Below are 144179 nucleotides of genomic sequence, written 5' to 3'. Positions count from 1 at the left end.
ATTAAAAGTTAATATAAAGATGAATGCGATTTCTTTTCCGTATCTAGTTGCCAAATATTTTTGCAAACTTGCACTTATCGTTCCCTAATCCCTCTTTTTTATGAGTTACAGCTTTGTCATTCATTACAGATTAGTTCTCACATAATAACTTGAAATTTGTAATAGCAGATTTTTTTTTTTTTTTTTTTGCGAGAAAGAGACATTAAGTCTTTGGAATAGCTTTCAGTCAGCAATCCTATGACGTATTCGCATGTCACACTATATTTCAACCGAAATATGTCGAGACTTTAATGTGAGCACTCATTAACATTGGACTCAAAATTCTGATTAGTTGTTTATCATTAGAACATCTAAGAAAAACTTAATTATATTTCAACAAAAGAGGAAGCCAAGCAGGAAGGTGGATTTTCAGGCCACGATTTACAATATCTTATATGTAACAGATATGCTTTCTTTTGAGCACAAATTCTGTATAAAGAGAAGTCATTCCAGTAATTCCGCAATCTGAAAAAAAAGAAGGAATAAGCAAGGTAAATAAAACAACTATCGGCACATCAAATTTATATATATGTAACATTATTTTGTTTGCAGAAAAAGGCAGGTTTGAAGATATAGACGAGACGTTGTATTTTTAATTTCGTTTTATTCTCTTCCGGGTGGCAGGCATGATTATTTACAAGGCGCAGCGCAGCACAAAAGCGGAAGTAAGTAAGAGCAAAAGGGCCGAAACAAATGATCACTAGTCTTATATAACATGGGTTTTTCGGCCACGCGCCAATTCAATATACGTGGTGACCTTTGAGAAGGGCAACGGAAGTATCACTTTCACTAGATACGTAGATTGATGGCGCAGTACTTTTTTACACAGGAATTAATTAAACCGAAAGTGGAATTAGATCAGGAAATAAGAGCATATTTTACTATGGGCTAAATTAAGATAAATTTTTGGAAATTAATTTGGATTAAATTAAGAGTTAAAATATCATTACACACATATATATATATAATATGCAACATAATTTTGCAAGTCCATGGCCCAAAAGAAGACTAATTTGGAATTAACTTCGATTTATTTTATCATGTAGGGAATTGTTTTTCTCGGGGGGGGGGGGGGGCGACAGACAGCGCCTGTTTATATCGAAATACAAGAGAAAATGCCAGTTTTTCTTTTAGAGCATTTACTAGGAGATTCTTTTAGGGATTTTTTTTTTTTTTTTTTTTTTTTTTTTTTTTTTTTGTTACGTGGAAAGGGAAGGGAAACTCAGATATCTTTGAAAGGAATACATATGTGTTAGGGATTTTTATCTCTTCACTTTCAGCATATTTACCCAAGAAATAACTGCATATCACATTTGGTAATTTTACGATCAATGATATGATCTGTAGAGCATTTTTAACTATTTTTTTCATCTGGCATGTTGCATTTAATTTATAGATAATATGACAGCCTATAAATATATTTCATGATAAAAGATTCTGAAAACAATGGAAATATAAGGAAAACTGAGAATTTATCCAATTCACAAACAACTAGAATGCATAACTCAAATTACCTTAATTATCCTATTTACATACTTGGGGCGCCATCTGGAAGAGAATTCAATAAACGAACTTACATAATTCAATATCACTCGCAATAATAATTAAAACAAAAAAACCTCTAAATTAAGACTAAAAAGTAGGAAATAATTTAAATTAACAAGTTCTGTTTTTCAGCAAATTAATAAAAATGTGCTTAAAAATATCGGATTACATTAAATTTATTATTATTATTATATACTTTTTAGATTGAAAAAAAAAACTTATTCAAAATTTGATAAATTTGCTTACATGATTCAATACAATTGCAATAATAATTAAAATTTAAAAAAAGTTATAAAGATTAAAAAAAAGAAATAATTGAAATAAAAAATTTATATTTTTCGGTAAATTAATAAAAATGACTTCAGTAAATTAATAAAACTGTAAAAAATCGATTTTATTAAATTTATTATTAATATATACTTTTTAGAAATGAAAAAAAAATTCTATTCAGAATTAAATCGAATAAACTTTAGCTTTACATCGACATAAAAAAATGATTCTATATGAGGATGGATGTTCTATTCAAAAAATAGAATTTTTTTCAAGAGGAATAAATGTAAACTTCGTAATACTCTGTTTTTGGTTTCATTAATGAAAACTTTTGTTTATATATTTTTTAAATAATATAACATAAAGAATCTTTCTTAAAAAAATAATTTCTGTTTATTCATGTTAACTAAGCACAATATTATTATTTCATGTTCATTAAAAAGAACCTTTTTATATGTAAAATAGTATACTTCTTCATCTTGTAGCTGTAAAAGTAAAGGCCTCTTGAGAATCTGCCATAGAAATTAATTAATCTTTAGACGGTTTCTTCGCTTTTTACCTTTCTTTTATCTTTTTATTTCTGTATTTTATCATCAGTTCTGTAAATGTATATCGCATTTTTCAGACTTATAGGGGTTGAAAACTTGCAGGACATATTTTTTGGCAATTGCATCAGATTTTCTACGTATATTTCTGTTGCCGTTAATTCATCTCTTCTTTTTCTTTCTTCTTTTTTTTTACGTTCTCGTATGCATAGTACAGGGAAAATATAGTAATCGTCAAGAAATTCGAACACATTTCTGGAAAATGTCCGTTCATCTGTCTGTCTGTGGCAGAAATAACTCAAAAGCGCTTTGAGCTAGACGCTCTAAATTTGGTATACGGTCTTCACAGCAAATTTGCAGATTTCTATCAAATTAAATAAAATCCATTCCAACTATCTACCTGTCCGACTATTCGAATATAATTTAACATGATAATTACTAAACGAAGAGAGCTAGATAGATGAAATTCAGTGCACATAAACATTTATACTGAAGAGATCTGTCAAATTTTAAGTCTGTCGGCCTGTATTTTCAGAAGCATATAAACACGATAATTCAAAAATGCCATGATTTAAAAATATCAAATTTGACATGGGATTTTTTTTACTACAAGAGCAGTTTTGTGTTAAATTTTTCTTTCAGTCGGCTGAGAAAAATGTATCTAAAACACAAATTCGATTTTTAGATATTATTAAAATATGCCAGGGATGAATCACCAAATAACACGCCAGGGATGGCAGGGAAGACACGATTATATGATTTAGTGAAAATGCTAAATTCACATCAAAAATTAATGTTTCGTATTTATTGTACACCAATGTCATGTAAGGAGTTCTCTGGCATGACACATTTATTAGAGAGTATACGAGAAAGTTTTAGGGAGACTGCTCGCGCTAGTTTAAAAATTATTAACGTGCTTTAGATCTAATTTTTCAATAGATTGAACTTGTATATTTTTTCACCGATGTGACAAAGACAGTCTTTAATATTGGTGAAATTTATGCAGGATCTGATTACCATATAGGCAAATTAGGGTAATGCTTTTATCTCATAGTCGGGTATTAAATTGGAGAAGTTGGCTACTGTTTAGGGGCCAGGCAATTTCTGGGGTTGGGGTAGGGGGCGGCAGATCGCATGACTGTAGAATTTTTTCGCAATATTATTTAAATAATCAAACCTTGAGCTTTAATTTTGTTTTGCAAGAGCCGTATATCTGAACTCATTTAAACTAAAACCCAGTAGCATTTAAAATTTAAAAACTTTATTTTTAGGATTTTTTTTTTTCATTATTTTTTAAAGCTTGCAGATCTGTGCGATATTTTTTCATTGATTGCTTGGCGTATAAACTAAGAGCTTTAATTTTGAATTAAAGTATTTGAATTTCTTTAAAAAAGTTTTTTTTATCATTTTGTAAAAAAAAATATTTTTAATATAATTTTTTATACACAAGATGCTTAAGTAAGGTTTTTTAAAGCTAATAAATCAAATGCAATGTTAAGTAACAATTAATAAATCAAATACAATATTAAGTAACAATTAATAAATCAAATACAAATACAACAAATCAAATTATAATATTTTTACAAAATCAAATTACAATTACAATATTTGTTACTTTAAAGCGGCTAAGATCGAATTAAATTAAAACCATTAAAGAAACACATGGCTCTAAAAATTTGGAGCGACAACTCTCCAGAAATTTGCATTAACTCAAGGACCCTATAGGAATTGATCCGGACCTAATTTAGATATATTGCAGCAATAATAGTATAATACATTACAAAGCACCTTTTAATGTTGTTGTAAATTAGTAAATTTAATTTTACAATTCAACATATTTTAACTTATTGAAAATGTTAATAATTTATTGTTGCTTAATTTATCATTTTAGTAAATTTGTAATAATTAAATAAAAAAATAAATAAAATGCTGAATAAATTAAATAAAAAGAAATGTAAAATTTATTTATTTATTTACTAAGATTCATGACTGCGAGTTGCATTTCTACCCAATTATTTTAAAACTGGCGCTTTATGTTTATAAATATAACAATCACTACGCCACCATAATGAAACAAGAAATTTTACCAATTATACTTGATTAAGTTTAAACATTTTAATATTTTATAATTAGTAAGTTTTTAAATTTCTTTATAAATTAATTTATTTAGCAAAAAGAATAATAATAATTTTAATCGACCTACCTGTGACATCTTTAGCGCAGCCTAGGCAGCAGTCCTGCCTGTTACACAGTAAATCCTCGATTTGATTTCAAACAGGCTTCATTCAGCTCACCGATTTTTTTTTTCGAGGCATGGACCAAAAAAAGCTAAAATAAAACAATGATATAAAAGAATTTTTTTAAAGAAAATAATAATAAAATTCGAAGTTTCCTATAGCTTACTTAAAAAATAATAATTGAAAATTTTATAATTGTTCCTCTTTATTATTGTTTCTCTTGGTTATTATACTATATCTTTCTATTTATTAATCTTTATTAATTTTTTATCTTTATTAATTATTATTTATTTTCCTTTATTAATTTTATTGTTACCATTTATTCTTTATTATATTTATTTGGAAAAAATAAAGAAAGGACATTAAAAAAACAATTAAAAATATTTATTTTAAAACCTGTAAATGCACGTATTTAATAAAAATTAAAAAAAACTTACTTGGAACAAAACATTATGATACAATTAAAATTAGATGAGAAAAAAAAAAAACATCTCTCTGAATACAACTTTTGTTCGCGAAAAAATTACATAAAAGAAGTTGAAGTTGCGTAGTAGGAGAATTTACAGTTACATGGAAAAAAACAATATGTTTATGTATGTAATTTCTATTTATGAAAATTTACAATTAGTAAGAAAAAGAAGGAAAAAAAATAATTTCAGGGCGAGAAATTATAATTATATAGAAAAGGGGTTAAAGTTCCATAAAAATAGAATTTACAGCTCAATGGGAAGTTATATCACTAACTCTCCAACTCACCCGAAGGCACATGGATAAAGATAATTGAATGACCGGATCGCCACAACAGCAATACTGGCGGGAACTGGTTGATTCCTAAGGGTCATCACCGGCCACGGTACAACCCTTCCCGAAGTACGTCCCACCATCGATAAGAGGAACCAGATCCCCCACCTTTTTGTGTACACTCCAGGGTGGCGATACCGGAAGCATCTCATCCTCTTTTCGAGATGCCCCCGGGGGTGGGTCACAGCTCAATGGGAAAAGAAACAATATGTTTTTGTGCAAAATTTCTGTTTACAAAAATTTACAGTTAGTAAGAAAAAGAAACAAAATAAATAATTTCAGAGTAAAAACACAGGATTTCCAGCATACCAAGAAGCGCACGTATACCAAAAATATCACCTAACTTCCATCTCTCGGAAATTCTCTCTCACCCGAATATTCCGACCTTGTTGTTTATAAGAAATTTTACCTTGTTTACATGAATAATTTATGTTTTTCAGATATTCTGAAACCTCATCACTTTGTAAAGATATTAAAATGGAAAATGATGATCCAGACTTAAATGTAGAAAAAGTATTCAAACAAATGATAAAATAGAATTATACCTGTAATTGCTGCACACTGGCTGATCAGTTTCTATAAATGCAACTTTAAAGCATCGATTTGTCGTCAAGGTGTATTGGCGGCATAGCCGAAATTAGTGCCAAACGTTAAATCGGAATATGCGCAACATCGCCAAAGATGGTCGAATTTATAGCTAACACCTGTTGCTATAGCAATGCTTTCGGCAATTGCATCCATTGTTATTTGAAGAAAAGTTAAAACATCATCATTTGTTATATTATTCCGTAATTGCGTGATTAAACCTGCACAAATGAAGATTTTAAATAATGAAGTCTGTCATACCTTAGTAACAAGTCGTACATAATGGGGCCAGAGTAAAAAAACTTAAGTCATTAAAGAAGAATTTGCAGATGGCGCTTATTAAAAACATATTTTTAAAGCAACAGTTTCAAAGAGAAAATCGATTTGCGCTTAAAATAACTCATTCCTAAAGGTCTGCTCATTTGCTCCGGTATTTGGATGCGCTCCGAAACCCACTTATTTCTTCAAATTTATACAGCTATCTATTTTCAGTTAACAGTAAGGGAAATATGCAAAGAAAGTGTAATGTAATTCACCAAAAAATTCGTCTGACATGTTTGAAATAGCTATTAGTAAAAAAAGTTACCATTCTTATCTAATATTCTGATGATAAAAAGCGAGCATATATATTCAATGTATAAATTTCCACTTTCCCATATACGAAATATACAAAAAGAAAGTATTTTAATAATCGCTGTGATAGCAATTATAATTACATTGAATCATACATTTTCAAAGTCTTTGTCACAAGAAACATAAAATCAATCGCCTTTACTTTTCCTTCTTTGCTTTACTGCTCCTTGACTTTTACTTTCTCGTATCTGAAGTAAGAGGAAGTATTGTAATCGTCGAAAAAATGGAACTCGAAATTTTGACAAATCACCACGTTTTAGACTTTTGCAAGTCCGAAAAACTCATTTTTGGCATTTAGTCTGCGTGTCAGGACCGGGGTGGCCTGGTGGTAAGGTCTCAGCTTCGGAACCAAAGGGCGTGATGTTTGAGACCAGATTTCAGAGAAGAGCCGTCGTGTAAAGGGGTCTCGTGTACGTTAAATCAGTCAGTGCCAAACGTTCTCCCGCTGGTGTGGGGTGGAAGGTTGGCGAGGGAGGTGTCAGCTCAGGTGTCGCTCTCATCATCTGACCGCGGTTCAAAATTACGAGGATCATCCCAAAAAAGCCCTAGTGTTACTTTAAAACGGGACGTTAATATAACTAAACTAATTAGTGTGTATGTCTGAGAACATGATAATCAAACATGAGATCTGTAGGTTTTTATAAAATTTTAAACGAAACCCTTTCAGAGGAAGTCTGATTGTACGGCTGTACGAGTATCACCAAATACGACACAACTATAAAGCAAAAAGTAGATGAAGTAAAATTTGCTGAAGAGGCAAGGCTTTTAAAATGTAGGTTCTGTAACAAATTTTAAACCAAATCCTTCAAAAAGCAGGCCATCTGCCTACATGTAATTTTGAATTCATGTAAAAGATATAATTCAATTATGTAGGAACTTAGGTAAATGAAATTTGGTTCACAATTTTAGCATCTAACTTGTAGACATTCGTCGAATTTTGAACTAAATCTGTCAAAGATTTGATCGTCTGTCTGTCCACACTTTCGTATGCATGTAAAAGCAATAACACTACGACTTAAATGAAATTTGGTGCGTAATTTTGTTACTAAAATTATAGTTCTGTGTCAAAACAAAGACCCTTCCAAAATGCATATTCGCATTTCTGGCATTTACGTAATAAATGGATGTCAGCGATTAATCGCCAAATATCGCTCGCTAATATGCTATTTTCTAACTATTATTCTCCAAGTGCATACGGTTAAATTTAAATGAAACAATTTTTTTTTCTCTGTAATATTTTCGAACACAATGATGCGTACAAAATGAATTTAAAAGAAAACAACTCAAAAATCAAAATACTATATGTTCAATGATTAATGTAGTATTTTTGATTTGAAAAATATTTTAATTCAAATTGAAGAAAATCTGGCCAATTGTATAGATTTTATACCAAGTATTGTAAAAATAAGTTAATTCTGTCCATTTGCAGTTTACTTTTTTTAAAAAATGGTATTTCAAATGAGAAATATATAGAAATTTCTCTGCCTCAAATCAAAAACAAAATTGGTACTGTTCGTACAGTATCCTGAGACGACCACTTTTCGACGATTCTATGTCACTAAGGGATGAGAGGTGGAAGGATGAGCGCATTTCCGGAATTATTTGACCTTGATTCCCCACCCCCCGATAAGATACTTTTGCGTTCATTTTTTTTATGTGTATCTGAGTATCGGGAAGTTTATGACCTTATTATTTTATTTTTATTTAATCTGAGAGTAGTCCGAATTTATTTTATTTTAAATGTGACATCTCTTCTTTTCATCTTTCCTCTCATTCCTGTTTTGACGAATTAAAACCATGCTATCGCATGCGAAAAAGTATGGAGGATTTTATAATTCGTTGCCAAACAACATCTCCAGTTTATTTTCAGTACAGGTACAACTGTCCAAGATTCAAGAAAAATAAAAAGGAGTGTGGGAGAGGAAAAGTGGTAAAATCATTTTCAGTCCAGCATGATAAAAATATTACTGATCCAAAATGGTCTCATATATATATTATATATGCCACGTTATAGTATATTATTCAATTCCTCCTATTAGTTCACACTCTCCTTATATATATATATATATATATATATATATATATATACAAAAGTATTAGAATCAAGTTAATAGGAAAAACAAAAAATCAAAAAAATTAAACCAAACAAAATATAAAAAATATTAAAAAAAAATATATTTAAAAAAAAAAAAAGAATCCGGCCTGAAGACTTTTTCAAGGGTCACCCTCAGGCAGGGATTCAAAGAAAGGGATTTTTTCTGTGAGGAAAAACAGACATTGTCTAAAAATGATTCCTCGTGACCCGAAAATCCCCTGAAATTATGCTCAAGAGATATACCATTTTAACAGAAAGGAAATATAAAACAACAAATAAGAAGAAATTAACCACAACAAAGTAAAAATACAATAACAAAAATAACAATAAAAACAAACAATAGCACTAAAATTAAAAATTAAAAACGAAAAGGCCAGTACATACCATTAACAGTCAAGAAAACTTTAAACTATTGATTGTGATTCCCTGTTTTTAAAAAACTAGCGGTAAATTATGTAAACAGATGTAGGCTCCCAGCGCCATCTATTGAGTAATCCAATATGCAAGGAAAGTTCTATTTTTATTTAAGCCAAAGGATTAACCCCAAACCATACCTTGTTTAATTAAAAAATTGACATTACAGTAATTTCTAGGAAATTCATTTTTAATTAAATTTTTAAGGAGGTTGTTTGATGCTTCAATATAAGAATTTTTATTATTGCAAACCTTTTTGATCCTGTTAACTTGTGACAAAATTAGATTTTTGAAAATTTTAGAGTTTAGATTGGAATGGTAGTTACATAGTTTTGTTATTTTAAAGTTGAAATCATCCCTTTTATCGTATATACCAACTATTGTTTTATCATTAGCAATTTCGATTTTTAAATCCAGAAAGGTAGCCTCAAGTTGATTTTTATTTGTATCTTTTAGAATTAAATCTTTTGGATAGCAATTAGTAATAATATTAGTATTGTCGAAGTTAATCAAAAGTAGGTCATCAATATATCTCCACCCGTTTATTAAATTATATTTAATTATTTTTTTCTCATAGTAATGCAGGAAAATATTAGCTAAAGCACTTGAGAAAGCTGTTCCCATTGGAATGCCCTTGACTTGTTTATAAAAATTAATACCATTAAACACGTAATTTTCAGTAATATTAAAATTACATAACTGAAGCCAGTTATTTTTAGGAATGATATTTTCATTTAAATATTCGTCATATAAGAGTGCAGACCTTTATTAATTTTTCATGAGGTAGATTAGTGTATAAATTTTCGAAATCAAAAGTATTAAGTTTATTAATGTTGTTATCTTTAAGAAAATCCAATACTTCTTTGTTACTAGAAATAATAAAGTTGTCTTCATTTTTTATTTTGTCCAGGATAATTTTTAAGTATTTAAAGAAATGTTTACCCGTATAGTAATTATAACTGCCAGTGCTACAGGTTACATATCTGAATTTTAATGGATTTTTATGAAATTTAACTGTTGGGAATAAATAAGGATAGTTAAGAGAGCAAGTCTTAGTTTTGGTTTTTTTTTGCGAAAGCTAGCATTCTTTTATCTAATTCCTTTTTCCTGGTGTTCTGTTTCTGTTTAATTTGTAAATATTATTATAAAGAACTTTTAATTAATGAATATAACTCTAATGGAACTTATATGTTCATCCACTCAAGTTCCTTTCTGTTAAAATGGTATATCTCTTGAGCATAATTTCAGGGGATTTTCGGGTCACGAGGAATCATTTTTAGACAATGCCTGTTTTTCCTCACAGAAAAAATCTCTTTCTTTGAATCCCTGCCTGAGGGTGACCCTTGAAAAAGTCTTCAGGCCGGATTCTTTTTTTTTTTTTTTATTTTTTTTTTTAAATATTTTTTATATTTTTTTTTTGGTTTAATTTTTTTGATTTTTTGTTTTTCCTATTAACTTGATTCTACTACTTTTGTATCAATTCATCTGTGTTTTAGAAGTAGCTGCAATTGCGCTCTCTAAATACTATGAAGTTCTTTTTTTTGGTTTTAGTTTAAATAGGTTATAAATTTTAGTTGCGATTTCGAAACTGTGTTTGTTTCGTTTTAAAACTTTTTCTTACTTAAGATTGGTTATATATATATATATATATATATATATATATACTTATATATATAGACTTTTTTAAGGGTGACCCTTAAAAAAGTCTTCAGGCCGGATTCTTTTTTTAATATTTTTTTAATAATTTTTTTGGTTTAATTTTTATTTGATTTTTGTTTTTCCTATTAACTTGATTCTAATACTTTTGTATATATATATATATATATATATATATATAGTCCAAATTTCAATCGTTAATAAAATACTTTTTATTCATCCACTCAAGTTCAAATACATTTTTTTAAACCTGTAGTGGATGACACTTAATGTTAATGCAGTTTTTTTTTCAAATTTTAATTAATTAATTAAATTTGTCCAGTAATTTCTATTTGGTCGCCAAATCCGTCGCCATGTCGTCAAACGGTTGCCAAGTGTGTCGCCAAGCTCTGAGATTACTGACACGACACCCGATCATAAATAATATAAGAAAATAAGTAGGAATTGACTTTAAAATTTTTTTTATATATTACTTGTTTTTATTACTGTTCGAAAAACACATTTTTGGAAAATGTCAATCAGTCTGTGGCAACGACAAACGCAAAAACGCTTTGAGCTAGACGAAAGAAATTTGGTGTGTGATGTTTACACCAAATGTGTAGATTCCCATCAAATGTTGAGCAACATCCGTTCAGAGGAAGTCTGTCTGTTCTATTATTATTTGGTATTTTAATTTTTACAAATAAATATGTCAGTCTGAATATAAGGAAAAAAAAACTTTAAGAATAAGACAGTGTCGCGAATCTGATCTAAATGGGAAAAAGGGTTTTAATATATTATCAATCGTTTTATCTTTTTATTAGATCACATTTATCAATTCTGGTGCATGATTCCTATGCAGTAAGTTGAGTTCTCAATTAAGTATTACTCACTCAATTTTAAAGATAATGATTTGCTACATAAAAAATTAAAGCTTTCTAGTTGACTACATTTATATAGAGGATTGTATAAAAATTTTAAAAAGGGCAACTTTAAAAAAATTAAATGAAAAATTTTTCATTAACATGATCTTATTCTGTACCTTATTTTGAATTACTTTGCAATTTATATTGTCCACTTATCTCTAACAGGAAAGGAATCAAGCCACGTTTCAATCGTTTTGGGACACCCTGTATATTCTTTTAGTTTCGTAAGTACTTTAGTTTTCTTAACAATTAATAAATGATAGTGTATCGGCTATAGTCATCAATAATAGAAAGGAAATACGATTTACCACTACATAAATTTTGAAGATGATTACAAATATCAGAATTCACTGGTTCGAGGGCCATGAGAGCGCAGAATTCAGCGATTTTAAGTAGGCATATCGGTTCATTTTGATTTCGTGCAATTTTCTCTCACAGATATTAATCAATGATATCGCTTGCTAAATTTACTGAAATTAGATGCTTAATAGAATTATGATATCTGTGGCCAAGTCGTTAATACCTAAGATATAAACAGTTCTTTTTTTTTTTTTACTGAAATGCCAGCTAGGTAGAAATTTTAATTTTGGAAGTATCTAAAATAACTTCATAAAGAATTTATTTTTGGCCACAGATATTTATTTTTTCCCTTCTAATAACACTTTATCATCATGCATACATTTACATTTATTTTTCTCAAAAATAAAGCTGCATGCTCTGTGAATTTTCGGTAAGTAAATTTGTTTCTATATCAGATACGTATAAAACATTTATCAAAAGAACGTTGTCCTGACCTTGAATTGGCAGTTTACAGCCATTTGCCATTAATACCAATCCCGTATACTCGTAATATATTTCTGTGAAGAGATAATATTCTTTGAAAATGGGAGAGCTACTATAAGGTGACCATTTTTTTTAACCTGAAACCAGGACAACATGAATTTTGACCAGTCATGCCCAAATTTTATAAATTTTTATCAAAAATTCACCCAACGGCCAACCTGTATAACTAAGTAAATTTAAAAAACTTTTAGATATCAAAAAATGTTGCGTTTATTTAAACACAAGAAATATGAAAACTAAAATATGATTTTACAATATAAAAATAAAACATAATAAACATAAAATAACATGATAAACCATACCTAATATAATAACATAATAAAACATAAGGAGTTATTTAATTTTGTTTGTTTTTTTATATTTTTCTGAGGAATGAATTGCTTTTAACAAATTTTTGTTTTCCTGTATATTTTCATAGAATTCCATATAGGTTGCATTTAAATTATTTCTGACAATCAACAAGGATTGCGACACCTGACGATATCACATGGAATTATCAGGGTTGCCAGTTCTAATTTTATTATTTTTATTTTATTACTTCTTTTGTTTTAATGTTTTCCAATATAAAACCAGTACTTGTTGTGTACTGGTTTTGTTTAATGACTAACCAGGACTTAAGCCCTGAAAACCAGTACTGTACTGGTAAAATCAGTACGAATGGTCACCTTAAGCTACTAACAAAATCAATGGCTAAGCTTGTCTGTTGTGTTGAGTAAAGAATACTAGGCATAATTTATTGTTGATGACTCATTTCGCTTTTCATCTCCTTGTGCTTGAAGGCAGAAAAAGGATTTTTTTTTTTGGCATGGCGGGAGGATTCTTTTTATCCGACTATTTTCGTCGTTTCCGCTCTTATTCTTAAGATTCCAGCATTCTTCTTTTCTTTACATGTTTTTTTATGACAATAGCTACAAGTTTTAATTTCGTAATTAGAAGAATGCATTTTGCTTTTTTGTTTTGTTTTGAAAGCACTGTTATTAATTTTGTTTTATAATGTCTCCAGCCTTCTTGTATATTCGCCAATTAGTTTATTCTTGATGAAAACAACATTCAATCTTCTGTTTTAGATTCTAGAACAGTAATTAAATTATCGTAATTTTGTGGTTATTAGATTATCGCTAAGATGCGCTTAAGTCGATCATACTTTCACGGATAGAACGGACCTCGTCGATTAATTCCATTAAAATCTTTCTTACTGTTCGTTTCAGCATTCTGAGACGACCACTTTTCGATGATTCTATCTCATTAAGGGGAAAGACGCGGAAGGATAAGTGTATTTCTGGAGTTCGTCATTTTTTAACCTTGGTTTTCGCCCTCCAACCATCAAGTTTCGGTTCCGGCGTTTCTTCTTCACGAGATCATAGATTTTCTTTACTGAGAATTATTTATATTTGAATTTCGAGTTTGCATAATTACTGGAATTAAGTTTTTCAACATTATTCTCTTCATTTATTAATATTATTATTATTTTCTTTATTTTCAACTCACATATGTGAATATATATTCATTATGTTGTGTTGTTGTTGTTTCTTATGGCACTTGCCTTAGGCAGGCATGCTGTTCGAAGACAGTGGATTTAAGCCGGGGGGGAGCGCCTCTTGTTTCTACAGTAGCGCCATCTAGGGCCAAGAAAACGACTTAGCTACACACACGTCACAACCCCTTTTACGGGGCGGACTTCATGCACGCATTTGATTCATTCAAATCAGATCGTGATTTAGACCTGAATCAGAGAACGATCACCCCTGATCCAGTACCTCCAGTGGTATTACTCTCGACATGGAGGACTTTGTGACCACGACAGATTTAACGTGCGTCAGCCACACCAAGCACGCGGGGAATCTTCGGCCGGCGGGGTTCGAACTCGCAACCTAAAGGACGCGAATCCGACTCTCTACCAACCAGGCTATCTCGGCCTATTCATTATATATATTATAAATAAATTATGAATGCTAATACAATATAAATGCTGTTACACTATTGATATAAGGTTAATCACAACTCAGTCTTATGATTAACTGCAAATTATGTGAAATTTTATATGTAGGTATGTGAAAAAACTATTCACCTATCTTTCATTTTCTGTAAGGGTGGTAGGCTTTGAAATAGCGATAATTAATGACCTAAATTGTTAATAAATCCATGAAGGCAAATTGCAATTTTCATATAAAAAATACCATTTAATATTTTAGACAAAGAAAGAAACACACAATTACATCTAAAATGAAAAGCATAAGTAAAAGTGAATAAAAAGATGATTACAGGTTTTTGCATAACGTAGTTTTACATTAAAGAGTATCATCTATCGGGCCTAATAGTTTTTCAGTTCTCTTGTTAAAAAAAAACATTAATAATATTGGATACAGAGAGACTGGATTGATTGGAAATAGCTTATTTGTTGCCGGACCACCTCACAGAATAACCCCCTGCAAAGACAGAATTGCTGAAGAATGAATTAGATTTCTTACTAGTTGAGAATATCATTGTGGTGAAAGCTTATAAGCCAGTTAACAGCTAAGCTACGCGAGCAATTGCTTTTGTATCGTGGTCATGTTACTCGGCTGCGAACCACAATTCTCCCTCAAGTCAAATCCGCCACATTGGTGACCTCGGACGACGAACCTTCAACCTTAGTACAGCTGTCGTGGTGCCATCTAGGAATGTTAATTTCCTCATGCCATTCCTGTTGTGTTGGTCCTCAAACCCTATTAGTTCCATCTGACAATTTAGAGATTATTGGTTATTAAGTTCTACAACCAATCCAGCTGTTTATCCATTGCTCAGAATGAATGATTTACTTGCTAGAGCAAAATCAATGAATTTCATGTCTAAGATTGACCTTAGATCTGATTATTATCAAGTTAAAATTCATGAAGAAAATCCAGAGAATGCTGCTTTTTTGACGATTCAAACTTTTGTGAATGTCATTTGGTTTGCGCAATGCCCCTGCAATCTTCCTACTTCTTAGTGATAAATTTAGATTAGAATTAAAAGATGCTTTTGCATTGTCATTCCTCAACGACATCATAGTGTTGTTGCTATTGGCGATAAGCGAGGATCGAACTCGCAACCTTTGGGTTCGTAGCCGAGTAACATGACCACAAGACACAAGAAATTTCTCATGTCTCGTAGCTGTTATCTGGCTTATAAAGCGTCACCACAGTGTTAACAGAAACATTTGGTGACCATTTATCAGATTTGAAAAAAAAAAAATGTCAGAAAGACTTTCTATATTTAAATTAAATGCTAACAGAAACAAATACCATTTTGCTTGTGACAGAGTAAAGTATGTAAGTCCCTGGATTACAGAAGAAGATGCTGACAAAGTATCATCCAATCAGAAAAATACCTAAACCAACATGGATTTAGGAGGTTCAGTCATTTTTACAGGTTTGTTTCTAGTTCTGAAGATGTGTCAACATTTTTCAATTTTTAGACTTCTTAATGACTTAACAAAACAAAACTAGAAATGGGCTGAAATCAAACAAAGCATTTGAAGAATTGAAATTGGACCTCATCACCTGCATTATCTCAAACTAATATGGTCAAACCGTTCATTATTAAAGCAGGTGCCAGTATCCGTTCCAGGAACAATCCTTTTCCAAGGAATTGTCTCCGAGTTTGTGAACATGTGATTGAACATGGAAGTCCGCTGCTAAGCTCAGCAGAGAGAAATTATTCAAGTACCGAAATAAAAGCTTTTGCAATAATTTGAATTCAGGAGAAGTTCTGAGGATATTTGGAAAATCAAGAATTGATAATTGCATCTGAACTCAACATTTGAAGTGGATGGTTTGAGTTTTTCAAATCCAGTCATATCAATCAAGAATTTGCTACTATATTCATGGAAAATAAAATGTAACGGTAGATTTTCTTTCTGGACCAACTAATCTAATGATACCGATGCTTATCAATTAACTGTGAAAAAGCCCAAATTCGCCAAATGTAGTACCAGAATTAAGTTGGCATTGCAATTCTATGAGCGCTTCTTGAACGCGCTTCTAACTTACGAGAAGAAAATAAGCATCTGTTTTTGCTGTTTATATCAAAATTATTGATGTTAAAAGTGAAAAAAAAATTGACTTCAATCCTTCACCGTTAATTAATTGCTTGTGATTTATTAGGGTTCATAGCCGAGTAACGTAACCACTACACTAAACTGATCACTCCAGTCCGAAGGTTATTATCTGGCTTATGAAGCTGGCACCACAATACCCGCCCACCAGTGAGTCGGCGGAGAGACGAACTATTTTAACGCGCCAAGCATTACGGCGAGCTGTGAACGATGTTGTCGCGCCAAGTGATTCTGACAACTTTTGCTGTGGGTAGATGACACCACGACAGCTAGACGAAGAAGGTTACGTTTCTTAGTTCAGAACCCTAGTCACCAATGTGCTTGTTTGAGATTCGAACTCGCAACGTTAGGATTCATAGCCGAGTAACGTAACCATTACACTAAAGGGATCACTCCAGTCCGGAGGTTGTTATCTCGCTTATGAAGCTTCCACCACATTAACGTCTATGAAATCTCTACTCATCCGCGATGAGAATACAAGAAAGATACAAGGTTACAAGAAATACGAGACATACATTGGATACAAGAAAGATTATAGACTGTTCTGAAAACGGTAGAAAAAGATGAAAATTATGTAAATTGGACTAAAAGAAGATATCTCTAGAATCAAGTAATATTGCATCGTTATTCCTGAGAAACAGATTCCGAAGAAACTTAGAGAAGGTGCCCTTGTCAGGAGCAAGAATGAGTGCTACAGCACTAACACGATTCTCCTACTGCAGGATAGTGTAGAACATAAAATTGCTTATAGATATTACTTTCTATTACTAGATTATATTTTATAGATAATATTTACTGGTATGAGAAAGTTATCTCAGAATATGTAAAATCTTTTTCTGTGTTCATCGATATAAACTAAATAATCAGATACCTATTGAATTGCTTAGGATATTTATTCATGCACAAAGAGTTCAAACTCTTACAATAAATAGTTCGTTTTGGCCCACATTTAGAAAAAGATATTTCTTATTGAAAACACCAGTACGAAATGAATAGAGCTCTTCATTTTAGAAGATGCAATTATAACTAATTGTGCAAAACTCTTAATTAAAAAGTTTTCTTGTGTTACGGCTCACCCAGAAGATTCTTTAGTGATGATACCATACAATTTGTTAGTGATATAATATAGCAAGCATGCATTTTCTTGGTGTTAAAAAAGAAGTCATTCCTGTTAATCATATCAAACCAATACCTCTGTTTTGTTTAAATTCATTTGTATATACGTAGTTTCTTTCCAATTTGGATTTTGGTGCTTGTGGAATTTTCAGCTAGCCGGATTACACATTGCTATACAGTGGCATTTTTTAATTAAATCCGAACACTTCATTATTTCCATAAAAAAATTATATACTTCTGTTTCATTTGAACAACTATAAATAAATTAGTTTTAATCATAAAATCTAGGCGTCTTTTTATGATATGTTTTAAATAGACATTTTTTTTCTTAGTTAATATGAGCCGGCGTCCTAGCATAGGGAAAACGCATCTTCCCCGTGATCTGAGTGTCCTGGGTTCGAATCCCAGTTCGGGCATGGTTGTTCTTCATCTGTGTTCTATCTGTGAGGTGTGTGAATGTGCCCCCCTACCTGTAAAAAGGGGTTGTGCAAACGAATGTGTGTGTGTGTCACATCTTCATATGAGCTAGAAGTCAGACTTCTGCCCTCGGGTGCTCAGGGGTCTTTACCCTCAGAAGCTACTGCACCCTTTTTCCGTGGTAACGCGGAAACGACATCATCATCATCAGTTAATATGACTGTTAAGATAAGAGGGCTGAATAATAAGTTACAATTCATTAACTTTATATGTGTGTATATATGTACACTTTATTCATTTAAAAACTTTATTTCTGTACAATTTATTCACTTTGAATTTTTATTGTGGAATTGCTTTACTTTTAAAATGCTGCATATACATGCAACATTTTAAAAGTAAAGCATTGTTTGCCTATAAAATTACTTTTTTACTGAATTAATAATTTTCAAGATAATTAATATTTTTTTACTATGTTACTTCTTTATTTATAAAAAAAATATGTACTTCTATTTATTAGATATGTACAATTATTAAAATTTAAATAATTAAAATAAAAAACTAAATAATTTAAAATTTAAATAATCAAAAAAATAAACTGAAATTCCATTTTTAATTTCAAAATTATCATTTCATTTGGCATTATTCATTTTCAGACACCGTTTTCTTAAATTTGTGTAAATCGAATTTTTATTGCAATTTTATTAAAATTGTTATTAACAAATAAGATTTTTAGGCACATTACGGATATTTTATTGTTATAGTTAATGTAATTATATTAGAAGTTTAGTATTTTTATCCTGAAAATAGGTGAGAAATAGTAATTATGATTCTATACTCTTTGGTGCAAAATTTCAAAATTGTATTTATATTAATTGACAATTTAATTTGGATTCATTTTAAACTATTAACGGAAAATTCATCGATCTTTTTAATAATTTAAAGAGTCAATAATATATATTATTTTGCATTTTGTTTTTATGTTAATATGCATATATGTAATTTTTATACAAAAAATAAACAAAATACTAAAGTTTTACAGTATAATTTATTATTCTAAATAAATACAAAGTCCATGTAACAATTTAGGGAGCATAAATGCTCATTTTAACCTTAAAAATGCACATTTTCTCATCAATAGAAGAAAAGTGTTAAAAAATTTATAAAATAAAGAACTTCGTTGCTTCCCATATTTTTTTTTTTTATAAAAATTGATTAGATACAGTTACTGATATATGAATAAAACATTATTTGCTAGTATTATACCAATGATAATATATTATTTTCAGGTACTATAAGAATAAAGTTTTATTTGCAGGTATTATACAATAATAATAGTATGTTATTAACAAATAAAAGTAAGAAAAGACATTTTGAAGGTACTGTACCTGCAAATAAAAATTTGCTTTCTAATTTATATCTGCGAATAAGAAATTCTTTTCAGGTACTGTGATTACGAGTAAAACCTTATTTGATGTATTAGGGTGTCCCATAAGTTTCTTTCCTATTTCTGATATGAAATGAATAGTAATATTTACTGTTTAAGATATTATTTATTTTGTTATATAAAAACTCTTTTTCTCTATTACCTTTTTCCATCTCTCGGGAAGCCTCATTATGCCTTCTTTTCTGTTGTGTTTTGGACTAGAAATAATCCTCAAAGTGCGCTTTTCGCTGTTTTATTTAAAGCACTTATTGCGAAGAGAATTTTTTAAGGACAGAAAGAAGTAATAATCAGATAGAGCGAGATCTGGAGGGATCCTCCCAATCAAACTGTAAGAGCTTTTATCTTAAGACTAACGCAATATGTGGTCCCGCGTTGTCATGATGAAAAACAACGCCTCGTCGGTTCATTAATTCTGGCCTAGTTTTTTTTCCCTATGCCAGCTTCCAATTGATCCAGTTGACGACAGTATTTCGTAGAATTTATTATTTCACCTTGAGGAAGGTGCTCTTAAAAAATTAATGCTTTCCAATCCCACCAAATGGACAAAAGAACTTTTTGGGGGTGTAGTAATGGCTTTGCGACTGAAACCGATGACATAGACGGTTAATAGATAAGCCTGCATGTTTGCATAAGCAGAGTCAGATTAGGATATTCATAGCGCAATGAGAAAGAAACTTATAGGACAGCCTATACCTACAAAAGAACACTGTTTGGAATTAATATGAAGAAAATATTGCTTCAAGTACCTAAAAAATAAAACATTTCTTGAAGGTACTGCAGCTATATATTAAAATTATTTGTAAATGCTGCAAAAAGAAAAAGACAAAAAATTGAAATCTGTAACATAGCGCGCAGGACTAATTTAAATGCAAACATGTCCTGCTAGCCTCGATAGTAGATGATCTTCCAGTTCACTTCGAGTTCATCAGGCACATACTCACGTAACTAATTTTCAATGAAATTAGGCCTCGAAGCTATGATTATCGAATTTCGAATCCGAGACTTTATCACGATTAATAACTATTAATATTCTAAACCTCTTTTCCTTTGACTATTTATATTTTGATTTATAAGAATTGATCGTTTTAAGAGAAATCCGACAAGTCCTTTTATTTAATGGGCAGTTGATTCATTTTCCTAGTGCTAGATTAAAAGAGGGCCAAATTAAATTTAATTTCTCAGCTTTTATTGGACTGATATGTAATGCTAAGAAATGCTTCTGATATAAGGTAAAATATAATCACATTACGCCCAGATGTCCCAAATGTATTTGGGCTTCTGAAAATGCTCATTTCGAGTTACTAACATTGATCATAATCCACTTGATTTCATCGGAATTATTTATAAAATTTATTAAACTGCATTTTCTTAATGCCCGTATTCAGGTTTGGATTTTCAGGACTCAAGCAACGTTTCAGCTGTCAGAGAAGAAACAATCGTTTTGCAGCCTCTGCTATTACAAGATATGGTACGATATTCCCATGATGTTGTCCGATATTCTAAATGCTGGCCAATGTCGGGAAGATATCAAACAATGTAATTCGGTATTTTGTACTAATAGGGGACAGTATCCAAATAAAAAAAGCTTTGGTTAACATGCAAAAATGTTTAGAGTGAATGTTGAATTTGGTCTCACGACTTTAAAATTAAGCATCTAAAAATTTTAAAATTTTACTGATTAAGAAACACTTGCTAATAAACTTGTATTCGAAAAATAATATATCATAAAACAACATTTCTCACTAAACAACAAATAAAAGTCCATTCGTCAACATCGTACTTGCAAATAAGCTCGTCCTAGTTTATATTTAGAAATTCGTGTCCCGATATTTTTCGAAAAATGTATTAGAAAAATTCAATGAAGAAATAATTATGGATCGAAATGATGAGATCGTATAACTATGCTTTCGATGTGTATTAAAAACACGGGAGTAAATATCTTTTGTACTGGTGCTCTTCAACATTCATGTGCTTTCTATGTCCATTTATCCCTTCTTTCAAGCAATTCATTGGCGTAGAAAAGACAAGGAATAGTAAATTCCGATCTGGCTCAAGCTATGTGGTACAAAATGATGAATTACCCACTCAGTAAAGAAATCAGCTATAATCATGGAATGAGAGGCTGGCAGACGCAGCAAACCCCTTTTTACCAAAAATGAATCAACACTCTGATGTGGTAATAATAACAACCAAAATCTCCACCACCTATCCTAGTAGCACACAAATATTGTACAATATAGTATGACATTAATTAATATTCTCAATATTGTATAGTATTGTAAAATATTGATTAATATTATATAATATCGCTCAATACTGTACAATATAGTATGGCATTAATCAATATTCTCAATATTGTATAGTATTGTCAAATATTGATTAATATTATATAATATCGCTCAATACTGTACAATATAGTATGGCATTAATCAATATTCTCAATATTGTATAGTATTGTAAAATATTGATTAATATTATATAATATCGCTGAATACTGTACAATATAGTATGGCATTAATCAATATTCTCAATATTGTATAGTATTGTAAAATATTGATTAATATTATATAATATCGCTCAATACTGTACAATATAGTATGGCATTAATCAATATTCTCAATATTGTATAGTATTGTAAAATATTGATTAATATTATATAATTTCGCTCAATACTGTACAATATTCTGCAACACGTTGTGCTACCTGGGCAATAGATCTAGAAATATCCAAAGCTTTTCAGAGAAATGAAATCAACCCCAAAAGCAAATCTCTATTATCTCTTTATTATAATTTTAATAATCGCAATTTTCCAGTGGCATATATTATTAATAAATTTGAAAAACTATTTATAAAACTGCTATTCATAAAATAATTTATGAAATAAAAATTAAAAGGCAATGCAAAAGATAGTGCAGAATCATTTGCCTGACAACAAACCGTCCTCAGTTTCATTTTCATTATTTGTTCAATAAATTCCCGCAGAGAATTTCAAAATCATCAGTTGCCATGAGGATTTCACAATTTTTCTAATGTCTGAGGTCAGATTGCATTTCGTTTTAAAGAACATATTCTTTCAAAATGATTTTAATGAACACGCCAGAATACGGTTAATACAAAGAAATATTCACCAAAAATATCATGTTCTGAGTAAATTCGATGTAGAAAAAAATCAACTTGGACTTTAATTACTTTAAAGGGACAGTGGATTCTATTAGACACTTTTGGGAATTATTCAATCAAGTTTTGAAATTTTTTATGCATATGTATTAAAATATAAATATGTCAAATTTCTTAAATAATAAACATTTTAAAACGAAATATATTATTTAAAAAATTTAATATGTGCATAATTTTTAAAAATTTCAAAATATTCCAGGCGATTTAATTTTCGATTTTTTTCTATTGTTTTTTTTATTATCCAATGTAAATTTATTCGAAAAAAACTACGTATAATTTTGTAATTCCAATTAAATGCTATTTTTTAAAAAATATTTTTATATACATTGACTGGATTTTCATAGAAATTTTATGTTTCTCTGAACTTAAAATTGACTTCAAACGAGCTAAAAAAGTAGAAACATAAAATGCGTACCCCATTTTTTTCAATGCTTGACCAAAATCTGTATTATAGATTTCATTTAATTTCTTCAAAAATTAAGACATCTGCAATATTTCAAAGATATATGAATCTGTCACAATATCATTTTGAAAAAAAGTCATTAAGGTGTACTTTTTTTTTCCTCTTAACCCTTCAAATATTTATTCTATAGAACAATACATTTTATAATGCTATCTTCGTTCAATATAAACATATATTTTGGTGATGAAACAATAAAAATAAAATTGCTAGTTTTCGCCCATTTTTGCTTATTTTACAGTCCACTGTTCCCTTAAATCTTTAGAAAAACTGAGATAACAACAGATAAACCGACATCCAAACAAGCTAACATTCGATTTTGCCACTAAGTACCACTTCCTATCCACCAAATCTTTCACTTACAATTCTTAGTAAAATTTGGTGCTTTGTTGATGAAAATTCAAAATCAACTATCTTCTTGTTGAAGCCAAATTGGGCAGTTGATTTGTTCGTTCAGTGCCCACAAAGCTATGATATGCATTTATCTAATATAAATATACTTTAGTAGTTGAAGGTAAATGATACCTAGGATTTTTATTAATTTTTACTTCTTGCAGTTTCATTCGTGGAATTTTTACCTTAACCAAACTGAGCAAAATCATTCTCGCAAGGCATTATAGACTGGTGCTGAGGCATCTTTACCTGCCTGCTCCACTTTCTCTATTCCTTGCTACACCACAGATGAAATCACCAGGTTCATTTTGTTCAAGATCATTGAATCGAAGTTCATTTTCTACTAAGAAGTAACAATCTCCAGAATGGAAACTACAATCTGTGGACATAAATAATATCCATTAAATCTTTTTCTACTCGCTTTTATTTAACTTCACTTGTTTCATGTTCGTAAATTTGATATTCGTAAAGACGGAAAATTTGTATTCGATTTTTCATTCATTTCTTGACTTGTTATAGTTCTGAAACTATAAATCAGAAGTGAGCAAGCATTAAGTGATCGCGATCGACCAGTGGACCACCAAGACACTTTGGGGTGACCGCCTTCACTAAGACCTAAGGAACACATACTAAAAGAAACATATTTATGGAACATCGATGGCTATTATTATCATGATTGTATCTTGCTATTATTAAGTAGGTAAGTACAAATTCCGTATTTATTACTGAGTTATAATAAATATTGTGGACAATTTTTTTAGTTCGCCACACCTACGTCACTGGGTGGGCCGCAACACCTTGAAAAAATTAGAAGCAGCCCGTACCCTGGAAAAGTCTGCCCATCACTGCTCTATAATGTCACCTCTTATCGATCAATACTGGCAGAGCTTAGTTATCAATTCATTTCAGTTGATATTTGATTATGTATGAAAAATGCCACATGGAATGAATTTGTGAAAAATTGATTACAAGTCTCCATAATAATAATGATGATGAATTATATATTAAAAATTAATAAGGAAAAATTATGTAAATTAAGGTATAGAACTGTTTTAATGTAAAATCTTAAAAAAAAAAAAGATATTTTTAAATGCATGGTTTTTTTTTTTTTTTTTGCTTTCTTTAAATGTACTAAAATGTAATTACGACAAATGTTTCACCATGTCTCTAAAGTATCCATTAAAAATAAATGACCGTGCTCGAAGATAATGATATGGAGATCGTGATTTGCACAAAATAGAACTCATTATGGACAATCCATGCACAAACCTCTCACAAAGATGGACGTCTAATCATGGGCGAGGGGTCATTTGTCAGATAGGCTCAGGAAAAGTAGGAAATTGCATAGAGAGTCGGGCAACATTCCATACCCGTGTTCGATAAGAGGAGAATCAGTACTAAAATGTAAATTTTTTTTTATCAAAATTCTTTTTATCAAATAAATGTCTAAAAAATAGTTAAGTAATCAATAAAAATTGAAATAAATTTTGAATGTAATTAAAATTTTGATTAACTAATAACATTTCTGTCTGCTAATTGCACTTTCGCAATATTTACCTCGATCCCCAAATTTTAAAAAGAAATTAGTTTCTACATTTTGATAAATTAATAAAAGTCTCCTTTTTGTTTAAATGAGTATAAAAATTCAAATTTCTGCATCTTTCTACAATTTGATAACACAGTAAGATTTCCATGGAATCAAGAATTCTTAATACTGATTAACTAAGTCTTGATCATACAAACGAGTACTCGCACGTACAGAAGAGTATAATTTTAAAAAGTATTGATTTCAGGACAAAATCCCGACGAGCCAAAATCCTGATATAGACTAAAAATGTCTCAATTGTTAGCAAAATTTTCAATTAGAAAAAAATTATAATTTTTTTTAATAAATTTTCTAATTCTTCGCAGAGAAGATCCAAATCATAGGAAAGAAGATAGAGAAAAATAAAAGAGAGTAAATGAACGACATACGGAGCAATATCTCCGAAATATTGCTCAAATGTGTTTATCCAGATCCTGTATCTTGTTTGGACATTTTCAGGCCCCAGACAATGCGCATTATGAGACTCTATGTTAATAACTAGTTCAATTTAATTTCACTTCTCATCACATTTTTAACCTAATTACTATGTTAATGAATAATCTTGGTTAATATTTTTTTATTAACCCTTTCGCCGTCCTCTGCAGCCCGCGAAAATTTCTCCCCAGCGGTCCTTTGTCTTTCGCCGCATTAAATTAACAAAAATAAAAACTCAAGTAAACATTTACAAAACATTTTAAACGTTTAAAAGTTTTAAAATGTAGAAGAAGCTTGAAGCGCATTACGGCCGTCGCACTAACGTTTCACTTGAACACGTTAGATGCGTTACGGACGACGAAGAGGTTAATAGATTGTTTAAAATATGTATTTCTTGCTTATGTTTTAACATGAATATCATAAAAAAATTATTTAATAAAATTCTTGAAGAATTACTTATAATTATTAGTTAATGATTTTCTTACTTACAGTTAGATATCCGCCATTGATAAATATTATGAAAAATTAAAAAGAATACATAAATTTTAAGCAAATATTATATTAAAAATTATTATTTTATGAGATATTATCTAGTGAAATATAACTAATTAATGAATTATGAATATTCCACTATATGATAGAAAAGTAATCATATTAAAAATTATTATTCTAGGGGATATGTCCAGTAAAATATAATTAATTAATTAATCATGAATACTTTAATATATTATAGGAAATTAATTACTTATACTTTAATAAATGATTTTAAGAATTCGATGTGCACATACATTGTAATTAATATTTTATAATTTAAAAAATGACATTACTTTTAAATTTACTTATTTGACAACTAGATTGATTAAACCTTTTAATCAATTTTTCTGTGGTTCCCCTTTAGTCCACTGACCATAGGCAACTGCCTACTTAGGCATCTGCCATTGGTAAATGTTATTTGTTAAGTGATCCAGATATTTTACAACATATACTTTTACCATCGATACCCTTAGCAAAGGACTGTCTTCTTTACCCTTTCCCCTACTCCTACAGGAGGAGCACCCCAGAAATAAGTATGGGAAACTTCCGGTATGGTGATTGGTTCTCGCCACCTGGTGGGTACAAAAATGGTGGGGAGTTGGCTACCTCTTATCGATGACGGGGCATGCCTCCCATAGGGAGGTAATGACTTTTAGGACTTAACCTTAGTTCTCGCGCGATCCGGTTATTCAAATTTAATCGAAATGCCTTTAATTAGGGGGGAGGAGTATCCAATGTGGTTACCCCTTCCCCCTATTTTCATTTTTATGGAGGAAGGGGAATTACAACTCTGATCTTTCTAACTTTTTCCTCCATAGGCCTATCCACAAGCCTGTAAAAGAAATAACTTATTGTTTTTGTTAGGCATAAATAAAAAAAATCAACAAATTCCTAAATATAATATTGTACAAAGAAAACTGACTTATAAATTTATTTTTGTTCGTTAAATTATTTAAAAAGTGCTAGAAGTGTGTGAATTATTGTAAAAATTTATTTCAATAACGAAAGCAATTTTTTATGATTTATAGACTGAAACTACAAATTAACAACATGTTGTATTTAATTAAATCGTTTTAGATTTAAATATTGATTTTTCGAGATACAGGCTTGTCGGGATTTTCTTTGATAGAATTTAAATTTAAAAAACACAGGGATGAGTTTCACGCCGAAAAAATTCTGTTCTGTACAGGCGCTCATCAACTTCAACATCTGTCTTGGATTTTTTAATCCATTGTTTAATGATATCCTTCGGTTTCTCCCTCGTTCCGCCTAAAATTTCGAAACTCACCTTCTGTAAAGTGGGAATACCGTTAAGAAACTTCAGTAATCCTCTTTTCGTAAGGGAACAAGTTTCTATCGACACCACTTCAAGCTTTGGGTATACCTCTTTCTTCAAAAGGGTCTCGCAAAAACTGTCGACGAAACCTACGGCGGTACCGACGAAAAGTTCTTTCATATTGGGACAGTTAAGAAAGAAAAGTTTAAGATCTTCTTTATCTATTACATCAACACATAACGATTTTAGTAAAGGCAGGCGTTTGCACTTTTTTGAACGATTCGAAATCGTTACCTTTCCAAGTATTCGCAGTGTGACCAAATAAGGGCAATATCTGCATATGACATCCATAGGAACAGGTCCCTGCGCGGTTACACTGAGGCGGCTTAACTGTTTACCGATTTCTCTGAGAAGCGAAACAAAGGCAGGCACGTAATTGTCATCATATGGATCTTCATAACTAATACTAAGAACTTTAAGATTTTTCAGTTTTACCAAGTGTTGGACACAATTATTATCGAAGACATCAATCACTAATTCTTCAAGAGACGAACACAATGAAGTCGCTACTTTTACCATGTGAGAAAATTGAGACTGATAACGTTCAAACTCTGGGTTATCTGGAGTGGGTATAAAATCAGTGTATTTCAATCCCCAATAGCATCTGCGAAGTTGGAATGGATTAGATAATTCGTCTTGAGTTTCCCGAATGTAATGAAAGGCGTCCAAGGAATTGCAAAATCCAACAGAAACCAAATTTGGGCAGTTCAAAAGAAGTTTCGCGATGATATCTTTGGTTACAGCATAATGAATTTGACAATTGCAGACGGAAAACACTTGAAGTTTTCTTATCGTCGAAGGTAAGTCACCAGTTTTTTGTCGGAAATAATGTGATATTTCGTCGTCGGAAGCATGGAACCTCAGAATCTGCAACTGTGGACAGTTCTCAAACACTTCCAAATCAATAAACACTGGCAAATGTACATCAACCAAGTTACGGCAAAAAGGAAGAATAGATTTGACAGGATAAATGGCATAAAAATGCTTTGGAAGAGAGAGAGAAAGCAAATTCTTACAGAAATTTTCGGTGAGTATGCCCGGAAGCCAGGTCTGGTTCTTTTTAGAATTCCAGTGGAAGGCATCGAACTTTCTAATCCGACCACTTGCGAATAACAGCATCAAATTTTCCATGGTGTTCTTGTCGTCGGAATATCCTCGCTGAGATCGAACAAAATCCACCAAATCTTCAACAACTTTGGATTGGAACTTAGAAAATGGATTCTGAGCACTTGAGTCCCAAACTTTTGCTGCTATGAGATCGTAAACGGTCTGCATGCATAGTCTGTACAAAGTATCCTCAGCCATTGGAATGTTCCAAGAATCTGAAATTGAAAAAAGATATATCATCCAGTTATCTCTCTGTATATATATATATACACCAATTTCGTCAACTTTTATTTCATATGAGAACTTATAACTCCCAGATATATCATTTATTATGATTATCTCCACCAACACTAGTTTTGAAAGAAATAATATACCATGACTCCAATTACAAGCCCTCACAGTTCATCATTTTCATTTAATTAAAAAGCTCATTACCTCTAAATTCATCATCAATGGATGCCCCCCCCATCCCCATTTTCAACATCTATTGCAAAATAAAACCTTGGCTTCCTCATTAACTTGTCCGATCTCGAAATTTTGCAAGCATAGCAAGCCGGCCAGAATGCGCTATGTTTATTGTGCAAGTACCATTTAAAATTTGGTGTACTAAGATGCAACTCATCAATGTTGGTTATCATAAATAAATACTATAAATATAAAGGGCAACAGCTGGTAGCCGAAAGCGGCTAGTAAAATTTTTCTTAGTTTCGTGAGAGATTAAATAAATGTTGTTCTACACATTACTATTTATATGTTACTATTAATTACTATTAATTATTTTCAATTATTACACTTACAGACTGAAAGCTGTTTGCAGACACTGGATCTGCCAATAAAATATTACTTGCAGGCGCTATATCTATAGATTAAACGTTACTCTTTCATAATGTACTATAAAAACATTTGCAGGTCGTGATATATCTATGAGTTGGAGGGCTAAGGAGTCCCCATATAAGGTATTACAATAATATAATCACAGAAATACTGCAATTGTCGTAATCTCTACAATAACAGCAAAAAAAAACAAAACAGAGAGACAGAAGCTGTATTCCCTCCCCCCCCCCTCTTTTCTTTTGAAATTTGATGGACTGTAAAAAAGAACAAGAGTAGAGAACGAAATGAATTTATTACCAAAGGTTACGTACAATCATGGTTACTTTTCCATATCATCGCCATAAGAATTCGAGCATTTCCTATCCCCTCTTCAAAGAACTTTGCCGCTAGTGGAGGAAAGATGAGTCTTTATGTTATTCTGAAACTCCTCATTGATTCGGAATTATTATTTTTACATTCTCTACAGTTCTTGAAATCAGGGGAAAGATGAAAATATCGGGGCTCTAAACCGTGTTCTCCTTGAAGGGGATCAAATGCGTAAGACTGTTACAAAAAAGGATCCTGTTCAACGAGCTGATCAACTCTTTTAAAGAAACGGAGGTCGCCAGTATCCCAGGTAATAAGTTGGCTGATCAATATGACAGAATTGCGACTTTAAAGGGTGAATGTTAGACATTCCTCCTCCATATTCTTTCCAGAAATGCGCAATACTATTGCAATAAAGGATCCTGACCAATTCTTCTAAAAATAGGAGGTTGCTAGTATCCCAGGTGACAAGCTGGCTACCAGCATGTCAGAGTTGCGACTTTAGAGGGTAAATGTTAGACATTCCTCCTCCATATTCTTTCCATAAAAGAAAATTTTAAAAAAAAGCTTTTAGATTTATGAGGACTTTAAAGGAACGTAAAGAACCATCTCAAATCACTGGCAGCAACATTCTTCAAAGAGAATCATTAGATAATAAACTCATCATTAGGTAATAAACTTCTAGATAATAAATTCATTACATTTCCTTCATTTGACATTTTTAATGATTCATTAGAGCTTTTAAAAACTGTTCTCTTATATCAATACAAATACGTAAAGAAACCAAAGGCTAAAAGTCTTTAATTATCTCAAAAAAAAATGAAATACTTTTATACTTAATAATAACGAAGAGGTAGTAATAATAATGAGGCAATTTTTTAAAGGTCATATTATAAACATTTGCCGATATCTATATATAAATTATGCCATTGTTTGAAAATGCTGTCCAATTAAATATTATTTTTAATTAATTGCTGTCCAGAATCTTCAATAACTGCATATCTCCGTCGGAAAACAGGAAATATCTGAAAATAATCTTAAATCCCATGTCTATTAAAGAAATGAGCAGTGCTACAGAAATAGAAAGAAAGCAGTCCAAACCAGCGATAGTGTACTCCCAAAACCTTCCTCGTATATACTCTAATAAAGATGTTATCCGGGAGAACGCCTTGCGTAGCACTGGCGTACAATAATTACGAGATATTAACCTTTGACGTGAATTTAGCAAACAAAAAAATAATAAAGACAAAAAGAATTAAAACAAAATTTATTAATATAATAAAAAGAAAAATATATAAATTTTTATAGAAAAGAAGAAAATTGTTAAATACAAAATGAGGTAATGTGAAAAAGAAATTAAGACAAGTTGAATATAGTGAAAAAGAAACTTACAGACTTTCATTCAATGCTAAATTTTTTATACTACATGTGATTAAAATTCCTATTCGTTTAGAATATTCTAATTGGAATTTTACACTCTTTCAATTTTGTTTTGATATTATTTTGATATTTAAAAAAAGTTAATTAAAATAATAGCAAAAAATAAGAATTGTAATGGAATATTTACATTATTAATGAGTGCAAGAATATTTTAAACCACAGTAAAACTAAATATATATATATAGATTATGCACGAACAAGAGCATTTATTCTTAAAAATCGAGAATATGAATAAAAAGTACTTTTCTTCCAGATGATATAATTTTTTAGAATGCAGTGGTGTAGTACAAGAAAGCTGCCCAATTTAGTAGCATGGTTGGTTACAATGCCGTGGTGTCCGAGTATGAATCAAGAGAGTAAAATCCAATTTCAGCAGCCAAATAGCTTCAAAGAACGAAAACATCATCATATTTGGTGAATGTAATAAAAACCTAAAAATAAAATTATTAATGTTAGTCGAAAAAAAAGATATATATATTTTTTTTATCAAAAGTTTGGAGACACAACAAAAGTAGTAAACGCGTGAGTTAAAAATGCAATAAGAGAGAGTTGTAAAACCTCAATAGATACCATAAGATACAAAAATTTACTAAATATTCATATAAGAATTAAAATATATTTGTGGTGTAATGAAGGTCATTATGATTCGTGCAGTGGAAGCAAGAGGACGTATGTTTTCGAGAACATTTCTTTAACGATCGCATTTCACACAAAACAAACACAAAAAACATTAACGTGCGCACACCTCAGAACAACATCTCATCTCATTATTTAAAATCGCAATACTTCATGGGATGCGTACCTAATTAGGTATCGTCATCTATTATCCAAAAGAGAAGATAGACAAAAACAAGTGCGACACATTAATAATGTAGTTACAATTCCCTTTTATTGAGAGCCTTTCTATCTGCGCACGCTTTCTTTTCACCCCAATATTTTGATTTTTTTTAAATTTCTTTTTTAATGCACTATTAAAAGTGTTTTATCTAAATATGTATTTATTATTTATACCAGAATTTGTTTTATTCGAGTAATTCATTATTATCTCGTTTATATTTAAGAAGAATTTATATCAACCTGAACTGTCTATATTGATATAATTTCAAAGCGAATCCGGTTCACAATTTTTTCTTGGAATTCCTAACAAGTTAGCCCTTTGAATGACAAATAGGGAAAATTATAATAAGTATTATTTGGATGTACATACTAAGCAAGTAGGATATATAAACTATATTTAAGTGCTTTTAAATTCTTTAAGTTAGATGACTACGTTGGAAATAGATTTTTTTTCCGAAATTATGATCTTTTTTTACTTAATATTCGTAATATTTGAATAAGTTTCTTTATAAAACCGTTAGAATTTTGTTTCTAAGTCTATTTTTGCAAAGTTACAGTTACTTTTATATTTCTCAAATTCTAATCTTTAAAACATTTGTGTGTGTGTGTGTGTACGAATAGCATCATAAATTAAAAATCTAATGGATATTTTTTGTTTAAATTTGGTATATAATTTCTCAATATATTCTACAGTTCCTGAAATATAGAATAAATAATTTATCCATTTTGAATTTTTTTTATAATTGGTTCAATGCTTCACAATGTAGAGAAAAAAAATTGGAAATTTCGTGTTCGTCCAATATTTAAAGAAAGAATAGAAATACAGCTTATTTTTTTTAGTTCAGAAAGTAAATAATATATTTCTTAATGATAATAAATTAACTAATATATATCTGCAAAATTTTAAGCAAATCATTTGATAAACCTGTAAACTAGAATATTTTTATTCTATATCTCTTTTTAGCCAAAAAAAGGCCTTTTTCCAATTTTTAAAAAACTTTTACCACGTAACTCCTGTATTTGGTTTAATGCAAACGTTTAAAAATATAATTATTTTCGAATATTTTTCAAAAAAATCCATCCCGATCATTGTAACATACCTTAAATTATCTAATTAATTAATTTTTAGAGCTTTATTTTAACTATTACCTATGCAATCTGTATACGAATGAATATTTACAATATCTATATAAAGTATTTGGAACTGTAGATCTCCCATGAAAACACGCTGCGTTTGAGTAATAGTCCCAAATAATGGGATGACATATTCACTACCATGATTTATACCTGTAATTTAGATAATTTTTCTATTAATTAGTAATTAATCTCTTCTTTTTTACCTCTTTTTTAGAACAGGTAATCGAATTAACGAAGTGTAAATTAATTTAATAATAAGCATGAATCATTGGCGAGTCACATGGTAGCCAATGTATTAAAATTGTCTTTTTTTCACATTACTCGAAAATGAAGCTTTCAGTAAGTAAAGTTTCATCAATTAGCACAAATATACAAAATTAGAAAAATACATAAATATATATTTTTTAATTCAATGCAACAGAATTCATATTTTATAAAGAATTCATTCAATGCAACATAATCCGTATTTTATAAGTATTCATTCAATGCATAGTTCTATATTAAATGCTTATAAAAAATTCACATAAAATGATTAAATATAAAAACATACTTTCTAAAAGCTTTCACTATAAAGCATTCATCAGTTAAGATAGTTCGGTTAAGATCAGTTAAGATATAGATATGCAAAATTAGAAAAAGATATAAATATTTATTTTTTTTAATTTAATGCAACAAAATTCATATTTTATAAAAAAAATTCATTCAACACATAATTCTATGTTAAATGTTTATAAAAAATTTTCACATAAAAGGATTAAGTACTGAAATTTTTAAATATTTTATCCATTAATTAATAATTTTTTCAGTGCTACCTCTTAACTAAAGTAGGGGAAAATCATCGAATTTATAAAGTATAAACTAATTTAATAGTTAATATGAATCATTGGCCGGTCACATGGTAGTCAATATGTTAAATTGTCCTTTTTACACATTATCCGAACATGAAACTTTCAGTGTAAAAACACCTATAAGTTAGTACAAATATACAAAATTAGAAAAAGTCATAAATTTATTTTTTAATTCGATGCAACAGAATTTATATTTTATAAAAACTTAATTCAATGCATAATTCGATATCGAATGCTTATAAAAAATTTCCCATAAAATGATTAAGCATTGAAAATTTTAGACATTCCGCATTCAAGAATGTCAAACATTAGAAAATTCTGAATTAAAAAGCTCATTTGAGAAGAAAATTATCAAAGTACACAAATCATTTATAATTTAATTAAATAATATGCAACATTCCTGTAGAAGAAATTTCAGTATGTTTTTCCTTTGCAATGAATAACATATTAATATGTACGCACAAACATAAAATGCGTTGAACATAATCTGTTTTATAATTGATTTAGGCGTTTCACCTATAAAATATGACATTCCATCAATAAACAATGTAAGGACTTACATTGTTATTTTTTTCATAATAATTGAACTGAAATTCCACAAGATAATGGAATAAATTCAAAATTTGTAATAACATATACAGCTTATTTAATACAGTAAACACAACTGTGCAATTTATTGTGATAAACCTTAATTAGCTGTTTTTTCCCCATTTAAATCCAAAAATTTTTAATTTAGATTCATTCTTACTTCTTAAATTGTGCAATATAACATTAAGTTATATTGCACAGTTTAATCGTCTATTAATATTTAATTTATGGAATAATTATTTAATATATGGAATTATTAATTATTCAAATTTTATAAACCCGTAATTAAAAGAAATAATTGTCTTATATTAAATACTAATAGAATTATACAATTCAATGTTAGGCTATGTACGCAGCACTCTCTAACACCAAAGAATTGTAAAATATTATTAAATACTATAAAAAGGATTTGTGACACAAAAATGATTCTGTGCTCAATTCTAGGGATGCGAATTCCTCGAAAGCTTCTCAAAATTTCCTGAAACGGAAACCCCGGAACATCCAACAGAACGAAAAGAAATCGATACCGGAGTGTAAATACCAGGCATCGTAATTTGAATGAGGAATATATTGACTGAATAGAAAAGTAAACATACCTGAATTTTAGCAGGAATTGATGAACTATGGTAGCCTGTATATATTAGATATAAACAGGTTATAAAGATAACGAATCAGATGATTATTTACTTTTGTAGTTAACATAGTTTTCTCCCAAAGCTGCGGAGATGAATCATCAACAAGATGGCTTAGAATCTTGGCGACACTAGGAAAAATAACGCCAAGCCTCCACTTACTGCAACTGGGAGAATACAAACGCGCCAATGGCGTTATAGCTGACAAAAAAGGGGGAGAAATGGTTACCATAGCAACTAATTTCATGGATTATATTCACACATCTCTTCGCTTTGCTCGGTTCTTTTTTCCTATTCGAAAACAAAACAAAATCTTGTAATCGAAAAATTCGATCTTGACATTCTGAAGGTATAAAAATTTGAAACCTTAGTAGAAGCAAGAAATAATTTTTAAAATGAAATCAGCATTTCAATATACGTAGAATAGGATTTGAAATGCAAAAAATTAAGAAAATGAAATATCTTTCTTACTTCAATTTGATATTTGCATCAGATTTCCATCATTCAGAAAGGATACTTTACTTATCATTCCACTCAGCTTTCTTAGAATATGATCAGTCAGGGTAATTGGGAAAAAAATTTGTAATCTTTTATCATTTTCCCGGATTTAAAAAGATCGTATGAAGTGAAAAATAGACATATAATTAACATGAACATGTTCTGGAATTAATTTTAAAAATACTTATTTTTTCCAATGAATTTATAAATTATTTCATCTCAGTTGCTGCAACGCTCATAATTATTCTGACGTGATCCCAATTACCTCATGCAATATGGAGTAAAAAGTAATGTGTGTTTTTATTCCTGATCATTGTAACGAACTGATCTTTAGCAAATATATATGAAATAATAAGAAATCATAGTTTTTTTGTTTTTTTTTTTTTGCTTGAGAATTATTTTACCGCCCCTCCTAATTATCCTAAAGTACTATTTTTTATTATTATTTTTTTTCTTCTATTTTTCAACAAAAAGAATATTCTATATCCGATATAGTTTAACTATTTAATACCCTCAATTGCAATAATTTATAATCATTCTCCCTTCAGTTTTGTAGGGGGAAAGAATTTTTATAAAAACAAAAATGACTGATTATTATAAGACACGAGATAGAATTATCTAAGCTGTACATTAAAATGCACTTTTAGTAGCGCTTAGTTTAGTTTAGTTATATTAACGCCCCTTTTTAAAGCAACACTAGGGCTATTTTGGGTGTGTGCCTTGTAATTTTGAACGTGATCAGATGATGAGGACTTCAAGTAGTACATTCAAACTTTTATTCAATTCACGTTTCAGTGACATTTACATTATCTGTAAAGTAAATTATATTCTTCACCTTTTACTAAGTATTTAAAATATCAAATGAACCGGTTAATCGGAACATTCCTGATTTGCTATTCTTTAGTTATTCAAAATAATAACTATAGAAGTTGTATTACTCCATCTTCTCTTTTGGATAATACATGGCGATGCCTGATTAGGTATGCATCCCATAGTGCATTGCGATTGTAAAGAATAAGATGATATGTTGTTTGGTTAAGGTGTTCGCGCGTTAATGTCTTGTCTTTCGTTTTTGTGTTTGTTTTGTGTGAAATGTGATTATTAAAGAAAAGTTCTCGAAAACGTGGGTCTTCTTGCTTCTACTGCCCGGATCATAATGATTTTCATTCCATCACATAATAATAATAATAATACCTTTTAAATTAAATACCCTGAATTGTCTTCTTTTATACTTATTAATAAGTCATATTAAAATATTGTAATAAAACTATATTTTAAAATGTTTGATTCAATCTTTTTTACGCATAAAATGTTATCTTCATTTCACCTATATAGAGGAATCAATATGAAGTTAAAAAAAAAGTTAATAATAAAAATGATTTACATTTTTTCCCCTTATCTTCTTTGCTGTTGTCGTGTGTGTGTATGCGTGCTTTCGTGCGCGCGCTCTGCAGACCAGACTCTTCGATGTACAGCTTCCAAATTTGACACATGTATACCTCGGAGACCGAAAATATGAACCTAGGAGTGATTTTTTAAAATTTTTAATTAGAATTTCAATTAATTAAAAGCTAAGCGAAATTTTGGTGTTTTTACGTTATAACTTCGGAAAATATTTCAACACATTATTGATTTTTGCATCATATTGAAGGTCAAAAAATTATCTTTTAAATAATGTTAATGTTTTAACCAACAAATTAAATTTCTATTTTTAATTATTTTTTTCAATAATTTAAACATATTTGTAAACAATTTATTTTGCTCCAAATAAAAATAAAATTTAAGCTGCAAGAACACATTATACGTCAATAAGAAAAAAATAACTTTTGTCAACGTGATGCCATCATATTGACAAAAGCTCAAATTAAAAAATAAATCAGCTGTTATTACAAAGTAAACATAAAAAAAATATGAGTTTAAGCGCGTGTCTGTATGAAATGAAAAAAATATAAAATATATTTTCTAAAAAGTAAAAGCAAAAAAAAAAAAAGTTTTCTGTGATTTTTTACATTATCTGTATTATTAATTCAATAAAGCAACTTTATTTAAGGTAAATATGATTTAATATATATCTTTTCAATTCAAGACTCAACGACTAATTTATAAACTTTTAATAATAGAAATAATAGATTAAAATGGTCTAAATAAAGTAAATAATTGTATATAACTTGAGTCTACATATGGTCTAATAAAAGATGAATGGTTAGTTTTCGTCTAGATCATCTGCTCTTTGAATCATTTTTAACAAAATCTTCTTTAAACACGAATATTTAAAATAAAAAGAGTTTCACTCCATTCAACTAAATCAGTCACTAAAACTGATTGATTTATGAATGTCACTATTCCATAGAAACGGGTGATTTTAGACCACTTCATCGACCGTCTAGAAGATGATACTCCAATCAGCATCCAGGGTATCTCAAGACTGATTGTCCTAAGGTTATCAAAAAGTTGATTGTTCTAAACTATTCTATTCAAATTTTCAAAAATCGATCAGATTTGATAGCAGAAAATAGAAACGTTCATTTATTTATTAAAAAGTTGAAGCATCAAGAATATTTTGCAGAATACGACTCCTTAGGACCAAAAGACTGTATAAAATTTAGACTCCATAATTTTTTTAAGTATATTTATAGATTGAAACAAAATAAAATATTGTTATTCATGTCATTTAAATACTTTTGAAAGTAAAACTAATAACTAAATTTTAGATGAATCTGAGAAATTTTTGTGGAATAATTCCTGAGATAGTACATAAATTATGAAAGATAGTCTGTAGTGCAAGTAAGATTTAAAATGCTAAACGAATCTTTTTCAATTCTCATATTTAAAAAAAAATACTTGGTTTCAGTAAAAAATGTTTTTATATTAATTGCAGTTTAATCACTTCCACTTAAAAAATTAGCTGACAAAAAATTAAGATACGTAGTACATTATGGCTTAAGATTTTATAATAGTTTGAGTAAATATTGTGATTATAAAAATTTGAAGCTTAAAAATATTTTGATGAAGAAGCTATTAAAGACAAGTTACAAAAAATATTTCATTGAAAATTTTAATAAGCATTAAGATTGGTGAATCTTCTGGTCGCCAAAGGCAGCTAGTTCTATATAAATTGGAAGCTAAAAATATTTTTATAAATTAGGCATTAAAAGAAAAATTACAAAAGAATATTTCATTGAAAATTTTAACAAGCATTAAGATTGGTCGCCAAAGGCGGCTAGTTCTATATAAAGCTAAGATGCAAAAGTAAACTGAAAATTAATAAAGGTAATAATACATCCAAACAGAAACAAATAAGTATGACCAAAATTTAAATTAACAAAATGAAAAAAACACATTGTTTTGTGGAATTATAAGAACTTTTTAAGAATTTTTATTTCATCTGAAATGGATTTTATAAGACTATAACCAAGCAAAACTTGCATATTCTACTAAAAAACATTTCAAAGAATTGATTAATCGAAAAATACATTAGTAAACCTAGCGAGGCAAAATAAATATGGCTAATTCCAGGAAATTTCAATCTTTGTTGATTATACAAAATAAAAAAATTAATATGTTTCCTGAAAAAAATATTTTTCTAAGCATTCCATTTTTTTCCCCGATGTCCAGTAAGTTAGAGCAGAAATTCAGAGCAGCAATAAAAGAAATTGAATTGTAACTTTTTTTTTTTTTTTTTTTTTTTTTTGCCATTTTCAGAAAATTATGCGAAACTAAATGTTTATTTAATTTCGTCATTGCTACCCGAATTTATTTTTTGATAATGATAAGCATATTTTTGAGATTTAACATTACTCAGAATAAAAATATTCTCTACAAATTTTATTACAAATTTATAGGATTTCAGATTTAATTCAGAATATAAAATTTAAATAGCAACGATTAATGGAGTTCCCGCCCGATGTGGGCTACCTCCAACATAGCAATGTGGATTGAAGCCTGACTTGAGCTAGAATGACCTGGACTGGAATATCTCCGAGGTATATATAAGATTTATCAGTGACTAATCAGGGACGTCTGGTAAGCGGCGTGTGGGGGAGGGTGCGGTATTCCGGCAAATCCGAAGCTCTCCTTTCAGATGTTCTGGATCTAGAATCTCTTTACAGTTTCTACTTTCTCCTCAGGATGTTGTGAGGGGTAGGGGTGTAGGGTGGTTAACTGCTCAGCTTTCCCATTGGCTGCTTGCGTGGGTGAAATTTTTTATACCAGGATTAAGATTTAGTTTGATCAAAATGTTAATGTGATTTAATGGGTAATGTGATAACAGGTATACAAGAAACACAGAGATAGGTTGGAGGGGTGGAGGTATTTGAATATACGTGTATTTTTTTATTTATATTAACAGAATATTGCGGGGTCTTTTGCATTTGGGATCAGGAGTATATGGTATGAGTTTATTTAATTCCTCATTTTCATGATTGTCGAGGGATTTAAAGAAATTTATTGCAAGTTTTTTAATTACTTCCTTGAAGGAGAGATAATTCAGTGCCTTCCTGATGTCGGTGTTTCTCATATACCATTTCGTGTTGGCTATTTTTCTAATCGTTAGATTATATTGTGTTTCTACAATTTTTAAGTTTGACTTTGCAGTGCAGCCCCAGAAGGGACATGCATAAGTTAGTACTGGACGCAAGTAGGCAGTAAAAATAAGCATTTTTGTGTCCCTATTTAATTTAGAACTCCGAGAAATAACGGGGAAGAACTTACGAGTTGCTCCTCGGAATTTGTTTTTGAGATTCTTTAGGTGGGGTTTAAACGTTAATTTTCTATCAAGTGTTACTCCTAAGTATTTGCTCTCCTGAGACCATGGAATTTTATGTTTGTTTATCTCTACTTGCTGGAATTTTCCTTCCTTTGTTCCTCTGTGGAACAGAACTGCTTCTGTTTTGCTCGGATTGATTTCTATTTTCCATAGTTGCATCCATTCGTAAATGGCCTTTAGATGTCTGTTCAACGCGATTTTGAGATAGTTAGTATTTCTATTTTTGGCCAGTATTGCTGTGTCATCGGCATATAAGCAAAGGAGCGTGTTAAATTGTTTGGGGATGTCATTGATGTAACAAGTGAAAAGCACCGGTCCTAGTTTAGAGCCTTGTGGTACGCCTGCATTAATACTTTTAATATCAGAGTATTCCTCTTTTACCTTGACGAGGAATTTTCTGTCTTGTAAGTACGAGATTAAAATTTTGATCAGGTACGGGGGTGTGTTGTATTTAATTAGCTTGTGTATTAATCTATCCTGCCAAACCCTGTCAAAGGCTTTTTGAATATCCAAAAAAATTGCTCCGGTCTTTTGTTTGTTAATAAAGCCTTCTGTTATATATTCAGTAACTCTAATTAATTGATGTGTAGTTGACAGTTTTGGTCTGAATCCAAATTGTTCTGGGCACAGGATGTTTCTATCTTGGATATGGTCATTTAATCTTTTTAAAATAATGCTTTCTGTAATTTTACTAAGTGTTGGAGTAGTGAAATTGGACGATAACTAGCTGGGCTAGTGGGGTCTTTACCAGGTTTTAGAATGGGGACCACAGTGGCAGTTTTCCAACGTGTGGGAAAGTGTCCAATTTCAATGATGAATTCAATTATCATTCAAGCCTCAGGTCATTATTCAAGCCTTAATTTTTCATGTTTAAATAATAATAACTGAAAAGTCAGAATGAAGAATAATTAAGAAGTAAATTGTGCGAATGAAATTTCTTTTTTTACTTTCTGGATTATTCTAATTCATTTATTTATATTTGTCTTTTGTATTATTTCTTCTCAATTTTTTTTTCATTACATTTTGGCTTTCCTTGGATTTCAGATTCAGTTTTAGAAGAAGAGACGAAAAGGCTTCAAGATCACATAACTCATTACAATTTTCTCATCATTAATCAATTGCTTGTTCGTTTTGCTAAGTATATGCCATCCAAATCCATGCATCAGTTCAAAAAGAATACGTTGCTGCGCAAAACACATCACGCAATGTTTACCAAGGAGAGCCTTGCAAGAACTAGCAATTGGTAGGCTTCAAAAAGTAAATAAACTAGCAGTATCAAGAATTCATTCTATATCCCCTGAATTTTAGTTGTAATTTATCACTAAAGGATATTTGAATGTCACCATATATCTCATCGATTGCATTACCATCCGAAATCCAGTGGGGAAAAAAAAGGATGCTGCTATGAAAAACGCTAGCGCTGACGAAATCGTGGAGCTGTTCTCAGATTGCAATAAATCATGCATTCCCAGAATGAAGATTGCGCAAGCGTTGAAAGAGTGGACAATAGCAAGTTCTTGTTTACTGTACAGTTTCTGCGCATGCGTAGTCTTAGTGGATGGATTGTTGCTGTCTGAATGTAAACCCTATTAGTCTATTCAACGAACTACTATTGGTTCCGAGAATAGCGCATATATTCATTTTCAATAAGGAAATGTTGAGACTATGGACTTGACAGTAACTTGCTTGCTTTACCTTTTAGTGAAACAATGAAAACGAGTCAATTAACGGAAGACCAGTCTGATTGTTCCAATATTGTTGCATTAGGATTTTCGATTAAATTGTTAACTGCACTTCATTCTGAAATTTAATATAGTTTATATCCGCCATGTCTGGTAAGTACTTACATTTAAAAGATACTTTCGTTTCTTAATTGTCTTAAGTATTTATATGGTGGCCGTATGCCAATACATAATTGACCTCCATATAATAATAATAATGTTAAATAAATAATAAAAAATAATACATTTCAATAATGCTAATTTTTGTTCTGTGCATTTTATTATTATTTTTTTATACATAGTATAGTAATTATCAAAAAATTCGAACTCGAGATTCGCTGAGAACTCCACGTTTTAGACATGTCTGAGTTCAAGCAACCATAGATAATGAATTTATTGCTATATCACAATTAAGGTCTACGTTTAAAAGGCAGTTTTTGGTGAATATTCACAATTATTTTTATTATTTTATTTTAAAACTCATTTATTTGGATTTCCAAATCTGTATTTGTTTTAATTCTACAATAAATAGAAACCGAGATATGTGATGTTTTATAAACCATTGTAGCTATAACCAAAACCGGAAGTAATTCTATGTTTTCCAACATTCAGTTACTATTATTACTAATTCAATTACTAATTATTCATTGCCTCCCTGAATTATAATTTATTTTATAATATGTTCTATCAACAAGCGCATTAGAATACGTTTTGAGTAATTTTTATATCGAAAGGATTAGCATTTGCATATGCTTTCGAACATTATTACAAAGCATTTTTAGTATAAGACAGATAAAAACTTTAAATTAATTTTTTGAAAAAACTTTGATTTCGTAAACATTTTCATACGCAAAACACGATATCTTAAAAATTTATTAATATATATTATCCTGTGTTCCATAGGCAATAAACTAGGGATATAACTTTGAACTGAGTAGTTTTTGTTTTAGAGCTGCCTAATGTAATTTTCAACAACGAACTTCGTGAAATTTTCCAATACAGAGATATTCGATTAGCTGTAACTTTTTTTAAAAAGGCACATATTTCTTAGATTCCAGTTCATTCCCTTCACCGTAGCTATAAGTATGTTGCGTACAAAAATAATCGGAATATGTGCAATAGAATTTTTTGTAATGTTATGCTTTTTGTTGCAATTTCTACTATTTTTTACTCAAATTGATACATTTCACAGAATCTCAATTGGTGCAGAATTTCCTGATCAATATTTTTCTTTATTTGCAATCACACTGATCTTGAAAATGAATTGAAATAGCTCATTAATGGGATTTTTCAAAAAACTGTCTCCGTAGGCGGACAGATAGAGATACCTTAAATAATGATTATTGCACAGTGTAATTCGAAATTTACGTAGCAATTCTGCGGGACAATTCATATCTAGTTAGGAAATTCACTGATCACTGATATAGTCAATTTCATGATAAATATTGCAATTGGATAGTAAAGTATAACTTAAATCTTTTCAACAGTATTTAATCACAATTAAAGAAGAAATCTACTACACTTGAAACGAGCATCTGACAAATTTCAAATGTATCTCTAATGATTAATGAAATCTCGTAATCAGCGAGTACCTGATTTTTCGTTTTTGAAGGTATCACGAAGAAAATACAATTTTTAATATGATTTATTTTAACAGGAGAAATGTTTATAAGAGATAATTAATACATGGCGGCGTATAGTGTGCCAAGTTGTATTTTTTTAAACGGTAAACATATTCAAAAGAACTAAGAAACTCGCAACTTCTGAAAAGTTTGAAACTGATAATTTTTACATAAAAGTTGCCATTAAATCTTACTTTTCTTTATTTTTATTTAATTAATTTTATTCAAGCTTTTAATCTCTACTCAGCGTGCATTTAAACATTTCAAACTAAAGAAATGAGAAAAAAAAAGTTAGTTTTATTTCATTTTATTTTTGAAACTAGCAATAAAATTGTTGATGTTAGAAACTCTCCAATTAGTGCTTGAAAAATCACTTTTCGGGCTCTGACTTCTTAGCAGTTGTAGATATCGAAAAACTTTAAATGCAAAAATTGTTTGTCTTAATGAGGCACTAATTTGATTTATTTTTCTATCTTCAATGTTAAGAAAGTTGAAATGATATTTACAATCCCTCGCCATTTCCACCCCCTTTGACGTAGATAACGCATTTACGAACTCATGCAAGATTTTTACATTTCTTAAACGTATTTCAAGCCGGTTAATATCCAAACCAAATTATGGACATAGGAAGAGTTTGTTTGTTATATATATATATATATATATATATATATATATATATATATATATATATATATATATATATATATATATTAAACCCTAATAGTGGTATTCAAATTTTCATAAATTCATTTCATCAATTTTAATGACTGATTTAGTGGATTGGAGAGTAAATCTTTTTATTTAAAATATGAATGTCTCATGAATATTTCGTTATTTATAATTCACAGAGCAGAGGATCTAGATAAAAGCTAAACATTTATAATTTATTAAAGCATTTATTGACTCAAGTTACATAAAATATAATTATTTGCCTTATTTAGGCCATTTTAACACGTGTATTTCTATTATAAAAGCTTAGAAATTAGCTGTTGGACCCTAAATTAAAATGATATATATTAAACCATGCTTGTCTTAAGTAAAGAGGATTTATTGAATATCAATAAAGTAGATATTGTGAAAGACTATGAAGTGAAGTATAAAAGTGAGCCGAAAAGGATTAATGTATATTCATTGTGTATACTCAAATTTGTGACCCATTGTATATTTAGGTCCTCAGCTAATACAATGGTTCGTTGCAAATCATAACCAATAAAAAGTTCAATCGGATGATGGCAAATAAACGGCGGAATATATTAATTTGAAATTTTTGTTTTGAACGCAGGGTTACCACGGCACCAGGAGAGCAGGAAAAATATAGAGAATTTAAAAAACCGGGAAATTTAAAATTTCTATAATTACAAGGAGTTTTACGTTTCTTAGGGGGGGGGGGTCCATCTAAAAAATGCCGATCTCTAAAGATTGCAAGAATAAAAGATGGTAATCAGAGCTTCTAAAAAAATTCCATAGCTTCTAATCCATTCGTGATTGTGTGATGCGGAAACTCTTCCTATTTTTTCTATATAAGAAGGTCTATTTTCTATATAGAATCAGTGATATAACTTTATCTTCCCCTTTAATATATAAATTTATTCTTACTAAATTCTAAATATTAAATAAGGAGAATTATTTTTGTATGTAAATATAAACCTTCTTTTAATATGCTATTATTTCGAATAATGTTAAAATGTTCCTTCCTTTCCTTTCTTTTTCCACTCTTCAAAATCATATTGCGGTTAAAACTAGCACACGAGTGCTATTCGCGCATATCTTCATATCTTGAATATACGTACAGGGAAAAACAGGGAATTTTGTTTTTATCCAGATTTAAATGGCAACTCGATTTAAAAAAAATACATTTTAGATATTTTTTTTAGAAATTTTTTTTTTCCCACAAAAAGTACGAGTTTTCTGTTTAAATGCCAATTCACACAGAATAATTTTAGAATGAATGTTTTTTTTTTTTTTCCTTATTTAAGTTATTTTTCTGATATTATGTGGCTCATTTTTTAATTATTTTTTTAGATTTTGAACTTTTTGAAAGACTAACAGAGAGTAAGTCTCTCTATGATTACTGCATAGAGAAAACCACCAAACTGTTGGCAAGAGGAGTGTGGAGGAAGAACTCTGAAAATCCGTTTTTATGCTTTGCTCCCAATATTATCGAAGATTTGATAGCTGCTGCATCTGCCCCACATTGTGCTGCTAAGCTATCTGATCTGAAACTTCTTCTACAAACTGGCAGATTTCAAGAACTGGAATTGTCTGAATTTGTCATGGATGAAAATCGGGACTTGTTTCCATTTTATTTATCTGAAGGTGTCTGCAAGAATTTAAAAGTGCTTAAAATATTACAATCCTTGAAACGTGTTGACATCGAAGTCATTCTTAAATACTGTATCAACTTGGAAGAGTTTCATTCCAGCATGCTTGTCGGTTTCGGTGCCTTCAAAAATTGTCATAAACTTCGGATTTGGAAGGTACACCTTTCAAACAACGATCCATATTTTCTCGCCTACGATACTCCGGATTTCCCGGAATCGCTAAAAAATTTAGAAATATTTTCAGTCTGTAATGAATATCCTTGTTTCTTGCTCTACAGAAAAATAGCTGAAGTTTTGGAGAATTGTCCAAAGTTAACATCTGTTGGCATGGGCGATTCTTCTGTGGCATTGAAATATCTCAAAGAACCAGAAAGCAAAGTTTTCAATTTCAAGGAATGTCACTGGGGATATAACTCCGAAATTGTGTCTGAAAATATAAATTCAGACCCTCTTGTTCTTTTAAGAAACGCTGTAATTTCCTTTCCTCTTGTTGAACAGCTAAATTTGGTTGTAAGTGATGATTATAATCTACGATGCTTGACTAATCTGAAACACTTAAACTGCCTGAATATTAAATACACCGGTTATAAGGAAGAATTCTTGTCACATCTCTATTCCCTGCTTAGTGGAATCGGGCATCAACTAAGGCACTTGTCTGTGAAGGCTACCAGCTATCATGTGCGAGTAGAAGATATCTTACTCTACTGTCCTAATTTGGAAACTTTACAGCTTGATGCATTTTTATCCAAACCTAGAAATTTAAACTGCGGTCAACATCGACTTAAAACTTTACATCTTACCAAATGTAATAAAAAGGGTTTAATGCTTTTGTTATTTAACTGCAAAGATTTGGAAGATATCTTTATTCATAATGCCAGTTGCTTAAAAGATGATCTCCTTGAATTAATTTTAGATGTAAACCCCCTATCAAACCTGAAAATGATTTCATTGGAAGATTGCACTCTTACAGAAGATGGATTGCGAAGGCTCTTTCAGTCTGCAAAGTCTTTACAGCTAATGCAATTTTGTTGTGGAGCTTTTTCACCAAGATTCGATTACAATGAATTTGTTCCGAACCTTACTAACGAATTTAATCTCAAGATTATGAACTATTCATGTGAAGACTAAGAAGAAGAGGCAGAATTCTTTCGACGCAAGTTTGTTTGATTCCTTTTTTAATTCGTTGTTAGTTAAGACATTTTCAGTTACTGTCCTGATTTGAAAACATTGTGGATTGAATGCAACCTTGGAAATTATGTGCAAATTTTGAGATTTTGAACGGCGTATTGCGACTTAATTTCACCTACCTCTACTAATTTTAGGATTGTGAAATATTCATATGAAGCCTTAGAAGACGAGGCAGAATTCTTTCGTCGCAAATTTGCTCGATGCACTTTTTTTTTAATTCTTTGTTAATTAAGTCATTAAGACTATTCTGATTCGAAAACCTTGTGGATTGAGTGCACCCTTGGAAATTGTATGCAACCGTGAGAGATTTTCACCAGCATATTGCGAGTTATTTTTACCTACCAGTTGTACTAATATTCAAGTTTTTAAATATTATTATTGTGCAACAGCAAACAAGCTATTTTGAAGGAGAATGACTTCAAATTTCAGGTTTCACCAAACCAGAAAATAGTGGACTACAACTGCTATTCCATATCACATTCATATTCTTGATTTATTAATTTCATTAAACTATTGCACTCCATGAAAGGGTGGAGTACAAAAGTCTGATGGATTCAGTCAGCGATGTCAATGCATTTTACATGGTTAACCCATCAAGAATCGATTGCAATTAATTTTTTTTTATCTCATTAATGAATTGAATCTCAAAAGCGCTGTAAGAAAGGCGGGGAGGGGAAGACTCTTTCGCCTCGTGTTTAGTTGTGTAGCTTTTACTTTAATTCTTGCTTGCTAATATTCTTTTTGTGTATTCATGTTGTTTGGTGTAAAAATATAATAAAACATATAAAATAAATGTCCATTGTGTTTGAAATAATATATATATGTATGCATATGTGTATTTTGATAAAATTAGATTTTTTCTGTATTGTAATATTAGAGAGTTGAATACTAAATAATATGTTTATAGGTGCTAGATGTATAAATGATCGAATTCTTCATAATTTATAGAGTGTGTGATGGTCATATTTTGCTTAACGCGTTCATTAATTCCCTCTATTATCCTTCATTTTTGGAAGATTGTTTTGACAGATTTAGAAATGCTACATATACTATTTTAAATAAAAATCCTCTAAATATCCTTGTTTTATTTTAATATCAATTAGTAATAATATGTCTTGTATTGAAAATAAAAATTTAAAAAAAAACCTGAAACATTTTACTCTTTTTAAATATACATACATAGCAAAAATATTTTCAGATTATTAACATGCCTGCAATACAATCGTTCATGCAATGTTACATTTTATACAATATGGTTTGATTGATTGAAAACATTACAAAATTGAACTTCACAAAAACAAGGAGATAAATATCACATTTTTTTACAGGACAACCTCCTAATTTTCTAAGAATGTATTCATTTTTTTTTTTTTTGTACATTTCCCAAATTATGCGTAGTTTTTCCTTCTATTACTGTTGACCCTTCTTAGAAGCATAAATGGACATTGTGAGACCTTTTTTTAGAAATGCGGGATTCTAATGGGCTGGCGATTGTTAATTGAAGCCGGTGAAAATCCACAAATGTGAAAGGCGATACGCATATCTATCTTTACAAAGGAACGTAGGCAACTTCACACCCTTATATTCCTGTCATTGCTCAGAGGTTGCTTGCATAGTGATAAAAATATTTATACTTAAAATTGTAATGATCTTAGGCCGACGAACAGACATTCAAATATAAAATGAATTTTCAATTTTTAATTGATATACATTAAAAGGTTTAGGCCTTTTTTTATATGCAAAGTTGTTCAAAAAAAAACAACGATTCTTTTTTTTTTTTTGCTGTTGTTGTTTATGGCATTTGTCATAGACTAAGCACGCTGACGAAGGCAATGACTTTAAGCCGAGTTTTAGCGTCTCTTGTTTCAGTGGCGTCCTCAAGGGCCAAGAGTACGTTTTAGCTACTCATGTGTCACAGCCCTTTTCATGGGGTGGACTTCATTTATACATTTCATTCACAGATCGTAATTTAGACCTGAATCTGAGAACGATCACCTCTGATCCAGTACCTCCAGTGATTGTCACAACTTGGAGGTCTTTGTGGTTACGATAGATTTATACGTGCACCAACCACCGTGTCCACTGAGAGTCTTCGACCGGTAGGGTTCGAACTCACAACCAAAGGAATGCGAAACCAATGCCCTGCCCATTAGGCTGTCACGGTCTTTTTATTCCTAATGAACAATCATAGAAAGAGACACATAGGACACGTCACTGGATAGAAGAAAGTTTCATTTTTTGCATTGGATAACTCTAGCAAAAGTGGCGCTGTTGCTTGTTTACGAGGAATTGGCGATGCTGCAAAAAATATCTGCAATATGCTACAAGTGAATTCATTGATGAATAGCAACGTGTATTTCTTTGTATATTCAGCAAAGAGCGAGTTCATCATAAACAAATCTACAGCGGTACTATTCGTTTCAGTTTCCTGAAACTACCACTTTTCAACGATTTTATCTCACTAAGGGGTGAGACGTGGAAGGATGAGCGCATTTCCGGAATACTTTGACCTTGATTCCCGCCCTATTAAAGATTTTTTAGTTCAATTTTTTTTATTTGTATGTCAGTATCTTATCGTTTCTGATAATATTATTTATTTTAATTCAGTTCACGAGTAATTCGAATTTACTTTGTTGTTAAATGTAAATTTCTCCAGCTTTCATCTTTCTTCTCACCCCTATTTTGCCGAATTAAACCCATCCCAACGCATGTACAAAAGCACAGAAGGTTTTAGAATTCGTTAGCGAACAATACAAGAAATTCATAAAAGGTATGAAAAGGGAAAATCTCTTATCCTCGCACGCTTGATGAAAATATTGTGCGATTAAACTTGTTTTTTCTTATTATATTAGTTAGTTTGGAGTGGTTTGTCTAGAATTTGTTTTTCACCTTAGTGACAAACTAACTTGGTAGCCGTTTCTCCTGTTTTATCAGAAATAAACTTAATTCTGATATTTAAACATCTTAGAATTATGTAATTTTACTTTATAATGTTCATATATCATTCTCTCTGCTACCATATAATTTTAATTTTAGAATATTGATGATTTACTTATTAGCAATTTGATGAAAAGTTAATGTTCATGCAATTCGGAACAACATAAATTTACGGTTGAATCTTAGTTTACTGTTCCCAAGTTTGTTACCAATATTGTAAACCAATCGGACATCTTGATTTTTTTTTTTTTTTTAAATTTCACTATGACGTTTGATTCTATTGAAAAGAACGAATTTAATCGATTCGATTTACTACAAATTACAGCGTGTACAAGATTAAAAAATATAAGGAAAAAACGTGTACACATTTTGAAACAAAAGCTGAAAAAAATTTTACTTCAAATTATGGTTTAATAAGATATAATAAATAATTTTTTACGTTGTTGAATTGTACATGAACTACAATACTTTATGAGAAATGCTAAAGTGAGAATAAACGACAAATAAATATCGATTAAAGAATTGAATTTAGTCGTGTATCATAATTAATATGTTTTGTTGCTGATAATAAAATAATGTGGTGTTATTTTTAATATGAATTACGAACAAATAATATTTATTCTTTTGCAATTCTTACTGAGTTAATATATTTAATTAAAAACATCTTTCTAGGAATTTTATCAGAATTAAAAGTAAAAAAAAAAATAACTACTTAATTACTAATTTAAAGAATTTAATTAAAATCTGCATGTAATTTTGCATAATTATAATTATTTTAATATTTTAAGTATACAAAATTAGAATAATATATAACAGAAAAAATATTTTGATAATATGCAAAGGATCCAGATAATTTCATTTTACAATTTTTAATAAATAAATTTGTTTTATTTTGATTTAAACATCTGCAACAGTTTTTTGAAATCGTCTGCGTTATTAATGTAAAGTTGTCTTTGTAATCTAGTAATTTTATAACGGAATTTTTCTGCTCTGAAACGGATTTCCTTATACTTTTTTTAAAAATCTTTTCTTGAATTAATGGTTTCTTTGATAATTCGTTATGAACAACTTCAATATTACAGAAAAGTTCGCCGTTCCATTAAAGAAATGATTAAAATGTTCCCTTTCGGCAGGAGCAATTAATTAAATGAAATAAGTTCATTAATTCCTTATGATTTCTTCTGAAAAAACGTGCGTCTCTAGTATCGAAGCTTCTAAGAACGAAAGTTTTGATTCTTTATTGTTTTTGTTTTGATCAGAATCCTTATGTTCAATGTGCTAGCAAAGCTACTAAGTTCCGGTTCCCGATGCTAACGAAGCAGTAGGACTTTTTTTTTTTTAAGTTAAAAAAAATCTAACCAGTTCTTTCTTTAAATGCCAAAAACATCTCGTGCTGTAATTTATTGTTTAAATCACAGACAAACGCATTTTTCTTTTTTTTTAATTTCAAAAGTGAAAGGATATTAGCAATAGTGACTCATAAAAATTCTATGAGAAGTCTTCATACATAAAACAATAATGATCAATATGACTTGTAATTTTTATAAAAACAATAACTAAATGTAATTGTTTCACGGTATCGTTTATATGATCCGCTGTCTTGATTGGCGACGTGGCACTGTAGGCATTCATGGCGAAGTAAGGGACACACTAAGCTAGGATTTTACCTTTAATAATGAATGCATTTATAATTGGTGAACATCAGGAGTACGGATGGAGCCTCTGGTTCAAAACAATGTAATTTATTATTTATACTACATGTTTTGGCGGGGGTTTCTTCTACGATTAATCTTTAGCATGCGTTAATACCAAGTAGCAGAAAATCGAATATTTATTTTGGAAATTTTTTTTCAACGATTGAAAATGAAATTTTGACACAGAATTACAAATAGTAAAAAAAAAAAAAAAAAAATCACGTACCAAATTTCATTTAACTGCATTTATATACTTTCAAAAGAACAGACCAATAAACGATAAACCTCTAGACGGATTTCGTTCCAAGTTTGATTCAATCTACATTTTAGATCCGTAACCAAGATACAAATTTTATTTATCTAGCTCTTTATCTTTTCTAGTTTTCGTGATCATTCGGATGACCAAAATAGACATATTTTCTCAGAGTGAAATTTGTTTAAAATTCGATACAAATCTACACATTTGGTGTTAAATCCATATATCAAATGTCATTCGACTAGCTCAAAGCCTTTTTGATTTGTCCTGTTCACAGACATAATTCCAAAAATTTGTTTTCCATGTTATTTTGTGTGTGTTTCTCGGACAGAGAAGTCGGAAACTTGTAGATGTGTCCTAAACTACAATTTGAATTTTTTTACGACTATAATATTTTCTCTTTGTATATTTCGTATTCGAGAGAGTAAAAAATGACCAATGTTAAAAATCCTCTGAATCTATTTGTTATAAACGAGAGAAAACTGAAGCTAAAAGCTGAAAATTCAGAATCATAAAAGTCTTATTATTGAGATGCGCAAATTTGATTATGTCATGGAGTGATTGAAATTTCAAGCGTAGAAGCTACAATTTTAATAATCTCAGAAAGCTGTTTTATTTTAGTTGTCTCTCACATATAAAAGATATTTATAACATTCCCTCTTTCTATTTTTTATGCATACTTTTACAAAAATCAGTTTCTAAGAATACATCACCACAGTGTGACTAGAAAAGGACAAAAGTCAAATGAAAAGAAAAACTTCCTCAATTTTCCTGAGATATTTATCTTCTCAATGGTTCAAATGGTAATTGTCTATGTTTCGATTGAATAACACGCGCAAAGTGTGACAATTTTCTTCGATAATTTTTTTATTTTCCCGCTTGTTACTTTTTTTTTTCGATAGTTAATACTGTGTAATAAGCATTCACAGTTCAATACTAGTTTTGAATCAAAGATTCTTCATTAGATAGGTAGAACATTAGCTTCTAGGAATTTTCGATGACATGTATTACAGGAACTACTAAAATTGAGCAAATTTTAATTCAAATATATAAAATTGAGATAGTTACTCTGTTATCTAAAATGAACAATTTAGTTTGAAAACAGTGAATGTAACTTCATTTAAGACTGATTAATATATTTCTTTAAAACACTAAGAAATTGCAATAAGTATCTGTCTGCAATGATATGTATTGCTGATTTGGCTCAAATCATCAGTTGCTACACGATGCATAGAAACGTATTAAAGCAGCATTGATTTTCTCTCCATCTATTGATTATTATTTTTTATTGTCCTTGTAATCAGTTTTTACTATAATAGGGATTTCGTGGAACTAATGGAAATTATTTGCATTTTTTGGAATCTAGCAAATTAAGAGAGCATTGATAAAAAGTTATATCTATATTTACCATATTATATCCTTTCAGTTCTATAAAGTAATATTTCTTTCATTTTTAATTTAGAAAAACCCAACAACCCAAAATACTAAAAGGGAAATAAAATGGGTTAAATTTTACTTGCAATCTTTAACAATTAAAAATATGAGTTTAAAAAGTCAAGTTTACATTTCTAAGAGAGAATATACTGTGAACTATTTTTGTGCGATTTTCGATTCTGTCAAGACAAGAATAAGATAGAGTGAAAAACAGTCTATATACAAAATTGAGCTTTCCTGAATGGCTTCAATGCTTTAACCAATCACTATGAACCACACGTCGGTCACCTCCTGTCCGCATATTCTTATTTGTTTATTTTACTTCCGATTCCGTTTTATGAATTTAAATTGCCGGTACACACAGCCTAGTTCTGCGGTTATCATATCGCACTAGTTTCGATTGGTGGAAAAGGGAAAAGTCTAAAGGTAAGATTTGTTTTTATCAACTATAATCTTTCTTGGTCAAATATTTTACAAATTCTGCAAGTAAAGTTTGCACATGCGCTATGAAGATAATATATATCAGATCATTTTTGTGCGCCTAATTTTAAATTCTGATTTTCCAAATTGCCGAAGATACTTTGCAATATTGCATAATTCTTTTGTGCTGATTGGAATCCTCTAAAAACACCATTGATTATGCATATTATATAAAATTTTCACACGCTATTTGGGCTTTATCCATTTATTTTATTTTTTTTCTTCCTTAACTATAGTGAGCTACTTAAATAGGTGAATATAAAAATCAAAAAATAAGATTTCGGCTTGCTTATTATCAAAGCTAGATTTAAAACTGTAAAAGATGAAACAAAGTAAAAGAATAATAAAGAACCGGTTTATTTTTATTTATTTATTTTTGCTAACGAACTGTACAAATCGAAAGTTTGTTCTAATCGGGAAACATTTGGCCTTGAGAGTTCGATGAATTTAACGCATTTTAAACGAATTGGAAAAAACTATTTTTGAAATTCTATATGACCATCTGTCAACATTTTATTTAAAATAGGAATGAGCTAAATGAATGGTGTTTCGTATGTGGTCTTTACACTTTAACTGTACATGTCAGGTTTTGAATGAAATCCAGCTAAGGAAAGTCATACCCTTCATGTAAATAGTTTAACTAATTGCAAAGCAAGCAAAGTGAAAAAAAAAAAAAAAAAACCTGGCCTGTCTCAAAAGAACTGAAAGATAATTGTAAGTGACATAACAAATAAATTCCATATAAATTAAAAACTGTAAAGTTGAACAAAACATTTAAATCCAAGAAAAACTTTAATATGGTTTTATTATTAGAAATATTGATTTGTATCGGACTTTGGAATAAGTCTTATCAAGAATAGATTGTCTGTTCGTACATTGTAAATATAATTCATAATGCAATCAAGTTAACTTGGACATGATAGAATTGTAATCTGGACAGAAAAACTGTACATCAGTATCAAGTTTTGGAGCTATTTGCTAAAAGCCAAACATTAGATGTATCATATTCTGAAAGTATACATTAAAGTTGAGAGGAAAACATTCCTTTTCATATACTGCAAAATTAAGGGAAGGGATTAAAACAAATTCATAAAAATATCTTGATTTTATTTTTCTTTATGATTTGAAGGTTAAAAATTCAGTTTAGATCCCTTAAAGGATACATTGTACGCTGAAGCAGGTATATATGAAATTTATGAAGGTATAATATCCTAAAGAAAGAAAGTTTTGAATGGAAAATGTATGGAAATTTTTGTAATGAATTACTTATGATTAATTTTGTTATTACTGATATACTTTTCTTAACACTTTTTAATATATTCTGTAAAGATCAGAATTTTTTTTATTCATTAGAATTAATAGTTTGTATTTTCAAGAATTTATATATATATATATATATATATATATATATATATATATGCAGACTTTTCAGTGAATTAATATAAAAACTACTCATCAGTCGTTTATTAAAATAGGCAGCGTATCTGAAACTACCATTGATCAGGTCACTATTGATTGGTAGTGCATGTGTGCTTATCCCTCATAAGACAGAAATCATTTAAATTAAAAAAAAAATTAATTTGGAATATAATTTTATTACTTAGTCGCAATTACAAATCTTAAAACAAGATCTCTTTCAAACACATCATATGTAATTTTTCAATGTTTGCATCATATTTAGGATTATAAAAGTTTATTTATATTAATATATTGCTTACTTTTCCTTGGGTTATCCATTTTTAGCTCCCTCTAGCTGTAGTATTCATTGTGAAAAAATAAATCATTGAAATAGTACATGCTTCATTAAAAAAAAAATTAAGGAAAAGAGCTGTGTAACTAAGAAGTAGAATTTTGATGAAAAAATTTCCAATACATATCAGTATTATTGAAAATCAAAGATGAATCTTCTTATGTTCTTAAAAGAAATTCAGTAGATCCACTTAATATCATCATGATTTATGTTATCATTTGTTTTACATTTTCAAAATACTCTGATCTCAAACTAATGCATTCAAATGTACATAAAAATATTCATTTAATGTGATCACTTAATCATTTAATTGGGCATTGCACATTACTTTGATACATGAATTTCAGGGTTTTCGGAATCAAATGTTGTCATTCTTGTTATCAATTAATTTTTTTCTATATTTTTAATGTGAAAAGCCCTTAAATTAATAAAAAAATTATTAATTTGGAAATTAAATTAATCATACTTATTTTACTTTTTAATGTTTATGTTTGTATTCATTATTTTATTAAATTCCATTCATTATTTGGTAAAGTGGCACTTTTTTTTTTGTTCACAGCTTGTGTCATGTTTTTTTAATGTTATCATTTTTTATGTAAAATATTTACTGATATTTTTATTTTCAACTAATTGACATTCATGTAATTTTTCACTTCCTCAGTAAGGCAACATCCAGGAGTAATTTTTCTGGTGGGATGGAGATTGTATCTAATATATATGGATTAGTTTTAAAAGACAACTAAACTTCAGGGTTTGGATTTCAAGAATCGTAAACCACTGCTATTTGTGATTGAATTACGGAAGCAAAATACGTTAAAAACCGAAATGGCTGATTTGAATGTTTAAATTCTTAATAGGTATGAAAACCTATAAAATAGACATAATCAACATAACATTATGGAGCAGATAAAAACTTCACATTCCTTTCTTGTAAAATCTTAAAAAATGAGGAGCAAATCCAAGCAGTAAAGGTTGATAAATCTGACAAGGATGAATGTATTGATGAAAAATCTTCAAGTGAATGGCGAACTGTATAAAACTTTTGATATTTTGAAATGTAATGTGTATCATTGTTCAATAAATTTTTTTAAAAAAATACAAATGAAAAAGATATTAGTAAACTGCTAGGGAATAATTGTGAATGAGAAATTATTTTTGATATAAATTACAAATAATCCTGTAATAAGCATTTTTATTCAATTCTCTTTATGTGATAAAAATGTAGTTGATTTTATCAAATTTATTATTGATTAACACTTAATTAGCAAAATTTTAAATCCTGAAATGATGACATTAAATAGTAGCTACTATATATGTAATGAAGTTATCATAAAATGTAACTTAAATGGAAATAGCAATGAAATTTTAAGAAATTGTGAAACTATGAAAGATTTTAGTTATTACATATGATTCTGTTGATCATTTTTGCCAAATAAAGAAAAAATTGCAAAAAAAGAAAAATATTAAGTTATGAATGTTTTTACAGTGAATAATTACCTAAATGTATGAATTATTTTTGTATTGAGAGGCTTAGCTTAAGATATTGATTATCATAATTTGGGTAGGATCTGTGGTAAATTTTATGGTCGGTGGGATAGTATCCATATTTCATTATACTGGATAATAATACTGCTGAATAATATTATGGCTGCTACCTTAATTATGGTAAATTATTATTTTAAAACATGAATTTTAAACATGAATAAGAAATCTTGAATATAGTATAATCAGAAAACTATTTTATTAATTGCAATCCAGTAGGCACAAGGAAGGGGAAAAAAATTGCTTATAAATGGTGATTATATTTATTATGAGTATGTTTGGAGACTTTCTGGAATATGTAATAATGCAAATTAAATTGTGGTTTGAAAAACTGGAAAAATGTTTGGTTATAATTAAACAAAAATTTATGGTTTGATTGTAGCTGTCATTTCTAATAATGCAATTAGCTTACAGTAATTAAATTTTTACTTATTTCTAAAAGAATATCCCATTTTCTTGTCACCTGAACAGTGTTGGTAAGCATTCGTTGCTGTACATTTTTTAACCTGTTTTGACAGGCAATATACTGCACCTGAATATCCTTATGAGGATGACGATTGATTGTATAAAGAATGAGTTTCTATATTTCAGCTGTTATTAACGAAATTCATTCGGACGACTTGTTACATTTCAGCCAGATGAAGGGTTACAAATCGTACTTTTTAATATTCTTTACATGTAATATTGCTTTGTATAGGCTACAACATAAAATAAATATTATTTAACTAGTAAGACTTGAATGAATTGTTTTCATGTTTCCCAATCCATTTCAGAATAAATTTTTGTATCTAATTTTTACTCAAAAATGCAGCACTGCTTAGATTTATAATATTTTTTTTAAATATTATACTTATCTGTTTGTTTGTGAATTTGTAGATGCTGGAACTATCAGAAAAAGTGGAACGTGGACTGAGAACTGCTGTGGTGTATTTGGCAATTCTTGCACTAGTAAATTATTTATTTATTTGTAGTAAAATGTTTCATATTTATCTTAATGATACTTAACATGTTTAGAATTGTATAGAGGCAATAATCATCTAACTATACATTCTTTTTTGTTTGCTGTTATTCCCTGTGCAATTTTTAAAAATATTTTATAAAAATTAAATTTATTTCAGCATAAATTTATTCCAAAACCTTTCCAAATTTGTAAGATATATTGTTACTCATGTGTAGGTAACTTTTTTTTTTCATTTGAAAAAATACATCAAGTTACATCTAATTGTTTGTGTGTGTGGTTAAATGCAAAGAATAATTAAAATAAATTGATGATAATATTTTGACAAATGTTACCTTTAAAATTTGTATTTTAGTATTTAAAGATTCTGATTCATCCAGTAAATATTTCTCTTAAAATTTTGTTTATCTTTATTATTTAGTAATTTCTGTGCTGTCTTTTATTGTATATATAATTGTGCTAATATATATGTGTATGTATCAATTTCTAATTAATATATGTTCTAAAAATAATTTCCTAATCGCTTGAACTCCAGCTTCACTTTAATTTTAACTTCTGAGTTGCATAGGCTGTTTTTTTTTTTTTTTTTTTTTTTTTCTTCTTCTTCTTCTTACAGAACCAAAATGCTGTGTCAGCAAATTCTTTCCAAAAATCTGTAAAAGTCTAAAATACTTTCTTGCATTGCCCCCCCCCCCCTCTGCTTTCTGATCAATATGTTATGCTATTTTCGTTATGGCTCTGACAAAGAAATCTTGATGAAAGTTAAAAATTGAATTATTTTCTTAATTGTGAAGAAAAAAATTTTTAAACTAACTTTTTTTAATGTTTTAAATATATAATTTTAGCAATTTCTTCTTTAATTGTAAAGCAATATTTTGCTCCAAAATAAATGTTTGGTATTTGGCCATTGTTAAGCTGATGGAAAAATAACAAAACATGACATGTTGAATAATTTTGATACTTCTTTAATAATTATTATTTTTTGTACTTGTAAATAAAATTCCATAATGTCACTGAATGAATAATATATTACCTATCTCAGTTTTAAAAGAGGAAGGGAAAAAAAATTGTAACCAATTATCTGTGTATGTTCACATCTGCTATGAACAGAGACTCTACTTGGTGTTTTAATATGACAAAGGTGGTGTGGTGTGACTTGATGTTTTAATGTGACAATATTTTTTTCCTCTTCTAAATGTAGAAGATTGAGGTACTATCTGTCTGCCATGAAATCTCTTTCCGCCAAATATCTTCATTTCAGAGGTTACTATAGAAACAAATTATTGTACGAGAAGTCCATTTTGGGTAGAAAGAAGTGTATTCAAGTTACTTGTATTGACATTCTTAGTACTAATTTTGCTTAAATATAATATCATATAAACTTTTGAAAGTAGATTGTTAGAAAATTTGGAATCTTGAAAATACCAGGTACCCCTTTATATATACCTGTTGTTGTATATATGAAGAGCAACACAAAACTAAATAATTATTTGTATGCCTAACCTGCACAATAAAACAAAAACAAGAAACAGTTAAGAAATATAAATGTTAAGCTAGTTCACTACAAAATATTGTTTTTATTTCATTTGTACTAATTTTGGATAAGCAAATAGCATCAAGTTATTCATGACAAATGCAGGATATCGCATCTAGTTCAACATGAAAATCATTGTATAATTAATGAAAATTATTTTATAATTTTTATAAAAGCTTGTTTATATCTTGGTATCAAAGAAAATGTTTAATTTTAAATAAACATGAAACCTTTTTGAAATCTACATTTTTTTCTTTGAAATATATCCTTTCCGAAACACAAAATTAGTACCAATCATACTAAAATTAGCATCTAAAAAAGAGTTTATATCTAAATTTGATTTGTAACTTAATTTCAATAATCGCACACTTGCTAAAGCAAAAGCAAAGTTTATATATAAAAATATTCAGATTTTTAAAATATTTATACCATGCCATTCAACCATAAGCCCTAAATGAAACTATATATATATATAATATGTTGCTTTAAATTATGTCTACAGAAAAACGATGTAGAAGTTTCATAATCTTCAATACTTTCTGAAGCAGATATTTTTTTTTCCCAGGCGTAAAAACAAAATTTTACTATTACCAAAAAAAAAAAAAAAAATGGCATTCTATGTAATACAGTAAAAAATGAACTTTTCTCTTCAACTAATATCAATGGTCATGAAAGCAAAACTTTGCAATGTTATGCACCTATTTCGCATGCTAGTGGTTTTAAAGCTTCTCCTTTCTTAAACTGAAAGAATACTTTTTTAGAATGTCAAGATTTAAGAAACAACAACAAAAAAATTAATAAATAATATAAAGACACAAGTAACTGCACTTTAGAAGATGAATGATAACTGCTCTTTTATGGATTCAAATTGGTACCAAGAAGGAACTAAGCCCATACTTTTTGTAGTGACTATCGTAAACTTAGACACTTGATAGCAAGAGTTCTCGTGGAGAGCAGATAGTATTTGGTGCTGCTTGTTAAATGATGACTTCTGCTTCTACTTGGGAATAATAATAAACTTTTTAAATATTATTTTATTAATATTTAATATTATTTTTTTTTAGGGTATGTGTGCTGCTATTCCAGGTCCTACACTTCTTGAACTCGAAAAAATTGTTCAAGTAGAAGCTTCTAGTTTATCTCAGATTTATCTTGGGAGATCCATTGGTTATCTTGTTGGTTCATTTTTAGGTTAGTTTAAAATCCTGTAAATAAAATATATTGTTTTCAAAGCAATCATATTATGCTTTATTTACCTATCCTTAATTTATATAACTATGGACATCTCTAGGATTTCCTTATGTATTACGACTGATTATTCTTGAGTATAACCCCCCCCCCATTCTTAAATGATTATATTAGTTTCATATATATCTAAATGTTGGAAGATCTCCATTAAATTGAAAGATTTCATTCTTTCCTATAATTTAATTTTATTTTCCAATAATTTATTTCAATTTAAAGCAGAAAAAAAAAGTTCCATGAAATATGTTTATTATTCTGCCATTTGAGAAGTAATGGTTTGAAGTGTTTTAAAAAACATTTTAATTTGTGCATTTTTTTCACTATTTTTGAAAATTTTAATTCATGTTCATTTGTACATAATATTTAGTTATTATATTACAATTTTTCAATCGTCTGGGCGTGGGATTTCAACATTTTATGACAATTTGATTTCATTTAAAATTCATCATATTTTTAAATTACTTTGTGGTTTAACCGGAACTGTCTGTACATATTTTATTCAGATGGATATTTCGTATAAGCAAAAATCATTTGTTTTTAGATTATTTTTCTTTGTAAAATAAACATTCTGTTACCTTTGCTGCACAATGGGTTAAAGTATGTGACTAGAGATTTCATCCAAAAAGGCAGTTTTAATATTTAAAAAATGTATTGCAACAGTAATTGTATAAATGGCAGTAAGGATAATTTTATGAAAAGTTAATTGAATAATTGTGCGAGGTAATTGATGATAATAGATTCCAATAAGTAGAAGTGAATTTTAGAAACTTTTCGAAAACTAACATTCTGATATAGACTTTAAAAAATTTATATAATTTCTTTTTGCATAAAGATTACATACAAAATATCAAAAAAAAATGTAAAGAAAAATTATTTTAATATCTTTTTATTGTTATTTTTATGTCTTCATCATTTAATGTATTGTATTATTATTTTTTTACTAATGTATGTATTATTATTTATTTTTTTTTGTATTGAATTATTATTTGATTCTTATATAAGTAGTCCCCTATTGTTGAGCTTTAAAAAAATTCCAAAATCTCTTAGTTGAAGTAATGAAGTATGATATTTAATCAATTTTGTCTCATTCAAATTTTTAGAAGAGAAAAGATTTTGACCCTCCATTTAAATTTTTAAAATCATTCTTTAATCATTATTTCTTATGCTATACTATGCTACAATTTATAATTGACAGTTTTATTGTAATGAAAAATATAATTAAAGATTTTTCAATTCCAGGTGGTGTGTTTCTTGACTATTGCAAAGCAACTCAGATGCTTCTTCTGTCATATACTTTTGTAATGGCAGTTACCACTACACTTATACCTTGGTGTAGGACTTTATGGTTACTCATTGGAGTAATGTCTATCAGTGGAGTAGCTATGGGATCTCTGGATACAGGTAAAAAAAAAAAAAAATACCTGATTGTTGCATTACTCTAACCTTAATTTTGGAAGTTTATATTTTATTTTTGTAAAATATTTTTGTCTATGGTTTTATTAATTTTAAAAAAATTCTTAAATATTTACTTACTTTTAAAAGTATTGCCATAAAATATACTGTAACTTTTTTCTTGTGTCTCCATGCAAGTATTCAGGGTGTATCTGTTGTAAACTTATGATATGAAGAATTACATCTTGTGTTTGTGTCAGAAATGTGCTGCTAAAATAATTATTATAAATTTTATATTCTTATATAATCTCTCACTCCTATTAACCATATTTAAAATAATGTCATAAAAAACAGTCATCTATTCATTGGCTAAATTTCCTAGCAGCAGCATTAAGATGGTCTAATACTTCTAATACTATCTGAGAGAATGATGTAGTGTTGTAACTTGATCAGATTTGGTTTTTGAAAAATGAAACTTTTTTTTTTCTCTCTTTAAAATGTTAATACATCCAAAATATTTATGATTGAAAAACCAAGAAAAGAAATTACTATCTTAAAGTTGGTAATTTTTTCAGCAGTATGTTTATTGATTTAAATAGCATAAAGGGATTTTTTTTATGTCACATTAAACATCTTTCTATTTGAAAGTACATAATAACTATTTTGAAATTAATTACTGAGCAAGAGTTATTGTGAACATCCTGATAATTAAAAATCATTTTTTAGGTTGGAAAATTAAATCAATTCTAAACAATTTTATATAATTTATAGATGAATAATAAAGTTTTTAAAAATTTATTAATATACTGAATAGTAGAAAATCATACCTAAAAAAATGACTAAAAAAATCAAGAGGACTATACAAAAATTTGAAATTTTTTCAATAATATATTCATTGACTCAAATAATACAACATGAACTTCTTTATGCTAGTTAAAGAATTTTTTTTTTTAACCGGAAGTACATGCATTTATTTAACAGTCAAGAAACTAATTAATAGACCATGATTTTTTTATTAATTATAATATTTATAAATTTTTTATAAATATATTTTTATAATAAGTATTCATATATAATATTTTAATAAATATATGTATAAATTACCATCAAAAATAGATTAGGGTACCTTATCTCTTTCTATTGAAATATTTGTAATATCATGAAAAAATTATTAAAATATCTACATTAATTTAATGTAATGTGCCATCAATTTAATAGCACTTGTTAGATTTAAAAAAAATAGTAGCATGCATTCTTATATTTCAACAAATTGCCTTGTGGCAATTTTATTTTCCAAAGTAAACTTATGCTATTATTTTCTCTGATACCAAAAGAATTGATGCATTCATAGTTATATCTATAATATGTCTTAAATAATGTTTTGAATTTTAAAAAAAGTATTCAAATTATAAAGCGCTTTTTAAAAATTATTTCTAAAAAATTGCTATTCATTTTTCTTGGGCTGATATGTTTTAATAATGTTTTGAGAACAAATAATGAAGATATATGATCACTATTTATCTCTGGGATCTCTAGGATAGTATAGAAAAAAGAATCAGCATTCAAATCCATGATGAGTATTATATAAGGAACTTGGCTAATTTAAATTTTTTGTGGCATTATCAATATAATGTTAAAATATTTAATTTAAAAATTAAAAATTGTGATAAATTACTTTATTAGTTTGTACTTTGTGTCTTCAGTAATAGCAAGTGAATAATTTATTAATTTTATTCATTTTAGGACTTAATTTGGTATAATATGTATTTAATCAAAAAAGGTTTAAAATTTGTATTAAAAAAAATACCTTGAATTTGTGTGATTGCATTCAATGGGCTTTATATTGTTTATCAAAATTACTTATTTGTTGAAATTATATTAAAAATGATTAAGATAATTATTTTTATAAAATTACTGAGCTATCTATTAATTTTATATTATGTTTATTGTTAAAAATAAATACTGATTTTCATTTTTAATCAACATATTTTCATCTTGCTAATTTTTTAAGTGTAATTTAATTTTTTTTATTGTTGACTGCAAATTAACCAAATTGTTTTTGTGGTGAATTGAAAAAATAATTTTTGTTTGTAAAATTTGTTTTGTAGATTTTTAAAATTATGGGATAATAGCTATTTTATATTCGTAATTTCAATAGGCACCATTAACAAATTCAAACTTACATATATTTTTTTCTTTTTTGTTCTTTATGCTCTGTTGAATATTTTAGAAGTTGCGGATTTTAAGTTTAAATAATGTGTTTGTGTTTAAAAGATACATGTTATTGATTTTTTTTTAAATTTCATTTTCTCTTCATGAATAACTATATCAAAATATGGTATTTTAAATAAAGGATTCTGAAAAAGTATTCGTTTATGTAGTATCTATTTTATAGCAGAAAACATTAATTCAGAAATTCATTTTGATGTGTATGGCTTTTCTTGATCTTCATATATATATATATATATATATATATATATAATATAAAAATACAAATATTACTTAATGAGCATAATGAGCATTTATCATAATGAGCAAAACATAACACTTAGAAATGACACTTTTAACAGTCAATATTTAGCAAAGCAAATGACAAGGAGACTTTTGGCTCTCATTTCATGTGCAATCTTGCCTGTGTTTAACACTAGTTTGTTGATGTGGTTTTTTTTAATTAAAAGTAGATCTACAAAATATATAGTTAATTGAACTGTAAAAAAAATAGTGTAAAACATTTTATTTATTAAGCACTATAGTTTCACATCGCAATGGTGGTAATAACATGCAATAACAAATACAAGCATAGTCAGGAGCTGCTTTCAGTATTGCAACAAGATAGTTTGAAGGGGACTGGAGATTTTGTCAGGAGAGGAAGAGAAAACTGCCTCAATTTAACATCAACCTTCCAGTGAAAAAAGAGAGCTGCTGAAAGCATAGAATATTATTGCATCATGTCAATATTGCCCTGATAAGGCAATAGCCTCGCATGCTACAAATTTATTTAACAATAACAGTGTGTTTCACCAGATTTTTAAGTAAAGGCTGAAACAAATGTCTTTAAACACTTTTTAAAAAAGCATACATTATAAATAATAAATTAAGTTATTAGATATTTGTTTGAAAACTTTTTTTTTTCAGAATGGATAATATTGTTTTATTTCACATTGATTGCTATGGAAAAAATTGTTTTGCTTAGCAATTTTTTCACATTATGAGTTAGATTATGGAATGAATCATGCTTGTTAAGACAGGCCCTATTGTATATAAATATTTTTCTGTCATTATAATATAAACCTATCATTAATATTAATTCAACAAGTTTTTAAAGACTGTTGTTGTGCATATTTTTGTTTACTTGTATTGAAAGATTTCCTTGTGCTTTAAAAGCTCTGTTTAGTGATCTCATTCAGAATTATTTTCTGTGTTTTCAGAAGTCGAATTCTAAGGAACAAAAATAAAAGTATTGTGCTTGGAAATCTTGAATTGTCTTTTGTGTAGTATAAATGACAAAATTTAATGTATTAATAGCAATCTGCAAACTGCTACTTGGCAGCTTAGTTAGGTTTCCTCCTACTTTGTAAATGACAAATATGTATGCTTTATTTTTGCTGAAAAATGAAGAGAATAATAAAAAAAAGAAATTCAATGATTATAACTAAAATATCTCATTTTAAAATGGCTTTTTAATATTTGCTTATATATCACATGTATTACTACAACAACATTAGGTCACAGTCTCAACAACCAACTTTTAAAATTCTTATAGTAGATGTTTAAAAAGACTTGTTATCTGAAATTATACAGCTTTGCATGTTGCTGTTCATATAATTAAGTTGTGTTTATTCTTAAGTTATATTCTATTTATCCTCTACTGTTTTTATTGTCTGTTCAGTTACTTTTATTCACTGGCAAAAAGTTTTCTTTTAACATTTCCTGTACTTTCCTTCCTATGCATCTTTGTAACAACTGCCCTTTGCACTTTCATCCCAGTATTTTATAGTAAAAATGATTTATTTCTATAGGCCATATTTAAAACTTTAAAGCTTGCTCATGATTTTATTAATACCTTGTGTTTTATGTGTTTGTATGAATTTTGTAACAAAAATAAAAATCTTGGCATTGATCTGTTTCTAGCCTTGCATGATTTGAGTAAGCGTGGTTTAAAAATAAATTAAGCATCTAAAATTTCTTGGGAAAGAAAAAAATTGAATTATTTGGTTTAGATATTTTATAAACATTCCTTAACATTATTTTTTATAAGAATATTCCTTTGAGAGTTGAATCGATTAAAATTCCTCACCAACCAATATTTGATTTCTAAACCTTTAAGACTAGATCATTGTGAATCTCCATTTAATTAAAATTAAATAGTTTTTATTACATACTGAAATAGTACAATTATTAAAATCCTTTTAAATGAAAATGTATTTTTTTTTTTTTCTTCTGCAGGGCTGAATGTATGGTGTTTATATTTTTGGAATGATGAAAGTAGCCCATTTTTCCAAGCACTTCATTTCTTTTTTGGAATAGGAGCATCTCTTGCTCCTTTGATTGCTGGCCCATTCCTATCCCTTGAAAATACAAATGTCACTACAAATTTGTTGACTGCAAATGTAACTCAATTTATAACGGACAACAGCACTACGACAGTTCCACCAATCACTTATGCTTATGGTATAATTGGTATTTTTTCTCTTGTTATTGCAGCTATGTTTGCTTTCTTGTTTTTGATTAAAGTCACTGAAACTGAGCACAAAGAAACTGTAGTATACCAAAATCCACCTCTTTGTCATGGAATTACAATTATCCTTACTTCATTTTTATTATTGAGTGTCTATGCTGGAATTGAGATAGGATATGGACAGATGATTGCTGTTTATGCTGTAAAAAGTACTCATAAATTTTCACAGTTTTATGCATCGCTTATTGCTTCTGTATATTGGGGAACTTTTACTTTGTCTCGCGGACTGTCAATATTTTTGGCCATAAAGTTCAGTCCCATAACGATTGTTATGAGCGATTTTAGTGTGATGCTCTTGGCTGCAGTAGTTTTAACAACCATCGGAAATATGTATAGCAATTTCTTATGGATTGGTACAGCTCTGTTAGGCCTAGGCCTTGCATCTTTTTACGCTTCAACAATCACATGGGTTGAAAGACATATCAATGTCACAAATAAAATCGGATCCTCATTTGTAGTAGCTGCATCCTTAGGGGAAATGATAGCACCTTTAGTTATTAGTCAGTATGTTAAAGAAAAGCCAGAAGTCCTTATGTATATAGTTTCAGGCTGTGTTATTATGTGTGGATTTTTTATACTTATTTTATGGGTAGTCACATCTCGTATAGGAGCTAAAAAACCTGTGAACGAGACAAAAGAATTAGATTTTGATTCAAATGAGAGTTCAAAATTCCCTGTAAACAGATACAGTGAAAGAAAAGATGATGGCGATTGTATTGCTGAGATAGAAACAAAATTTGAATGAAAGTTTTTTTGTTTTTTTTTAAAGGGATGGTGATGCCAAAGAAATGAAATTTTTCAATTTGTATTTTAGAAAATTTGTTGAATTTAGTTTCATTGACAAAGGCATATGTGATATATGAAGGTTTAAAATTAATTGAAAGATGTGATATTGAGACAAAACAATCTATTTTAATCCATTTGTACATTATAGCCAGTGACAATTTTAACATGTTGACTGTCATAGGGGGTCACTTGTGACTGATGAGGGCATATGAATTACATTCTGAGAAATTCAGTATGGTAATCATTGTGTTAAGAGGTTATGCAGAAAGTTACAAGCAGGTAAACCGTGCATCTTAAGGGTATAAAAAATGTTATATGGTATTGATATTTTTCATTTAAATAATTTTAATAAAATTATAAATTATCAATATTTAATTTTTATTATGTTCAAACATATAATTTAGTTCTAAATACTTAAGGTACATTATTATTTAGAATAAAAGTATACCTTATATATTTTACATAAGTATTATGTGGAGTAATTTTTTTTTCAATTAAAGTACTTATATGCATGTATTATAATACACATGTTTTTGTAAATTCAAGCACACCAATGAATGAATAAATACTTCTTAGGGCTATTGAAAAATCTATACATGAAATTACATATGCTTTGTTTTAAATGTAGAATTTAAATATACAAAATACAAATTATATGTTTAAAACTAAATTATATTCAAAATTATGTTGTTGTTGCATATCCCCTTTGGATTGAACACACTTCAAACCAAGTCCAAGAGATCGAGGAAAGAGGGGTGCAGTAGCTTCTGAGGGTAAAAACCCCTGAGCACCCAAGGGCAGAAATCTGATTTTAGCTGATATGAACACAACTCCTTTTCACACACTTCACAGGTAGAATGTAGGGTAAAGAACAACCATGCCTGAACCTGGGACGCCCAGATCATGGGAAAGATGCTCTACCCCTAGGCCAGGATGCCAGTTTCTTTAAATGGCCAGTTTTTAAAATGTAATAATAAGATAGAAAAATAGCAAATTTGATTTGTTGCTACATTAGGAAGACAACAATAATAATCGAGTATATAAATAAATTCATGGTTTTATATGTATTAATAAGATATAAATCTTGAAATGTGCTTGAAAATATTTTTTTAAGCAATTGCATGTGATATTTTTTGCAATAAAATTAACTTCTTACATGAATACAGTTGCAAATAGCAATCCAAACTCGTATATTTTTGAACTCATCAGCTTTTGTACATTTTCACAAAAAATTTTCATTCCATAAGCCAGTTAAAATAAATGAGGAACTATATATTACTGTTTGCCATATTGTTCCAGATCGTACTCCTTTAGCAGTTTCTTGATATGGCACTACCTTGTAAACAAATAATTGCTTTCTTCAAGATTCTTCTTATAACTAGCACGAACTATTTTCTGATAATATTCCCATCTGAAATACATTTTTATTTGTTACACTTACTTGTTCTGCTTTAAGAGCTTAAACAAAATTATTTAATTTTTAACTATACAAACTGTATAGGCAATCGCAGATAACACTGATTATCCGGAGCAATAGGTTAAGATAGCTCGGCCATATTTGGAGAAACCCTGAAAACAGCGCCCTCAAAATACTCACTTTTAGAAATCTTATGGGATCCCAGGCCAGAGGAAGACCTCCAACTAAATGGCTGGATGATGTGGAAAGAGACCTGAGTGTTTTGAGGATAAAGAACTGGAAGGGAGTTGCAGGGGATAGAAGCACTGGAAAGTGTGTGTGGTTGAGGCAGCCAAGGTCTGCTAGGGGCTGTTGTGCTCATGAAGAAAAAAATTATTATTTTAAGATATAATAATATTATATTCAGGACTATATCAATAGCACTGCTTGTAGTTTTCCAGAACCTCAGTTGTCATTTACTTTAGGCTAGAAGAAATGTTTGTCATATAATCCAACTGACATTATGGCAAAATATTGCTTTTTTTGAATTAATGAATTTTAATTCAGTTTTGAATTTGGCTTAAATAAGATACGCAGAGATAAAAAAGTTAGGTAGAAATGCATTTCTGTGAGCTGTCTGATCTTTATATACTGTGTCTTTAAATTATAAAATCTTTTTAAATTAAAATTCCAGCATAGATGTTTTTAACATTTATCAAATATTTTCTGCTGTAAATATTCATTTCTTTGCTAATGAAGTATTCTGTTAGACTTGTTTCATGTTGCAGTAATTAGTGAATGAGTGTAAGGTTTTTATTAAAGTTTTATGTGCTGTTATTTTTTTAAAGTAGAATCTCTGTACCTGTGTAGTGATGTTTTTACTTAATGTAAATATATACATTTTTAACTGTTTAAAATTTTTAAATCTACCAGTTTTTATATTAAGTATACTCGTTTCTTCAAAGCTAGCACATTAATCTCTTTTGAGATATTAATTTTTATTGTTATTGTTTCTGTTATTTTGCCTGAAAGTTATTCTTTTTTATTCTATTAGATGCAGATTTTATTTGTATCTTTCGATGTGAATCTCGAAATTGCATTGAAGTTTTATTTGAACTATGTTGAATTTCTACAAAACATATTGAACATTTCAATCATTATTTCTGAGAGAAATTTGCTGTGATAAGTAGCTACAGTATTTATCTATTAACCATGTATAGTTATTAAAATTCAAAATGTTCGTATTAGTATTGTTTTTCTTTATTTTATATCAATGTATATCTGAACTTTTATTTTTATTGCTTTTTTGCTATTTTCTTCATTTGTTTTTGTTGTGTCTTTAGCTATTGTTTGTTCATTGTAAACTTTTATTTATTTTTATATCTGTAAAAATAACTTTGGAACCACTTCTTGAAAGATTGTCTTGTTCTTTGTTAGTATTGTCAAGCTTATTAATTAATCTGATAAACTCCTCTCAAACAGTAGAAATCTGAAATGTTGCACATTCTAGATTGTACATCATTTTACCATTTCTTGATTTCTGTAATTTAAAGAAAAGATTTTTACAGAATTATAATAAAAAAAGATAGAAATTAGTATTATTGAAAAAAATACATAAAATTACATAAAAGTATCCCTTAGATCTCGAAAATATACTTGTGTGTGCAGTGAGTAATGCACCTTGTTGTTTTTCTTGCAGTATTATGCATCTGCTATTTTGCTATGAAAATGTCATTTTAGGAAAAAAGAATTTCTTGTGTGTAAAGATAGGATTTGTTTTAATGTTTTTCCTTTATGAATAGTTCTACACTTTATAGAAATCCTAATTCACAATTATTTAATTCATTGCACATTTCTATTTTCACAAATTAAAACTCTTTGCTGTTTTTTTTTTAAATTAAAAATTTTAGAAATTATTTTTGTTATTATTTAGAACTACTTAAAATTCTATCAGTATTGTTTACGTATTGCACATTCTTAAGAATCTCGGTGATTTTTTCCCCCAGCTAATTTTGTATTTATAGTAAAATCTATATATTTTATGAACTTTTATTATCTTGTGTAATGTATTATTTTTAAATATTTTGTAAATGTGTTTGCTCAATCATTGAAAAAATATGGTTTTCTATTGTTAAAAAAATAATCTGATTAAGGAAAATACTATAGAAACTTACTGGTATTTGTAGTATTAATTTGTTGAACAATAGTTTTATTTTAAAAATATAGCTGAACTAAATAGTACCTTTTTAGTTTATTTTAATAAAGTTGTTTTTTATATTTAGTTATTGTTTTTATATTATACAATACTTCATTTGCATTTTTAAACACTATCACAATATAGTTTTATATATTTTTGTCTCTATTTTGTAAGGCTTACTCAGTTCTGTGATTATAATGTTAAACAAATAATTAATCGAATCATAGGAAAGCTGTATAATATTATGTTGGAATTATATTTTTGGTTGTACTGTATTTTGATTTTCAAACTGTTAAAAAAAAGTTAAGGAATCAAATTTCATTATGCATTTCAAAATGCACAAACAAATATAAAATTCTTTATTACTATTTAATATTAACATAAAGTAGATAAGTTTTTTGCATTTTTGAAACTAATAAACCTTATGTCTTTAAATGTTTTAATACAACAGAGAAAGTAAATTATTTTTATTAATCATAAAAAATTGGTGTCATTATAAGCTGCAAAGCTTGTAATTTGCTTCTACTAGGTTTTGAATTTTATTTATTTTTTAGTTCAGAATTTCGGTTATAATTTTATGAGATTGGACTCATTTTTCAAATTCTTTTCGTGATGCGATTTTTGACATTAATGGGAATCAGTTTTGTAGCTTATACACTGGTCTATCTTATAAGTGTAATTGAATTCATTTTAAAGAAATGTATTATTTAAGATTTTTATTTAAAATATAACTACAAAAACATGATGCAAGATATTTAAGTGTTGCTTTTTCTTGATTGAAACTTTACCTCTCTATTCAGTCAGAAAATTTTGTATATAGGTTTCATTAATTTAAACATAGCAAAATCAGTGAAAAAGGAAAGCTGCCAAAATAATTAAGGAACTTATTCTTCTACTGATTTTTTCCCCTTTTGCGTACTAATAAAATTTGTAAATATTTGTGCAAGCTGTTTTAGGATTCAATGCATTAAAATGATTTAAGCATACCTCAAAGAAATATTTTAAGGAATTCTCTCTTCAAAGAAATATTTTCATATGTCCTAAACTTCTCTTGTGTTCAATCTCTTGCATAAGAGTATGTACTGGATTGCTGACTGAAAAAGTTGCTTACATAATTCTTAAAACAAGAATTTGAGTGGAGAAACAGGAGAAATGCTTCCACTGAAAGATGATTTTTTTTTTAAATTACTGTTTATCATCCATAAAATTTCTCTTTTTTTCATTAGTAATCTTATTATTACTCATATGCTGATATAACAATATGAAGACAGAACTAGCTAATAGCCCCCCTCCCCGGGTGCAGCTGTAATACAGTTGCACCCAGGGGAGGAGCATTGATCTAGGTATACTTACAAGTTTTTTTTAACTGATTTTATTTTTAAATAAATTTTAATTCAAATTTTAAATATACTAAAAGAAAAAAAATTAGAGCTTGTAACAAGACAGTTATCAGTTTTGTAATAACATGTATATTAATTCAAAAAATTCATACCTGAACAATTGATAAGAAAAATTCTGCAATAGAATTTATCTACATTATTTATAATGAAGTAAGCTGCATGCTAATATTTTATATCATTATCATGTATTAGATTAAAATGCATATTTTTCCATCAATTAAATAAGCATTTTAAGAAATATAGAATTTCTCGCTGATTGTTAATGTATGAATATTTTTTTAAATAATATGCATTATCACAAAATTGATCACTATCTAGTTACAAACACTTATCATATTCTATCTTATTTTATTTAAATTTTTTCAATGAATAATAGGTAATCAAATTTGTTAAAATGGGCAATGGTTGCCAAGAAAATATATTGGCAGAACTTAAGTAAGGAAAATGCTCAACAGTAATAATAAAAATTTGCTAGATAATCTAAAATGGGGTAAAATTATTTAATTTTGTCTTATCCTTTTCTGCTTTGTTTCATAAACTGTGTATCATATAATTCGCTCTAACAGAAATATGATGGACATATGCAATTAATTCTTTTCTAATATTATTTTTTAAATGTTTATTTATTGATGATGCATAAAAATTTCTTGTGTTTTGATGAACTTTGTATTATTAATAGCAATTTTGTTGCTCCAATTTAAAACCTACTTAACTACTTCTACACTTCATATTTAAATCAAATTCATTTTGCTTTTTAGTTAAATATATATGCTTAGATGGAAATGCTGCTTAGAATATCTGTTTGCATCTTTATAAAATATTTCATTGTACTTAAAATAAAAACTTAATTTTGTTTAGTACTTGTAAAGAATAACATTAGTTGTTAAAAAAAGGTTTAAATAATAAATTTTGTGATTTCTGTTACTTAAAAGCTACTTGTGTTCATTTTTGTTCTGTAAAATATTGGAATAGAAAGTTATTGTACCAAATTTAATACATTAATAATCTATACATAATTTTGATAAGGGGATATTTTTTGTAGTAACATGCAATCACTTGTGCATGATATATATTCTTTTTACATAAAAATAATAGTGCCACATTTTATGGAAATACATAAAGTAACATTTTATGTATTTTCAAATAGTTTTGAAATTAAATTTTAAAATATCATGATATTTTTAAAGGAAAATGGCAGTACATGAATGTTGTGATTAAAATATTCAATTTATCTTTTGTATTAATTGCATTTTATAAAAGTTCTTTATTATGATTATAATGTAATTTTAAATAGAAAATTGTATACATATAAAAACCAACTGGAAAAATGTACCTAATAACTATTTATGTATTAAATTCTATGTTTGTAATATTCTAAAAATATTCATTTCTTCTAAAATAAACTTTTTTATTCAAAAACAAAGTTTTATTCTCTGTTGATTTATTAAAACATGTTTGTATTTTTGATTACCACTGTATATGTTTGTAAAATTTGCTGATATGTAATTTGATATCTTAAAACTGTATAAGAATTTTTTAACTTCATTTGTCATTTAAAATTATTGTAGTTGGAGAGAGTGGACAAAATGAGTTTCTGGTTCATCAGATAAAAAGGGGAAAAATTTTGTGCTTGTAACAACCATTTTGATTGAGTTGTTTGGCTTCTGCAAAAGTTTTTTTATAAAAATAATTAGGTTTTTCATGAATAATTTGTTTTTCTCATTGCAGTTCTTTTTCTGAAATAACTTGATCAAATGTTGGTTGATATTATTGTGAGCATAAATGCTCATAGTTTACTAATGGCTCTATTCAATATTAGAAGTGGTAAACTCATTGCACAAGTACTGATGAAAATAATGAATCAGAGCTAACTGTTGAACAAAATTTAACTGTCTTGTTCCACATAGGGCTGAATAGGCTTGATTTTTTTTTCTGCTGAAAAATGTTTTTAAAGTTACTTTTTTATTTTTAATACATCATTAATATGCAATAAAATGTTTCAAAAAATTTCAAGTATAAATGTAGATTTTATAAATTTAAAACCACTAAGAATTTTGTTTTGCCACTGTTTTCCCAATAGAATTGTTGATAATGTACAAGCCTTTACAAACGCAAATTTTGATAAAAACTGGAAAATAAATTATTTTTCTTTTTTGGTTAATCTTGTGAAGTTTCTCTACATTTATAATAATTTTGACCAATCATAAACATAAAATTTCTGTATTATTTTGTTTAAATTTTTATATATTTTTTTTCATTATCCATTCATTCACTGTCTGGTCATTTGCATTGAAGATATCTTGTATTTTATTTTTTAAATCATAGCTTCTATTTAATAAATTCATCCTAGAAATGTAAACAAAATTATTTGTTAGAAAAATAAAATATCATACATCTTTAGGTTCATATATCTAAATTAATTTTTTTTAATGCCTTATTCATAAATGATCCTTTCAATACGTATCCAGAACACATAAAAATGATTTCCAATTTCATTTTTACTTTCCTGTTTACGTAATATAAAGAAAGTTTAATAATCATCAAAAAATTCGAATTCGAGATTTTGACGAATCTCCTCGTTTTAGACCTCCCTGGGTTCGAAAGACACATTTTTGGAAAATGTCCGTCTATCTGTCTACGACAAAGATAATTAAAAAACGCTTTCAGCTTGATGGGTGAAATATGGCATATGGTTTTTACACCCACTTTGGAGTTTTCTGCCCAGAGGTAATTCGGCTGTTCGAATCTAAGTCATTATAAAGCGAAGAGTTCTAGATAGATAAAATTCGTTAAATAGATTTAACATCTATAGTGTAACCATCCGTAAATTTTGAGCCAAATACAACTACGGGTCGATTGTGTGTTAGTTTTTACTTTCAGAAACAAGTAAATGCAATAATTCAAAAACGCAATGACAAATTGTTATAGGATTTTGTGGTTGTGCTGTTTTGCGTCAAATTTTTATTTCAATCGGTCGAGAGAACCGTTTAGAAAGCACAAACTCGATTTTCGAATACTGACGGCATGCTGAGGATTAATCGCCAAGGATGATACCATAGTTTTACTAAAAATTCTACATTCTCGCCGAAAATTAATACAGTGAAACCTCTGAGCGGCCAAATTTTCTTGGTACGGTGGGTTTTCATTACAATTGACGATAATTGCTATAACATTATATAAATAAGTCTGATGCATTTAAAATGGAGTTAGAGACTTAGATAAATAGAAAACAATACTTTATTTAATAGTTTTTACATTTTATTTAAGAAGCGATGCAGTTTAACTCAGTTTTTAGTTTTTTACACTTCTCAGAAACACCATTTTTTCAAGTTCGTCTTTCAGTTTAAAAAATAAATCTCTAATAAACTTTTCTAACCGATTCATTTGTCATTGCGTCGGAATTCACTATAACTTCATCTATTTTCCTCAATATCGCTTGAGTTGAAAGTTTAGCTGGATTAGGATTACAAAAGGTAGAAAATTCCTCGCCAAAGACAGAATCAGCGCCTGAAAGGCACAATAAATTCTATTTATAAAAAAAAAAATTAAAACACACAAAATTGGTTAGTTAATTTAAATCAATCTTAAATTAATTTTCGATTTGATTAAAGGCATGTAAAAAACGCTTACCTTTGATAGTCTTGTCAATCAAAAGGGCATTCCTCCCAATCGACACTTGCATCAGAGCACTCCATTTCTGCTTCGTGTTTCTTTTGTACAGCTGATCACCGCGTTACCACTGAACGAGGCAGTATCGACAGGAGTTATTGTGGCCGATTGCTGTCCTTAACTTAATGCATTTTATTACTGACAAATTCTCGAAATTGGCTTCCTCTTCGAGGCGGTTGGCCCTAAGCTACAGGTTCTGAATATCTGAACTTGTATACCTATAAATTATATACCTGTCTCTATGACACTTGTCATTTGGACGCGTGAACGGTTGCATATATATATAAAACACTTGGAAGAAAATATAATTTTACTCTATAAGTAAAAAATAAAAATATGAGATATCTATTGATGAAAAGTTTTTATTATTCAAAAATTTTAGTATATTATTATTATTATTTCAATATTTAATATTCATTTCGCGCATCTTTTGCACAAATACTCAATTGTGTTTGTACACTTTTCGCATATTTTACAAATGTTATTGCTTCGTTCCTTTTACAAAAGCCAATTTGGTAACCCTTGCGTTCTTGCGAAGTACTAGGTGATGGGAGATTATAATCTATGAATTTGCATTCCCCCCCCCCACACTCCTTTCTTGTTCTTTTTTTTTTTTTTCTGCAAGTTTATTGGACTACTGAAATAGAAAATCTTTTAGGATAGTTTTGATGTAGTACATTCTTGTATAAGATTTATGCGTTTATTGCCACTAAATCTCAAATGTTGAAAATCAGCCAGAGAGGCTATCGAAAAGATGCTGCCTTGATAATATATTTTCTTGCCATTTGGTATATTATGTCGACTCCAAACTTTGTCTCATTGTTATATGCTATTGTTTCCGGTTTATGTTTGTTGTTGTCTTTTAATACTAGGTTTACGATCGTGTCAAATTGACACACATTCGTAAAGATAGGTATACCACAATAGAGAATTACAATATTTCAACACGTTTGAAGAAAATAGACAATAATATATATTTACCTCATTCAACTGATAAAAGTCAGTGCAAGAGATAAAATAAAAATGCGAACTTTGTAATTTTCCTTATAATATTTGAAATGTGTCAAAATGATGCGCTTCCATGAATTTAATGTTAACATTTGTCAGCTTAACTCTGTGTGCATGATACTCTGCATTGTCCAACACAAGGAGAACTTTCCTGTTTTGATCTCTCTCTCACTCTTTTTTTTTTTTTTTTTTTTTAAAGTTTACTAGCCATTCTTCAGAAATGGATGATGTCATCCATGCTTTATTGTTCGCATACCAAGACACACCATGACAGTTTAAATCTTTTTCTTTAAAATACCTAGATCTTTGATATCTTTAAACGACCAGAGGCTTCTCTTTCTCCTTAACTGCGTTCACATAAAAATTAATGCTAAGCCACTCTTTTGGAATTTCTCCACCTCTGGCTTCTTCGGAATTTTGTATCATATTTTTGTTTTGCAGAGTGCTGCTTCGCACATGTTGATTACGCCCTTGTCATCCTATCCAGCCAAAAGCAATGGAAGACGCTTCTGCCAATCTTCACATGAACGGAGGTCGACATTGGCCGCTTCACCACACAGAGATCGTAACATGATGTTATTCCTTGTATGAAATATGTCCAGCCACCCATTGCATGGCAGAGAAATTTTCAATTCCCAAGGCATCCACACAGTGGCGGTTTTCCGCACAGGCGTTGGAGGCGGTCGCCTAATGACTCCACACCTAGGGGGCCTCAAAATCTATATTGCATTGCTGAGTTAGAGACATTTTTTTTTTCTTTCTGTACTGTAGGCTAATTTTCGCACCTTTTTTTCTTTATTCTAAATCAAAAGTTAAAGGTGAAAGAAAGAAAGAAACCGAAAACAAATGAAAAGAGTGAAGTGAACGTAGGGGAAAATAAGCATGAAGAGAAATGCGAAATAAAACGAAAAAAAAAAATGAATAAATCAATTCAAAAGCTATGGTATTCAAAAACTTTTTAAGATACCAATATATCAAAACCACTGGTTCTAAATAAATTGCAACATGATTAGCAATATAATATGATTCGATTATTATTATTAACCAAGTGAGATATTGCATACCAAGACGATGATCCAAATGCTTTTTTTATGGACCAAATAACCAACCTATTTTGTTTGAAGGTTTGATGCAGAAGTCAACAATTCTCTGTTATAAAATAAAGAAGAAAGAAAAAAAAAAAAAACTCTCCCTTCACTAAAAGAAGGGAGAGTTCCCTTCACTAAATGAAGGGTGTGGAGTCAAGCAAATGCAGCTTTTAAAAATTAAAAATACAGTTATTCTCAAATCAATTAATTATTGATTTCTATTCTTGAATGATTTAAAGAGAAATCATTTGATAATTTTCTGCATATATTAAAAAATTATTTTAGGAAAATTGAGCATAGTTCACTAAAAAATCTGATGAATAATAGTTAAAAGATGAAATGATAATTTTAATATTGGTGTTTCTATAATTTTAGTATTGGTCATCTACTTATTTTCGTATTAATTTTATATTTTTAAATGACAGAAAAAATACGATTTTTAAAAAAAATTTATAATAAAATTATTTAAATTCTGCAGTATGAGAATCCAGGAAAAATAAGAAATCTTTAGATATATTATTCTTAAAGCTTATTTCATGGATTCCAACATATTTATTTTTTATTTCCAACATAAAAAAATTATTTAAAAACTACATTTAGTATAAAAACTTTCATAATATTACGAAAATTTTATGATTTTGGTGGAAAAAAAATCACAAGAATAATATTTATTATTCAACAGAAAAAGAATTATTATTAGCTAAATGGTTGAATACTAATATTTATTAAAGCCAAATTGTTGACGCTTAAAAGTCGCTCCTGTAATCTTATCTCTATTGATTTTTTTTTTTTTTAATGTAACCCTTTTGCGCACGCGTGCTGGTGACGTAAGGAAAAATTCCCATTATAGTCCACAGTAACAGATGTAAGTTTCAGTTCAGTTTTGGTTGATGAAGTGTGCAAGAACGGAAGCAAAGTTTGGTTATGTACTAAATAAAGGATCCGTTGACGTAAAATGAAATATGTAAATATTTGTAAATAATTATTTGTGGCTGTGTTCTCGAAGAATAAACAGAATCTTCATCCTTCAGCTATGAAAGATAAACACATGTGTTTGTAGAAGCAAAGAAAATAGTTTGTTTCACTTCGAACATAAAAAGATTTTCAAAAAAAAGAGTAATAATAATAAAATAAATAAAATTTTAAAAATAAGGGGGGGAGGAAGAAAAAAATACTTAAATCAGCGGAGAGCGCCCCCTCATGGCGTTTTACAGAAGACAAGCAGTTGAACGGGAGACCTCCACCTTGAGGTCGACATTCTCCCGTGCACAACCCTTGCGCTAACGCCGAATGCTGTCGGCTGGAGACGGTGGAATCCCTCCACCATACTGTTTTCTTTAACCTAATTGTCTATGTGTGTTTGTGTAGATTAAAAATATTATATTTAAAACCAGGCAGTTATTTAGAAAATCACAACACACCCACTATAGTACAAGATATTTTTGAATTTTAAACTGTATAAAAAAGTGATATTTGTGTGATAATATTGATTAAATTTAATGAAATAAAATATTTTTTTTCATTGTTTACTTTTAATTGTTTAAAATTTTTAAAAAATTGATCGGTGGTCACTTACTTCTAAAACATAAAACTGTGTCAAACATATTCTCTCAGTTCCGATTGTCTGTCTTATCGAAGGCTGAGAGACAGATAAGCGCAAATAATCTATTTTATTAACAAAGACTACAAAAATCAACATTTTGCTTTAAATATAGTCTTTGGAATCTAGAAGATGCTTCAATCTTTATCTCTGTCCCTGTAAAACGAGTTATTTACCATTTGCATCAGGTTTCTGCTTATGTTGTCCAAACGGACTGCCATCGTACTTTTCAGAAGGAAAAATTAAATAAAATAAAATTAGAAAAATGCGCAAATTTTTTCTACTTTCTCATTCGTGTTCTTTAATTATTATTTTCCAACACTTAAATTCCGAATTACCCTCCTATCTGTTGCAATTCAAATAAATTAGTCAACTTTTATCTTTAATTCTGATTATTATTACATGTTAAAACTAATATACTTAGAGTAAACCTTCATATTTTCTGGTACACTAATTTTTAAACTGGCTTATCCAATCCAGTTTTGTATAATATGTAATATTTTACTGTACTATTACTGTCTATGTACTATTTTACTGTCTTGTGAGAAAAGAAATTTTATTAGTCTAATATATTGAAAATTCATATGAAATCGGTAATAAAAGTGTTATTCTTCAACCATGACTTAAGAATTTGATTAAAACAGCAGATAATATTCAATCATTTTCTCAATCCTCCATCTAAACCATTTTAGATATAAGAATCGCCAAATGTTATGATAAATTATAATCTCAGGTAATTTATAATTTCAGAAAACCAATTCCACGAAAGCGGAATAATGATCCTGCAATAGTAAAGCATAGAGTTTTCGTCATTAACAGATGGCGCTGCAGCCCAAAGATAGATTAATTTTTGGACTGTAGCGCCATCTGTTAATTACAAAGCATCTATATATTTTAATTGCATTAAAAATTTGAATTTGTTTTCTGAAATTATGAATTACCTGAGATTGGTAAGCTTTCATTCTTTCGCAAATTGCTTCATTTTAATTAATGTAAATAATTAGCTGGAAGTAATTCTTATCACCACTCATATCATGGACTGTTCACCTATTTTTATATATTCGCCCGAAAAATTTATATTTTAAAGGAAAAGTATAATGGCTCTAATATAAATAGGTATATTATTCATTATTACTTGACAATGCGATTCACTCATCACTTTTCAAATCTTCAAATTGCATCATATTTTCAGATGAAGTACACGCATTACTTCGGACAACATATAGATTGTGCACTTTCTTCATTATTATTATAGCAGAGGCACCAAATGCAATGGAAATCGGCAGCCCCCGTTTCCAGCAATTATGTGTCCAGAATCATTTGCTAGCGATTATGCGCAGCCCCAGAGAGACTGCGTGCCATTTAGCATGCAAACACCCTTTTTGATCAATTTTAATTAGTTTAATTGCTTGTTCCCACTTAGCGGGGAAATAATTTATAAAGTATTAATTAAATGAATTTTGTTATAAATGTAAGTGCGCTCTGGGTAAATGCGTCGATTTTTTTTTCCGAACAGTTCTTTTTTTTTTTTTTTTTTTTTTTCGCAGTTGCATTTTTTTTTTTTTTTTTTCCCCTTCTTTTTTCCTCTCGGATCGCTTATTGCCTCATATTTGTAATGACATTTTGCCTTTTTTCAAAAACTGAATTCAAAGGCGTGCCACAGTAATTCCTTTAGATGCAAATCATTCAGTGAATGTTCATTCTGTTTTTTAATCAAAATTTAATTCAAATATTAAATTACAGTTTAAAACTCTTTTTTCTTTTTTTTCCTTTTTTATTTTTCTAGCTTTTATGGTAATTAATTTTTCCGCTCATCCGAAATTAAATAAATTACTTACTCGTTTGAAAGTTGATGGTCTTTCTCCATTTGTAATGCTGAGAATGAGCGAAACTTCGAATTTCAATCGTAATTACCATGTATCACCGATGCGAGATTCGTTAGAGCTGTGTGAAAACTAAGGGAAGAAAAAAAATGTGGAACGCTTCACGATTTTGCGTGTCATCCTTGCGCAGGGGCCATGCTAATCTTCTCTGTATCGTTCCAATTTTAGTATATGTACTGCCGAAGCGAGTACATTAACTTACTCATCCAGACTTATATTTATAGTACAAATAATTTACAAAACAATTATAGTGGTAATCAAGTAAGGCGTTTTCAAATGTTTCTTTATCGTTATGATTAATAAACAACTAAAGTCGCTTTGCCATCATTTTACATTCTTGAAAACTCATATAATTGCATAAAATAATATAATCTTTTTTTCTAAGTATAGAATAGAATCATTGAATTGAGATTAAATTTCTGTACAAAGTTGCTGAATTGCGCGTGCGCTTATGAGCAAAAACTATGTTTCTACTGAAATCTGACACTCGCGATTTCTGATGTGAATACTTTGCTCCTTCTTGATGCCCGATATCAGAAATGTATCAACACAACACAAACCAAAATCAATGGAAAATTTTTTTTAACAATGTTTGATAGAGAGTAACTAGTTGACAATCGTAAATTATGATTTAAGGTTATAGAAAATTTATTAATATTTAATGCATAATTATAAATGAAAGATTCTTTAATTCCTGGAAAACAGTTTAAAATTTAAAACAGACGTTTTTTTTATAGAAATGTAATTATTAAATATTTTCCATTCCAAAAAAAAAGTCAACTCTTAACTACCACTTTTAAAAATAAATAGAGACATATATATAATTTAAGATGCACTGATTCTGTATGCTCTGGTTTCTCTTCAATATCGTGCTAATCTTTCGCCTTTTACTAAAGATTACCGTGGAGAGGAACAACTTAATGAGCCTACTCCAATTTTTGGAATCCCGCTTCGGTGGGATTTATAACTAAAGAAAGAGACACACACTTCTCCTTGATGATAGTAGATGCTCTTACACCACAGCAATTCCAATTGACAGTGGTGGCGCTTCACACAGCGAGCGAACGGGGGAAAGAGAAATAGCTCTGACATTGTATTATCATTATAACGATATAAGCTACTTTAGTTCTGGACGAATAATATAAAACCTCAAGAACGATCCGTTAATTTAATTCTGGAAAGGTCCAGTGTTCTTGATTTAAAGTAATAATCAAGGTAAACTTTGAAAGCTCTGGAATAAAGATTTAATGTACCTGACTTATAGCAGATACAGGCAAATTCTAGGAAACTGCAACTGAGTGATTCAGTACCTAAAAAATAAACGAATTTTGATAAGGGTCAAATTCGGGAACGTCAATTTCTTTTTTAAATAAATACCATTCCAAAACATAAATAAGATTTATTAATTTAATCAACCCGTTATTTCAAAATTAAATTCCGTATGAAATGGTTAATTTTTAGATTAGATATCTTTGAAATATCTCTATTTAATTATATAAAAGAGGAAAAACGGAATAAATCCTTTAAAAAGTTATTAAAAAACCTTTTAAATTTAAAAATTATTAAAAACAATCAGTATATGTTTGAATAGTTAATGTGGTGGTTTTTAAGCAGATTTCGGGAAACAGAAGTGAAATGAAAAAATTAATATTGAGAGTTTCCTTATCTGGATTTCAAGTTCATTTGTTTCTTCTTCTTTTTTTTTAGGTTTAAATAAGTTAATTATCAACACACAGAAAATTTCTAAAAGAAAACAAATTGAAATTCATATTGAAGTAAATATCTGAATAAATGTATCAAAATATTATTTGGAAAAAATACTCAGAATGATTTTTATTTCATTTTTAAACAATTTTATTTAAGATTTTTGAGAATTTATAACTTTTGCACACTTGTCAGGTAATAATATAATAACTTAGTATTGAAAGAGTAATATGAAATTAATATTAAAATTTATTGATTGATAAATTATTCTAGAAAAGTAGCCGCAGAAGTACATAATATTAATAAAATAAAAATATTCGAATATAAGTGCTTTATTGAAAGCAGTAAAAACACAAGAAATATTCGTCCGTATGATGAAAAAATTTTAATTAATATAAAAATAATTATTATCAAAAATTAAAATAATACAATTATTCCATAAAAACGGGAGTTATGCATTTTTAGTTCAAAAACGAAACACATATTCGAAATAAATTTATTCGGATTTATTATTTATTTATTAGTTCAAAATATAAATGAATAAAAATTTCATAATTTCTAAAGATCTCATCATAAGGTATTCTGAATAATACTCGTCAGGAATTTTCACGAATAGAATATTTCGGATTCCTCTCTCGTTATTAAATATTCATATTCCTAATTTTTTTGAGTTCAGTAGGAAGTCGCTCATCCTGAAAAACAACAGAATGCACAGAAAAATATAGAATTAACGAAAACAAATCAGCAAAAAATAATAAGCAAATATAAAATAAATTGTATTAAAATGCCAAATAGCAAGCAAAATATACAAAATTATTCTCACCATGTTTTGTCTCAGGCTTAACATAATAGAATACAGCAGTAATGCTTTCGCTTTGTAATTCTGGGTGTTGAGAGTGGTGTAACAGTATTGATATTCGTTGCATGCATTAATTTAGGGGTTTTCAGGAACAAAAGGGTTCAATGGTTTCACTCCCGATATTGGTAACGATCACAGCGCCCCACACTCAACACCCAATTCTGTATGCTTTCTAGAAAACTACACGTTTTCTTAAGCTTCAAATTATAGCTTGCAGAGCATCTGAAATTCTAAATATCTGAATGAATGTATCAAAATATTATTTGAAAAAAAATACTCAGAATGATTTTTATTTCATTTTTAAACAATTTTATTTAAGATTTTTGAGAATTTATAACTTTTGCACACTTGTCAGGTAATAATATAATAACTTAGTATTGAAAGAGTAATATGAAATTAATATTAAAATTTATTGATTATTTAATTATTCTAGAAAAGTAGCTGCAGAAGTCCATAATATTAATAAAATAGAAATATTCGAATATAAGTGCTTTATTAAAAGTAGTAAAAAGACAAGACATATTCGTCCGTATGATGAAAAAATAAGCAAAATTCATTAGGAATTATCGATTGTAAAATAATGAGAAGAATTTTCTTAATTCTTTATGCACAAATTAAAATATAATTTAAAATATTAAGACGTTATCATTCATTTAAACTTTGAAACACGTGTAAATATGTCGCCTTCTTCTCGTATAAGATTGCAGTATATTCACTGAACAATTCATTATTTCTAATGCATTTTGCTTATTCTTTTAATATCAAAATTAATCAAATAAAAAGTCCATTGATTCGTAATTAAAATTCAAGAGGCACGTAAATTGGTTTATGCTCGCATGGTGGCGCTGCGATCGGTTATTACTTCCACTCTTAAGGGAAACTCAGCCTATGCTTCGCTGTAGTTAAGGTTTGCTCAAATAAATAATACATTGGGAAACTGCAGTATTGGTTACTTGTGGTGATACAAAAACATCAGCTTCAGATGGAAGTTATGTCCTATCATGAAAAAAAAAATCGTTGAAAGACCTGAGTTGAAGTAGCTGACATGAATTGTGAGAAAGACTTTGGGTGCAAAGAATCGACACTTTAGATCAAGTATATTTCTTCAAGAAATAATGCCACAGTTTCAATTTCAAGATTTAATGTATGAAAATAGCTTACACAGTGTAACAGTATTGATATTCGTTGCGTGCATTAATTTAGAGGTTTTCAGGAACAAAAGCGATCAGCGGTTTCACTCCCGATATTGGTAGCGATCACAGCGCCCCACACTCAACACCCAATTTTGCATGCTTTCTAGAAAACTACACGTTTTCTTAAGCTTCAAATTATAGCTTGCAGAGCATCTGAAATTCTTAAAACTAAAATAACACTCCAAGCGTTTTGAATTCCATCGGCTTGTTTATTCTTTCAACTTAACAGCGTATCTTACAAACATTGCCAGATTCCAGAAGGTTTACAATTGATCATCAGCTATTATACAAAAAATAAACGAAATAATATTAACAAAATATGTTTATCAAAGAAAAAAATCCTTTGCTTTTACTTTTTAATAATATTTTAACAGAAATAAAAATAGTTGCAGTTATAAAATGTCTGAAAAGGAATCGTCTGCAAAATGTCTATTAACAGATTTAGATTACGATATTTACCGAACACTCCCACCTTTGATTTTTCGTTAATATTCAAACAGCAAATAAGGAAAATAAGCATTGGATACAAAGTAATTTGCATTGTTGAAGTCCTCAAAAATTTTTGAAGGCACTTTTTCAGTTCTACCTCTTCTTGTTGTAAGAGGTTTTTCACTAAGAGAGCTTTCATCTTCTGTACACTTTATCTCAAGAGGATAAATCCGACGAACAGGACATACAATCTCACCGATTGGTGTTTTCAATCGCAAGTTTTTATCACTGTAACGTTTTTATCTTTTCCTAAATAAACTTCAAGAATTTTAGTCATTGTCCACATTAATCTTTTCTTTGAATCATCTTCAATTAAGACAATTTTTCCAGGTTTTACTTCATAATAATTGCTTTTCTTCCGTGGTTGTAATAATATACCTAAATATTTAAGGTAAAAATCTGTTCCTTAAGTGTTATCTAAGATTTAGTCGATATTTCAGACGCCTTTTAACATCGGTAGTGTCGAGTTGCTCTAAATCGGTCACTTCCACCGTTGAAATATCTTGTATAAACATTGATGGAGTGAGCGGAATGAGGTCATTGGGATCTTCGGATAAGTATGTAAGAGGTCTGGAGTAATGCAGAGGGTGGTATGAATTTCCATGTTATTCTTTGAATAGAAGTTTCTCCTTCGATCACATCCCAATCCAGCTTTTGCAGAAAATTTTCAGCGCCTACAAAGTTAGGTGCCATTATCGCTGTAAATAATCTTTGGGCGGCCTCGTCTGGCTAAGAACCGCCGAAGGCAAAGAAGGAAGGATCTAGTATCAAGTGACAGTGTCAGTTCGAGATGTATTGCACGATACACTGCACACGTGAAAAGAACTATCCAACATTTTTCACCTCCCTTAAGCGTAAGTGGTCCAGCTAAATCTACGCCGTTCACTTCAAATGCAGCTGATTCTTCTACTCTGTCCTGAGGCAAACCCATATGTTGGGTCTCTATGTACCTGGAATTGTATCTCTTTCATCTTAAGCATTTGTTAATTTTTCTACGAACGATTCTTCTTCCATTTATAATCCAGAAATTTTCTCGCAATTTTGATAATAGAATCTGTACTCCAGCATGAGAGTTTTCCATATGAGCCTCTCTGACAAGAAGCTCTACTAACCTATATTTTCCAGGAAGAAGAATGGGGTATCTAAAATTTCACAAGTCCCCCTTCTCAGTTAATTTTGATTTAATTCTTAAAATACTCTCCTCATCTCTAAAGACATTGAGGGTCTTCAAACCTGTAACTGATTCTTCGGTGAAATACTCTTCTTAAATCCTCCTAATAATCCTTTTTTCTGCTTCATTTATTTCAGATGTAGTCAAACATTCCTCGTTTCTGCATTCCTTTTCGGTCTTAGAATTATACTGAAATATTGAAATCCAACCCAAAATTTTAATGATTTTGGCATGGCTGGAAAACCGAGAGAAAACACTGCAGTAACAGGAGAGTTGTTTACAAGACTAATTGATTTGCCACATTTTTCTACAAAGACAATCTCTTTATTAACATGGTGATTAGATTCTGCCCACAAATCCTCACGTAAGAGTAACCATTTGTGTCTCTCCCACCATTTAGAACTGGGAAGCTTCAAAACAGAACATCCACGAGAGAACAAATCAGCGGGGTTTTATAGTCCCGAAAAGATTAATGTGGACAATGACTAAAATTCTTGAAGTTTATTTAGGAAAAGATAAAAACGTTACAGTGATAAAAACTTGCGATTGAAAACACCAATCGGTGAGATTGTATGTCCTGTTCGTCGGATTTATCCTCTTGAGATAAAGTGTACAGAAGATGAAAGCTCTCTTAGTGAAAAACCTCTTACAACAAGAAGAGGTAGAACTGAAAAAGTGCCTTCAAAAATTTTTGAGGACTTCAACAATGCAAATTACTTTGTATCCAATGCTTATTTTCCTTATTTGCTGTTTGAATATTAACGAAAAATCAAAGGTGGGAGTGTTCGGTAAATATCATAATCTAAATCTGTTAATAGACATTTTGCAGACGATTCCTTTTCAGACATTTTATAACTGCAACTATTTTTATTTCTGTTAAAATATTATTAAAAAGTAAAAGCAAAGGATTTTTTTTCTTTGATAAACATATTTTGTTAATATTATTTCGTTTATTTTTTGTATAATAGCTGATGATCAATTGTAAACCTTCTGGAATCTGGCAATGTTTGTAAGATACGCTGTTAAGTTGAAAGAATAAACAAGCCGATGGAATTCAAAACGCTTGGAGTGTTATTTTAGTTTTAAGAATTTCAGATGCTCTGCAAGCTATAATTTGAAGCTTAAGAAAACGTGTAGTTTTCTAGAAAGCATGCAAAATTGGGTGTTGAGTGTGGGGCGCTGTGATCGCTACCAATATCGGGAGTGAAACCGCTGATCGCTTTTGTTCCTGAAAACCTCTAAATTAATGCACGCAACGAATATCAATACTGTTACACTGTGTAAGCTATTTTCATACATTAAATCTTGAAATTGAAACTGTGGCATTATTTCTTGAAGAAATATACTTGATCTAAAGTGTCGATTCTTTGCACCCAAAGTCTTTCTCACAATTCATGTCAGCTACTTCAACTCAGGTCTTTCAACGATTTTTTTTTCATGATAGGACATAACTTCCATCTGAAGCTGATGTTTTTGTATCACCACAAGTAACCAATACTGCAGTTTCCCAATGTATTATTTATTTGAGCAAACCTTAACTACAGCGAAGCATAGGCTGAGTTTCCCTTAAGAGTGGAAGTAATAACCGATCGCAGCGCCACCATGCGAGCATAAACCAATTTACGTGCCTCTTGAATTTTAATTACGAATCAATGGACTTTTTATTTGATTAATTTTGATATTAAAAGAATAAGCAAAATGCATTAGAAATAATGAATTGTTCAGTGAATATACTGCAATCTTATACGAGAAGAAGTCGACATATTTACACGTGTTTCAAAGTTTAAATGAATGATAACGTCTTAATATTTTAAATTATATTTTAATTTGTGCATAAAGAATTAAGAAAATTCTTCTCATTATTTTACAATCGATAATTCCTAATGAATTTTGCTTATTTTTTCATCATACGGACGAATATGTCTTGTCTTTTTACTACTTTTAATAAAGCACTTATATTCGAATATTTCTATTTTATTAATATTATGGACTTCTGCAGCTACTTTTCTAGAATAATTAAATAATCAATAAATTTTAATATTAATTTCATATTACTCTTTCAATACTAAGTTATTATATTATTACCTGACAAGTGTGCAAAAGTTATAAATTCTCAAAAATCTTAAATAAAATTGTTTAAAAATGAAATAAAAATCATTCTGAGTATTTTTTTTCAAATAATATTTTGATACATTTATTCAGATATTTAGAATTTCAGATGCTCTGCAAGCTATAATTTGAAGCTTAAGAAAACGTGTAGTTTTCTAGAAAGCATACAGAATTGGGTGTTGAGTGTGGGGCGCTGTGATCGTTACCAATATTGGGAGTGAAACCATTGAACCCTTTTGTTCCTGAAAACCCCTAAATTAATGCATGCAACGAATATCAATACTGTTACACCACTCTCAACACCCAGAATTACAAAGCGAAAGCATTACTGCTGTATTCTATTATGTTAAGCCTGAGACAAAACATGGTGAGAATAATTTTGTATATTTTGCTTGCTATTTGGCATTTTAATACAATTTATTTTATATTTGCTTATTATTTTTTGCTGATTTGTTTTCGTTAATTCTATATTTTTCTGTGCATTCTGTTGTTTTTCAGGATGAGCGACTTCCTACTGAACTCAAAAAAATTAGGAATATGAATATTTAATAACGAGAGAGGAATCCGAAATATTCTATTCGTGAAAATTCCTGACGAGTATTATTCAGAATACCTTATGATGAGATCTTTAGAAATTATGAAATTTTTATTCATTTATATTTTGAACTAATAAATAAATAATAAATCCGAATAAATTTATTTCGAATATGTGTTTCGTTTTTGAACTAAAAATGCATAACTCCCGTTTTTATGGAATAATTGTATTATTTTAATTTTTGATAATAATTATTTTTATATTAATTAAAATTTTTTCATCATACGGACGAATATTTCTTGTGTTTTTACTGCTTTCAATAAAGCACTTATATTCGAATATTTTTATTTTATTAATATTATGTACTTCTGCGGCTACTTTTCTAGAATAATTTATCAATCAATAAATTTTAATATTAATTTCATATTACTCTTTCAATACTAAGTTATTATATTATTACCTGACAAGTGTGCAAAAGTTATAAATTCTCAAAAATCTTAAATAAAATTGTTTAAAAATGAAATAAAAATCATTCTGAGTATTTTTTCCAAATAATATTTTGATACATTTATTCAGATATTTACTTCAATATGAATTTCAATTTGTTTTCTTTTAGAAATTTTCTGTGTGTTGATAATTAACTTATTTAAACCTAAAAAAAAAGAAGAAGAAACAAATGAACTTGAAATCCAGATAAGGAAACTCTCAATATTAATTTTTTCATTTCACTTCTGTTTCCCGAAATCTGCTTAAAAACCACCACATTAACTATTCAAACATATACTGATTGTTTTTAATAATTTTTAAATTTAAAAGGTTTTTTAATAACTTTTTAAAGGATTTATTCCGTTTTTCCTCTTTTATATAATTAAATAGAGATATTTCAAAGATATCTAATCTAAAAATTAACCATTTCATACGGAATTTAATTTTGAAATAACGGGTTGATTAAATTAATAAATCTTATTTATGTTTTGGAATGGTATTTATTTAAAAAAGAAATTGACGTTCCCGAATTTGACCCTTATCAAAATTCGTTTATTTTTTAGGTACTGCATCACTCAGTTGCAGTTTCCTAGAATTTGCCTGTATCTGCTATAAGTCAGGTACATTAAATCTTTATTCCAGAGCTTTCAAAGTTTACCTTGATTATTACTTTAAATCAAGAACACTGGACCTTTCCAGAATTAAATTAACGGATCGTTCTTGAGGTTTTATATTATTCGTCCAGAACTAAAGTAGCTTATATCGTTATAATGATAATATAATGTCAGAGCTTTTTCTCTTTCCCCCGTTCGCTCGCTGTGTGAAGCGCCACCACTGTCAATTGGAATTGCTGTGGTGTAAGAGCATCTACTTTCATCAAGGAGAAGTGTGTGTCTCTTTCTTTAGTTATAAATCCCACCGAAGCGGGATTCCAAAAATTGGAGTAGGCTCATTAAGTTGTTCCTCTCCACGGTAATCTTTAGTAAAAGGCGAAAGATTAGCACGATATTGAAGAGAAACCAGAGCATACAGAATTAGTGCATCTTAAATTATATATGTGTCTCTATTTATTTTTAAAAGTGGTAGTTAAGAGTTGACTTTTTTTTTGGAATGGAAAATATTTAATAATTACATTTCTATAAAAAAAACTTCTGTTTTAAATTTTAAACTGTTTTCCAGGAATTAAAGAATCTTTCATTTATAATTATGCATTAAATATTAATAAATTTTCTATAACCTTAAATCATAATTTACGATTGTCAACTAGTTACTCTCTATCAAACATTGTTAAAAAAAAATTTCCATTGATTTTGGTTTGTGTTGTGTTGATACATTTCTGATATCGGGCATCAAGAAGGAGCAAAGTATTCACATCAGAAATCGCGAGTGTCAGATTTCAGTAGAAACATAGTTTTTGCTCATAAGCGCACGCGCAATTCAGCAACTTTGTACAGAAATTTAATCTCAATTCAATGATTCTATTCTATACTTAGAAAAAAAGATTATATTATTTTATGCAATTATATGAGTTTTCAAGAATGTAAAATGATGGCAAAGCGACTTTAGTTGTTTATTAATCATAACGATAAAGAAACATTTGAAAACGCCTTACTTGATTACCACTATAATTGTTTTGTAAATTATTTGTACTATAAATATAAGTCTGGATGAGTAAGCTAATGTACTCGCTTCGGCAGTACATATACTAAAATTGGAACGATACAGAGAAGATTAGCATGGCCCCTGCGCAAGGATGACACGCAAAATCGTGAAGCGTTCCACATTTTTTTTCTTCCCTTAGTTTTCACACAGCTCCAACGAATCTCGCATCGGTGATACATGGTAATTACGATTGAAATTCGAAGTTTCGCTCATTCTCAGCATTACAAATGGAGAAAGACCATCAACTTTCAAACGAGTAAGTAATTTATTTAATTTCGGATGAGCGGAAAAATTAATTACCATAAAAGCTAGAAAAATAAAAAAGGAAAAAAAAGAAAAAAAAGAGTTTTAAACTGTAATTTAATATTTGAATTAAATTTTGATTAAAAAACAGAATGAACATTCACTGAATGATTTGCATCTAAAGGAATTACTGTGGCACGCCTTTGAATTCAGTTTTTGAAAAAGGGCAAAATGTCATTACAAATATGAGGCAATAAGCGATCCGAGAGGAAAAAAGAAGGGGAAAAAAAAAAAAAAAATGCAACTGCGAAAAAAAAAAAAAAAAAAAAAAAACTGTTCGGAAAAAAAATCGACGCATTTACCCAGAGCGCACTTACATTTATAACAAAATTCATTTAATTAATACTTTATAAATTATTTCCCCGCTAAGTGGGAACAAGCAATTAAACTAATTAAAATTGATCAAAAAGGGTGTTTGCATGCTAAATGGCACGCAGTCTCTCTGGGGCATAATCGCTAGCAAATGATTCTGGACACATAATTGCTGGAAACGGGGGCTGCCGATTTCCATTGCATTTGGCGCCTCTGCTATAACAAAATGGAAGACAGTTAACAGGCTGTTTGCAGTCAGAAGTACTAAAAAATACACTAGCAATATAAATAAAACACATAATTTATAAGAACTATTTTGGATTGCTCTAAGCGTTTTCCATATAGGAAACGCATTTCCTGAAGATATTTGATAAATTGTTTCCACTTTAACGGTACTGTTGTCAGAGCATCCATCCTTAAATAAATAAATTAAAAAAAAAATCTGCAATATATTTTTTTATAAATGATTTTAAGAAAAAGTGATAATTAATGTCGAATTTTAGAGCATATTTTGTAATACTATTTGTATTGTTAAATTTGTTTTTAACATGTCTTCAAATATCATAAGATGACTATAATTTGGCAAAAATCATATTCTTGACCAACTAGCCTTGAATTCACGGGAGAAGAATCGAATTCTGAGGTTTAATTTCAAATTTCATATACCTGTGCTTTACAACCTACCTACCTTATTTTTCCTCTTTTATTTACACGGCCCAACTTCCCCCTTTTGTGTTTGAGAGTGAAAAACGACTGCAACGCCTCTTTGCCGAGAGCATGAACACTCAGTGTCAGTAATAGAGTTCTTTAGAGGCCTTACATTAGAGCTTCTGCTTATCACAGTAGGGACATGGAATTAATATTATTGTCATGAATGCAGCTGGAGTTCTGACTTTATTATCTTTTCTGTTCGGCCCAAAGTAAAATTATTGTTTTTGTTTCTTTTCTGAATAGCAACCTCTTTGTAAATAAAATTTAAAATATTTAATTTTTAAAAATGAAAATAAATGGAATTGGATAAACTTGCTTGCTATTTTTGTTTTCAGTAACAAGACCAAAAAATATTCTAAATAGAAAAATGATTGAATGAAATGAAATTCAGATAGTTACATCTAAATACTAGATAGAGACTAATAATATTGGAACAGTTCGCTTGATCAGAAGAACATAAACTTTTATTGTCCTGGTAAGCGCTTCAAAATCAAAACAAGAAATCTTAGGAATTGCTTAGATCTTATTATAGCGAACTTCAGAAAATCATTTAAAGTTCTGATTGAAAAATTAAAGGCTGATGAGGCAAAGTAGAAGAAAATAATATCTCTTTTCGCTAATTTGGATAGAATTCATTAAAATTTGATTGAATGAGATAATGACATTTGTAGTTTTCTGTTAAAAAAGTCAGTATAATATGAAGTAGAATAGGCGTAATAGAGAAATATAGCACAAAAATGATAGATGCGAAATTTTTTTTATTTTCCTTTTTATTTTGTTCGGTTTTTCTACAAATAATAATAAATCTATATATTACAATTCTCTACAAACAATAAATGAATTTGCCGAAAACAGAACTCATTAAATTTAAAGATTAAATTAAGAACTAGTTGTTTTTCTGGAACCAATTTAACATATTTATAATGATAAAATGGAAAACGAAGATAAATATATTTAATACAAACTATGTGAAGGAATTTTAAATGCCCTTTAATCTTGCCTTTAGATTATTCATTATAAAAAATTGATTTTCGAGCTAATTTTAGTTTTTTCAATGCTAAATTTCAAGTTCTAGCACATATTCCGTACTTAGGAGAAGAAAAACCATTCGAAAAATATTATTTCTAAAATTGCAGAAACCTAAGAGTGTCGAAATGACCGTTAAAAGCATTTCCTGTTATTCTGTTTTGGAAATCGTCCGACGATAAATTAATGCTTGGGTACCCCACGAATTAAGCAGTAAAAATTTTATTGTGTGGAATTTCCATGTGCGATTTATTCGTCAAACTCTATGAAAGAGATTTTTTTTTTTTTTTTTCTTCTAATTTGTAGTAATGGACTACAGAAATGGATGATCCACAATAATACTAAACGAACATAGGCATGGAGTTTATTCGAATGAACCATATCAAGCGTTTGTTATTTATTAAATGATCTTCCTCTAAGACTAAATAAAGGTGTTCAAATTTGTCAAATTTATTTATATTCTTCATTAAAATAGCTTTTGAATAAAATGAAAGTAAAGGAGCCAAAATTACTACATAGAAGCTGCTAAATTTGGTATAAAATGGGGTAAAAGTGGTATAAATTGGATAGTTTATTTAACAATTCTTAAATCGCAATTTAAACTTAAGAATAGAATGACTTTATATATTTTCATTTACTTAATTTTTTTTAAATTTGATATAGCTATTCTTAAAAAGAGGACAAATTTAATTAATCTGACAGTTAGTAATTACATGATACATCCGAATGCTTACGATTTGTATACAAGAAACTAGATTACATTTTTTTTTTTTTTGTCAAATTTAATGTTTTTACATAAAAAAAAGAAGAAAAAATTGTTTCAGAATTGAAGGACGTGTGCTGCTAAGTGACAATTTGTGGAATTTCGTTTAAGTCAAATAAATATATTAAATACGTAATTTCCCTTGTTGACATCGTTACCACATCGTAATCCCAACGCGCTGGAGGTCCCAATAAATGAAAAAGGTTAAATGGTGCTTTCCTGTGTATAGCATGCAAATTGTCATTTATGTTAATGAGTGAGTATTGCGTCTTTAAATTTCAAACGTGCCAGGTTTAAATGTCACGAAGACTGCAATTGCAAGTATTCCCATGAGATAAGGTAAATTTGAAGAGGTTTACTATGGTAAAAAAAAAAAAAAAAAAAAAAAAAAATGCTGAGGGTTTTTAGCAGAGCGCCCGATCTCGCCGGATCTTAATTTCCAACGACTAATATCTTTTATTACTTAAAACCTTATTTCTATTAGTTTACTCCTATGTTGTAAATATCAGATATCATTTACTTAATAGAGATGCGCTAGAAAGGAAAATACATATTATTAATTATCAACCACACTCATAAACACAATCAGCCAGTATGCATTTACATTCACACTCTTTCGAACATAGTAAACAGCATACTCCAATAAGAAACGGTTGAAATCACTGAGATGGTGATCAATTTTTTTTTACTGTTTGCTTCGCCCACATTTACCGATACTTTTCAAACACTAAATTGGAATTATTATATATTTTCAATACAATAGTTTTCAGAAAAAGTTGTATACAATGCCTATTTTACAATATTTATCGTTAAATTTTCATCTTTATATCTTCAAATAACAAATTATATTTTCATAAAAGCCTCTATTTTAATAACTTGCATCTAAAAAAGTAAAAATATGAAAAAATCGAAGATTTCACTCTGAATTTTATAAGTAATTGCTTACTATATAAATATAAATGGTATATTATATAAATGGCCCGGCTGACTTAATCTTACGAAATCATATACAAACGCAAAAACGACTGCAGCGCCACTTGACGGAAAGCGTTAAAACTCAGCATCCGTAATAAAACGTTCTGTTTTTATTAGTATCTGTTGATCATGATATAAGCATTAGATTAATATTATCAACTTTCTAAATCAGATATTTTTTAAAATGTAGTGTTTTTTATAATACTAATACTCATTTTTTAAAAGTGAAGTTTATTGTGCCCCTTGCTGCGCCAAGAATGCCAAGTCGCCAATAAAGATGGCGGAAAAGTAAACAAACACCTCTGCGGAACAGTTACGGCTATTACTTTCCGCAATAAAAATATGATTTTTTTATTGGTAAGTATTGTTTCATCTGAGATTGTTTTTTTTTAACCGTTGGAATCACTATTGTTGTTTAACAATTTGGAAATAAAGAAACTTTTCAAAATGCCTGCGCCGGTTTGTTGTATTTTCTTATTAAACAGGTAGGATATGATTTAGTTTTCGTTTCCTCAGTTCAGCCATAACTGTTTGATGTTAGAAATGCAAAATTATTAAAAATTTATCGGAGTGTAAAACCTTAAGCATTTCAAATATTATGGCAGTATGAAATAGCAAAACATTTCATTGCTGGTCACTTTCAAGAAAATGGTGTATTTATTAGTTAAAAATGAAATAGCAAAACATTTCATTGCTGGTCACTTTCAAGAAAATGGTTTATTTATTAGTTAAAAATGAAATGGCTAAAAACTCATCAAATGGGACGCGCCAGTCTACGACTGTTTCGAAATTACAAGAAGAAAATTAGCATATGTTTACGTTCCTTATACAGAGTTCACAGGAAGGAAAATGGATTATCGCCAATCCATCCTCGTTAATTAATAAGAACCAAAAATGGTTTTTGAGTCTCAGGTATAAATTTTTAAAAAAAATATTTTTATTGAAAAGAAAAAATTTAAATAAATTGGTAATAAATTTAAGTTAAGACTTCAAAAGTTAAAACTGAATTATAGTTTTAAATAATTTATTATTTTTTATAAATAAAAAATATTGTAAACAATGTAATTAAAATTTTGCCAAGTTTATTGACTTGTGAATCTAACGTAAACTAATAAAAGAACCTATCTCATCAATCTGCTTGTGAATTTAAAAACATGAGCAAAAAATTCCCTCAATAATTGTTTCATTTTATTTAAAATTTTAATTTGATTATCTTTGAATACAAGGCTATTGGGAATTAAATGAAAGAACAAAATTAAGTAAATTACAATGTCCATTGTCAATTGCTTATTTGATGATCCAATTTTGTGAATGGTAGTTAACTAGAACAGAGCCATTAATTTAGCATTATTTCAGCATTTGTCTTAGAACTTCTCAAAAAAGGTGAGAAAAAAAAATGTATGAAGAAACTATAGTCAAACTTTTATACATTAGATTTGAAGGCTCTGGATAAAAATGTCATATATTGAATTTTGATTTGCAAAAATATATATTCATACTGATTATTTTTCATGATTTTCTAATTAGCAACAATTTACATATTTTTTTAGGATTAAAAAATGAGGTTATTCAAGTAGCATATTTCAGTAATTGTTCATGTATGTATCGATTTACTTACAGTGTATTAAAAACATTTTGTAATAAAAAAGAAAGAAACTAAATTATTATTTTTAAACATTCTTTTCCTTTTTTTTTTTTTTTCAACGTAATTATTTCATTGTTTGTTTTTGTTTAAAATTCTTGTTTTCTTTAAAATTCTAAAGCTTATTAGGATTAAATATAAAAATCCAACTCCAAATAGAAGATCGTTTTGTAAAACAGAAACTAAGAGTAATATGACTTACCAGGAAATAATAATCAAGCACCTGTACAATCTTCCATGAATTTCTGATATAATAAGGATTGGGGAAGCTAATCTTTTTCCTCCTTTTTAAAAAATTATATATGGCATTACGTACGCTCAAATTTTATTAGAGAAATTAAAGTTGATATATTGACAATTTTTCTCATGAAAATGTAAGGTCTCTGAAAAATTCTTATTGTATAGAAGTTTTTTATTTATCCCTTTTTAATGTATGTGGTTTCGTTAAATTTTCCAAAGATGGGAATATTGAATCAACTAACATGATTAAGGTACTTGTTTATTTGCAACAGCAATTAAAAAGCACCTAGAAAAAATTTGGCCAATTTGATGATTTCGATTGTCTTTTATAGAATTTATTATTATTATTTTTTTTATATATATGTATCTATGCATTTGAGTATGTTTTTGTAATTTTTTTTTCTTGGTACTTTTTGGTTGCTGTTAAAATTGAATTGTACTTTATTAAATTGCAATCGACTCAAAATGAATTGCATACTGGTCTACACTCAATTTTTGTCTGTTTCTTTTCTAGTAAATATGAAATCAGAATGTGCTTCAAAAATACTTTAGTGAAATATGATTGAAAAGAATGTTTATTAGCTTACTAATAGTAAGTATGGTTAATTTTTACCCATTTATTTTATTTTCATATTGAAATATAATTTTGAATTGTGACAGAAAATTTTTAAAGTTAATTTTGTGATATTATAAGAACCTGCTTTGAATATTTAGCTATTAATGTTTAAAATAAAAATATTTAAACTGTGCAATGTTTTTTAGAAAAGCAGCTTACATGCCTAGCTCTCAGAAATTGCTGTAAAAAAGTAAAGCAGCTATTATTTGTTTCTGTAGTTTTATTGATATTACATCCCAGTTTAATATCCTTTAAATGAAAAAAGGCTTTCACATCCTATATATCGCATTAAGAATTTAAAAATTATAATAATTTGGATTGTTTTTTTCTTTTTATCAGATTATATATTTATTACAAATATTTAATTATTACAAAAAATCCATTCAATTTGGAGGATTTTTTTCTTTTACTCTTACTGATGTCACTGTCACTATTTTGTTTGCAGTTAATTGTATAATTTTTTTTTTAATTTCTTTCAACTAAACTGAAAACAATTAAAATATTTTCAATTTTATTGGTACTAATTTCTTGAGTTCTTTAAACTAAACTGAAAACAATAAAAAACACTTTCAATTTTATTGACATAGACAAAAGTATTAAGAACATATAGTTATTTGATACCAATATTTAAATAATTAGCTTTCATATAATATTCATTATTTATTCACATCAGATAAAAGAAAGTTTTAAATTTATTTATGTGTGAGTAATCAATTATTCAATCAAATATGCATGTTGAATTTCTGAATTCATTTTTTAAAGCATATTTTTACAAAATATTGGAATGGAATCAAGATTTCTTTTGAATTTATAATAATATGATTATAATGAACTTATTGTGTGAAAAATATGTTGATAAATAAGATTATAATATTTTAAAGGTTTAATTCATATCTAGGTTTATTTTTTATAACTTTTTTGGGGAATTTCACCTTTAAATATTTAAGCTTAAAGAAAGCAATCATTGAGGTATGAAGAAAAAATTTGTATTTATGATTTTTGTAATATTTGAAATTAGAAATATTGGTCGTATCTAACTGAGTTTATTATAGACATAAACTTTTAATACTGTGTTAATGAAAATAAATAATTTAGTTAATAAAAAAATTTATTTTCATACCCCAAAGGTAGAATGAATCTGAGAGAATATTTATATAAAAAAAATAAAAAGGTTATGCTGAGGGCAGTCTGAAAGTTTTTGTGATTGCAATTTTTTAAAATTTTATTTTCCCTCCACATTCTGTGCATTATCTTTGGATGGTGAATTTAAATCATCACTCTTTTGCAGCTATGCATAACCATTAACTTTCGGTCCTGTGTTTGCTATTTGTAATTCAATAGCAACATTTAGAGCCTTTGCAAATAACTGCTATTACTTATTGTGATGTTGTGGAGATAGGTGCTAAACGTCTCATTCGATTAATAGACTTCACCCATATCAGAATTGTATTTATAAATTTGCTTTGGTTGTATTTTGCACACTTTTTTCTTTTGTGCACAAGAATATCAAGTATCGTAGACTACTTTTTATCTACAGATTTTTAAAAATTTTAGATAATTTCTCACTTTTCTATAATTTTTTTATGTTATGGATACTTTGAACTAAAAAAACCCCTACTTAAATGAATTTTCATGCAATACCCTTCTTATGTGTGAAATGTGATTTCTGTATTTATAAAAACTTTCACTCATTAGTAACCATTTTTTTTTCAATCATTATGAATGAAATTTTATTTGAAATGAGATTTTTAATTGATTTCCAATTGGGAGCTTTGACTTCTGAATGATGAAGTCTTCTTTCATTACTGTAAATGTGCATAATTGCATTTGTAAAACATCCGCTATGCTTATGTGCTGATTCAGTTACTCTGAATCAGCACATAAAAAATGCAAAATTATTAAAAATTTATCAAAGTGTAAAACCTAAAACATTTCAAATATTATGACAGTATAAAATAGCGAGACATTTCATTGCTGGTCTCTTTCAAGAAAATGGTGTACTTATTAATTAATAATGAAAAATCCAAAAACTCATCAAATGGAACTCCAGTCTATGAGGGCTTCGAAATTACGAGAAAAAAATTAGCATCTGTTAACACTGTTTATACAAAGTTTACAGGAAGGAAAATGGATTATCACCAATCCATCCTCGATAATTAATAAGAACTGAAAATAGTTTTTGAGTCTAGGGTATAAATTTAAAAAATATATATTTTTATTGAAATGAAAAGAATTAAATAAATTGGTCATAAATTTAAGTTAAGACTTCAAAAGTTAAAACTGAATTATAGTTTAAAATAATTTAATGTTTTTTTATAAATCAAAAATATTGTAAACATTGTAATTAAAATTTTGCCAAGGTGAATCTATAGTCAACTAATGAAAGGAAAAATCTCATCAATCTGCTTGTGAATTTAAAAACATGAGCAAAAAATTCCATGAATAATTTTTTAATTTGATTATCTTTGAATACAAGGCCATTGGAAATTAAATGAAAGAACAAAATTAAGTAAATTACAATGTCCACTGTCTCTGTATTAGCAAAAAAAACCCCCACTTTTATAAATTTTAATGCATTACCCTTCTTATGTCTACAATTTGATTTCTGTATTTAAAAAAACTTTCACTCCTTAGTAACTATTTTTTGAAATCATTATGAATGAAATTTTATTTGAAATAAGATTTTTAATTGATTTTCAATTGGGAGCTTTGACTTCTGAATGATTAAATCTTCTTTGATTATTGTGAATTTGCATAATTGCATTTGTAAAACATCCGCTATGCTTATGTGCTGATTCAGTTACTCTGAATCAGCACATAAGCATAGCGGATGTTTAATTTTTGTTTAAATTAAAAATTAGCCCTTAGTAGGAAACTTGAAATCAAAATGAAATTGGTGCAATCACGAATAGAATTTTGTTTTTGCATATTGATTATTTTATAAAATTATTTTGATGCTAATTTTTTGTAAAAAAAGTATGATTTTGTATTTGATATTACTGTATGGAAAAAAATATATGTTGCATGATTCACTAAATTTTTTTTATATCTTGACACAAAGATTTACTGTATGTTATTGCTTGGTGAAAATACTAATAGTACAGGTGTATTACATTATTTTTTTGTTAACATGGCACCATTGCTATCGCATTCAAGTCTGATGCCAACATTGGGCTATTATTGACACTGTGCTGTTTCCAGTATTTGGTGATAAGTAGTATCAATATTTTTGGTTTGAATTGATTGATTCAATATTTTCTTTGAACCTATACTTTTGACATTAATATGCCTAGGCCTAGTGTCTAGTTATAATATATATATCTTAGACTTGTAGCCAGTATTATTAGATTCGTATTCAAGATTAATAAATTTATATCCTATGTTATTAGAGTAAAATAAAATTCAATACACATGAATAAGACTATCAAATAGTAGGCGACTTGATTTTTTTTATTGCTATTTCCGTCTTATAAAATAACATTTTCTTATTTTAGAAACATAAAATTTACCTTCTAAATACTTGCTTTGTTTTTTTCTTTGTAATATTTACTTTCTTCATGATTTGAAACTCAGCATGTGAATGTAATAGAAGTCACTGAAAATATGACTTACTGTTAGAAATATTAATTTTTTTATATTCATATTTTTTTTCTATTATTATACCATCATTCTTGAAAGACAACTTGTTTCTTGTGATTACTGCTTCCTGAAAATTTCAATATATTTCTGTATTAGTAGCTTGATATATATGATTCTCTCTCAGGATATTATTACCAAATTTTAATAGTTTCAGACTTGTACTATTTTACAAATCTTACCTCTATTCTTTTTCCAGTACTGTGTATTTGCCAATTTGTTTCTGTCTTCCTATTTAAAAGTGGAGCTTTAAGTTGAAATAGAAAATTATTAAATTTCAAATAAGCTTGTTGAATCAAAACAGGTTCCTCATATAAAATGGATTATCATTCAACATCAATATTTTTTGGGGGCAATAGTAGATGTGTTTAATAATTTTTTAATCCTTAGAGAATAATAATTTACTGATGCAATATGATAAACAACGAAAAAAAAAATGCTGAACTTCAAGAGTAAAGAGTGATTATGTATTTTTATACTATCAGTTCTATTATAGAAGAAGGATCTGTAATAATTTATAAAAATCTGCAAACTATAAAAAAATTTCATCTTTTCTTAGTTTTGAAATTAAATTGCATGTTTAATTATCCAAAAATTATGAAGTATAAAATCTTATTTAAAATATAATAAAAAGAAATCTCTTTATACAAAAAAAAATCTCCATTTTTATACTTTATTAGGCTGTCAATGAGCCTGGCTAGCATAGAATAAAAATGCTTTTGTAATATGTGAATTTCCGTACAAGATTAAAATTTTCTCTGAAATATTTTTAAAAATTAATGGAAATTAGCAACGAAATTGCTATAATACAAAAGATAATTCTTTGAATTTTTTATTTAATCACGTAAAAATTTTCTTATGTGCAATATTTTTGTAGTAATAAAGGAACAAGACTAAAATGCTTTCGCGAAAAAAAACAAAAAAACTTTATTTTATTTCAAATATGTTTGTGTCAATTTTCACAGCTCTAGGACTTATGTAGTTTTTCCACTCACCCAAAAATAAAAATCTCATTTGTCACAGTCACCTCACCAAATTTGCTTATTGATTGATTTTTTGACCATCTGTTTTCATATGAAAATCAACAACAATCAATTGACAAAAATCGAAACTGATATCATACTTTAACTCTTCAGCACCCATTTTTTTAACGTTAGCACATGCATGGGGTTATTTGACACACTATTTTCAGGCATTTACTTATTATCTTATTGGTCATTTGTATAAAAATAAAATATAGTCAGAATATGTAAAAGTTTTTCCATGGAAATATGTTCTTATCTTAGATACAAATGCAATTTTTAATAAGAAAACCCGAAATTGAACTTAGCTCCTTTTTTCCATATGTTGTAGTAATCATTTCCATTTTCCCCATTCCGTTATTATAAAACTTGCTGTTTTTAATACTAGTAGTTTTTTTTTCCTTGTATAAAAATATTGGAAAAATAAGAAAAAATTCTAATATTTCACTCTGAATTTTATAAGTAATTGCTTTATATATAGATATAAATGGTATATTATATAAATATATATATATATTATAGTATATATATTATACTATATGGTATATTATATAAATAGCCCGGTTGATATAATCTTCAGAAATCATATACAAACACAAAAACGACTGCAGCGCCACTTGACGGAAAGCGTGAAAATTTAGCATCCGTAATAAAACGTTTTGCTTTTATTAGTATCTGTTGATCATGATATAAACATTAGACTAATATTATCAACTTTCTAAATCAGATATTTTCTGAAATGTAGTGTTTTTCATAATACTAATACTCATTTGGTAAAAGTGAAGTTTATTGTTCCCCTTGCTGGGCCAAGAATGCCAAGTCGCCAATAAAGATGGCGGACAAAGTAAACAAACACTTCTGCGGAACAGTTACGGCTACTACTTTCCGCAATATAATTATGATTTTTTAATGATAAGTATTGTTTTATCTGAGATAGTTTTTTTTAACCTTTGGAATCACAAGTGTTGTTTAACAATTTTGAAATATAAAGAAATTTTTCAAACTGCCTGCGCCGGTTTGTTGTGTTTTGTTATTAAACAAGTAGGATATGATTTAGTTTTCGTTTCCTCAGTTTAGCCATAACTGTTTGATGCTAGAAATGCAAATTATTAAAAATTTATCGGAGTGTAAAACCTAAAGCATTTCAAATATTATGACAGTATGAAATAGCAAAACGTTTCATTTCTGGTCACTTTCAAGAAAATGGTGTACTTATTAGTTAAAAATGAAAAAGCCAAAAACTCACCAAATGGAACTCCAAAACGCACCAGTCTATGAGTGCTTCGAAATTACGAGAAGAAAATTAGTATCTGTTTACGCTGTTTATGCAAAGTTTACAGGAAAGAAAATGGATTAATACCAATCCATCCTCGTTAATTAATAAGAACCGAAAATGGCTTTTGTGTCTCAGGTATAAATTAAAAAAAAATATTTTTAGTGATAAGAAAAAAAATTAAATAAATTGGTAATAAATTTATGTTAAGACTTCAAAAGTTAAAACTGAATTATAGTTTAAAATTATTTAATGTTTTTTTATAAATAAAAAATATTCTAAACAATGTAATTAAAATTTTGCCAAATTTATTGACTTGTGAATCTATTGTCAACTAATAAAAGAACCAATCTCATCAATCTGCTTGTGAATTTAAAAACATGAGCAAAAAATTCCCTCAATAATTGTTTCATTTTATTTAAAATTTTAATTTGATTATCTTTGAATACAAGGCCATTGGGAATTAAATGAAAGAACAAAATTAAGTAAATTACAATGTCCATTGTCAATTGCTTATTTGATGATCCAATTTTGTGAATGGTAGTTAACTAGAACAGAGCCATTAATTTAGCATTATTTCAGCATTTGTCTTAGAACTTCTCAAAAAAGGTGAGAAAAAACAATGTATGAAGAAGATATTGTCAAACTTCTATATATTAGATTTGAAGGCTCTGGATAAAATTGTCATATGTTGAATTTTGATTTTCAAAAATATATGTTCATACTGATTATTTTTCACAACTTTCTGATTAGCAACAATTTACATATTTTTTTAGGATTAAAAAATGAGGTTTTTCAAGTAGCATATTTCAATAATTGTTCATATATATATTGATTTACTTACAGTGTATTAAAAACATTTTGTAACAAAAAAGAAAGAAATTAATTGATTATTTTTTAGCGTACTTTGACCTTTTTTTTTTTTTTTTTGACATAATTATTTCATCTTTTGTTTTTGTTTAGAGTTCTTGTTTTCTTTAAAATTCTGAAGCTTAATTGGATTTAATATAAAAATCCCACTCCAGATAGAAGATGGTTTTGTAAAACAGAAACTAACAGTAATATGACTTACCAGGAAATAATAATTAAGCACCTGTACACTCTTCCATGAATTTCTGATATAGTAAGGATTGGGGAAGCTAATCTTTTTATTACTTTTTTTAAAATTAATCATGGCATTAAGTAAGCTCAAATTTTATTATACAAATTAAATTTAATATACTGAATATTTTTCTCATGAAAATATAAGGTCTCTGAAAAATTCTTAGTGTATAGAAGTTTTTTATTTATTCCTTTTTAATATATGTGGTTTCGTTAAATTTTCCAAAGATGGAAATGGAAATATTGAATGAACTAACATGATAAAGGTACTTGTTTATTTGCAACAGCAATTAAAAAGCACCAAAAAAAATTTCGCCAATTTGATGATTTCGATTGTCTTTTATAGAATTTATTATTATTATTTTTTTATATATCTGTATTTATGCACTTGAGTATGTTTTTATAATTTTTTTTTCTTCGTACTTTTTGGTTGCTGTTAAAATTGAATTGTACTTTATTAAATTGCAGTCAACTAAAATTGAATTGCATACTGGTCTACACTCAATTTTTGTCTGTTTCTTTTCTAGTAAATATGAAATCAGAATATGTTTCAAAAATACTTTAGTGAAATATGATTGAAAAGAATGTTTATTAGCTTACTAATAGTAAGTATGGTTAATTTTTACCCATTTATTTTATTTTCATATTGAAATATAATTTTGAATTGTGGCAGAAAATTTTTAAATGTTAATTTTGTGATATTATAAGAACCTGCTTTGAATATTTAGCTATTAATATTTAAAATAAAAATATTTAAAATCTGCAATGTTTTTTAGAAAAGCAGCTTACATGCCCTAACTCTCAGAAATTGCTGTAAAAAAGTGAAGCAGCTATTATTTATTTCTGTAGTTTTATTGATATTAAATCTCAGTTTAATATCCTTTAAATCAAAAAAGGCTTTCACATCCTATATATCGCATTAAGAATTTAAAAATTATAATAATTTTTATTGTTTTTTTTTATCATTATATATTTATTACAAATATTTAATTATTACAAAAAATTCATTCAATTTGGAGGATTTTTTTCTTTTACTCTTATTGATGTCACTGTCACTATTTTGTTTGCAGTTAATTGTACAATTTTTTTTTATTTCTTTCAACTAAACTGAAAAGAATTAAAATATTTTCAATCTTATTTGTACTAATTTCTTGAGTTCTTTAAACTAAACTGAAAACAATCAAAAACATTTTCAATTTTATTGACATAGACAAAAGTATTAAGAACATATAGTTATTTGATACCAATATTTAAATAATTAGCTTTCATATAATATTCATTATTTATTCACATCAGATAAAAGAAAGTTTTAAATTTATTTATGTGTGAGTAATCAATTATTCAATCAAATATGCATGTTGAATTTCTGAATTCATTTTTTAAAGCATATTTTTACAAAATATTGGAATGGAATCAAGAAGATCTCTTTTTAATTCATAATAATATGATTATAATGAACTTATTGTGTAAAAAATATGTTTATAAATAAGATTATAATATTTTATAAGTTTAATTCATATCTAGGTTTATTTTTTATAACTTTTTTTGGGGTATTTCACCTTCAAATATTTAAGCTTAAAGAAAGCAATCATTGAGGTATGGAGAAAAAATTTGATATATGATTTTTGTAATATCTCAAATTAGAAATATTGGTCGTATCCAACTGAGTTTATTACAGACATAAACTTTTAATACTGTGTTAATCAAAATAAATAATTTGGTTAATAAAAAAATTTATTTTCATAACCCAAAGGTAGAATGAATGTTAGAGAATATTTATATAAAAAAATGAAGAGGTTATGCTGAGGGCAGTCTGAAAGTTTTTGTGATTGCAATTTTTTAAAATTTTATTTTCCCTCCACTATCTGTGCATTATCTTTGGATGACGAATTTAAATCATTACTCTTTTGCAGCTATGCATAACCATTAACTTTCGGTCCTGTGTTTGCTATTTGTAATTCAATAGTAACATTTAGAGCATTTGCAAATAACTGCTATTCGTCATTGTGATGTTGTGGAGATAGGTGCTAAACGTCTCATTCGATTAATCGACTTCACCCTCATCAGAATTGTATTTATAAATCAGCTTTGGTTGTATTTTGCACACTTTTTTCTTTTGTGCACAAGAATATCAAGTATCTTAGACTACTTTTTAGCTACAGATTTTTTTTAAATTTTGGATAATTTTTTGCTTTTCTGTAATTTCTTTTTATGTTGTGGACAATTTGATTTATATAAGCAAAAAACAAACAAAAAATAAAACCCTATTTTATGAATTTTTGTGCATTACCCTTCTTATGTCTGAAATGTGATTTCTGTATTAAAAAAACTTTCAGTCATTAGTAACTATTTTTTGAAATCTCTATGAATGAAATTTTATTTTAAATAAGATTTTTAATTGATTTACAATTGGAAGCTATGACTTCTGAATGATTAAGTATTCTTTGATTACTGTGAATTTGCATAATTGCATTTGTAAAACATCCGCTATGCTTATGTGCCGATTCACTTACTCTGAATCAGCACATAAGCATAGTGGATGTTTAATTTTGTGTTGAAATTAAAAATTATTCCTTTGTAGGAAACTTGAAATCAAAATGAAATTGGTGCAATCACGAATAGAATCTTGTTTTTGGAGATTGATTATTTTATAATATTATTTTGATTCCAAATTAAAAAAAAAAGAAGTATGATTTTGCATTTCATATAACTGTATGGAAAAAATATGTTACATGATTCACTGAGATATTTTTCATATCTTGACACAAAGATTTATTATATGTTATTGCTTGGTGAAAATACTAATAGTACAGATGTATTATATTATTTTTTTGTTAACATGATAATAGCACTATCACATTCAAGTCTGATGCCAATATTGGTCTACTATTGACACTGTGCTGTTCCCAGTATTTGGTGATAAGTAGTATCAATATTTTTGGTTTGTATTGTTTGGTTCATTGTTTTCTTTGAACTATACTTTTTGCATTAATATGCCTGGGCCAAAAATTTTGGATCTAGTTATAATATATATATCTTAGACTTGTATCCAGTATTATTAGATTTGCATTCAAGATTAAGGAATTTATATCATATGTCATTAGAGTAAAATAAAATAATTCAATACACATGAATAAGATTGTTAAATAGTAGCCGACGTGTGTGTGTGTGTGTTTTCGCTATTTCCGTCTTATAAAATAACATTTTCTTATTTTAGAAACATAAAATTTACCTTCTAAATACTTGCTTCGTTTTTTTCTTTGTAATATTTACTTTCTTCATGATTTGAAACTCAGCATGTGAATATATTAGAACTCACTGAAAATATGACTTACTGTTAGAAATATTAATTTTTTTATATTCACATTTTTTTTCTATTATTATACCATCATCCTTGAAAGACAACTTGTTTCTTGTGATTACTGCTTCCTGAAAATTTCAATATATTTCTGTATTAGTAGCTTGATATATATGATCCTCTCTCAAGATATTACCAAATTTTAAAAGTTTCAGACTTCAGTAGTGGTTGTGTTTAATAATTTTTTTAATCCTTAGAGAATAGTAATTTACTGATACAATATGATAAACAACTAAAAAAAAATGCTGAACTTCAAGTGTAAAGAATGATTATGTATTTTTATACTATCAGTTCTATTATAGAAGAAAGAACTGTAATAATATATAAAAATCTGCAAACTATAAAAAAAATTTCATGTTTGCTTACTTTTGAAACTAAATTGTATGTTTAATTATCCAAAAATTATAAAGGAAAAAATCTTATTTAAAATATAAAAGAAATCATTTTATACAAAAAAAAAAAAAAAAACTCCATCTTTATACTTTATTACGCTGTCAATGAGCCTGTTTAACACCTTAATAATACTTTTGTAATATTTGAATTTCCTTACAAGATTAAAAAGTATATTTGTAAAATTTTCTTTGAAATATTTTTAAAAATTAATGGTAATTAGCAACGATATTGGTGTAATAGAAAAGATAATTCTTTGAATTTTTTATTTAATCACATAAGAATTTTCTTATTTGCAATATTTTTGTAGTAATAAAGGGACATGACTAGAATGCGTTTGAAAAAAAAAAAGTTTGCATTATTTTGCTCCAAATATGTTTGTGTCAATTTTCACAGCTCTAAGGCTTGTGGAATTTTTCCACTCACCCCAAAATAAAAATCTCATTTGCCACAGTCACCTCACCAACTTTGTTTGTTGATTGGTTTCTTGGCGAACTTTTTTCTTATAAAAATCAACAACAATCAATTGACAAAAATCAAAACTGATTTCTATTTATATCATACTTTAACCCTTCAGCACCCATTTTTTTTAATGTTAGCACATGCACGGGGTCATTTGACACACCATTTTCAGGCACTTACTCATTATTGGTTATTTGTATAAAAATAAAATATAGTCAAAATATATATATAAATGTTTTTCCATGGAAATATGTTCTTAGATACAAATGCAATTTTTCACAAGAAAACCCAAAATTCAACTTAGTTCCTTTTTTCCATACGTTGTAGTAATCATTTTCATTTTCCCCATTGTGTTAATAAACTTATATTGAATGTATAAAATCTGTTCAAATCTCTTAAGCCTTCAAAAATGAATTTATATGTGATTAATATTGAAAAAGTTTCATATCTATACTTTCTTGCCTTTAGTCATTTTATGGAGACTGAATATTGAATTAAATCTTAAACTATTACATTACTGAAATAAATTTGTTAACACATATAAAATAATTCAAAAGTCTTGGTAATTAAGTTAATATCTATAATAATGTGCATAATTATTTCCTGCACACCATTAAATATATCCATAAAAATGTACAATTAATTACATTTAATAGTATATCGAGCTCTGTAACAAATAGAAAATGCACTTATGAAATATATAGGTATGTTATTACTTGAAAACTTAAGTATGAATTTAAATTAACACATTATTAATTGGTCCATGACATATAAAAGTGCACTTTGTTATAATTTTAGTAGAAATTATTTTTTACATGTAAAAAAGTGTGCATTATTATCAGAAACATTTTGAAATGTTATAAATTCACCCTTCTCACTTTTATTAATGTGAAAGTGTTGATGATTGAGTTGAAATAAGTTTATACTCAAAACAAATAAAGCATAGATTTTTTTTTTTGTGTGTGTGTGTTTGTCACTGAAGTTCGGAGATATGAAAGCTAAAAGATCTTTTGTAGTGAACACTTGTTGTTGCTATCACCAAAAGTGTCATAAGAGCTGCTTCACATAAATCAATCAATAAATAATTAAAAAAATAAATTTCAAAATTTGTTTGTGTAGTAAAAATATCTTATTTATAATTGTTATTATATTTATGCCATCTTTAATCATAATATAGTTTTTTGTTGTTTATAATTTACATTATTGGACTTTTTTTTGAATGAAAAACATGTTGGTTTTCTCCCTTCAAAAGCATCATCATCGTATTTGGCTAGACAACCCAGGGTGGGACAGTGCCTTCCTCTGAATTCTGTTCCACTGCACTCTACTTTTGACACTTGTGCACTAGTTTCTTGCTTGGATAGTCAGGAAGTCTGTCTCCACTGACTCCATCCTTCTCATTTTGGGTTTACCCCTTTTCCTACTTATTAAAGGTCTATGTAAAAGATTTTTTTTTTTTAATATGGAATCATCATCCATTCTAAATATATGAGTTACCCAGTTCATCTGATTTATTTTTATGAACTTTATAATATCTGGCTCTCTATAGATTTAATATAACTCAAAATTATCTTCATCTCCAAACATTGTTGTCTATCCCACCAAGAATGGCCAGACCACCAGGGTCCAGGTCTCTGAGCCATAAGTAAGTAATGGTCTAATGAAGGTTTTATATAGTAAAAATTTTGTATTTCTTGATAGTAGTGAGGATTTAAAAATTCATTTTAGTCAGTAAAAGGTTCTATTTGCATTCATTAGACGACCTTGAATCTCCTTGACTATGCTATTGTCATCAGTAACTATAGAACCAAGATAAGTGAAACTTAGGACAAACTGAAATTTGTGGGAACCAATTTCTAAATGGGACCATTCAAAAGCATTATTACAAATTCCAAAAGATCAATCATTCAGAATACTGTTGATCTTTTTGGATTAAAAGAGGTTTCAAAGAATCAAAGTGAAGTTATCTTTCTGGCGTACTTTTAGTTTGGCACCATGGTTTTTTCCTGTCTTCTATTCACACACTGAATTAAAAAAAAAAAAACTGGGAAATTTAGTTTTATTATGAATATTTTCCATTCATTATTTTGCCTTGAGATGTATGTCTCATTTATATCAATTTTAAATATATTTTCTAATATTCATGATTTAATTTTCCGAAACATAGTTCCTGATAATATATAATATTCTATTTTCCATCGATTTGAAAATCGTCTCGTTTTTTTTAAAACACCTTTGATGCTCCTACTAAAAATCCTTTCCTTGATTCTTGATGCTCCTTTTGAAATTTATACAATCTCTAGTTAAGTTGTTATTTCTTTTCACGTCAATCTGAAAGATTTAAAATCTCTACTCTTTGCTTTTCATTCAAAAATAAATAATAATAATAATATGAGGGTTTTTTTAATAATTTTATTCTATTTAACATATAAAATAACCATAAATTATAAGATAATAACCGAATAAGAATTGCCGAAAGATTTTAAACTTCTCTCGTTTTGCTGAACATGTTTAAATTTTCAAGTCTTCAGAATAAGAGCTTTTCATAATAATTAAAAATAAATATTCAAAATAAAAATTTTAAAAAATTAAAATATAAATTTCTAAATACAGCGAATAGAATGAAATTTTCTTTTCAATGCAACGAATTGATTTTTTAATTTTGTGCACTCTAGCAACAGCGCCTAGGGCACTTGCGCTGCTTTGCGCATCCTAATCACACTATTACAGTGAAAACAAATACTAGTTATCTCGGCTAATGACCTGACTGAAAAAGAGCCAGATCTGCAACAATCAAGGAGAATTAATTGCTTTTCATAATGTTACAAATCTGTAATGTTTCTTCCTAGCGCGGTTAGTCTAATCATTGAAAGACCGATTTACGATCAATTCTGTTGGGTGTTGATCGGGTGCCGCGTCAGTGCTCTCAGAGCTTGGCGACAAAATAGATATTACTGGAAACTCCCAGAATTTTAGCGGTTCAGCCAGTGGGAACCAAGATATACCTGATTGGTCCAGAAATTTCTGGGCACGTCTCCCCGGAACTATAAAAGACCCACAGTTTGCAGCTGCAATCAATCGGAGTCAGTCAGTGGTAATCGTGTCCGAAGTCGGAATCGTGTAAAGAGTCTACGACGATTAGTTGGATCAATCCAGCGAAGAGCTCAAGCGATTGCTGAAGTGAGCTGTGTTCCGAGTCCTGTTGTTTATTGTAGAAGCAGCATCGTGTCGTGTGTGGAGTAGCCAGTCGTGCAGTAGTGAGTCGGCAGTTGGATACAGCTAAAGCGAGGAGACAGTGGAGATTTGCAGACATTTGAAGAGGCCGGAAAGTGAAGCTACGTGAATTCCCTCCTTCTGAATTCTGTCTGGCCGCTTTGTGTGCTGTGGTTGCTATTGCTACCGATTACTACTTGTGAACTACTGTTTGTTGTAGTGTGCTGCTGTGTGTTTCCTGTGTTCGTCTCGGTTGTATATTTGTCGTCTTCGTGTTAATGAAAGTCGTGGTCTGTCACTAAATGACTATTCATTTCATCGACCAACAAATCAAAAAGTACCCCGATGGAATAGTGAACCCGTAACAATATTTAAAAGCATAATTGGAAAAGCTTATTTTAGATGAACGGCAATGATGCAAGTACGGCTTATATAAAGTCTGAGGATGTATTCGCAGTTGGTTTAATCTATTAACAGATAATAATTACTTATTATTTTTTGTATCTAAGCAAGGTCCATCTTCCCCATTTTTTGCACAGATTTCATATTGCAATTAATCTGTCAGTGATCTGGGGAACGCCGCCATGTCACCCTTTGAATGTACATATGCTAATTCTTATTATCTCATTTATTATTATTCACTGGACTTATTATTTGTTCTGAGGTTTAGATTATTCTCTAATGTTTCTCAGGAACGGAGGATGATGGTGAAAATTTTTGTTGAAATTATCAAATTTGCGATGAAATTCAGGGAAAAAAGGGGGGGGGGTGAGTCTGTGCTCTAAATTGTTTGAAGTGTTATTTTGTCTAAGGTTGATAGTTCTAGTGTTTGTTTTTTTTTAAGAGAAAATAGTTCTTAATTCACTTTTATTGTTTCTATTATCTCTGTCGTGTTTGAAATTTTAAATTCTTTTTTCGTTCTATCTGCTTGGTGGTTTCATTTTCTATTTTAATTCATTGATTGTATTTTAAATATTAATGAGTTGTAATTGCTGTACTGTGTACTCTATCATCCTTTGAGCATTGTGATTTTGTATTTTCTGCTTTTTTTAAAATGTAGTTTTTAATTTATATCTCTTGACTTCAACACAGGCTTGTTTATAAAATAATTAATTATTTTATTATAGTCAAACGAATTATAACGTATACCCTTAATTTCCGGCCATATGCGTGGTATAAAATACAACTCGGCATTTGCAGAACCAATGTTTTTTTGCCTATAATGTTGAGTTTTAATTAAATTACAATTAAGGAATTTCTTTGAATGGATTTTTAGTATGGGCTAAATTTCGCTGATAATATATTTTAATATCTTGACTTTAAATTTAAATTATAATTGAAACTGTATTAACTAAGATAAAATAAGCAGAAGTGGTTTTCCAAAAACTTTTTCGCGTACTTTCTAATAAAGAGTGCCGAAGAACGCTTTACATTGCATTGGCGTACAATAGTTTGGAAATATTAACTTTTGGCGTGAATTTAGTATTTTTATTGAATCTGACGTCTCATTTTTTGGCGAATATTCTCTGACATGGTGATTAAAAGTATGGAGAAATCAGATTTATGCTTTAGACACATTTTTCTGCAATCGATTGAAATGAAAATTACACACAAAACTGTATTTTTAATCAAAAATTCCATATCAAATTTTATATATTTAAGTCATTGAGACTTTGTACTATCGCCTATACATATTTCTGAGAGTACAGACCGACAGATAGTCAAAACGTTGTTCGATTTGGCTCAAACTTTGTTAGGTGTCAAACTGTAGATGTTAAATCTGTGTTCCTTATCTTATCTAAATAGCTCTCTCCATTTTGTATTTATTGCGTTAACGTATATTCGAATAGCCGGACAGACGAATTTCCTCGTAACAGATTTTACACAAAATTTGGAATAAAGACGTATATCAAATTTACTTGTGTAACTCAATATGTTTTTGAGTTATCAAGGACATACAGGCCCTGAGTTCCAAAATTGTGTTTTTCGAACTGGGGTCGTGGAAATTCAACAAAATATCGAATTCGATTTTTATATATATATATATATAATTACTATGCTTTTCTCTTTAAAGCGTATGCGAGAAAGTAAAAAAGTGGAAAATATAAAAAAAAATATCGTACACAAATTTGGAAAATACCAATGTTCAGGTCTCTCTCTAAAGGAAAAGGAATGAATAACAAATATAAAATATAATTAGTTAAGTTCAGATTTAAGTTAAATAATCTTTTTACTTAATGTCAGAACTGCTTTTTGTACTTTAGACATAATGAAAGTTTATGCCTAATGTTGCCAACTAGCAATACAACCAAAAATATGCCTGCATCAAATATTTTGTGGTGAAATGACCAAAAACCGGGATAAATAAAATTTTACTTTTCAAATAAACATTTCTGATTCATCTTTACAGAAGAAAATATTTATTTGCGTACAAAAAAAAAAAAAAAAAAAAAAAGACATGTAGTAGACAAAAGTGAAAAAAATCTAGTTATTTTTTCCCACCAATACTGGAAGTGTATCTTGTAAATTCATTTAATAATATTTTCATTTATTGGCAGCAACGGGATGAGAGCTGCAATTTTATTCAAGAGACAAAATTGTTTACGTTGCTTAAAAACAATTTCCCATATTTAAAAAAAAAATGATTATTTTTGTGGAATTGTTATTATTATTTTTCTCGTATACGTAATATAGATAAAGTATAGAAATCGTCAAAAAATTCGGACTCGAGAATTTGAAAAATCTACACGTTTTAGACCACCTCGAGTTTTAAAAACACATTTTCGGAAAATGGCCGCGTGTTTGTCTGTAGCAAAGATAACTCAAGAAGAATTTGAGCTTGGCGACTGACATTCGTTATACGGTCCACAACAAATCCGCTGATTTCTATCAAATTTTGAGTAAATTCTGTTCAGAGGAAGACCGTCTGTCCGGCAGTTCGAATATAAGTTAACACGGCGACTGCCAAACGAAGAGAGCTGGATAGATAAAATTTGATACATAGATTTAAGATTTAGAGTGTAGACATCTATGAAATTTTGAATCAAATCCAAGTAGGAATTGACTATCTGCTGGTCTGTACTTTCAGAAACATGTGAACACGGTGATTCAAAAACGCAGTGACTTAAATATGTCAAATTTGGTACAGGATTTTGTAGCTACAAGTGCAATTATGTGTCAAATTTTGGTTTTAATTAGTTGAGAAAAATTTGTCTGAAACACAAATTTGGTTTTTGGATACTGTTAACTGCATACCAGAGATTAATCGCCGAAACATTCGCTAAGAATGAAAGAAAAGGAACTTAAAATGCTAAGTCAGCAGTTAATATTGCGCAGCTATTATGCGCGAATGTAATGTAAAGCGTTTTCAGAAATGACGCCTTTATGAGAGAGTGTGCGAGAAAGTTTTAATGAGACCCTGATTTTTTTTTAATGATCTTTTTCAATAATCTAGTTTATTCTTTCTTTACAGGGAGCAAGCATCATGGCAGACAAAGACAGGAGACGAAATTAAAAAAATAAAAATTTCTCTGAACTCAACATGTGCTATTATATAGACTACGTTCCAGAAAAAGAATCCTACTTTTAAAAGATATAAAAAGGACTTTATTTATCTTTCAATCGGCATTTTTAACGGCATTTGGAGCGTTAACGTGATTTTGTTGATAGCTAGTCTTAGTGGGAACGAATAACTTTGACGTGTCAGTGTTTCAAAAGGTGAAACGACAATTTATGACAATGGCAAATCCAATTGATTACCAACTCAAAAGTCTTCGCAGACTGAGCCTCGAAGATATTTCTCTAAGAAGAGTGGCTGTTCTTTTGCTTAGTGACCCTTTCAAGTATATGTACCAAATAACGGTGGAAAATGAACATGGCGAGAAAAGGGTGGTATCAAGAGATGAACAATTCAAAAGCATTGTAGCCGAACTCGGGTTACCCGAATCAATGAGGGGGCCGTTAGTTAATATAATGAATCTTATTTTCCAAGAAGCACGTGACTGGTTGAGGTTCCATGAAACATTTTTAAAGCTGAGTCATTCAAGATTTTACAATGGAAAATATATGAAACACGTCCATTGGACTTATATGGGAACTGTAAATTATCGGAAAACAGCTGAGGCAATTATCCGCGATGAAAACTTGAGCATCGACCGCCGATTTTGGTTAGCTTGTCTGTATTGCCTTGAAGACGATATTCAAGACCTCTGGCAAAAATTGCCCCCGCTGAGTAAAAAGTCTTTTTTTAACAATGGAGATCCTGATAGATATGATCCACCGTCAGAAATCATTGTTTTTTGGACTTGCATCCTAAGCGGACGAGAATATAAGATAGATAGCTTTCACATGGGAGCGGAAAGACGCTTCTCCTCTATCTATCAATATGCTTTTGAATTTTTTGCATACAAAGGTTATGAAACAGCAACTCAATATTTTTTTGAAAAGTTAACTTGTGAGGAAAAAGATGCGTCATTATTGAGAACGGCCCAAGCTGTAGTAGTAGAAGGTGGCCCCTTCTTTAAACTATACTATGATGTTTCCTGTTATTTGTTGTCACAGTTGAATGTAGAACAATTTCAGAAGGTTCTTGAAGATTCACCCGGTGCTGTCCTTAAAATCTTTCTGATTTGGCCAAGGCAAGATGTTTTGATCGAAGTTGCAAAGCTTGCATTACCGTATTTTCAGAGATCCGATTATGAAAGTCTGCCTTATTATCTGTACCGACAATTTCAATTAAAATATCAATCACGGAAACTACTTTGGGATCTTTTGCTGGTCATGCCTAAGGATTCGAGACATTCCACATTTTATTTAAATGAGTTTTTTACAAATGAAAATCCTGAAATGTTCAAATTTGTGTTTAGAAATATGGACCCTGCGGAAACATTGGAATTTTTCTTGAATGATATAATTCTGAACCATTGTTGCGATCTAATGGAAGAAGGCAAATGGGATTGTTTGGAATTTTTTATTCGCGAATCTAGGCTGTCCAAAGAAGGCAGAGAAAAATTCGCGGTAACATTCAATTCAATTTTTGCTTCACTATTAGAGTTGGAAATACTCGAACGTTTCACTAATATGATGAACGATATTTAAGCCGGGACTTCTCAAATTGCAACGAAGTAAATCAGATGGATACAATGGATTTTCAACCAAGTGGACAACCGGATGAAGAATTAATAGAAAGGCCAGCCAAGAAAAATAAAAAGATTTAGGAAGGAAATAATAATAAATGGCAAGGAATTTTATATTAAGTTCTTACCACAAATTATCAAGATTTGGAATCAGAAGACATAAAAATTTCATTTTTCTGGGAGATAATTTTAAAGATTCGATTCAAAAACAGCTCGTCTATTAATTTTCTTTTTAAGGTTTTTCTTGTATATTGTAAACTAGCCGCCTTTGGAGACCAGCCGGTTCGCCAGTATTAATGCTCGCTAAAATTGTCAAATATTTTATGTTACTTGGTCTCATAATAGTATTTTCAGCTTCAAATTTTGATAATAATATATATCACTTGTAATACTATGTAGACTTCTGCCGTTTTGTTCATTTTAATGCATTTCTCTCTCTAATTATCTATCAGAGCCTGTAAAATTCAATTTTAAATTAAAGTGGAGTTGATTAAACTGTAATTTAAAAAGACGATTTTTTTTTTAATAATACCAATGGAGTCTTTAAAAAAAAATATGAAAACTGAAAACATAGTCGGTCCCGCATTGAAGTCTTATGTGCGCTACAGAATAATTTTCATAATTTATAATATCTCAAAGAATTATTCAACAAAAAATTCACGGATTCATCGTAAAATTCAGTTTTTAGTTTTATTTTTAAAAGGATTTAAATGATGGCAATAATTTTTTTTTCGATCTACATCTGTACTTCAAAAAATCATGATGTTTAAATTTTAGACAGTGCTTTGGTCCTAAGGAATCATATTCTGAAAAATATTCTTGATACTCCATTTTTTAAATAAATAAACTTTTCTCTCTTCTGCGATCAAACCTGACCGATTTACTCAATTTTCAATGTTGCAACGTTAAAGCAATCAACATTTTCATAATCTAGGCCAATCACTCTTGAAAAACCTGAGAAGATGATTGTCTTCTTTGAGAAGTTCGATGAAATGGTTTAAAATAAAACGTTTTTCATACAATAGTGATATTCAAATTTTCATTAATCGGTCAATTTCAGTAATAATTAATTAATTGATTGGTGTACAACTATTTTTAATTTAAAATATTAGTGTCCCAAAATTATTTTGTTAAAGATAATTCAAAGGGCACAGGATCTTTGTAAAAATTTAGAATTCATGATACATCAGAGCATGACTAAAATTACATAAAATATTATTTACTTCATTTAGCATATGAAAAATTAAATGTTTTCAAAATAGCTGCTGTGTCCTAATTAGAGTGGATATTATGTATATACATATTTGCTTTAAATATCACATATTTATCGATTTAATAATATAGATATTGTAAAAAGTCATAGAAAAATATTTCTTGTAATTTTTTAAAGAAAATATCATATTTCCCATTTATTTCATTTCAAACAGACATGTGCTGGAAATTATAATATTCTAGATTTAAATCTAGAAAATTAATCTAGATCTTGATTAATTTTCAGTAGCAGTTAACTTATTTTTTAATTTGAGCTTTCATCAATGTGATGGCAACACTTTCATAAAAGCTAATTTTTTTTCGATGTATGTGTAATGTGCTCGTGCAAATTAAATTTTATTTTAATTTTGCGTAAAATAAATAGTTGAAAAGTATAGTTATGATATTCTTTTGGAAATTCATTAAAAATAGAAAATTTACTTTATTTGTTAAGAAATTAACATCATTAAAAAGATAATTTGAGCCGTTTATTTTGAAAATGGGGCAAGTCCATTTCTTGTTATTGCGAGATATTTAAAGGTTTGCGTTGTAATAAATTTAAAAATGTTGGTAAGTATTAATAGACATATTTTTTGTATTTTGTGGTACCAGATAATGTAAGTTTGTAATCCAATAGCGTTTACAATGCTGATTAAAAAAAATAAGTTTTATTATAACTAAATGGACTTGCCTCACTTTCAAAATTAATGAATTATTGTGAACATATATTTAATTGGGAAATATTTCAGTTGCATCAGCCTTTTTTTAATAATAAAAACAAAATACTATTCAAATTTTTATAAATATTTAATCATTTGATAAAAAGTGAAACAAAATAAAGAATATTTTTGTAAAAAATATAACAAAAAACAATTCAGTTTTATTAAGAATTTCAATGAAATTATACATTTTCAGTTTATACGTAGGTATAATTAAATTGAATTTTATTCAGAATTTAACATTTTAAAATGTTCATGATGAACTGGAGTTATATATGGTAATAAATCTCCTTTTTTTCATACATCAAAGATAATTTTTGGTCTTCCTCATAGTGGTGGCAAATCGATAATTTTAAATTCATCATCTCTTCCTATTGAAGGTTTGTAGATCATTTTGTATGGTGCATCCCTTCTAAATATGATCCAGCGTGTAGTTAAACAATTCACGGTTTCTCCATCGGCATTTTTATTTCTCTTTAAAACCGCTTTCTCCAGAGGTTGAGTAGAAAATAGATATCTGCGCTTCATTTCATGTATTAAACTTTTATTATATTTTCGACAATTTCGTATTACTTTATAGTAATCCTGGGGAATATACAAGGAACTTGTTTTCCGGATTGCCAGTTCTACCACTTCAAAATCACGATTGTTCTGTAAAATTGAATGTTCTACCAACAAAAATTTGTGATCAATGATATTTATTTCATTGTCACTGGACTGAACAATCGGTGTTGGAATTAAACATATTATTAAGATATACTTTATTATTTCTGAAACATTGTACAACCATCCATTTTAATTATCAAAGATAGATAGATAGAAACACCCTAGATTTCAGACGTGATATCAAACGGCCACATTTGCTTCACCATAGAGCAACCAGAGCTAAATTTTGCCGTAATATATTCTGTCAAAAATAATTTCAATCTAAGATGGACTTGCACGACTTTCAAAATAAACAGATTTTCAATACTATTAAGAGCTAAAGCTTCCATCTCCAAAATACTAGAATCTATTTTTGTTTTTACTTTAAATTGTTTACGTATAAAGAGATCATAAGTTTTAACTATAATTTCCATTACCACCATTTTTTCAAAAATGGACTTGCCCCCATTTTCAAAATAAACGGCTTATTTTTTTAACTTTAATTTGATGTAAAAATAATTTTTGTGCAATAATATTTTCGAAAGTTATCGTGAAAAAAACTCCGAAATTTCACTTAATTTTTAATTAATTAAAATTCTAATAAATCGCTCCGAGGCGCACATTTCCGGCCTCCAAGGTATACACATGCCAAATTTCGTAACTGTAGGTAGAACGGTCTGGCCTGTAAAGCGCCAACACACACAACCACACACACACACACATTGAGCTTTATTATAAGTATAGATTACATGTGTGTTATATGATATCGCGAAGCAAGACTGCACAGTGTAATAAAAATGTTTCGCGATAGTTTCCTATCTTTGCAGAACACTTTTTTTTCTTCTAAAATTGTAAATTCTAAAAAAAAAAAAAAATTCTTCCGTTAAAAAAAATAAAAGAATTCTATCATTAAAAAATGTTTTGTACCACAAATTATCTAGATTAAAGGAATGAATTGACTTTTAAATTTCCTTTAAGAATCATCTAACAAATAAGGAATATTATAACATTAAAATTTTTAGGAATTTTTTAAATTTATTTTTTTATAAAAAGTAGAGTGATTTTAAATTGTTAAAACTCAAAATATTCTTGGTTAATTTTTAAAAATGTTTTAAAAAATAAACACAAATATATGAGCTTTAATTCCGATTCAGCAATTTAAAATATATTATAGAACTTATATTTTATAGAACTATATGAAAAATATTTCATTGAAAATTTCTAAAAATTCCAAGATACTTAAAAAAAAAGAATATTTTTTAAAGTGCACAATTTTTTTTCAAATTTATTAAATCAGAATTAAAGTAAAAAGTTTTAAAAAGATATGTTCTAAATTTAAACCTGTTAATCTCTAACTGTTCTGCACTTCTAACAAATAATAATTAACTGAAAATTTGTCGTTTTTTTCAGGAATAACTTCGGTGACAATTATCTTAAAAGAAACATTTTAATATGTTAACATTCAGAATTTTAAATGTTTATTAATATTAATTTCATTCCTGTGCAATTTTGTCTTCAATTGTAAACTTTGCTGAAATTTAATGCATAGGATTTTAAAATACTTAACAGTAAGACACTGACCTATTCTGCTACTTTTTTAAAAATTTTCTATTTCTTATCTTTGGGATATTTTTATTGAATTAAAGTAGTTAATTTAATGATGTCTATAAAGCTTAAAGAAAGGATAAAAACGGTATATCCCTCATCTTCCAGCAAACATAACTGATCAAGAGCAGTCAATTGTGGCGCGAAGTAATAAAAGGATTTATATATTATAATTTAACCAAAATTAGATTTTACATTAAAAATATGCATAAACGTATATTAATTCCAAGCAACAACAAGATTTCAGTTAATAATTTATAATTCATAAAAAATGAATTGTTCACATCGTAGTAAGTTGTTACTAATTTACTCATCCAGTGGGATAAATAATATACTTACCTTGCTTTTTTTCTGTGTTGAAATCTGTGGTCTCATTTCAAAGGAAATGAATGGGTAGCTGAAGTAAGTGTTTTGAAGTAAGGCATATCCTGTCTTAAATTTTTCTGCTACTTAACCGAGGTTTTTTTTTTATACTAGTCAAAAATAACAAAATCTTAAATCCTTATTTCTATGATGATGTCCTGTCTGCTTTACCACGAATGGGAGTGCAGTGGCTTCTGAGGGTAAAGACCCCTGGCCACCCGAGGGCAGAAGTATTGATTTCTAGCTCATATGAAGATAACACACACTCGCTTGCACAACCCCTTTTTACAGAGGGGGGGGGGGGGCTCATTCACGCACCTTACAGATAGAACACAGAGTGAAGAACAACCATGCTCGAACCCAGACCGCCTAGATCACGGGATCACGCTCTACCCCTAGGCAAGGACGCCGGTCCTCATTTCTATATATCATTCAATTTAATGCTGTGTTTAGTATTCTACTGACGTAACTATAGTGTACCATTTAAAAAGACAATTTATTTCTTGTAACTTTATATCAAACATAACTTTCAGTTAATTCTAATATTTTTAAAAGATAAAATATTTATTATATTTTTAAAGCATCAACATTAACAATATTATCATATTTCAAAAGAAGTTCTATGGAGAAAATATTCGTTGAAAATAAACATACAATGTCGTAACAAATGATAAGAAACTACCCTTTGAAACAAATGTATAATATTAAGTTTATCAGCAAAATATATAATGCGAGAATAGAAATAAAAAAACTTTTCTATCCCTTAATAAATTCCAGAAAAATTTCCCGTAATTTAGATACTACCTCAATATACTTTTTTTTTTCATTGCTTACATTACCTATATACAGAAACAAGAACATTTTTCTCATAAGAAACTTTGCATTCCAAGTAGAGGAAATAAACAAATATTGCGATAAATTTAAACTTTTTAATTGTGCAATATACATATAAAAATATAATAAATCATTTAATATCTTTTTCAAGAAAAGATTCTAATGATTTTAGCATTTTGTTAATTTAATGATATATTTTTTGTGAGGTTATGCTTTCTTTTTAATGAAACTTGAAGCACTTTAGGTGGACGACGACATACTAGTCGTTTGCTGCTTCTTATAATTCCAATAGCTCTTTGGGCAATGGATATAAGTTGCGCTCTTATATATACTCCATTTTCAGTCAACAAAACCATAAGGAGGAAGAAATGAGCAGCTTCTGTTGGTCAAATCCAAGCTTCAAATTGCAGCTTCCTGGTCAATGTCAAAGGATAGAAGTCTGTCTTTGCTCCTTTATCTGCAGGCCTTAGCTGAGCATAGCGGAACTGCCTTCACGCCTTGGGCGACCCTACCAGGAGATATTCTCCCGACGTACTTCACCCGTTCCGCCCAGGTACAACCCCTCGCAGGACAAAACCACTCTTTGAGACGACCTGCAGGACTTGAGAAGGAATGTATTTAAAAACTACAACATCTTAGTGGCTGGTACTCTACAAGCGGTGAAACCAGCGAATCTATTCTAATTAAACTGAAAAAGGTCTCTCAGAACCACAACATCCACCTCCTTAGTGGATCCCATCACGCGTAAACGTTAGTGGTAACGAGGTCGTTGATAGACTGGCCAAAAAGGGTAGCGAGAATGAAACGGCCACTGGCTTTTCGCTTACTTATTAAGAACTATAGAAAAAGATCTAAACTCAATTTAATATGGCGTATTCCACCTGCGCACCAATGGTACACGGGAACATCTCCTGGTACTTACTCTGTTGGAAATTAAATGTGATCGTGGCTCCCTGACTGATCTGGATAGACTCACCTTAATAGGTCACTTTCGTGCTTTCCTTTGAAAATGGTAGAAAAATCCATCCCACTTGTAAAAAATGCTGTGACCATCTAGCTTCACCGGATCACATTCTGGGTTACTTCGGACTTTCTAAGGGAGACTTGACATCCGATCCCTTTATTGTTATAGATTTTTTGACGGTCAACAACCTACTGGGACTGATCCGACATACGTCAAATGTTTTGAGCATAAGCAACAACAACATCTACTCCATCCTTACTCTTTAGAGGAACATTACTGCCAAGAGCTCCCACTGTCCTTTATGATGATTTTTCCTATAGCTTTCTAGACAACTTCCATGTAGCTATTTTTATAAATTGTTACTTTTTTTCTTTAATCTCTGAAATAAAAAGCATGCTTGTTTCATGCTGAAGAAATCTGAATTTTTTCTCCATAACATATGAGCAAATAATAATTAGCAAATAACTAATGTAATTGCAGGAGCTTCTATAAAAAAGGATGACTGATAAGGAATTCAGGAAATAATGATTTAAGGGTAAGAAACTCAAAATGCGTTACTGATCTTCCAAAGACATACATAACCTGCAAGTTAGAGAATATATAATAATATTATTATATTTAATGACAATAATACAGGGTCTTCTACAGCGTCTAATATTTACAGATTCGGATAGAGGGCGTCAAGACGAGTATTTTAATATACAATGTGTGAGATACACTGTGACTTTCAGATGACCCCATAAAAAAAGTCACATAGGTTAAGATCCGGAGAGTAAGGTAGTCACTTCATAACATTGCCTGTTTTCTCAATGGAATCCAATCCGATAAGTCTATCATGAAAATGTGCCGCTAAGGGATCTAATCACTTATCTTGTCTGTGTCATGTAAGAATGGGATAATACGGTTACTCAATACGTCAAAATAAGCTTCACCGGTAACATTTTCGATGAAAAAAAATTGGCCCAATGATGTTTTCGGCAGATAACGCACACCAAACTCTAAGAAAAAGTTGGTACAGTGGCCTAACTATTGTATGATGAAGCTTTTCAGAGGCCCAGAACCTCTAGTTCTGTTTGTTAACATATCCTTGGAGGCTGAAGTGCATCTTGTTACTGAAACAGATCCAATTAAAATCAATTTCACCACATTCAACTTTATTAATCATCGTGTTTGCAAAATCAAACTTCCTTAAACCATCTAAACCATTTTTCCTCCCAATTGTCACCACAAATTTGTATAGTCACTTAAAAAATCATCCATATATTGCAATTGTCGTATGTATCGTAATTTGGAATACAAAATTAATGTTCTTCGTAATTAATGTTCTTCGTGTCTATGACGCTATATTCGGGGACCCCACATGTTATACATCAAAATACTTGACTTGGCGTGTTTTATCCGAATCTGTAAATATTAGACGCTGCATGCCTTGTGAGGCACCCTGTATTTATCTAATATGAAAATCTGTGAATCGCATTAGGCTTGCATCACTTTTCTATATTTTTTCAGCCATCTAAATAAAATTGCTCAGTATAGCTCATAAAATAATTGATCATTACCCTTATATTTATTCTATCTTAATTTTTGAATCGTAGCCAATCACTGAGGGCACTATGTACATTATTGGTTATGTTATCCTCTCATTTCAAACTGCAAGATAAATGTTAATGGCTGCGTATAAATCACAAATACCTTAATTCAAGATTGAACAGATATATGAAATATTGAAATAAACACACCACTGAATTTATGAAGTGATGAAATATTCATTAAAGTCATTAAATTAGCAGCCCACTGAGGCCTTAAACTTAGAATTTGCAGCTTAGTTCAAATATGTCATGGTCATTTAGAGATACCAGATGAAGAAGTCTCCGTTTATCATATCAGTAGTTTTTCAAATAGATTAATCCTGATGTTAGCCATATCACTTGGCTGGAAATCTGAAATCTTCTGCAGGATGAAATCTTAAATTTTTGGCAGTCATCAAACTGTGTTTATGAAAGGGAATAATAGTGATTATACCAGCTAATCCCACAGGGAAAGATTCAAAAGTTGAATTTTGAAACTGATGCACTTATATAAAATTAACTAGCTGACCCGGCAAACGTTGTTCTGCCTTATAAATGATTTCTATTGAATATTTTGGTTGTTAACGAATGCATTGTAAGTGTGCAGGGATGGGATCTATGACAGAAAGAGGAATGGAGCGCTGTAGACGATGATCGCCGATAAAAACTAAAAAAACACCAACCATTCACTTTCTCAATACGATGTATTTCATTAACTTCACGAACATATACATTGTTTGATTTCTTAAAAGTTAAACGTAAAGTGAAAAAGTAATATATTTTTTGTTCTAAAGTATAAAAATGAAATAAAGAAAATCAACATTCATTTCGAAGAACAATTGAGTGTATGATATTTTTTCTCAGTCCGTCTTTAGAAAACATAAATAAACTCGATAGTTTGCCCACGCGAAAACATGCCACGTGTGAAAAAAAATGGTGTGCCCAAATCTAAGCCGCAAACAGACATCGTTTGGCCCTGCGACTTATTGTCACTGAGAATGCGAATCTAATAGGAAATTGAAAGCGTTTGAATTCGATTGGCACGTCTGTGAGAATCATTGGAATTCGTGGCAGCAAAACAATCTCGGCTCGGAATTTACCATTCAAAATGTTGGCTTCGATAACGTTTTCATCAATTTTTTTAATGACCAATCGCGTGTCATTGCACAGCCATGGTGGGTTCAAATTCCGAAGTAAAATAATCGGAGATACAACTTTCAGTCGTAGAAGGTGTGGTGACATGCCTGGCAAATCCAGTGAGTTCAAAAACTCTATTGGATAATTTACAGCTTCGTTAGCATCTCAAACTGTATCGATCGATTTGTATGATACCAAGTCGCCTGGCAATGACTGCTGTATCTTGAAGTTTAAATCGCCTACGTCCACATTTTTTGTTGCCAAAATGGCTCTTTCTGCCAGCCACGCATGATTTATGTATTATGTGCGTACATCGGGAAATATGCGGTCAATGAGAGCATTTTGCTAATCAACGATAGTGCAGAAATTAGTGGGCAATTTTATGCATCCAGTATTTTCATAGACAGCAACTTTGCCATCACCGATATCTAACAATTGATCCGAGAATGTGTCAGCAGATGGATCTTGTAGCATTTGGAGGCGCGTGTTTATTTTTAGCTGCACTTTTTCAACATTACGTCACAGTGGCGATGATTTCAAGCAAGCGTTGATCTCCTCATGGTAGGGTGAAAGTGGATAGGAACACCCTAATTACCTAGCGTTGTGAAATATACTTTACGACCTATTCTCATACCTACCAAATACACATAAAAAATTTCATGAAATTTGGTCGAGCCGTTTCGGAGGAGTTCGAACACAAACACCGTGACATGAGATTTTTATATATTAGATGAAGATGATCTAATACGTGCATGCCGTAATAGCTTGGTTGGTAGTGGGTTGGATTCGCTTCCCTTGGGTCGTGAGTTCGAACCCTGCCAGCAGAAGATTCTGTGTGTGTGTGTGTGTGTGTGGTGACTGGCGTACGTATAAATCTGCCGGGTTACAAAGTCCTCCATGTCGAGAGTAATAATACTATGGGTATTGGTTCAAAGGTGGTCGTTCTCTGAAGTCCTGAATGAAGTCCGTCCCGTAAAAAGTTGTGACGCGTAAGTAGCTAAGACGTACTCTTGCCCCTAGATGGCGTTACTGAAAAACAAGAGACGCTCTCTGGCTTAATATCGCTGACTACGTAGTCTGTTGTTGTTTCTAATGGCACTTGTCATAGACAAGTGCCATTAGAAACAACAACAGATTTATAAATTAAATTCCTAAAATTATTTATGTCAAAAAATAATTATTCATATAAAACATTTATTCAATAAAAGACCAGAATAAATATAAACTGTAGTTTATTTTCACTCTGAAAGTCTGGCCTAAATAATTAGTTTTAATCAAAATACTTATCAAGAATTGCATTTTATGAATTTTTTTAAATGACAAATTTTTAAATACATAAGTTTTTTTGGAAAGATATATGAATTTACATTTTGAGTAATGATAATAAACATAAAATATATAATAGCTTTTATAAAATAATTCAATATCAATAACTTACTCAATTGAACTAATTGCAAATAGGAAACTTAATTTGTGAAAACTGTAGCATGAATTAAAATTAGAAAATCATTCTTATAAGCGTAATATTTAGTTTTATCTTCAACAAAATAGAGGCTTTAAAACTCTTTTCTTATTCTTAGTAGATATGTCACCTCACTGAAGGAACTATGTTGACATTCAAATTGCTTTTTCAGTAATAATGTCAATAACAAACACTTTATAAGAGTCCAACAAGAGACGTAAAAGGCTCGAAAGGCATGATCATTGGCTTTCGGGCCAATGATCATGCTCTTTTGGACGTCAAATAAATCGCTCCGTTTCTGCATGATTGTAAGAACTGAAAGAAGGCATGAATATTTTGATGGAGCACCTGGACTCAATAGTCCTTCTCCGAGACCTAATAATTAGTTTTATTTATACTAAGTTAAAAATGCTTTGAACCTGAATATTTTTGGTGCCTTTATATTCTTTTTATCTGTAAGGGAATTATTGTGTTAAGAGGGGGGAAAGTAAAAGAGGAAAGTGAGAGGAATATCTGCTTTCTGTTTTTCTTTTACCTTGTTTTATTGTTGGCATGTCTTCATCTTCTTCAATTCGTCTGTCTTCTCAAGGACTCTGTAGAGTCAATTATCGTGACTTTCCTTTTTAGCTCTGAAAAGGGCATGCACAGTCAACTTTTCGTTTCCCCTTTTTGTAGTTAATCTCCAAGTAGGAGTTTCCTGGGCCGTCTTTTTTTCTTGGGATATCTTGGGATATTTGGGGATAGTTACTATTGCTGGGTTATTATGGTTATCTATTGTATGGAAGAAGTTTTCTGCAAGTTTTTTTTAAGATATTCTGTTATTGTTCGTACTTTTAATCCTTTAAGTATTTTCTTATTTCAAACGAGCCACGGAATTTTGATTATTTCTCTTGCTATTTTATATTGAGTGGCTTCTAGTTTGATTGTGTTTTTGCTGCCGCACTCCATACTGGTGATGCGTGGCTCATTATTGGCCTGATTATGGTCTTGTACGGTAGTCACTTATTATTCAGAGAGAATCTGGACCCTTTCCCCAACATGGGGTTCAGTTTCGCTTTGCATGCTTTAACTTTGTTTCTTAGATTGTGGATATGCTCTTTATAGGTTATTCTTTAATCGAGGATGACACCAAGGTACTTTGTTTTGTTATTCCAGGGGATATTTCGCCTAAATAGTTTTGGTGGAATATTTTACTTCCTCGTAAAGTAGACAGCCTGACACTTGTCAGTGTTCACCTTACCTTTCACCTAATTAGCCATCTGCTATGCTCTTCTAGATAAGTGTTTAGCTCGATCACGACATTAAGGATTCACCGGCATGGATGCTCATGAGGGCAGTGCCGTCGGCGAATAGACATATTTGGGTCTGGCATATCGTCTACGTAGATATTGAACAATATTGGTCCAATCTTGGACCCCTGTACTACTCCAGCCTCAATTACACGTTCTGAGTTGAGATTTCTCCCTACTCGAACTGTAAAGTTCCTTCCTCGCAGGCACTCAAGAACGGAAATGTTTTCCGATCCGAATGCCTACAACACACTTTATATAGCCACCAAGTTTTCTGATAACAAGTACCTTCTGCGTTTGGTTATTTAACGTTGACGTCAAAAGCAGGCGGTGGTCACATTAATATGACTGTACTGTGTATGTTGGCATACAAATTTCTTTTCCAGTAATAATGTCAATAACAGAAACTTTATGAGTCCCTCAGCAGACGTAAAATATATTTAAGAAAACTCTTTGTTAAAGCTGAAATTGATCCACTAATCACATAAGGGAAGTTAAAATTAATTTCTGAAATCAACTTACCAGGAAAGAAATCTTTTTCCTGAATTTTATACCAATTCAAAGCGAATTAAATTTATACAAATGTTGCCAAAATTTGTCCAAAATCTCATATATGCTTACCTGTATTTTCGTATTTATTTTGATGTAACGTACTGAACTGGTCATAAGACGTGGTGCATAATTACTTCGTTATTGTAATGCTCAAACATTTTTCAATTTATACTCCTTTTCCTACACTTTTTAGTGTATAATTAATCACCAATTCGCATAGTTTTGTATGTAATATTTAAATTTTTGGCGGAAAAACGTTTTCAATATGCTATTGTCTCTTTAACTTTTCTATGATTTCCTGTTTTCTGCTCACATGCAGTGACAAAGCATCTTCAGTTTGGAACAAAATTTGAGAAAGGGAAATAGTGGTGGTACTATCTGACTTCGAAGACTGAGACCTGGAAATTATAAAAAAGTAAATAATTAATGATAATTGAAATTATTAACATATTTTATTACTCGCTTTTATTCGGAAATAAACAGAAAACTAATCACATGTTTGTTTGTTTTTTAATTTCGTACCTTTCTAACATTTTTATTAGTCTTCTGTATATGTGTACATTTTTATAAATGAGAGAAATTCAGGAAATTTAATTAAAATAATCTATTTTGAAATTTTTTTAATCAAATTTAATTTAAAATTATAATTGCTTAATGTTACTATATAAAATCAAAAAATTCTTCTATTAATTGATAAGCATGCTGAAACGCACCAATGAAAAATTTGTCATTAATCACAAATTACAGGGCAATTTCCGAAAAAAAGAAAAATGCAGAAAAAAAAGATTATTACATAATGATTTTTTCTTCTCACCTGCAGCAGATTTCTTTGACCGTTTTTCACATTTTTTCAGTATATAATTTAGACTTCGAGTTACAACATTTTAAGTTAAGATGAATTCATTCTTCGGCTTCAACTCTTATCTAATTTTGATTTTTCACTAGTTTTAACTTTAAAAAAATTGTTCTTTAACTGTAACCTTTTACATCTGTACTAAATAAATCTATTGCTGTATATATAGCATAATTTCATCATTATTCATATAAAATTTAATTCATATTTTTTTTAATCCTTTGGAATGAAATAAAAATTATTATGTCAAATAGGAATTCGAAACACATACCATAAAAATTTACTTTATTAACAATAAAGATCACAATATAAATTTTTCTGCCTTCTTTGATGCATGCATGGAAATATTTTTGATATTGACGAGGAACCACCATAAAAAATTTTTGTTGTCCTAAAGAGTAGAATTTCGTTGTTTAAAGTTAATACTGAAATACGCTGCTAGTTAAATAAAAATATAAGAGATGGCGCCACAAAATTTCGGAAGAATTTTTAATCATGGGTAATTAAACAATTTAACTTCAAGTAATGTGCTACCATCTGTTGAAAAGTGTTGTAATCATTATGGTACAAAATTATATTAATAGTAGATTTATACTTTAAGGTTTTAATTGTTTTATCTATAAACAGTGTAATTTTTTTTGCAAAAATCAATAGTTAAAGAAATTATTGCTAAAATTTGGTGGCGATTCGTTACAATGAAGAAAAACTAAGAGGATTGATTGATTGTTTATATATATATATATATATATATATCAGTTTTTTGTTGTTGTTGTTTATTTGTTTTTTATCTGGGAAATTTTATTTTCATCATTTTAAAATTGTTGTACATAAACAAAAAAAAAAGTATCATTTATTTAACTCTTCAGAGTACTTACTTTTATTTATTTATTTTTTCCTTACAAATACAGAAAATTAATTCTTGGAATGGAACTTAAGAAAAATTTAATTGATTGACAATATTTATGTAAAAATAATAAATTTTCAATTTTTTACTTCAAGAAGAGTATGGTTCCGAAGAGACCTAAAATTAGTGTTATTTAATAGTAGAAAAAAAAATTCTTTTAATTTTTTTTAAATTCTGATTATTAGACGATAAGAGGGGGGGGGGGTACATTATTATTTTTTTTTATTTATTTAAGTCTGAATACAAATTGCTACGAAAGTAAACATCTACTCGTATTGAAAGTGTAATGGTAAAGGCGAAATAGGAGATGCATCAATATATCAAAAAAATATATATATTATCGTAATGAAGTAACTGATATATTTGAAATTAATTAATTTCCAAAGAATCTTTAATAAAGTTTCATATTTAAGACGAAAATAATTTAATTTTACTTGGACTTTTCAAGTGTCGTAAGAAGCATAGAAATAGATATGACCACATTCTTAAGTGATACGGTCAAAGGTACTATAAAGTTATATAATGTCAACTGAACCAGTCATTGAATCCTTTTATGAGCTACCGTCTTTTAAATGCGCTATGGTAACTTGAACTTTGGTGTACAGTTTTCATCTTGCCGTAGGAAGAAGAATATATCTCTATTAGCACAAGATATTGTAAGAAATCTCCAAAATGTTGTTCGAATTTTTTGAATGCAACATAATATTTTAACACTATTGTGGAACACCTTATGCTAAGGAGGACAGAATAAGAGAACGGATAATTAAATGTTATTTTTAGTATTGTAAATTAAATGTTTGTGACTATGGATCGATTTTTTACTAGACAGTTGTATAAGACTTTTGGGCTCAGAGGTTATAAGAAATGCCGTTAAAAAAGATATTGGTCTGATTTATAAATAAATAAAACTGTGAAAAAAATATAAATTCTATAAATTTTGAAATGTCAGGATAAGATTATTTATTACCTTGTCGAGTATAACAAGTCAAAATGCTACACGCGTCATTATTTCACTTTATTATTACAGTATTTATAAACGCCGAGCGTTAAATAGTATTATGTATAAATGTGGATGCGATGTTATCATGAATCCTATCATATAAATAAATAACATATGATTCCCTTAATTGTTACTAAAATAACAAAATAAACCATAAACACCTTGATTAGTTAAAACTGTTTAAAAATGTGAAACTAAATTGACCAGTTTATTAAAAAGAGAAATCTTATAATGCTTTAAAATACTCTAATTCGCCACTAACTGTGAGGGGTTCCAATTAACCCCAGTAGAGTTCTTAGGCGATGCAAACCCCTTTCTATCTCACGACTTTTGACATCAGATATTTTTTTAGATTTCAATTTAATCTCAAACAACAGCTCTTAAGCTAAAACTGTCAATAAAGAATTATGTTTAATATTTAGCAATTTTAATGATTAATATAGTTACGAATCTGTGATGCTGCTTCCCAGCATAGTTGGTTCCATCATCAGAAAAACTTTTTTACAGTCATCGGTATTGGACGCAGTCTGGGTGTCGCGTCGGAGGTTCCAGAGCTTGACGACAAACTTTGCAACCATTTGGCGAATTGGCAACGAATTTGGCGACTTTGGCGCCAAAACAGATTATACCCGAAACATCGAGAATTTTCCCGATCCGTCCATTAGGGACCGAGATACGCCTCGAAAGTTCCTGACTGGTTGAGAGGCTTCTAGCCCCGCCTCCTGAGAACTATATGCCGCCTGCTGATTGAGCGTTCTCCACACCATATAACTTCCATTATCCAAACGAACCCGGAAATTTCGTAACAATATTTTACAAATAGTGGAATAGTGAGTAATTTCAATAAGTAAAGAAAAAAATTTAAAAAAATTAATCTTTCTAGCTCAATCACTAATTCTATTTTGAAAAAAAAAATTATGATCTCTAGATAAAACATCGAATTAAACGTGCCACTTCACGGTGTATTCTATAACAGAAATACCGCGACAACGTTTCTCAGTTCCAATCCAAACAATCCGAAGCCCCAATACCGAACATTTTTGTTTTAGATCAATAAGCGTGATCTCTAAATCTGTCATATATTGTTGCTTGTCCTCCATTTTCAAAAATGGCAAGGTATGACTCAAAATAAATTGCAAAGCATCCTCCAGCCTTAAATGGATTAATTTTGTTCATCAATTTGCAGACATGGCTAACCAATTGCAATACTGTATGATTATTTTTCAAAGTCAATTTTAAATAGTACTTACTTTTATTATGATCAATTGTAGTTCATCAAAGTTGTTTACAATATTAAGTGCTATTAATATGATAGACAAGAATCTGATCGCCGAAAGGCTGCTGGTGTACATACTAAAAAATAATAATTGTATAAAATAAATAGTATATAGTACTTTGAACAGAACAAAAAATAAGTAATATATATATATATATATATATATATATATATATATATATATATATATATATAATTTTAAGTCAATTCCTACTTAGGTCAACAATTTTTTTTTAATTTTAATTACTTTTTATAAAATAATTACAATTAATATAAATATGTATATACATATGATAGAATTACAATATTAAGTGGCAAATTAGAGCTTGGCGACAAACTTGGCGACTATTTGGTGACATGGCGACGGATTTGGTAACCAAATAGAAATTACTGGACAAACTTAATTAATATTTGAAAAAAAAAAAAAAAACTGCATTAACATCAAGTGCCATCTACTACAAGTTTAAAAATATGTACTTGAACTTGAGTGGATGAATAAAAAGTATTTTATTAACGATTGAAAATTTGAACAAGATATATATAGAGAGAGTGTGAGCTAATAGTAAGGAATTGAATGAAGTTCCGCTATAAAGGATGCAATTCATATCTAACGAATCTAAAATTTCTTTAAAGTTATTTTCAAAGTCTCTTTGCAGCGAATATAATCGTATTCTCTGGTCTGACACATATATAGTAAAACTGTTGACAGACCTATGCGAATTCTAGACAGCACCAATTTTCAAACGATACGTATAAACTGAGTGTCTGACAGTAATTTTACAGTAATTTCAGTGACCACAGTTTTTTAACTTTCAGAACTATGGATAAAAAGTTTTGGTGTGTTGATTAAACAGCCAATTGTGAGAGCAAAAAAGACATCGTAAAGTTATAAGGGTTTTGTTGTGAATTTATCATTTTTGAAGGAGAATATGTTGATAAATAAAGCTAAATTTCTAAAAATCTTAGACCAGAGAATTATTGAGTAATGTGTTATTATTTTCAGACAAATTTAAAAATTAAGCATTTTATAACATTTTACAATTATTTAAACAAACAAACAAACAAAAAATATTTTGTTCCGATTTCGAATATGAAATTGAATTTTCTTGGATAAATTTGAATGTTAAAAATTTTGACATTTATAGTTTATAGATATTTTCTTAAAGGAATTATAGCTATCTAATACTGTATAAGAGATTCCATTGAAATTAAGTGCAATTGGTATTGTCGGTTAAACTAAACGAGATTGTCTATGGCAAAGATCTATGAAGTTTGAATTAACGATGAACTCGAATTAAAAACTTTTGAATTAAGAATCAGTTAAACACCATAGATAATTTTAAAAAAGGCATAATCCAGTGAAATTTGTTTAAAACCTACAAATAAGATCTGGGATAATTTTCTAACTCGAGGAAAAGAGTCAAAAGACAAGATTGTCTTGCCTAATCCAGATCCTATAGTCGTGTTATCATGAAGATCTACTCATGAATACAAGCATGACATTTTCATCTTTTTGCTCTTGATGTCTCAGGAAAATATTAATTTTCGCTACAGAGCAAACTGACTTGAAAAATTATGAGATTTAAACTGGAGAAAATAATTTTATTTCCGCACTGATGACAGGAGATAAGCATCAAAAGAAAATGCCGACTGCTCTCTTGAAGCCGGAGCGACTGAGATTGTTTAACGAAAGTTTCTTCATTTTTCAATTGCGCCTCCCAACTCAGAAGAGTAGCAGAGTTTGTCTCTCAACAGTTGTGTAAAGGTATCGTATGAATCTCAAAAAATAGAACTTTTACTCTTTCGTATTCAATGGCCCAATCTTGTCAAGAAAAATATCAAATAATGGAGAAAAAATACATAACATTAACTTTTTCGATTTAAGCTATGAAAAATGGCAATTGAATAAGGCCTCTAAGTTACCCGCGAATGCTTGCGGATAAGAGAGGGGGCTAGAGTGGAATTTAAAACACAAGTTTTTGGCTTTTATATTAAACAAAACTATTTTTATTAAAATTCTAAATTAAAAAGATGTAGGTATAAAATGAGTTTTGTGGTGGTATGTAGATTATTATGATCCGTGCAGGAAGCAACAGGACGAATGTTTTTGGAACATTTCTTTTAATAATCACATTCACACACTAAACAAACACAAACACAAAACATTCACGCGCGCGGCTTCACAGTTCAGCCTCACATCTCATTCTAATTACAATCGCAATGCACTATGGGATGACAAATGGGATGGCCTAATCAGGCATCGCCATCTAGAATCCAAAAGTGAAGATAAGAGTAATGCAACTGCTACAGTTTTAAATTATTATGATAGTATAATTAAGTCAAACGGTAAACTTTAAAGTTAGCAAATTTGGAAAAATATTTTATATATTTTTTAATTTGAGAAATTTTGACAAATTTTCAGAAAATATCTGTATTTTTTTTTTCTTCCTAAATTTGTTTTCGTTAAAAAAAAAAAAAAAAAAGTCATTGAAAAATGTTTGTTCGCACTTTTCATTTAATCAGAATTCGCAGACCGAAAAAAAAAAAAATGAAAATTTTAAGAAGTTAAGATTTTGTCTTGAACGCACTTTCCGATGACAGTTATACTCGTGAACCATTTAATGTCTTTGGAAAGTCAGCTGCTCTAAAGGTGTTTTTTTTCCAAACTTAATTTTGACCTCTTTTTTAATTGACTCTAAAGCAAGACACAACATGTTTAGAGTAAGATAATTTTCCAGTCCACGAATAATAATTAATAAAGAAGTACTTACAGACATTTATCAACAACTTTGCATTAAAAAAATTTAATTTTTAAAAAAATAAGGCAGATATTAGTCTAAAATTTTTGCCAGTTGTTTATCTCGATATAAAGCGCATTTAAGTAGAATTGTAAATTTAATAATTTAAAATAATAAACTTGTTGTTATCTATTTTTACTCTGTCGTATATGTAGTATAGAGAAAGTAGCGTAATCATCAAATAATTCGAACTCGAGATTTTCACGAATTTTCACGTGTTAGATCTCCCGAGTTCGAAAAACACATTTTTGGAAAATATCTATCTATCTGTCTGTGACAAAGATAACTCAAAAAACACGTTGAGCTAGATGAATGAAATTTGGTATGCAGGTCTAAAACCAAATTTGTAGATTTCTATCAAATTTTGACCAAAATCCGTTCAGAGGAAGTCTGTCTGTCCGGCTATTCAATTATAAATTAAAATGATAGTTATAAAACGAATAAAGCTAAAGGGATAAAATTCAGTACATATGTTTAAAATCTATAGTGTGCAGCAATCGATCAAATTTTGACCCAAATTTCTCTAGTGGTTGACCGTCTGTCGGTCTGTACTTTTAGACATTTATAGACGCGATAACAAAAAAACTCAAATATTTAAATATATTAAATTTAGTATGGAATTTTCTGATTACATGTCAAACTTTTTTAGGAATTAACGAAATTTTTTTACTAATTTTTAACGAATGAATTTAACGAATTTTTCAATCAATCGATTGGGAAAAACGGATCTAAAACTCATATGCGATTTTCGAATACTTTAATCGCATGTCGGTTCTTAATCAAAAAAATACTCGCCAAGCATGATACCATAGCTTCTGAAAAAATAATAAATTCAAGTCAGAAGTTAATATTTCATAACTATTGTACGCGAATGCCACACAAGGCGCTCTCTGTTATAACACCTTTTTTAGAAAGTAAGCGAGAAAGTTTTACGGAGACCATTCCCGTTAGTTTCCATATTAAAGCACAATTCGACTCTATTACAAAAAGAAAGTATTACAATTGATAAAAAAAAATGAACCACGGGATTCTAATGCAGTTCCAGATTAAAGCAGCTCCAAAACACAGATGGTGTACAGATATATCATCAGTATTGCAAATGTGCATTAAATTTCGATCAAATTTGTCAAAGGTATAACCATTTGCAATATGAATACTCTCTTGAACATGGAGGCGAGAACTCAAAAACATAACTACTTTAAAAATAAAATTTCGGTTTTGCACCCGAAATTGTAGAGATTGTCAAATTTTGAATCCAATAGGTAGAAATAAAAGTACCTAAAAATGCATCCTTTTCTTAAGAACAAAACGTGCAATACTGCTCAATTGTGTTCGAAAAATACAAAAGACAGGCAAAGAACAGCAAAAAAAAAAAAAAAAAGTGCTAAATTGTCTAAATATGAAATAAAAGCGAGGGGAAAGCATTCCTTCTAATTTAGTTTTCGTATTCACATGGGCATGTGTATTACGAAGGTCGTGCATGGACGGACAAACTGACAAATCTTTATACGGATTTCTCCCCAATTGCACAGTATATCAACTCAGTGAAAATGGCTACATCAAATTGTAACTGTAGCTACTTGCATTTACGAGTTTATGGCGACTTGCTACTACTTATTATGGCAGGCAGATGTAGTAGCGACTATCACTACTCACTATGTCAATTGGCCGGCCGGAATTCAATATTTTTTTTTCAGATCGAGAAAACCATTTTTCCCGCGTGTAAAATTAAATCGCTTTCTCGTTGTTGTTTTTTTCAGCGATAAAATAAGAATATGTAACGTAATATAATTTTGAATTAAAATTAGTCATAAATGTTTAACTTTCACTGTTTAAATGCATAGTGTGGCAGTAAAAATAACTGAAAGTAAACAGTGCCATTTACATTAATTCAAATTCAGAATTATTGTTACGAGAATTAAATTTGTTAAAGCTTTTCTTTATTGGCCACATTGTGCAATAATAAAGTCTTTAATTAAATTAAAGGGGCTAAATGATTATCTCCTAAATGATTATCTGACTATACAGAAACGTTTTGGAACAGAAAATAATTCAGAGCCATTTTAATTTTTGAGTTCAAATTATCTAAAATAAATTCCATTTATAGACGATATCGCAACATCTTGTGAATAGGAAAAATAAGTAAAATAAAAATAAGAATAACAATTAAATATGAAATTTAATGGATAGAAAAAATATATAAATGGCGAATTCGAACTAAAAACATTCGAATGTCAGAATTCTTTTACAAATAAATCATTTAAATAAAAACTGAAGCACTTTATTTATCTGAACACAATCTAAAACATCATTTATCAGCCTTTCAGATATCTTTTCTTTAAAATAATTTCAAATTGAGAAATTCCTTTATTTTAATAATTGTTTTACAATCTTGGTATTAAATAAATGTGTGCATTTACGTGATTTTAACGGGTGATTCATCACCAGTTTGACATGGAACATAAAAAGGACAAAGTTGATTTTTTTGGGACCTTGAAACAAATTTCACTCCACGAAATAATTTATTACATTACACAAGTCAGTGTAGTAAAGATGAATGTATAAAAACAAAAAAACAATTATATTACTTTTTTTAAGTTATTATTTCAATCACACAAATAACCGTTAATAAGTGAAATAACAAAAATAATTGCTTCATAAACATAAAAAAAATGCATGTAAATGAATTGTTAGAATAAGATTACACTACATGATTTTTCTTTCGTCTTCTTACATACCTTAGAAAAAAAAATCTAGAAAATATCGTAAATTTTTTTAAGCTACTCTTATCTGATAAGGAAATACATCGTTCTTGACTGAAGTTAGATATCAAGAGTTTTTTTTATTATTATTATTACTATTTTCAATTCTTAATAGATTTTGTAGATTCGACAGCAGTTGGAAAGCCAATATAATTTTCATAGCAATGTCAAACATTTCATACAGTTCAGATAAATTATTGTAAAATAAATATTGGGTTTCTTCATTGATGACAAATTTTGGTTTCATTAAATAAATGAAATTAATCCATATCGTCTTATATAGTTGCATTTAAATCTTTGCTACATTTCGGAACATTTCTTTAATTTGAGCTTTTACCGATTAAATGTATATAAAAAATAAAGACCTCATTTTGGGGCAAATTTCAAAACTTCAATTGGAAAATGTAATAATACTTTCGATTAAGAAATCGGCTGTAATTATTGGCAAGTGGTTTGAGATTCTATGCATCCAACCTTGATTCAAATTGTTGGATGTGAAATGTGTACAATTCTTGTAGTAATATTTAAATTCATGCATTATGAAATTAAAATTTAAAATAGAAAAAGAAGTCTTTATTTTTTTTTTATTTTTGCAAAACTTTTTTCATTTTCTGCTCACCCCCCTCCTCCCCATCCTCGGGTCTGAGCAAGACAAATTTGCAAGTTGATCGAGGGGGGGGGGGCTCACAGAGTTTCAAATAAAATAGTATGGTAGGAGAAGGGGAGAGGAGGAAGGAAGAGAGGGGGCAACGCGTCTTTGACAAATTGGCGGTTGATTTTCTACTATAGTCAGACCAGTTCATTTTTATTTTCTCTATACTACGTATCCGGGAAAATATTGCAATTGTCAAAAGAATTCAAATTATAGATTTTGACGAATCTCGACTTTTAGACTCCCTTAGTTCAATAAACGTCGTCCATTTGTCTGTCTTTTTACTGTGAAGATGTCTACAGCTAGAAGTAATGTACGTAGTGAAGCCAAATTTTATTTACAAACTGTTGAAGGCAAGAGAGAACAATTTCAGAGCAAATAAAAATAAAATACTTTCAAATGCTATTACATATTGAAAGTTTATAAATCTTAAAGAATTTCCTGAACATTTCAGATCATTTTCGAATAAATGCTTTCGAACATTCTTTCACTATACAATATAGAACAAATCCAGAACAACATACAAAGTGTTATTTTAGACATAAAACAATTTTTCGCCATATTCATTGAAAAAGACGCCTTAAAATAATTTTCCCTAGGCATCTACAAGTAATAGAATACTTTTGAATACTATTACATATTGGAAATTTATACAATATCTTAATAAATTTGAAGTTGAATTTAAATATCCTCCAAACAGATATATACTAAAAACAAAACTAGAAAACTAAACTTACCCCTGAATCTGCAACTAACAGATTTACACTTTCCCGCGTTTAAAGCTGGAAACGCCTACAAAGCTTCGCCAAAGCACAATGAAAACAATCACAGCGCCATCTATTGCATTAAAGTAAAACAATCTAGAAATCATATCTTCAGTTGTGAAATAATTATATAGATAAGCCTTCCAAAAAAAATTTTCTATATTATAAAAGTTTTTAGAAAAATCATTAAAATGTAAATATTTAATAAGATTGTTACCTTAATATAAGAAATTTTGTTATTAAAATTTTTTTTTTATTCTGTTAAATTATGAGAAAATTAAGTTTCTAAAAATTTTAGAGTTTAAATTAGGATGGGAATTACTTAATTTAATTACTTTGATTTCAAACTCATCTCTTTTATCGAAAATAAGTATAAAAAAATTTTCTGTTAGAAATTTATATTTTTAAATCCAAATAGGCATCTTTGCATTGATTTTCTTTAGTTTCCTTTAAATTTAATTTTTTTAAATAACGATTAATTATGATATTAGAATTATCCATGCTTAACAAAAGTAAATCATCAGTATATCTGGAACTATTTATTAAATTGTGTTTAATTATTTTTTATCTCATAATAATGAAGAAAACATTACTTAATGCATTTGGAGGGGGGGGGGGGGGGTAAGACTGTTTCCGTAGGAATTCCTTTTATTTATTTATAATAATTTTCTGAGATTTTAGTCACATAATGTGAGTCAGTTAGTTTTAATATTAAAATTCTCCCTTGGATATTTACCTTAGATAGAATATCCATACTAGAAACATCTATTAATTTTTCGTGTGGTAGATTTGTGTACATAATTTCAAAATCACAAGTATTAAACTTATTAATACTGCGATCTTTTAAAAATACCAAAATTTCTTTGTTGCTATTAATTATAAAGTTATCCTAATTTTTTAATTTCATTGAAAATAATTTTTAAATATTAAAAAAAAAAAGTTTTCCCATGTAGCAATTTTAACTACCATAGCAATAAATCACAAATCTAAATTTTAATGGATTTTTTTATGGAATTTGAATGTTGGGAATAAATACACTTAATTTAATGAACAATTCTTTATCTTCATCTTTTTAGCGAAAGTTAGCATTCTTTTATCTAATTCCTTTTTTGCACTACTATTTAAAATTTTCGTCGAGTTCGAATTATATTCGTTAAATAATAATTCGTTACATGGTAATATTTACAAATTAAACAGGAATTATTTGCTGATTACAGTAATAATATACCACTCTTTAATTTTTTTTCTTTCTTTAACGATTTGTTATTAAAATGTTTCATTCTTTAGATTTGCTTTTATTAAACTTAATTCTAGTCTCTATTTCCTCAATAATTCTCACTTTCCATTCTCCAAGCCTCTCCGATAGCCAATGGATATTTGCAATGGATTATTGCTTTAAAAATAAAAATATCCAAACCCAAAAGAAATTATTATTATTAAATATTTAACTTCTCGCTCAATTTAGCTTTTGTTCCCCTTTTCATTAGTTCTCATAGCGTGCTTGATCCAAAAATCTTTAAATTCCCTGTTACAATATGGCCTTTATCTGTATCTATAAAATATTTATAGCTTTTATTGTTATAATTGCAATCTACTTTATTTATTTTCTCTAATTTTTTACTATAATATTTATAATTACAAATTCGTTTCCTTAAAATTGGTGAACATTTAAATTTGGACATTTCATATGAAAATCCAAACGAAATTGGCGAAATAGGACTAATGTTTAATGCCGAGGAACTGGTTTATAAGTATATTGATTTTAAGTATATAGATAGTATCAACAGTAATGTATAGGCACTGACAAAGAATTTAATATTGTCGCAATGTGCATTTATATAAAGGCGCTTTTAAAACAGAGAAAAATATTGCTGTAAAATATATTTAAAAATAATTGGATATTAAAATTAGAAAAAAAATTGTACAGAAAATAAAATTGGCATAGCTTAAATGCTTATTATTATTCTTATTTAAATTTTAAAGTGGAATGATGTATTCTAAAATTATTCAGAAAAAAAATTCTA

At 29.0% G+C, this 144179-nt stretch overlaps 4 protein-coding genes and 6 non-coding genes across 16 annotated transcripts; 6 read left to right on the top strand and 4 right to left on the bottom strand.

Annotated features, from left to right (window-relative positions):
- Nucleotides 1-4602: 4602 nt before the first annotated feature.
- LOC129957606 (uncharacterized) lies at nucleotides 4603-35367 on the bottom strand. 2 transcript variants are annotated; one of them, XR_008782790.1, is made up of 4 exons: nucleotides 35234-35367; nucleotides 31470-31658; nucleotides 28557-28862; nucleotides 4603-4727 (listed from the first exon to the last, which is right to left on the bottom strand). XR_008782790.1 is itself a non-coding variant. In XM_056070024.1 (3 exons), exon 3 carries the CDS (start codon nucleotides 28843-28845, stop codon nucleotides 27343-27345), a length of 1503 nt encoding a protein of 500 aa, XP_055925999.1. In that variant the 5' UTR covers nucleotides 28846-28862; nucleotides 31470-31658; nucleotides 35234-35367; the 3' UTR covers nucleotides 27272-27342. The 2 variants fall into 2 exon arrangements, 1 of the variants encoding a protein (XP_055925999.1); XM_056070024.1 differs by lacking the exon at nucleotides 4603-4727 and having other exon boundaries at nucleotides 27272-28862.
- A 6750-nt stretch (nucleotides 35368-42117) lies between these two features.
- On the top strand, nucleotides 42118-48420 carry LOC129957395 (uncharacterized). The gene is made up of 2 exons (XM_056069696.1): nucleotides 42118-42367; nucleotides 45898-48420. The coding sequence occupies exons 1-2, from the start codon at nucleotides 42361-42363 to the stop codon at nucleotides 47322-47324; spliced, it is 1434 nt and encodes a 477-aa protein (XP_055925671.1). The 5' UTR covers nucleotides 42118-42360; the 3' UTR covers nucleotides 47325-48420.
- Nucleotides 48421-54007: 5587 nt separating this feature from the next.
- On the top strand, nucleotides 54008-68434 carry LOC129957276 (sodium-dependent glucose transporter 1A-like). Its single transcript, XM_056069536.1, has 5 exons — nucleotides 54008-54131; nucleotides 58354-58425; nucleotides 61034-61160; nucleotides 62454-62615; nucleotides 67053-68434. The coding sequence occupies exons 2-5, from the start codon at nucleotides 58354-58356 to the stop codon at nucleotides 68087-68089; spliced, it is 1398 nt and encodes a 465-aa protein (XP_055925511.1). The 5' UTR covers nucleotides 54008-54131; the 3' UTR covers nucleotides 68090-68434.
- Nucleotides 68435-81744: 13310 nt separating this feature from the next.
- Nucleotides 81745-81872, bottom strand: LOC129957979 (U11 spliceosomal RNA). Its single transcript, XR_008783076.1, has one exon. It is a non-coding gene; the product is annotated as a U11 spliceosomal RNA (small nuclear RNA).
- A 584-nt stretch (nucleotides 81873-82456) lies between these two features.
- On the bottom strand, nucleotides 82457-82563 carry LOC129957923 (U6 spliceosomal RNA). The gene has a single exon (XR_008783023.1). It is a non-coding gene; the product is annotated as a U6 spliceosomal RNA (small nuclear RNA).
- Nucleotides 82564-83216: 653 nt separating this feature from the next.
- LOC129957900 (U5 spliceosomal RNA) lies at nucleotides 83217-83332 on the top strand. Its single transcript, XR_008783001.1, has one exon. It is a non-coding gene; the product is annotated as a U5 spliceosomal RNA (small nuclear RNA).
- An 8497-nt stretch (nucleotides 83333-91829) lies between these two features.
- LOC129957898 (U5 spliceosomal RNA) lies at nucleotides 91830-91945 on the bottom strand. The gene has a single exon (XR_008782999.1). It is a non-coding gene; the product is annotated as a U5 spliceosomal RNA (small nuclear RNA).
- A 653-nt stretch (nucleotides 91946-92598) lies between these two features.
- Nucleotides 92599-92705, top strand: LOC129957921 (U6 spliceosomal RNA). The gene has a single exon (XR_008783021.1). It is a non-coding gene; the product is annotated as a U6 spliceosomal RNA (small nuclear RNA).
- Nucleotides 92706-93286: 581 nt separating this feature from the next.
- LOC129957980 (U11 spliceosomal RNA) lies at nucleotides 93287-93409 on the top strand. Its single transcript, XR_008783077.1, has one exon. It is a non-coding gene; the product is annotated as a U11 spliceosomal RNA (small nuclear RNA).
- Nucleotides 93410-96791: 3382 nt separating this feature from the next.
- On the top strand, nucleotides 96792-119149 carry LOC129957404 (uncharacterized). Of its 6 annotated transcripts, none has more exons than XM_056069706.1 (4): nucleotides 96792-97026; nucleotides 99066-99143; nucleotides 106727-106804; nucleotides 117095-119149. In XM_056069706.1, exon 4 carries the CDS (start codon nucleotides 117355-117357, stop codon nucleotides 118717-118719), a length of 1365 nt encoding a protein of 454 aa, XP_055925681.1. In that variant the 5' UTR covers nucleotides 96792-97026; nucleotides 99066-99143; nucleotides 106727-106804; nucleotides 117095-117354; the 3' UTR covers nucleotides 118720-119149. The 6 variants fall into 6 exon arrangements, with proteins under 6 accessions (XP_055925681.1, XP_055925683.1, XP_055925686.1 ...); XM_056069708.1 differs by having other exon boundaries at nucleotides 97020-97154; XM_056069711.1 differs by lacking the exons at nucleotides 96792-97026; nucleotides 99066-99143 and adding an exon at nucleotides 102363-102381.
- The last annotated feature ends 25030 nt before the right edge of the window (nucleotides 119150-144179 follow it).

The sequence above is a fragment of the Argiope bruennichi genome, chromosome 11 (genome assembly GCF_947563725.1).
Source record: "Argiope bruennichi chromosome 11, qqArgBrue1.1, whole genome shotgun sequence".
Lineage (NCBI taxonomy): Eukaryota > Metazoa > Arthropoda > Arachnida > Araneae > Araneidae > Argiope > Argiope bruennichi.
Note: the sequence above shows the minus strand (reverse complement) of the source record. Positions and strands in the feature narration are given on the sequence as shown.

Bases quoted from the DNA above. Each gene is read 5' to 3' on its own strand.
- LOC129957606 (XM_056070024.1), bottom strand. From the start codon at position 28,845: ATGGCTGAGGATACTTTGTACAGACTATGCATGCAGACCGTTTACGAT.
- LOC129957276 (XM_056069536.1), top strand. From the start codon at position 58,354: ATGCTGGAACTATCAGAAAAAGTGGAACGTGGACTGAGAACTGCTGTG. The intron at 58,426-61,033 runs GTAAATTATTTA...ATTTTTTTTTAG, and splicing joins ATTTGGCAATTCTTGCACTA to GGTATGTGTGCTGCTATTCC. The intron at 61,161-62,453 runs GTTAGTTTAAAA...TTTCAATTCCAG, and splicing joins TCTTGTTGGTTCATTTTTAG to GTGGTGTGTTTCTTGACTAT.
- LOC129957404 (XM_056069706.1), top strand. From the start codon at position 117,355: ATGACAATGGCAAATCCAATTGATTACCAACTCAAAAGTCTTCGCAGA.